Source organism: Anolis sagrei, chromosome 2 (assembly GCF_037176765.1).
Source record: "Anolis sagrei isolate rAnoSag1 chromosome 2, rAnoSag1.mat, whole genome shotgun sequence".
Taxonomy (NCBI): domain Eukaryota; kingdom Metazoa; phylum Chordata; class Lepidosauria; order Squamata; family Dactyloidae; genus Anolis; species Anolis sagrei.
The window spans coordinates 273,779,769-273,923,947 of NC_090022.1; the positions used below are offsets into that span (position 1 = coordinate 273,779,769).

General features: G+C 39.3%; 2 protein-coding genes across 2 annotated transcripts; both read right to left on the reverse strand.

The window, feature by feature from the left end:
- Positions 1 to 14,820: 14,820 nt before the first annotated feature.
- ITGA1 (integrin subunit alpha 1) lies at positions 14,821 to 99,750 on the reverse strand. Its single transcript, XM_060761474.2, has 30 exons — positions 99,202 to 99,750; positions 72,559 to 72,679; positions 72,224 to 72,336; positions 70,810 to 70,898; positions 69,236 to 69,350; positions 64,972 to 65,099; positions 62,253 to 62,401; positions 60,900 to 61,050; positions 59,420 to 59,585; positions 52,831 to 52,904; positions 51,851 to 51,995; positions 49,955 to 50,097; positions 49,139 to 49,282; positions 44,833 to 45,090; positions 44,115 to 44,245; positions 40,733 to 40,896; positions 40,435 to 40,571; positions 38,630 to 38,740; positions 36,050 to 36,135; positions 34,904 to 35,039; positions 33,760 to 33,840; positions 29,602 to 29,678; positions 28,077 to 28,166; positions 26,910 to 27,012; positions 25,806 to 25,928; positions 23,916 to 24,023; positions 22,107 to 22,211; positions 19,821 to 19,913; positions 16,506 to 16,622; positions 14,821 to 14,983 (listed from the first exon to the last, which is right to left on the reverse strand). The coding sequence occupies exons 1-30, from the start codon at positions 99,236 to 99,238 to the stop codon at positions 14,939 to 14,941; spliced, it is 3,540 nt and encodes a 1,179-aa protein (XP_060617457.2). The 5' UTR covers positions 99,239 to 99,750; the 3' UTR covers positions 14,821 to 14,938.
- Positions 78,742 to 84,901, reverse strand: PELO (pelota mRNA surveillance and ribosome rescue factor). The gene is made up of 2 exons (XM_060761473.2): positions 83,818 to 84,901; positions 78,742 to 79,479 (listed from the first exon to the last, which is right to left on the reverse strand). Exons 1-2 carry the CDS (start codon positions 84,541 to 84,543, stop codon positions 79,048 to 79,050), a joined length of 1,158 nt encoding a protein of 385 aa, XP_060617456.2. The 5' UTR covers positions 84,544 to 84,901; the 3' UTR covers positions 78,742 to 79,047.
- Positions 99,751 to 144,179: the final 44,429 nt, after the last annotated feature.

Here is a 144,179-nt window from a genome sequence, read left to right on the forward strand (position 1 = left end):
TTTTTTTGTTTCCTGCCATCATCCGCAGTCATGTCTATGTTGACACTGGCACTCCCAGGTATTTGTGAATATTTGTTAGGACATGGTGAGTCAAGTAGATCTTTAGGAATATAAACCAAGATCGGTGAATAATCACTTTCCGGCTGACAGGATATGTCTGATGCCCTTACTTCATACTTCCAAGTTAGACTTTTACCATGGATCCAAAGGGATCTTTATCTGAGGTATTACTAGTTGTATTTGCACATTGATCAAGTCTAACACAAATATGTCTTTACATTTTATCTCTGCCAGACATAGCCCCACTTCTTTTACTAGACAGTCCCCCAGATAAATTTGGCCCCAGCCATGACCCAAAATCTAGTTCCTTGCACTTTACTAAGAAACACTGTTCCCTAAGCGGAGGTATAGTGCTCTACTTCATATTGCGCTCCTTTTCTAATTGTGTCATTTGGCTCTGCACTTTACCCATCAACCCTGCCCTTGCAAATGATTTGCACCAACCAGCCCACCCGAGCACCCCAAATAACCAAACCGAATCTAAAGTTGACCAAAAACTGATTTATAACCCTTTTGGTACTAATGTTGGAGAGTGGTCCCTGGTCGAAATGGTTCCTGATCAAAAAAGATTGGGAACCACTGATTTAAAGTTTTTGTTGTTGTTATTGTTGTGTGCCATCAAGCCACTTCTGATTAATAGTGACAGCCCTATGAAGATCATACTGGTGGGGTTTTTTTTTTGGGGGGGGGGGTCTTCCGACATTGCTTTCCTCTTAATCTTAAAAGGTCACCTGGGGGTTTTCGTGTCTGAACAAGAATTTGCATCCTCACTTCCTGGAGACTTAGTACAACACTCAAATCAGTAGCAGGGCATATATTTACTAAACTGAATGAAGTAGGAGTTGTGATATTTAGTGTGTTTTTAAAACCACAAATATGGAAGAATGGGGTCAAATAATTAACTTATTCCTCTTATCTAGGCTGCAGGTTATAAAACCAACACAGCCTGCCTATTCTCTAGAATATAAAAGAACAAAACTTCCCCAGTGCAAAAAACCAAGAATGCACATTTCATCACAGTTTCCTCCCTTGTGAGGAGAATCAGTGACTTCATTCTGAATATAAAAGTAGCCCTAGGATATGAAATAACCTGTTGCTTACATTGTTTTCTTTCCGTGGAATCATCCACACCCTGCTGCTTAGGGAGAGACACTGAGCACGGCTTTTCTGGGAAACTATGGTGAGTCTCAGAGTTATATATATGTGTGTGAGTGTGTGTGCGCGCGCGTGTGTATGTATGTGTGTGTGTGTGTGTGTGTGTGTGTGTGTGTGTATATATATATATATATATATATATATAGATTATATATATATATATACATACATATACACACACACACACACACACACACACACACACACATATATATATATATATATATATTGATTCTCCAGCAAAGGATCGCCACCTTGTCGGGGCGCTGGAGCTTGAGCACCTCAATGATGTCATGAGCGAAACCGTGAAGGGACACCCAAGACGGGACGGTTGTGGCAGAGAGGTCAGACCAAGCGTGAGCCCTGGGGAAGGCAATGGCAAACCACTCCAGTATCCTTGCCAAGAAAACTAAATGGACCAGTACAACCAGAGATATGTCGGTATGCCATTGGAAGATGGGACTCCCAGGTCGGAAGATGGCCAAAATGCTACTGGGGAGGAGCAGAGGATAAGTTCAACTAGCCCCAGATGTGATGACGCAGCTAGCTCAAAGCCGAAAGGAAGGCTAGCGGCCGACGGTACTGGAGGCGAACGACGAATCTGATGCTCTAAAGATCAACACACCATAGGAACCTGGAATGTAAGAACTATGAGCCAGGGCAAATTGGATGTTGTTATTGGTGAGATGTCAAGACTAAAGATAGACATTCTGGGGGTCAGCGAACTGAAATGGACTGGAATGGGCCACTTCACATCAGATGACCACCAGATCTACTACTGCGGACAAGAGGAACATCGAAGAAATGGAGTAGCCTTCATAATTAATAAGAAATTCTCTAAAGCGGTGCTTGGATACAACCCAAAAAATGACAGAATGATCTCAATTCGAGTGCAAGGAAAGCCTTTCAACATCACAGTGATCCAAATATATGCCCCAACCACAGCTGCTGAAGAAGCAGAAGTAGATCAGTTCTATGAGGATCTGCAGGACCTACTGGATAATACACCAAAAAGAGACATTATTTTCATTACAGGAGACTGGAATGCCAAGGTGGGAAATCAAATGACAACTGGGATCACAGGCAAGCATGGTCTGGGAGAACAAAATGAAGCGGGACGCAGGCTGGTAGAATTCTGCCAGGAAAACTCGCTGTGTATAACGAATACTCTCTTCCAACAACCTAAAAGACGGCTTTATACATGGACCTCACCAGATGGTCAACACCGAAATCAGATTGACTACATCCTTTGCAGCCAAAGGTGGCGGACATCCATCCAGTCGGTGAAAACAAGACCTGGGGCTGACTGTAGCTCAGATCACGAACTTCTTATTGCCCAATTTAGAATAAAACTAAAGAGATCAGGGAAAATACACAGACCAGTTAGATATGATCTCACTAACATTCCTAGCGAATATACAGTGGAAGTGAAGAACAGATTTGAAGGACTAGATTTAGTAAACAGAGTCCCAGAAGAACTATGGACAGAAGTCCGAGACATTGTTCAGGAGGCGGCAACAAAGTACGTTCCAAAGAAAAAGAAAACCAAGAAGGCAAAATGGTTGTCTGCTGAGACACTGGAAGTAGCCCAAGAAAGGAGGAAAGCAAAAGGAAACAGTGATAAGGGGAGATATGCCCAGTTAAATGCGCAATTCCAGAGGTTAGCCAGAAGAGATAAGGAACTATTTTTAAATAAGCAATGCATGGAAGTGGAAGAAGACAACAGAATAGGAAGGACAAGAGACCTCTTCCATAAAATTAGAAACATTGGAGGTAAATTTCAGGCAAAAATTGGTATGATAAGAAACAAAGATGGCAGGGACCTAACAGAAGCTGAAGAGATCAAGAGAAGGTGGCGAGACTATACAGAAGATCTGTATAGGAAGGATAACAATATCGAGGATAGCTTTGACGGTGTGGTGAATGAATTAGAACCAGACATCCTGAGGAGTGAGGTTGAATGGGCCTTAAGAAGCATTGCTAACAACAAGGCAGCAGGAGATGATGGGATCCCAGCTGAACTGTTTAAAATCTTAAAAGATGATGCTGTCAAGGTGATGCATGCCATTTGCCAGCAAATATGGAAAACACAAGAATGGCCATCAGACTGGAAAAAATCAACTTATATCCCCATACCAAAAAAGGGAAATGCGAAAGACTGCTCCAACTTCCGTACAGTGGCCCTTATTTCTCATGCCAGTAAGGTAATGCTCAAGATCCTGCAAGGAAGACTCCAGCAATACATGGAGCGAGAGTTGCCAGATGTTCAAGCTGGGTTTAGAAAAGGCAGAGGAACGAGAGACCAGATTGCCAATATCCGCTGGATAATGGAGAAAGGCAGGGAGTTTCAGAAAAACATCTACTTCTGCTTCATTGACTATTCTAAAGCCTTTGACTGTGTGGATCATAATAAATTGTGGCAAGTTCTTGGTGGGATGGGCATCCCAAGCCACCTTGTCTCTCTCCTGAGGAATCTGTACAAGGACCAAGTAGCAACAGTCAGAACTGACCACGGAACAACAGACTGGTTCAAGATTGGGAAAGGCGTACGGCAAGGCTGCATCCTCTCACCCAACCTTTTTAACTTGTATGCAGAACACATCATGCGATGTGCGGGGCTTGAGGAATGCAAAGCTGGGGTGAAAATTGCTGGAAGAAACATTAACAACCTCAGATATGCAGATGACACCACTCTGATGGCCGAAAGCGAGGAGGAGCTGAGGAGCCTTCTAATCAAGGTGAAAGAAGAAAGCGCAAAAGCCGGGTTGCAGCTAAACATAAAAAAAACCCAAGATTATGGCAACAAGAATGATTGACAACTGGAAAATAGAGGGAGAAACCGTGGAGGCCGTGACAGACTTTGTATTTCTAGGTGCAAAGATTACTGCAGATGCAGACTGTAGCCAGGAAATCAGAAGACGCTTACTTCTTGGGAGGAGAGCAATGTCCAGTCTCGATAAAATAGTGAAGAGTAGAGACATCAGACTGGCAACAAAGATCCGCCTAGTCAAAGCCATGGTATTCCCTGTAGTCACCTACGGATGTGAGAGCTGGACCTTAGGGAAGGCTGAGCGAAGGAAGATCGATGCTTTTGAGCTGTGGTGTTGGAGGAAAGTGCTGAGAGTGCCTTGGACTGCGAGAAGATCCAACCAGTCCATCCTCCAGGAAATAAAGCCCGACTGCTCACTGGAGGGAAAGATACTAGAGACAAAGTTGAAGTACTTTGGCCACATCATGAGGAGACAGGAAAGCCTAGAGAAGACAATTATGCTGGGGAAAGTGGAAGGCAAAAGGAAGAGGGGCCGACCAAGGGCAAGATGGATGGATGGCATCCTTGAAGCGACAGGACTGACCTTGAGGGAGCTGGGGGTGGTAACGGCCGACAGGGAGCTCTGGCGTAGGCTGGTCCATGAGGTCACGAAGAGTCGGAGACGACTGAACGAATGAACAACATATATTGATTGTATGAGTTAAATATACTCAAAACGTGGCATTGGCAAGTGCTTTCTCACTTATGTTGCTTTGTTTATTAAAGTCATTTCTGGCATACAGTGACCCTAAAGTGAACCCATCACAGGGTTTTTTCTTAGTAAGATTTTTTTTCCAGATAAGATTGCCATTGTTTTCCTCTGAGGCTGAAAGAGTGTGATTTCCTCACGGTTTCCAATAACAGGGGAATCAAATGCTAGTTTCTAAACTGAAACTCTAATATTCAAACTGCTACACCACAATGGCTCTCTCTCACTTGTCTATAGTGTTCTTTGGTATCCCTTTCCTTTCAATTGGGTGCAAAATTCAAAAACAGACAAATGATTTTGCTGCCTAGTAAATGGTTGAGTCTCTCTTATTTTAAATGCTTGAGACCAGAGGTTTTTCAGATTTCAGATTTTTATTTTTGGATTATCTGTATTTGCATATACATAGTGAGTGGATGAAAGATGGGGGAAAGGAAGCTAGTGACAAATCTACTCTCTGCAGAATTGTTCTAAAGAAGCAGTCACTTTAGCACTGCTAGGAATTTGATGGAGGAAAGGGAACAGGTTGGGGGAAGGACTCTATTGCTTGATTTACACAAACCCTTGGTAAAAACAGATGTCAGGCTTGGAGTATTTTGGAAAGTTTCACCTGCCCAGGCAATCCATATTGTGCTTGCCCTTCATGCCCATTTCCATGGCACCCAACCTGCTACACACTGCCACTGGCCAAACAAAAGAGGAGCTAGGAGAGGCTGAACCTGCTAAAAAGGACAGGATCTCCCCATTCTTTCAACTACTTTCACACTTTTTTACTTAGTTTGCAGTAATTGAATAAACAGATGACAAAGGAGGCAAGAGGAACTGGGCCATTTTAAATGCAGCTGAAAAAGTGTGACAAGAAGGGATTAATTGGAACTGCTTCTTCCAAATCAGGTCAACTGGAGGGTATATACTTGCCTTCAAAAGCCATTGACTTCCTATTAAAATCATGATATAACCCCAAATAAAAAAAACAGACAGCCCCCCCCCCCCCCAAATCAAATTGTTTTGTTTGCATGCCAAAAATCAGTTGAATAGATGGAAGACAGGATGAAAAAGTTTCATTTTGCAAATAGAGTCTAACTCATACAACAGTGGATGGAGCTTCCGTGTATAATAATATTATCCATGCAACGTCATATTTTGGGACAAGATGGTGTTACCAATATATTTATTTTCAAAAAGTAAAGTAAGCCCAAGTAGATAGCAAATGTACTTAGAATAACAAATAACACATTACTTTGAAAAAAGTTACTATTAAATGGATAACATTACAAACTCTACTCTAAATTCCGCTGAGTGTTGTTACATTGCATTGGAAGACAAGCCTTGAAAACAATATATTTGTCTTCCTAGCTAGGTTGGAGACCTTCGGCAAAATGGTTAGCCTTGGTAAAATCTCTGAATATTTAATATTTACATAAAGATGCATCCAATATCAAATGGTGTCAGAGTTGTCTGTCTTATCTATCCTCCTTGTTTGCAGGTTTTGGCCTGGGAAAGAATTTCTGTTCACAATTCACACAGATTATTTTAATGGCCCAAGCCATAATAATCCACGGCATATGTATAAACAAAAATCAAAGTGGTGATTAATATTTTTGGGGAAAAGCAGTACCAACAACTGCAAAACAACTGTGGAAACAAAATGTGATCACATAACAAGATTGCTCACTTTTCCAATTTCATTACACACAAATAAGCATTCTTACATTCTTATTTCAATGCATTTTTCCAAGCTAGGAGTAAATTGTTTCCAGGCAGGTGTTCTTTTAATTATTTATATTTATTATTTGTGTCTTCTAATGATGACAGTGATGAAACTTATGCCATGAATAAGCAGGATGTTTCAGGTATGAAAATGATTCAAAAAGGTCTCCCATCTGATAAAACCACCTCAGTTTGTGGGTTGGATTGTTCATCCCACTGTAATACAAAATGTTGCAATTTCTGCTTCCCAGGAAATACCCGTAATAGTGTGGGAGAGGCCAGTGAGTCATCCAAAGAGTTGCAGTAGACAAAGCAGAAAGGCAAGGAAGAAGAAGGGAGGGAACAAACAAAGAGTTCAACCTGCTTGTCTTAAGATCTAACCCAAAGTAGGCACTACATACATATGAAAGGCACTCTATATCAACAGACCTTGGAGAATTTCATAAGAAGTGGCCAGTCATAATTATTCATGAACCTTAAAGTTGTGGGCCTGTTGATAAAGTTGTGGGTCTAAGATATATTATTAAAGAAAGGAGCTTGTTCATTGTTCCAGACAAGGTTGTGTCATAGACAAAAATTACTTTTCCATTCATGCTCTCCCACAAACAGTATTATAAAAATAAATATTCATGAAGAAATCTATGTGGGTTTTTTTCCCCCAGCCATATGAATCTTTCTGGCTTATCCATGCTGTAAAACAATGATGGGCAATTTTTGTACCCCAAGATATTGTTGTACTGCAACTTCTGTGATCCCTCTCCATTGGTTATATTGACTAGGGCTGATTTGTAGTCCAAAAGCATCTGGAGAGCAAACAGTTATGCACATCTGTTGTAAAATTTGGCTAATAATTTATTCATTTTGATATATTTATTTAAAGTAAAGAATGTCTCTCTATTTTTGTGTATACTAAAATATATTTGAGCCTAAAAATAATACCAAATGATGGCTTCTTCATTGCACCTATGGAAAGAAATATTAAATAATATATTAAATATATTAAATAAATATACCATCATTTAGTATTATTTATTTTAAATAAATATATCAAAATGTCTTAGATCTTAGATCAAAATGTCTTAGATCTTAAGACAAGCAGGTTACATAAAGTCTTTATCATGAAAAGAAGTGACAAGTGGAGTGCCGCAGGGTTCCGTCCTGGGCCTGGTCCTGTTCAACATCTTTATTAATGACTTAAATGACGAGTTAGAAGGCATGATCATCAAGTTTGCAGACGACACCAAATTGGGAGGGATAGCTAATACCCCAGAAGATAGGAGCAGAATTCAAAACGATCTTAACAGATTAGAGAGATGGGCCAAAACTAATGAAGTTCAACAGGGACAAATGCAAGATACTCCATTTAGGCAGAAAAAATGAAATGCAAAGATATAGAATGGGGGACGATGCCTGGCTTGATAGTAGTATGCGTGAAAAAGATCTTGGAGTCCTCATGGACAACAAGTTAAATATGAGCCAACAATGTGATGCAGCAGCTAAAATAGCTAATGGGATTTTGGCCTGCATAAATGTATTTATTTATTTATTATTCAAACTTATATGCCACCACTCCCCTGGGGCTTAGAGCGGCTAAATAGGAGTGTAGTGTCTAGATCCAGGTCTGCCTTGGTCAGACTACACTTGGAATACTGTGCCCAATTCTGAACATCACAATTGAAGGGAGATGTTGACAAGCTGGAATGTGTCCAGAGGAGAGAAACTAAAATGATCGGGGGTCTGAAGAAAAGGCCCTATGAGGTGTGACTTAAAGAGCTGGGCATGTTTAGACTGCAGAATTGAAGTTGCCCTGGTTACTAGCATGCAGAACAATGGCTTCGAACTACAGGAAAGGAGACTCCACCAGAACATTAGGAAGAACTTACTAACTGTGAGAGCTGTTCAGCAGTGGAACTCTCTGCCCCAGAGTATGATAGAGGCTCCTTCTTTGGAGGCTTTTAAACAGGCTGAATGGGCATCTTCCAGGGGTGCTTTGAATGTGATTTTCCTGCTTCTTAGCAGGGAGTTGAACTGTATGGCCCACGAGGTCTCTTTGAAAATTATGATTGTTGTCTCTTTGTGCTTTTAATTTCAACCAGTCGCTACTATAATAGTTCACCATAACCTGCCATCACACCAACCTTAGAAAGCTGTGGCTTGTATTTTCCATCTGAACCAGGACTGCAAGCTATAATTTCAAGAAGGCTTCACAATTCTTTGTTGAAGGGAAGTGTAAGTGTTTAAATATGGTTGCAGTAAAGTTACAAAAGATAAAGCAATTCAGTGGAAGTAAGAAAGGGAAATGGAATGAGAGGTGGGTGTGGTTTGCTATTGATGTATAAATAAACCTTAATAGACCAGAAAACATAGAGAAAAAGAAAGAACAATGCTCCTGGGAAAACTTAGCATATTAACTAAAAAATAAATTAAATATCAAAATTAAATAATATCCATATCAAACTTGTGTTGGTCAGCATTTATTAATAAGAAAGGCTACCCCCAAAAAATAAATGCGTAGCAAAACATTTTCATTTTGTGAAGGAAAAATTATTTATGCAAAACAATAACAATTTGTAGTTATAACAAACTCCAATATGCAAACTAAATTCTCCAGAGCAGTACAATTACAATTAGCTAAAGACCTCTGTAGTAGACCGATCACTGAGTGCAATTTTCATACAATTATCCAAATCACATTCATTTGAAAGTGAGTGCTGCAATTATCAATTCCAATGCAACTAAAGTCAGTTGTAACTATGGCCGCATCTACACAGGTTATTCTATTGTACCAGAATTTCTGACCAAGAACAACTTCAGATCCGGCATATACCTGCTGAGTCCAGGGCCACTGTCCAGATATTTCAGCCCATCCCCATGCTAGAGCAGTCCTTGTCCATGTACTGACAGTGCTGCTCAGGCATGTAGCCGGGGGGGGGGGGGGGCTTGAGGGGCTTCAGCCCCCCCCTCCCGAAATTCTCATGGTGGTTCACGAAAAGGCCTTACCAGTGCATTATTTAAACTGTTATGTTTATTCATATCATGATCTGATCGCCATACTCAATATATCCCATATGCATGGGGGTATTGGGGTAATGATACAAAAGGTTTGCTAGGGTAGACCCTCTTTCACTCAGACTCAGCCCCCCCTCCGAAACCCCCCCTGAAAAAAACCCACCCCCCCCCCCCAATCGAAATCCTGGCTATGGGCCTGGTGCTGCTCCATGCTATGAACCCAGCCATAGCCTGTCAAGTCTACTGATGTCAGAACTGGGCACCCGGATGACCAGCAACAATAGCTTAGATTGACCCCATTCTTCTTGCTGGTTGTGAAGATGTCCCATTCTGACAATAATTGACATGAGTTTGATGGTCAAGTGCTCAGTGAGCTCCGTGGATTACAAGGAGCAATAGTGACATGGGGACAAGCCATCTCTTCCCCCTGCACTGATCATTGCAGGGAAAGTACGATAGTAAAACTCTTTGTCTGAACAGTAGATCGGGAAGTAATGTACTTGATCAAGCTTTCTAGTCTGCCACTAAGCCTTTGGATATTCAAGAGTTTCCTTTACACTCTGGTGTACCCCTCATCCTTGTTTAAAGTGTGTAAAATCAGGTTAAGGTCAGAACACCTAGGATACTTTGCTGTGCATTGTAGAGACAATCAGCCATGGATTAGAGGTATGGGCTTTTTCTTGTCTATGTAAACAGGCCCTACCCTATGTTCATAGGAGTAGTGAATACCTGTATTATCTTCTAGCGCTTTCAGTGGGGTTTTGTCACAGAGCACTACATTAAACTGCATTTGGATCAGTATGTTTAGGATCCGGTCATCAGCGTTCTATAATGATTTAAATGTTCCATCTGTTTCAGTATATTCTTATATACAGTGTCCACAGTAGTATTTGAGGCATTTACCATCGCTACTTCAATAAATGTTTAAATAATTCTTCATCTGATAAGAAGCATTTTTTTTAACAAATTAAGTCTATTCTACATGCTACTTTATTTTTTTATTATAATCCTGTTTTTGTTCATATTACTTGTGATGCACTCTTGTACATTTCACCAAATCTGGCCCAATTCATTTTTTTACATACATTTCTGAGTTTTTTTGTTCTTGTTTGTTCATTCAGTTGCTTTCAATTCTTTGTGAACTCAAGGACCAGCCCACGACAGAGCACCCTGTCAGCCGTTGCCACCCTCAGCTCCTTCAAGATCAAGCCAGTCACTTCAAGGATACCATCCATCCATCTTGCCCTTGGTTGGCCCCTCTTCCTTTCTCCTTCCATTTTCCCCAGCATCATTATCTTCTCCAAGTTTTCCTGTCTTCTCATTATGTGGCCAAAGTACTTCATCTTTGCCTCCAATATCCTTCCCTCCAGTGGGCAGCCAGGCATTACTTCCTTGAATATGGACTGGCTGGATTTTCTTGTGGTCCAAGGCACTCTCAGAATTTTCCTCCAACACCACACTTCAAAAGCATCGATCTTCCTTTGCTCAGCCTTCCTTATGGTCCAGCTCTCACATCCGTAAGTTATTACAGGGAATACCATTGCTTTAACTATGCCAACTTTCGTTGCCAGTATGATGTCTCTGCTCTTAACTATTTTATCGAGATTAGTCTCCTCCCTGAGTTAGCTCTACCATTATTCAGAGAAAGGTGTCCTCCTTAGAGTTTTTGGTTTTCATGAAATGATAGTGAACAATAACAACAAATTAAATAACTATTTTATACTAAAACAAAATAAAATAATCCCTTGTAATATCTTTGAAATTAACTATGGAATTGGAAATGTCATAAGCTTTCATGGAGTTTAGTTCATGTTTTGATATAACTATTTATGTGTCAAATGCAAAAGACTACTTCCTATTCTCATTTAGGGCTCATCCACAGACACCACTGTTCCTGGAAGTAGCCATATATTCCATATCTGTCCCACAGTAATAGTGGGCCAAAGGCCAGTTGGTCTTGCCAGACTGAAACCAGTCTGGTCCTGCAGGACAGTCACCATTGCTGGATGGTCACATAGCTCTCAGAGAGCTCCTTACTATTGCTGGGAACCTTGGATTTTGTTTGATTTTCTGCTTCAAGTACCAAAATAACTTGATTATGGATACTTAATATGCCTTGAACTGGGTGTGTATGAGAGATATAAGCAAATATGTGTGCCATTTGCTGTTCTGGCTAATTCAAGTAAAATACTTTGAGCCAGCCCTGACAGTTTCCTTTCCTTTCAGGTTTTCTTAGATAACTGGACTTGTGAAAGCAGTTTAGATATTCCTGTTGATTCAAGCATTAAAAACATCATTACCAGAAAAAAATACAGTTTATTCAAATGCAATTGTGTCTCTGGGATAAATTCATGGTATAAATTCCTATCTTGGGCACAACTACAGAAATTGTTAACTTCATAATCTGAAAATTCTTTAAAATCTGCCATGTGTTCATAATATGGTATATCAGGAAACAAACACAAAACCTCCTGCTTTGTGGTGTTCTACCAACACAGCCACAGACAATTGGAGTGGAATTAATGTGATTTATCAAATGCTGTTGGACTATGGCTCCCAGCAGTCCCCATGAATACAGCTAATAAAATGAAATGGAATTCAGAAGGGCCACATTGCTCTCTTCCCATTTTCTGTACTAAGGATGACCTTTTTATGCATCTCGCCCACCAAATGTTTCTTTTAAATTAACAAAAATATAAGGAACTAATTCATTCAAGCCACAAGTACAGAAAGGAACTTGTTTAATGGTTGGTGCTATTTTAAACGAACAGAAAACCTCAGTGCAAATAAACTGATAGATTAATGCAGGAATATTTTACAGTCAGTCTTATTATGCACACCAGCACCAGAGAGTTCATAAGCACCAATATTTCCTTTACACATTTGGAATTTTTGTAAAGGTGAATGCAAGTCTGATTACCCACTAAAATCTTCTACAGTGAAACCACAGAAATGCTATCTCTGTGCACATACATGACCTCAGCGGATGGGAAAAGGAAAAAAAAAGTGCCAGAAATGCACACTTGACATCTACGTTGGCCATGTAAATAATCATATGCTGGATTTTGTCAAAACAACAACATTTGAATGCATAATTTTAAACTATAAAAGAGGCTTCTTTTTTCAGAATTGTGCCTATTACATTTATCCTGATTCCTAACATGAAAGTGAAAATCCTCAAATAAAAACATGCTGGGTATTTTTACCTGAGAGAACATCTCTCTTGGAATTTCTAGGTCTAGGCCTTCCACAGGAAATTGACTACAGAATAATATTGGAGAACCTAGACATTCCTGGATGCATTCCCTCTAGAAATCTCTAAGGCCCTTTCTACACTGCCATATAATCCAGATTATCAAAGCAGATAATCCGCATTATCTGAATTGGATTATCTGAGTCTACATTACCATATTTATTTATTTGTTTATTAATTTACAGTATTTATATTCCGCCCTTCTCACCCCGCAGGGGACTCAGGGCGGATTACAATGTACACATATATGGCAAACATTCAATGCCAAGATGCACAACATAGACAAGACAGTCAGAGGCTATTAACTTTTTCTGGCCACCAAGGGAGCTGTCGCTTTCATCGTCCATCTGCGACACTGATGAAGTACTTCCACATTCCCCACATGCTTTTTGCTAGAGTGCATTGCTGGAGTCTTTTTATGCCCTTGTAAATTTTGTTAAATTCGCCTCCCCACACATAGGTGGTACCTAAATTTCCTACTTGACAGATGCAACTGTCTTTCGGGTTGCAAAGGTCGACAACAAGCTACACAATTGGTCAGATGCTCACTCCGACCCGGGCTGGCTTTGAACTCATGACCTTTTGGTCAGAAGTGATCTTAATGCAGCTGACACTCAGCCAGCTGCTCCACAATCCCGGTTCAAAGCAGATAATCTGCATTTTATATTGCAGTGTAAAAAGGTAAAGATAAATGTATTCCCTTTGACATTAAGTCTAATCATGCCTGACTCTGGGAGGTGGTGCTCATCTCCATTTCTAAGACAAAAAGCCGGTGTTGTCTATAGACACATCCAAGGTCATGTGGCCAGCATGACTGTATGGAGCATTGTTACCTTTCCGCTGAAGCGGTGGTACTTATCTACTCACATTTGCATGTTTTTGAACTGCTAAGTTGGTAGAAGCTGGGCCTAACAGCAGGAGCTCTCCCCACCCCCCGGATTTGAACTGCCAACCTTTCAGTCAGCAAGTTCAGCAGCTCAGCAGTTTAACCTGCTGTGCCACCAGGGGGGCCTTATATGGCAGTGTAGAAGGGGCTTAAGTTCTCCTAAATGACTGGAGGAAGTTGACCATGGGGTCACAGTGGAGGATCTAGAGATTCCTTGAGATAGTATTTCGTAAATGTGGAGGGACAACTGTATTTTAAAAAGTATCTCCCCCTGTTTCTGAACCAGACCTATGAATTCTGTTTTATGACATAATCTTCTAATGCACACTTTACTTTAATAGGGACACTGGCGACAATTGTAAAGTGAGTTGTGTCTTTATTCCACCTAGTTCAGCATTTTCTACACTGCAGAGATTCTGAATTGGAAGTTTCCCAGTCATTTCTTGAGATAACAGGGACTGAACCTGGAATCTTCTGCACACAAATATGTGCTCTGCTGCTGAACTATAGGCCTTCCCCTTCCTTGGAATTGTTTTCAATGCCAAGCTTAACATGTATTTAATCATGTATTTGATAACACTCAGAGGTTTTATTTTCCAGGTAAACATTCTTATTGCTCAAACTAATAGCTTATCCAAGAGGTGGAATACAAGATTAGTCATGTACCAAGCTTTGAATGTTTACTTATTAAAAATAAGAAGGAAACTGAGAGATTTCACACCCTGCAGCTCCATCTCGAAACAGTGAAAGGACACCTTTATAAAGACAGGTTTACCATGCACATTACAAGCTGACAGCCAAATCTCTTATTTCGAGATACAGTTCACCGGAATTCAGTAGAACTTATTTATATGAAAATGCACTGGTGATGGCAGCATTCAAGTAGTGCTTTAAAAGCAATCATAAATGTGCTAAGACTGCAGCCAAATAGTGTGATTTTTAAAAACATTTCTTTAATTAGTACCCCAACCCCTACCCCACATTCCTATCCTGGCATTATCGCAAACTGTTTTTAAAATGCTCCCAATTTTAAAAGCAGTTTGTATTTCCATTTCAAAATGAAGTCCCCCCCCCCCCCCCACACACACACTGTCACATGGGACAATATGCACTGATCTTTCATTTCTTCCCATGTCAGAAGAATAGAAAAAATGTGTCCTCCCTGTACCACCGATGCTTTCCCTTTGATTTGTCAGTTTTCTTTTCTTTACAGGTTAAGTATTCTCTGTGGATGTGGAGGAAAAAATGTGATGACCACAAAACACAGTTGTTTACAGTCTCATCTCTGAGGAAGACCTGAGGACTGATCATTGTAGAATTGCTACAGTTTTCCTTTGAGGACTTTTCTTCTCATTTCTCCATTTTCTTTCTTAATGGTCTGTTGAAAAATCCAGCCTGCAAAAAGAATGAGGAGGAAATCAGTTCAGCTTCTAAAGTGTATAGGAACAAAGAGAATATGTGTCATTACATTAAGCATGAATCTCTTTAGGCTGCCACCAGCCATGCTATATCTCCAAATCCTCAATTCCATTTAATCTTCGATCCATTTTTTAATTTGTTCTCTCAATGATCTGCAAAGGTTTGGGGGTTGGTGAACATGCCTAGTCCTCAGATGGACTACTTCAGAGAACTTTTAAGTGATTATATTTTGTAAAGGTAAAGGTTTCCCCTTGACAGTAAGTCCAGTTGTGTCCGACTCTGGGGGGTGGTGATCTTCTCCATTTCTAAGCAAAAGATCCAGTGTTGTCCATAGACACCTCCAAGGTCATGTGGCCAGCATGACTGCATGGAGTGCTATTACCTTCCCGCAGAAGCGGTACCTATTGATCTACTCACATTTGCATGTTTTTGAACTGCTAGGTTGGCAGGAGCTGGGCCTAACAGTGAGAGCTCACCCAGCTCCTTAGATTTGCACTGCCAACCTTTCAATCAACAAGTTGAGCAGTTCAGCGGTTTAACTCACTGTGCCACCAGGAGGCTCATATGATATACATATGTATATGCAAATTTTTGACACACTCATATTTCCCCTTGGCTATTTAAATACGAACATTTGTAAAATGAGCTACTTAATATTACTGTAGGATTTGTTAAGGATAGCTGGGATACTGGAATGACCACTACTGCCTTCTAACACATTGATAGTAGATTCACATTATGCATACGCTGTGTTTCTAGTGAGTTAGTGATTTTCTTATTTTACCTTTTACAGGTCTGCCCACTCATGGTGAAGCATTTAATAGCACCCAGATGCTAACTACAATGAATGTACCGTCAACATGCTATTATTATGCGCTCTGGGCTCCTCCAGACTGATTAAAATGTCCCAGATTTATTTTATCATCCTGGGGATGATAAAATTATTCAACATCCTCGGGAATTGATTCTGGGAGCTGTTAGAAAATAATCTGGTGTAAACAATAGGTATATAGATTTCCATATTAAAATTGGGAAGAAGAGGAATAACATTTGGGACTTTCTGTTTGGTTTACTCAGTCTGAATGCACAGCTGAGAAAAGGAGTAATGGTTAGCCCATGTAGGTCTGGCTACATTTCTCTGATGAGCATGACTTGTAGTGTTAACTGTAATTTCCAAGAGAACAAGTAATTTTTTGTTGTTGTTTGCTATGTTATATTGGCTTCAACATGACAACCTTTTAAGGAGAGAGCTCTACAAGAGGCTAAAATTAACAGCTTGGTAGAGCAAAATTTGAAGACCAGAGGAAGTTCGTCTACAAAAAGTAAAAGAAAAAACTCTTGAACACTATCAAATCTTATAAATCATATAACCTAGTGTTTCGTAGCATACATAATATGCTACATAGGTCAGAAAAGGACAAAAGACTTGAACAGGACAAAAAAAATCAGAAATAGAGTGCAAAATTCAAATGCAGTACAAGCGATACAAACACTGTACCTTCCACAATGCAAATATAAGTAGTGTAAGAATCAGAAGTCCAGCGAATATACTCAGCAGAATAACCCATAAGGGCACGTGGCCAGGAGGAAGCTCTCTTGAAATTTTAATACTTGTCTGAAAATTTTTAAAGCAAAAGAAACATTTAAAATAGGGAAATGTCATATAATTCAGTCTGCAGTTACTGTTATTTATGTTTTAGAAGAAATTAGATCTAGGTGTTATCAGACTACTGAAATAAATGTGACTTAATAATGACTAATTTAAAAACATTGATTTTAATAGATCTCATAGAATCATAGAATTTTATGAGAGCTAATAAAATCAGTGTGTTTTAAATCAATGTGTTAAAATCAATCTGTTTTAAATCTCCTGTGTTGTAATTATATATCTTCAAGATGCCTCTGACTTATAGCTGGACTTTCTTGCCAAGACTTACTCAGAAGATATTAACACTTTCTGTGGATTTGAGCCCTGGTCTACTACAAAACAGACACCACTAAATCATGCTGGCTCTTTCAAACTATAGGATCTTCTATAAGCATTATGACATCTGAATCCAGCCCAGTAAATGAGCTAGGTAGATATAAGCGCTTTAAAAAATTAAAATCATACTAAAGATGGAGTGATACATTTCTTAAATGTTCTTCAGGCCTGCATAAGGCAGAACAGATTCATCAATGACTACTTGTTTCAGTGCCAAAATACTACCTTCTCTAACATAAGCTTAATGCATTCTTCATATGCAACAGATCAAAGAGTCATTTATGCATTTGCAAGAGTATGCACTGTAGTTGCATAGCATATACCTCCCTGTGGTAATTGTAACACATAATGCTGCAGAACTGTCCTGGGACACCAAGTTCATAGCCACAGGCATTGTGCAATGCACACTTATGCATTTTGTGCATCCTTGGGCAAGGTATATGAACCCACAATGGTGCCATAATTAACTTCATACAAAGCTCCATCTATGTAAGTTTTAACAGAATATGTATATTCTACATCTGACAAAAACGCCTAGCTGTTTATTAATAAAATATGAAGAAAATGGCACTAGTTCAAAACTCTCTAAAAATCATCTACAGGGATCTTTACTATTGGTTTAGCATTCACAGTTATAACCTACCTAAAACAAATACACTAAATCCAACTATATACTGTGGTTAGAACTGGATTTAGGCCCTAATCTCCCCAAAGCAGTGCATCCGATTTAGATACAGGTTGAGTCTCCCTTATCTAGAATCCAAAATATTCCAGAACCAATAACCTTTTGCTGCCAGCTGCTCATATCCTTCTTTGGGGAAAGGGGAGCTAGTCAAATGTCCAGGGCTAACTGGGGTTTTCTCAAGGAGCACTAATGAAGGGAAGAAAGCAGGGAGAAGGAGGTAAATTCTGCTTACATAAGCTCCTGCAAAAAGTAGGCATCCCAGATGCTTTTGTACTTGCCTTCTTCCTGGCCAATAGTGATGTGCAGCAGGGTGGGAGCTTGGGAAATGGACTGCAAGGGCAAGCATGGGGTGAGCAACCCTATTGTCCATTGCTTTTATCCAACCCAGAAAAAATGAAAAAGACTCACTGGGGACAGGGGAAGGCTTTCCCTTTCCTTACCAGCTACTTTGCTAAGAAACTTTACCGAGCCTGCAAAGCTGGCGAGGGAGAGGAGTTTGCCTCCACTCACGAAAAGAGAAAACATAGTTCCAGTTGGAACTACTTTAAAGGGGGCAGAGCCAGGCTCTTCGTGCTAGCCTGCCCCCTTCCTCAGTCTGGTTCTAAACATCGACCCACCACTCCCACCCTCTAAACAGTATATTAAGGTTGCCATTAGGAGGCTGGGTAGGAATTTTTTCCCTCTTATGTTCTAGGAGGGGTTTTTGCCTACTCTATACTGTTACAAGGCAAATTGGGATGGTGTGCCATTAAATAGGTGGTCACGGTAAACAGTTAGGAAAGGATAAAATTTGGTGTACGCCCAAGGCACCCCCTTCAGGGGTGAAGGCCATTAACTAAAACACTCACCTAAGGTTCAATTTGAGGAGGTGAGGGGAATCATAATGGCCTAGGAATAGGGAGAGTATGGTCTCAGATACACTGAGAGAGACTTCTCCGACACATTTCCTTCAGAGGTTTCCCGGGTTGGGTGTCCAGGGGACCCGGGGTTTCGCCCTAACTAGCCGAGGGGTAGGCTGGACAGGGACGCTACCTCTGCTTTGCCACCAAGTTCAAGATTCATAGATCTAGATCCAGCCAAAATTAAACAGGTAACAAATAATAAAAGTTGCCCATATTTTAAACCCAAATATCTGTGTGTGGTCTTGTTATTTCAGGGGTTGGCAGGCAAATTGTCTTGACCGCTAGGGGAAAACTGCCCTTGAAACAAAACTCAGCAGGTGCCAGATGTATGCCTGGCCCCATTTCCCTTCATTCTTCATTCACTATGTATATACAAATCCAGGTACAGGCAGTCCCCAAGTTACAAACAAGTTAGGTTCTGTAGGTTTGTTCTTAAGCTGAATTGGTTTTTAAGTCAGAACAGGTACTTTTTAAAAATGTAACTCCAGCCACACACACACACAAACATACACACATGTGCTCTCGAAAGCATAGGGAAGAGTCAACACCCCTGTGATGTTTGTTTTGCTATCTGTCCCCTTGTTCAGAAGATTTCACGTCACTTTCTGTCCCTGTGCTAATTCAATTTTGAAAAATTTGACTTGTTGTGGAAACAAGGATTGATGATAAAACTTCAGTGGAGACACCTTTTCCCCAAGATAACTCTTTTAGGAGTAGATTTTCCTTCCAAGGGATAGATTTTTCTCACATCCTGTTGTCTCATCCTAGTTCTAACTTGTAAATAATTTGTAAATTGGATGTTTGTAACTAGAGGACTGCCTGCATTCCAAAATCCATCCCCTCCCACAATATGAAAAACCTCTGGCCCAAGTATTTCACATACGGGAAACTCAGTCTCAACTAGTGATGTCCACATGACCTCAGCAGCGACTATAACCATAATTGATTGGACTATGTATATCCAAATACAGGTATTTTATAATCTGAAAAGAAATCAAAATCCAAATAAATTCTGGGTCCAAAATTCTACTATACTACTGATGTCTGTAAGACCTCAGCTCAACTGTAACCACAATTGATTGGACATGGATGTATATTCAGAACTCAGAAATAAGATCCCCTACTTTTAATGGGACATACTACCTAGTAAGTTTGCAGCCTTAGACCAGTTTCTTTTTCATTTCCCTAAATTAGTTTATAGATTCAGCTTTCAGTCTGTAAAAAGATTTTAGTGGAGCTCACCTCTATTTTTTCATTTTCTTTTTTCAAAATCAGTAATGAATTTTCACTTCGAAGTAACGCTCTTGCTGTGATCTCTGAACTGTGAATGCTTGCCTAGAATAAAATAAGTGCAAGTGACCAGCGCTCATTTTGGTGATATTTCAAATTTCAAACATAGATAAGAAAAGAGTCATTTTGCTTACAAGAGGCAATATCAGTGGTATATGTACATGGTGGTATAAAAATAAGTCTATTGTTGATTGTTTCTTCTACACATTTGTTAATCTTAATGGAGACAGTAAACAGAATTTTGACAATTTGAGACCAGGACTCTGGCTTGATTTAGAAAGGATGAAGAAAATATGCAGCCTTTTTATATGTGTCACCAGGATTCTTGCATCCAGTATAGAGACTAAAACTTCCTTTCACTATGCAGTTATAGCACCGTAACTGTCGTACATGTTACAAAGCCTTGGGACTTATAGTTTAGTGAGATACTTAGAAACTTCTGCTAGAGATCTCCAGTTTGGATTAGAATTCTCTAGCAGACAATTTAACCACAAATCACAGCATTCTAAAAGATATAACCAACATAGTGGAATCAGTCTTCTCTGTGTAATGTAGTTATACTTAATGCCTCAAGGTAACATTCTGTTCAGAAGAATGTGATAAGTTTGAAAACAATGTGTTAAAAGTAACTGTTATTCCAATTAGTTACTTTTGGGAGTAACGAGGCTGGACATTTCAAAACATCTTTAACAAGAAAGAATGAAATGATTTTATATGTACAATGAATAAAAAAACACATTCTGGTTACTTTGTTATTAGAAAGTTACTTTTAAAGGTTCTGTTACAGGCAATTTGAGAGAACCTTTTAAAGTTTCATGACTGTTAAGATTTTTTTATCTTCTCTAAAAAGTAAAATAAGATAATGGAAGTGGAATATGTGGCAAAATAAGCAATTAAATATGTTGATTTTCCCAACACTATATTGATCGCTTACATGAATCCTATTACCTGAATGGAATCCTATTAACTGAATAGATTTTGCAATATTACAGCCTAAAGTTTATTAGATTTGATTAGATCTGAATAAAATGGATGTAAAACGAAACAGTAAAAATATTTTTTTTACTGATGTGAAATAGAGGAAAAATATAGACCTCCTTTATACAGAGGCTGGATGGCCATCTGTCGGGGATGCTTTGAATGTGATTTTCACAGTCTGATCTGGCCACGGTGGTCCACGCTCTTGTCACATCCCGGTTGGATTACTGCAACGCACTCTACGTGGGGTTGCCTTTGAAGACTGCTCGGAAACTTCAACTAGTCCAGCGAGAAGCAGCCAGGTTGCTCACCGGAGCGGCGTACAGGGAGCATACCACCCCCCTGTTGCGTCAGCTCCACTGGCTGCAGATCCAATTCTGAGCACAATTCAAAGTGCTGGTTTTGACCTATAAAACCCTATACGGTTCCGGCCCAGTGTATTTGTCCGAACGGATCTCCCTCTACATCCCACCTCGAAGTTTAAGATCTTCTGGGGAGGCCCTGCTCTCGACCCCGCCACTCTCACAAGTGAGGTTGGCGGGGACGAGGAGCAGGGCCTTCTCGGTGGTGGCCCCCCACCTGTGGAACTCACTCCCAGGGGAGATTAGATCGGCGACTTCCCTTCTGGCATTCAGGAAAAAACTGAAGACCTGGGTTTGGGACCAAGCCTTTGGACACACTGGCAACTAAATTAAGGATCTGACGATAGACAAGGACAAATGGAATGAAATGGATATATGGACTCTGAAACTGAGCATGAGACTGTTTTAAATTTATTATGTATTGATGTTTTAATTTTAACTGCTGAATTGCTTTTTTGTACTTTGTATTGCTGTCAATTGATTTAGGCATCTAATTGTGCCTCCTCTGTAAGCCGCCCTGAGTCCCCCCTGGGGTGAGAAGGGCGGGGTATAAGTAGATGAAATAAAAATAATATTTTTTTTCCCTGCTTCTTGGCAGGGGGTTGGCCTGGATGGCTCTCAGGTTCTCTTCCAACTCAATGGTTCTATGATTCTATGTATACACCATTATTAATGAGAATGCTTGCTTTGACATAGCTCAAAGGGAAAGGAGGAAAGGAGAAATGTAAAATTAACATCCTCCTTCATCCCCATCCAGATAAAATTATATCTTAATGAAGAATGCAATTTAGTTGGCTATTATAGGGAAACGATCAATTTACTTCTGACACAATAAATAAATAAATAAATAAATAAATGGCATAAGTGTGTGTGGAAGAAGGTGGTAAATTGTACTTACCTTTATGAAGGTACGTTTCCAGAGTCGGAGTGAAATATTCACCTGAGTTACATCATATGGAGCCACAGTACAGTTAATAGATATGCAATCATACGAATCACAGTCCTGTTTGAAGGATCAAGGACATTCATTAGAAAAGAACCGACTGTAAAACTTGCCTGTCTGGAGTACAATGCTTCCCACTATTCTAACAACCACCATCCATGACACTAAGATGTATTTCCAGATTTCTTGGTAGCAATAATGGTGATAGCAAATTCTCCCTTTCATCACATCTTATTACATATACATTATAGTAAAATGTATAGATACCTTTCCCCTTCTAAGGGCCTCAAAGAAGCATTTGAGAAAAAAAGTTGTTGAATGCCTACATCTAGATCCAAGCATGTTTCTCCAGCAAAAGTAAAGAGATGAGTCATAGTCACAGAAGAAAAGGGCTTTCTAGTCAGAAAGGAGCTTGGAAGGCCTGATGTTTTTGTTGTTGTGGGCATACAAGTTACTATTGCAACCCTAAGGTGAACATATCAACGGGTTTTCTGGGGCTGACCGTGTGTTTTTCCCCAGAGGTTTTCCTGAGCCAAGTGGAGAATTGGACTCTGGTCTCCAGAGTTGTTGTCCAATACTCAAACCACTACACCACACTAGCTCTCACCTGACATTGACTAATATTATTATAGGAATCTAATCCCACCTACATTGCAATGTTATAACATATGTATTCTTGAATGTTGTACTCCTTTGTGGATCTGAAGTGGAGGATTACAATTCATGAAACCTCATGACCAATTTGGCCTGTTAATCTTAATGGGTTTTGGCTTTCCTTTGCTTATATAACAATAGTTCAATTATTTCTTGAAAAGAAAGCTTTGAGTTGACTGCCATCTAGTGACAGTGCCTAAAAAAGCTAGGAGATTAATATTTATATTTATAAAGAACACATTTCCTTCCTTCCTTCCTTCCTTCCTTCCTTCCTTCCTTCCTTCCTTCCCCCCTCATTTGACTTTTTCAGCCTTTTTCAAAATAAAGCTGAAATGAAATGATTTTGTTTCTTCTCTCCATGACGTGCCATCTCATGTGGCTCCACATGAGCTTCACATGACAAATAGCGGCAATGTTGGGCTTCTTTCCATTAGTGGAAAAGAAACCAACATTGCATTTTACACAAGTAGGGGTTCTATTGATTGCAACTGAATGAGAAACCCATTTTTTCCTAATTAGAACTATCATAATTGCATCTGTTTTTTCAGTAATTTTTTGTGTCAGGAGCAACTTGAGAAACTCTTAAAGCAAAGTTTTTGGAAGTAATGAGAACTTCAAAAAACTATGCTTTAAGGTGTCAGTCTCCAGAATACTTAATCCAGCAAATTTTCTGAGCTCTATGATTTTCAGCTAGTTATATAGGAGCTCCTGGTGGTGCAGTGGGTTAAACCCTTGTGCCAGCAGAACTGTAGACAGACAGGTCGGAGGTTCAAATCTGGAGAGAGTGCAGATGGGCTCCCTCTGTCAGCTCCAGCTCCCCATGTGGAGAAGCCTCTCACAAGGATGATAAAATATCAAAAAACATCCAGGCATTTCCTGGGCAACGTCCTTGCAGATAGCCAATCTTCTCACATCAGAAGTGACTTGCAGTTTCTCAAGTCGCTCCTGACACACACACACAAAAAGCTACTTATATAAGAATATGAATATAAGTAAAAATCACAGTGAAATGTCCAAGAGTTACTAAAATGATCCAAACCCAAACTTAATTGTAATGGGTTTCCAGCTGGAATACTTAGCTTAACCTTACAAAAGATCAGCTAGACATACTATTTGCGCATCCTTTAGAGGCTTTTGTATTCTTGGCACCACAAATGGACTGTCAGCAGCATCAATCTTTAATGGGTCAGTGGGATGGCTACTTTGGCACCGCACATTCTGTTACAGGGAAAATAATGAGAAATCTCATTAATGGAGATTAAAATTCAGTGGCAACTATGATTACTTGTATTGTTTTGAAACAAAAAGAAATAAATCATAGTTTTGTTAATCAATCAAACAAACAAACAAACAAACCATGAAATAACCTTTCAAATCAATATAAATTCTGACTAAATTATGAGGGACTAGCCCCAATCCCTTGACTGGATATTTATTTATTTATTGACTATATTTATATCCTGCCTTTCTCGACCCCGAGGGGGACACAAGGCAGCTTACAGCATAGGCAATAATTCAATGTCTTTAAAACAATATACATCCAATATACAATTAAATAAACATTTCAATTAAAAATTTAAATGAGATTAAGAGCATTAAAACATATAAAACATTGGAAATACAACTATCACCACATTATCCACAATCATAGTCAGGCCATTCCAGTAATCACTACACATAAATTCATTTCTTTTTAAAAATACGGATTGCTTTTATATGCACTTTTAACCAGTGCTATACATTTTTTTTTGACTGAGGTTATGTGTTACGTTTTAATTTCTAATTGTTCCTTGCCTTGATCCATAGGGACAAGAAGGTAAGAAGGTCAGAAGAAATTGATATTATCATCATAATCATCACCACCACCATCAATTCCCAACTAGAGCAGACCCATTTAATGAAATATTCAATGGTAGATTTATATATATATATATATATATATATATATATATATATATATATATGTGTGTGTGTGTGTGTGTGTGTGTGTGTGTGTGTGTGTGTGTGTGTGTAAAGTGCATTGTCCCAATGCTTCTAATTTTGTCAGGACTGACAAAAACATTTAAGCAATGCTATTTGTCTCAGTCCGGGAAAAAACAAAGCTACAAATGATTTGTTCCAGAAGTTTTATTTGCTGGAATTACAAAACAATTCCTCAACTGAAGACCCACTTATTATACCTTTGCAGATGAAAAGGAAGCATGGAAGAACATTTTCAATGTCTTCTTCCTTCTGCTGTAGCCTCCAGATCCCACACCATTACAGTATAAGACCCTTGTATCTATTATGTACTTGGCCAGACTAGAGTTACACAGAACTGCAGATATAACTGCATACCATTAAATTACTTCACATGTGGTCGGAGCATATAATAAAGTGGCATTGGAGGATCTAGAAATTCCTGAATTATCCTTTCTAAGAATTTGCTAGGTCCTCCAATGCAACTCTATGATAACTCCTGTGGGAAGAATACCATAGAATGACTTGTAGGACCTAGCAAATGCCTAGTGATACCTTTGTATGCCCAGGAGTAAATAAGTGAAACTGCAGAGATGGGTTCCATGGTTTCTGGAGGAAATTTTCAGTATTTGTAAGCAGCTACAGAAAAAGGGAGAGGTTTCTAAAAATATCACGCTTGCCACTGGGATATCTCCATGAATGCTACTTTTGGTGAAAGAAGATTAGAAATTATTGAAGTGAATAAACAATCTTCTGCTAGATAAAAAGCCTTCTGGAGACAGAAGACCCTTTTTCCCATGGAAAACAAATTCTGGATCCAATCTGTAGCAAAGTTAAATTGGCTAATAATGATCTTTTTTTAAAACTGGGGATGGTGTGCTTACATTAGAAAAGATCAGAAAACATTAATTGAAAAGGCAAAATAACGTGAATGGCATCAGAATGGCTAGGGATCTTGACATTATCATCCACAGAATAATAGTGAAAGCTTATTTCAAGTACTAGAATACATATATATTCAAAAAGAGAAAACTAACTTACCTCTGAGTATGATATCCTGGTTAGGTAAAGGATAGGGTTTTTTGCTGAATCCATGTGGGGGAATGAGATTTGCAGTGTAAGTTCTGGCATTGGCAAATATTCAATTTTTTCAATTCTTTCAATCTAAAGACAAGAATAAAAAAGCATATTTCTTGGTAAGTAGTGTTCCCTAGCTCCTTTTTCATATAAAAATATTATTTAATAGCAAATGTCACAGTGCTTGTATTAGGGTATACATCTCTGCTTCTCTCCTTTTGTATAAGAATGATATTTTTTTTCTGTCATTACTTGTGAGAAACATCCTGATGGTTGAAGAAAATTTCTGCATTTGCTAGAATTAATTTTGTAGAAAATAAACAAACTATTATGGCTACTATCTTGTTTAATAGACTTTTCAAAATGAGTAGCAGCAGATGGTTATTCTTATCTTTTTGATCAACTAGCCAGGCATTCTGTGCTTTTTTGTGATGTTTCATAAAGGAAAAAGACACTAATTTTGCACAAATCTTCACACATACACACACAAACAAACACATACACACACCCTGGTCCTGTTCTAATGCTGTACATGGGGAATATTCTGAAGGGTCAACAAATTTTTAACAAGTTGTCCTGAAATTTTGAGACAAACAAATCCCACCAAGCATGATAATACAGTGAGGGTTCTTCCTAGCCATGCTCCATGAGAGCCATTTCTGTGGAAGATCTCTGATGAGCCATGAGTTTATGAACTTCAAATCCAATTCCAAGACAGCCTGCTTTGGGAAAATGTCTTCATTACCAAAAGATTTTATAAGACGAAAATGTGAGACTGAGTGAAATAGACTTGGGTGTGTCTATTGATGGATTTGTTTTCACTAGAACAATTGTTCTGCTTCTCCTCTGAAGATATGGGTGTGTAAGGCCTTACACAAGGGAAAACACAAAAAGGTCAATTCATTCATTCATTCATTCATTCATTCATTCATTCATTCATTCATGTAATGTTAGATGTAGAGCAGTGGCATGGTAACAGAATTCAAAATGACACTGTTACAATTTCAAGTATTGAATTACATTATATCAAAAGACAGCAACCAGACAAGACTGCATGCTTTCCCTTACCATATAGTTTAAGTTAATTTCATCTCCAATGCTTTCTGTAGAATTAAACACTTCTGGAGTGTGTTCATTGGCAGCAATGATGATGTGATATGAATTTGGATCCCTTAAAACAAAACAATAATGACTTATTTGGCTATTGAGTGCTTATGAAATATTCAATAATCCTAATAAATGTTTAAGATTTACACCCATATTGTAGACTGTGGATGGGATATGATGTTAAGAAACCTTATGCAACAGTGAAACAAGTAAAAATGAAATATGTGTTCTATCTGAGTTTTAATCACTCAACTAATATATCTAGGTTGGCATTCTGATGGCTAGTCCCAACTATAGTAGACTTATACAATATGTTACTGAATGATACTGATTGAATGAATACTTTTGGTAGGATTACGAACAGAATTTAGTAGGATTTTTGTCTGGGTAGATCTGTAGAAAATAGTCTAAAGACCTAGAGGTATCTGCATGGAGCCTCCTTTCTCATAAGTGTGCAGACTGATCTTGTAGTAATACACTACAAGAGTAAAAGAAATCCCTGGAAATACACATTGCGTATGGGTAGATCCATACTGAGCATGTAGGTTTTGTTCTGCATCTATCAGTAGTATTGTATAGCATCATAGTTTCTATAGGTTTAAGAAAAGAGAAACACTGTATTGCCAGTAGGCATAAGTATTTGATCAGGTTTGCTCTGCTCTGTTCTTTATTTGGATTAAGTTATAGGCTTGTCATACAAATAATATATAGTGGAAACACAGCAAGAATGTAGACATATAAAACGGAAAATTTGGGGTCTATTCCAAGTTTATAGTCCTAGAACATGTAACAAAATAGTTAAGCTAATATTTGGAGACACAGTAGTCCTAAAATATATTCGCAGTACTAAGAATATTTGATTTGATTTTAGAGCAGCCCCTATAAACTAGTTTTGCCTATAAACTTGTATTTAAAAAGTGGCTTAATCTATAGGCATCCTAAAACAAGTCACTTAGATTAAAATTGACATATTATATTATATTACAGTGCATAAAACTGGTGAAAATGCTTCTGTCCCATTAAATAAAACATTCTTTAATATGTGTTGGTTTTTACTTTAAATACAGCATATGATTCCTTTCTACTAATTCAGAAAACGTGAATGAAGAAAGACAGACATATAGATACCTTTTGAATATTAATCCACTTTCATATTTTATGGGTATTACAATACTTCCTCTGTTGTCTTCCAGGGTCTCATCATGTTCATCACTGTCACTAATAAGAAAGGGGAGACAGTTCAGTCACAGAGTTCATCTACAGATTACTTGTGTTATAAAGAATTGCCTGCTGGTGTAAGTTCAAAGCCCCACATTCACATTTCCATTTTTTTTAAAGGAATTAACATTTTCAATTTTAAAATGTGACATTTGTGTCTCTCAAATAAGGGTATAGCAATCATGAGACCAAACAGTGAGCCTTGATTTATAAAACAACAGCAACAGCAACAACAGCAACAACAGCAACAACAACAACAACAACAACAACAACAACAACAAACAGTCTTCTGAGTAGAGGTTGAACCTGGAATCTACATTTGCCCCATGAGTCTGTTAGTCCACCATATCTTTAAGGATATGCCTAAACTAAACGGATCAGAATACAACTACTGATAGGGGGAATTCTTGCTCAGAGGCCCCTCACCACCTGCTGCAACATAAACATGTCCAGGAAGTTGGAGGCAAGAGATAGGTAAGTCAAGGGAGACTTTTCCACTCTTATGGAAAGTTTTTTGAAAACTAGACCATTTTTGAAGATGTTCCTTCTCCAAGGGAGGAAAGTACATGCAGTCCCAGAGTTACAAACAACTGACTTACAAAAAACTCATAGCTGAGAAAAGGGTAAGACAACAGAAAGTGAGAGAAATCTACACCTTGAAAAGAAATTTACTCCTGGAAAAGTTATTATGGAGAATAAGATATCTCCACTGAAGCTTTCTCATCAATCCTTGTTTACACAACAAGCCAAATTTTTCAAAATCCAATTCTTGCAGGAACAGAAAGTGAGGTGAAGTCTTCTGAACAGGGGACCAGACATCAAAACAAACACCACGAAGGTGTTATCCAAAGCATGCATGTGTGTGTGTGTATTCAGCTGGAGTTACACTTAAAAATGTAAATGCACAACCAAGTGCTATTAAATCACCACTCTTGTGGTCCCAGCGTACAAGTTTTGTTGGAGGATGTAGCAATTTTAAGAGAGAGATCTTTTCTAGGAATTTGCTGGAGCCTCCAACATAATTCTAAAGTACTTTCCAGGAGGGATATCCATAGAATTGCCTGGTGGACCTAGCAATTTCCTAGAGAGACCCCCCCCCCCCAGGTCCGGGGAAGTGAAACTGTGGATATGGGCTTCGCGCTTACAGGAGTATTAAGTATTCATTCCCCTTTGGGAGAGAACACCCCTGATGTGATTATCTTACTTGTGAATCCTCTTTAAGAGGCGGGCATGGAACCAAGTTCACTTATTTCCAAAGACCTTCAGCACAAATAGCTAGTGCTTTCACCCCCAACCAGCATAAATATACAGACTTTACTTTATTCTGAGACACATAAAAATAATGTTCAATAAGACTGGAAGCAAAACTGTGTGGTGATTTTTTTTTTAAAAAAGGAAAGATAGGTATTAGGTATATACATATAATGGAACAAACCTTGTTACAGAAAACTGAATGGTAGTATTTTCCAGAAGATAAGACACATTGAACTGGAATGCTATTTCAAAGTAAATCTAAATGAAGAAATTTTAAAACAGATCAAATTCACAATATTTAAGGAGAATCAGAAATAACATTGTCATATAAGAATAAGAATAAGAATAATCAAATTGTAGAGTGATTAATCCCACGGATTAGTCAGTGTTGTGTGCCTTCAAGTCAGTGCTGAGTGGTTGGCAACCCTATCATAAAGTTTGCTTTGACAAGGTGTTCGTATGTGTGTGTGTGTGTATTTTGCCATTTCCTTCCTCTTGGGCTGAGAGTTGTCTAAGGATACTTAATGGGTTTTAATGGTTGAGCAGGTATTCAAACCCTAATCTCTCAGTATCCTAGTTGAATATTCAAACCATAACAGGAGAGTCTACTCTAGTCAGGATTAAGAACAGAATTCATGCTGAAGTGTTGGGACTGCTCACACATCCATGGATAAGGCAGTGTGATTATTCAGCAAACCCCCTTTTTAAAAAGGGGAGGATTACCCTAGTGTAATGTTGTCAAATATTTTAGATCAGACACTCTGATATTCCAGACTGAAACATCTGTTGTAATTTATAAATACTCTCTCTCACTCCCATTTTTAAATTATTGAACGGAAAAGTTCAGGCTGATTCAGGAGCAGATAATCTGAGCCACTAAAATTGTATTTCATGAACAATGCTGAAAGAAGTCACAACTGCTGAAGTCTGATACTTCTGGAGGAGAAGCTGTGGGAAAGTTTGCTTTTAGCCAATTTGCTGTTGAGGGAACTGCACTGGGTCACAGAAAGAGGATCTGGGAATAAAGTGAAATTCCACATAAGTTATTTTCATATGTTTATGAAAAAGTCTCAGTCTGTGTGGAATTTCACTTGAGAAACATAGTAACGAGCATCATGGTTAATGCATTAACTGAGAACAAAGATTGAAATACATTGAGGTTACAAAAGCAAACACTGTCCATCTCTACATCCCATTCTTTTCAGGAAATTAGGGTGAAGAGAAGCATAGCCTTTTAACATAGTGGGCATCACACACACACACACACACACACACACACACACACACACACACATCGGGCTGATCCTGGCTCTCCATTGTCCCAAAAGAGTTATATCTACCCTTAGCCTTAGCAGCACAAGACATAGAACTCATTCCTTTTGTGGCATGTCTGTGGGATCGAGACATCACTCAGAGATGCATGTCTATTCCAAGGCATCAGAATTTCCCAGTGTTCAACTTCAAATTGCTGAGATTATGACTGAAATCCTAAGTAGACATGATGACATTAACTGTGTGAATGCTTTCAGAAACATCTAACTTACTAGGCTGCTTATAGAGTATATCAGCCCCAAGAGGAGTTGGGGCATGTAGTTGGCTGGGAATTGGACTTTGACTCTGGAGACCAGGATTTGATTCCCTGCTTGGACATGGAAACCTACTGGATGGACTGAGAGGAATGCAATGGCAAACTCCTTCTGAACAAATTTTATGCTGGTCCTTAGGATCAACATAAGTCAGAAACAATAATATTAATCTTCTCCACTCGCAAAGCACACCCAAATAGTGTCATGACAGAGGCAGGCCTTTTAGCCCCATGTAGAGTTCGTAAAAGATTCTATTTTGGATAAAAACTCCCCAAATCCTATGCTCTCCCACATTTTACAGATTAAAAGAAGACAACTGTGATCAAACAACACCTTGCAGGTATTACGAGGAAAAACATACAAGCTAAGAGAGGCTGCAGCAGTTTGCTTTTTCTTGAGTCTGCTGGGATGGATATGGGTCCCCTCCATCTACTAAAAGGAGGCCAAAGGAGAGAAACAGAAGGAGAAGAGAGTGCAAATGGGACATTTTAAAAGCTACTAAAAAGTATGATGACTGACTGTGGGGCGTAACATTGCACATAATTGAATACGTAATGCCACACCACATATGTAGTTTCTGTCGCCACTTTAATACCTGGGACGTACTCTGTTTCTGTCCTTTTACAGGTGCCTTTCTTCTTGACTCAGTGAGGGGAAAAAGAATGTCCTTCCTAAATCCCTTTACTGCCTTGTACTGCTGCAGTTTCCCTTTTAAATTGGCTGGGGCTTTTTTGTGAGCTGTTAAACCTTTGTGCTTTATATCACATGCTTGAGACACTCCGGTAAGCAACGAAGTAACAAAGTTTATTTATAACTTCTGATTCCAATGCTTTATGGTTACATTTGTGTTTTGTTACAGTCTCGGGTCTTACATTCAGTATCATTCACTCAGTTAACTTTTCTTATGAAACCCTCACTTTCTCACATCAACAAATATGTTACTTTCTTCATATTCCCTTGGCTGAACTATATTCTGACTTAGGCCACACTGACGCCTTCTTATTTTTCCTTAAACCTTGAGCTCTATTTTCCTGACTGTTTCTCTCTAACCGAAGTTTCTAACTTTTCCCCACTTTTTTTTAACTGACAAACTCTAACTGCTTCTTTCAAACTTGACTCCGCCCCTTTAGAATGTTCAGTTCTGTAACTGCCATTCTGGCTCAGCGGCCTTTTCAAATCCTGTCATACTCTCATCTGCATACGACCAATCGGCTTCACATATGCAAATTAATCCTGCCTTCACTGTTGCTACCCTATTTAAGCCAATTCTTCCCTATCAGCCATATTGTAACCTAGTGCTACACACCAAAAATACAACATAGATCATAAAATTCACTACACCGACCAATAATAAGAACTGTCTGTACAAAATCAAGTCAGTTAGAGTCTATGGAATCCATCAGCATAATTCAAAAAAGTATTTTTTTCCCAATTGGTGGCTTAGAGTTATGCTTACAGAAGGTCCCATATTGAATCTTGGCATCTCCAATTAAAAAGCAACATCTAAGGTTGCCAAGTCAGTATTATGCCACATCAGTGTTATGAAGATTATCTTAAAATTATGGTTTTAAAAGTATTTTATTGCTGAATTTTAATATGTATTCATTTATATGTTATTCTAACTTATCTGATGTGATGCATTATTTGTTGTTGTTTCCTATCTGAATCCCTAGGGACAGGCAGGTAAGAAACAACAACACAACAACACAAAAACAAATAATGAGTAGCAACATACTATTGTAATCAGTAGTAGCAATCAAGTAGTGTCTCAGCTTCGTAACTTGCAATTGCAATAATAAGAGATACTTTAAAAAAGATAAATAACTATCCAAGCCATGCTCCTACGTGCAAAGACCATTCTTTTCAGACAATTTTCCTTTTACTGCAGAAAAAGCATGAGAGTCTGCTACTGCTGGTATTACCCCAAGGCAGATAATATGTAAAGTCCTTTGACTTCTGTAACTGGACCTCTGCTTAAACTTTAGGATTAACAATAAATAAATACTCAATCTAGAAGATGGGGTTTGCAGGTACTTTGACCACACTGGAAATGGCTGTTTATATTCCCATGCACTTCATCATGCTGCTGTGATCCATAGGATTCCAATTTTGGCACAGTTAGACTTTCTAAAGAATGTCCAAAGCAAACATCATGCAATCTTTGTTCACTGCTATTGCAAAGAGACTTCCTGTTATCCAAGCATATGTTCCAAATTAATGGATGACTTTCAAGCCAAATAGGAGAGAGCCGTTTTGAGGATCAGCAAACAGCGACACTGAACAAGTTGATTTTAAGGGTTCACATATGCAAGCAGAGAGGGAAAAAAATCTTTCCTTCTTGTCCTTACAGTTTATGAGATGAAGAAGCAGCTAAAATCCCTTTGATGATTACAGGAAAATAGGGGTGATTGTTCTTCTTAATTGCTTTGCTACATTGCTGGCATGTGATCTTATACATTTGGTCTAAGATCATGATAAGTCTCAGAACTAGACCTTGAATTAGATACTTCCAAGAAACCTGATTATAAACAGCCTTACTCAGGTCTTACAAACCCTTACTTGGTTGAATCAATTCACTTGTAGTGCCATCTCCCTCTTTTTCTACTGCCTTCTATTTTACCAACTATTATTTTCTTTTCTAGTGAGTCATGTTATATCGTGACACATCCAAAGTATAACAGTCTCATTTGTTATCCTGGTTCCCATCAATAGAAAAATAGAAAAATTAACCCATTTCAGTCACAACAACTTACCTCCTCTCCAGTTGATAGGAATGGGTAACCTATTTTACAAGTGATGTTATGCCCAGATTCACAACTATCTTTGGGTATTTTCTGGATATAAATGAAAAAAAAAGTAAAATTTTCAAAATTAAAAATAAAGCAACAATAACAGAAAATATGAGTTCTACAACATGTTCCTAAGAAAGATATTGGGGCTAAAAAAAATAGTAGCAGTAGTAGCAAAATAGTTTCTCCCACCAAAAATTATTTCCTCATAAAGTATCTTATACAAAAAGCTTAAGTTGAGGGCATAAGCTCAAAGTACAAAAACCATGCTCTGCATACAAAACATACAAGTTTTTTCATGTATAAAAACCTTAATGAAATAACAGCTACCAAAGTCCATGCTCTGATTGTAGGGGGAGAGTTGCCTACTACCTTAGAGCAGGGATGGACAACTGTATGGGACCAGGGGCGAATTTCTCCCCAGATCCTTCCTGTGGACCACATTTCCTTCCGTACCATGACCAAATACCTCTGTTTTCTTCTGCGGTGCCCCTCAAAATGGCATTAAGAAGTGGCATGACATTGCTTCCTGTCCCCATTTTGAGAGAAAAAGCAGAAATATTTGGGGGCAATATGAAGTTCTGGGGGCTTCTGTGCATATTTTCAAGACTTGGGGGCTATCATCATGACCCAATGATCCAATGGGTTAAACCCTTGTACCAGCAGGACTGCTAACCAATAGGTTAGCGGTTCAAATCCAGGGAGAGTGGTTTGAGCTCCCTCTATCAGCTCTCCATGTGGGGACAAGAGAGAAGCCTCCAACAAGTATGGTAAAACATCCAGGCATCCCCTGGGTAATGTCCTTGCAGACGGCCAATTCTCTCACACCAGAAGCCACTTGCAGTTTCTCAAGTCACTCCTGACATGGAAAAAATCATGCTTTATGGGCAAAGATTGCCTCCAAACCATGCTGACTACAGAATGAAATGCCAACACCCAATAAGGATGGATGAAAATCAATTCTATGGTAATTCCAGGTTTTAAAACAATGATTACAGAGCACAGGTTATAGATTAGGCTATGTTTAGGTGCTTAAATTACATCTATGGAAATGGTCCCATAATGTTACATCCCCATCCCAAAATGGTAATAGTGAAAGAAGACATACCTCAATCCCAACAAAAATAATATTGGGAGAATACTGAACAATGACTCTTGTATTATAAGCACTGTCTTTTTTGTTCCTAACAAGCATTTGTACCCAGAACTTGAGGTTGTTCAACTTGACAATGAATGGAGAAAAACTGAAAAATATAAACAACAAATTTTAAAATTAATTAATATGCTATAGCTTATTTTCTCTTTAAGTATACCTTCCACAATTAAGTATAAGAAGGTATACTAGAAATAAATAGAGAAGACTTGTGAGGAAATAATTCCCAGAATGATCAGGAGAAAATGGTAAAAACACAGGTGGATGAAGGATGTAGAAAGAACATAAACATGTAGAAACTGAAACATGTAAATAAAAATATATGGGTACCTCCTGAGACATTGTTAGAAATATGGCAAGTGTTTATTAGTGAATATTCAAGGTTGAGAACAAGGAAAAATATGATAATTATTACTTTAGATGTTATAACATAGAGCAGGATATTAAAGTTCTTGGTCATTGTGGGAAACCAATTCTGACATCCACAGAGGTGCTTATATGACCAGCAAGAAGATGGGGACATTGCCATTTCCTTTTTGCTGATTGTGTGGGTTCCTCTGCTGATGTAACAGGGCGCCCACAATGGCTAGGAGTGATGGTAGTGACAAGAGAGGGAAGTGATGATCCAGCAAGGCTGATGCACTCTTGGTCTGGCTGAATCTCATGGACATCAACTCAGTGCTGCAGAGGATTTGATTGGGTGCATCTGGTGACCTCTAGGACCAAGAAATTACTATACAATGCAGTGAGAGGACTCAGTATCCAATATTTTGTTTTATGGGTGTCTTATCCACTAGAAGAGATCATTTCAGTGGGAAACTTAACTAAAATTCCTTTCCAACCCTACTGAAGAGCGCGTGTGCCCTAAGCATTAGAGGGAGCCAACCTAGTTCTACTTTGTAAAAGGGAAAAAGACATTTTTTATAGCAACTGTACATCTTGTCTGATTTATGTAGGGAACAACAATTGTTAAGTTCTTTGTACATTTGTATATTTATTGTGAGAATATAAATATAATTGACTACATTTGCATTATATTGAATTTCTTTAAATGTATTTAAAATACATGGACAAATAAAAAAGCAGTTTCAATTATGCTACCTGTTTCCTCCTATGGTTGCATTGGCAGTCAACTGTAGATCAGTAATACATTTCTTCTTGCTTCCACAATCTTTTGTGAAAGGGATCTGCAAAGCATTAGTAGTAGTCATCAAGAGAAGGGCTTAGCATAGTACAATCCTATAACTCTCATCCCTCACCTTTTTGTACCTCCTTTTGCAAAGAGTAATTTACTGACTGATTCTTTGACTGTAAAGTTAACATATTTTTACAGTATGGCTTCATAACCTTTGTTTTATTTATTTGTTTGTTTTGCATATTTGTATCCCATCCTTCTCATCCCTGGAGGGGGACTTAAGGCAGCTTCACAACAAGCATTCATTCAATGCCAACAACAGTAATAAATGACAAAAGCAATTAAAACAATTCATTAATGCTTTAAAATTACTAAAACATTGTTTAAATCATGCAAGTTTGAAATCATAGTCCAGGTCAGTCCATTGTCATTCATACATATTGGGTCGTATTCTAAATTGCTGCCTCAACTGTTTGAATGCTTGGTCCCATAGCCAAGTGTTGAGTTTTATTCTAAAGGGTAAGAGGGAGGGGGGCCAATCTAATGTCACTTGGTAGAGACTTCCACAAGTGAGGGGCCACCACTGAGAAGGCCCTGTCTCTCATCTCCACCAGTCGTGTTTGCAAAGATGGTGGGATCAAGAGCAGGGCCTCTCCCATCGATCTTAGACTTTACTAGGGAAGAAAACTTTTGTAGAATAATTTATGGACTACATAATTTAAATTTTGAAATTGAGAAAGTATACGAAATAATAATAACACTAGAAATTTGATGTTGTGTTACTTATCTAATGCTACGGAATATTCACTGTGCTTGATCTCATTTGTAGTGTCATCTTACACAAGAGGTAGGCAAAGTGAGGGCCATACAAGGTTTTTATATTGTTATTGTTGTTTATTTATACTTTACTTTTTCTCTCCGCAAGGAGACTGAAAGCAGAAACTTCCATGCCCCCACTCCCAGCACAAGTTTTTTTTGGCCAAGAAATTGATTAGTCCACACTCTCAAAAGCATCTACAAAATAAGCCTGGCCATTTGAGCCATTCACACCGCTCAGGTCTCTTTTAAACCAGAAATCACTGGCAGTTTTTAGGGAAATTATTTCCTGAGATAAAAACGGGCTCTGGAGGAGTGGGGAATGTCCACTACAGACACATGCACTCATTAGAAACATTTTGAGTACAAGTGGATAATTTTGGGGGGCAATCTCTTGATCCCCAGAAGTTATCCAGACCTATCTTCTACTGTAACGCACCTTGAGAGGCGAGTAAGAAATTATTATTATTATCGTCATTATCTTAATATCTTTCAGTAGTCAATTTTATCAACCTTGTGGTATACAAAGCAAGACAGAACCTGGTGAGTGAACACTGGGTCATTAGTGAATGCTGGCTTTTGCAGCAGTTTTATGATCATTTTATCTTTCTCCACTTTGATGCAAAATGGAAGGTAATCTGTATTGTCGAGGGCTTTCATGGCCGGGATCACTGGGTTGTTGTAGGTTTTTCCGGGCTGTATGGCCATGTTCTGGAGGCAATTTTTCTCCTGACGTTCTCCTGGATACAGCATATTATTTGAGAACACAGAAGTGCTGGACCACTCTCACAACCACCATGTCAGACTACACAGAGAAGCCATTGAAATCATAGAATCATAGAATCAAAGAGTTGAAAGAGACCTCATGGGCCATCCAGTCCAACCCCCTGCCAAGAAGCAGGAATATTGCATTCAAATCACCCCTGACAAATGGCCATCCAGCCTTTTGTCAGGGGTGATTTGAATGCAATATTCCTGCTTCTTGGCAGGGGGTTGGACTGGATGGCCCATGAGGTCTCTTTCAACTCTTTGATTCTATGATTCTATGATTCTAGCATGTGGACAATTTCAACAGAAAGGAGGAAACCATGAAGATGAACAAAATCTGGCTACCAGTATTAAAAAAACTCAAAAATTACAACAGCAAAACAACAGAGGGGAAACAAACAGGCACATAAAATCACTCTCAACGAGAGATTCCCCCCAGGCGCTTCCAGGCCATTGAATGCAAATCAAGGTGATCAGCTGAAAAATTACCCTGGTAATTCCACAGATATATAAACCCATTTTTCCTACTTCCAACAGACCTCACTACCTCTGAGGATGCTTGCCATAGATGCAGGTGAAACGTCAGGAGAAAAATTGCCTCCAGAACATGGCCATATAGCCCGGAAAAACGTACAACAACCCAGTGGAAGGTAATCATTTGCATGTAGAACTGCCTAGCTTTTCATACACACAGCTGAATGTCTTGAGAACTGTTATTAGTCAGTTCAGACTAGGATGGGGAACCTTTGTCCTTCAGACTGTATGCTTCCCTTTAAAGCCCTTTTTATAGTGCCCCTGCCCACCCCAACATATTTCTTAAAATGCCCCTAAGCGCTCCCATTTCTTACCAGTTATGTTATTTGTGGGATATGAATTAAACACTTAGGGAGAGAAGGTTTTGAATTAAATTCGATCCCAAGTATAAACATGTTTAACACACTTTCCATATTGTTATGACTTACATATTCATATATTGAGTTGGGCAATGTGTTGTCAAGAATGGGTCCACTCTCTGGATCAGAAAAATTGAACTCCAGCAAAACCTTGATAGAATCACGGAAGTCAGGCTTGTCCTAGAAACAAACAAAACCATAGCAATCATTGCAAACTTTTCCTTTCTTTTCTTGGCCGAAATGCTTCTTTAAAATACATGTTTTTGAAATAATGGTTTGCTAGTGGCCTTTATTCCACATTATTCTTATAAAAGGAAATATACTAAACAGGACACTGAAGATGACATCCTTTCCTAGGCTAAAGTTAAAGGCCAAGCAGATTACATTCTCAACGTACATCTGATCCTTTTGTATATTCCAGCAGTGGGAGCCTTTGGACCTCCAGATGTTTTGGATTATAAATCTCACAATATTTAGCATTTGCTATGATGAGTTGCCCCAATGGGAGCTGTAGACCAAAACATCTGCCTTGCCCTGAACTAAGGGCATATTGTATCAGTCACGATTCCAGCTAACTATATTCTTCACTAGTTCACAGTCTATTCTGACTCCCAAAAGACATTGCTCAGTCATAGCAACAGAATATCAGGACTGTAAGGCTAAGGACCAAAAAGATTTGAATATACAAACAATCTATTAAGTTGAGTTAACTTGTCTTTTTCAACAGCCCTTGATGTTCAGGGATATAGTAGTCTGCAGAATCCTCTCTGTTTTTAGATGCATTGTCTGGGAGGGGGCAAGATGTGGTAGAAAAAAATGTGTGAAAAATTGGGATATAATTTGTTTATATCAGTATGCGGCCCATATTATTTTAGGACTGGGTGCATACTGTATTGAGATGGGGTACATACTCCCCTCATCACACCTAATTATTATGATTACTATGATTTGAAAATACTGTGCTTTGACTCGTCACACCACAGAAGGCTGGCTCCTCCCATTCCGTTCAAAACACCCCTTACATCACTCTATGACCTTTTAAAAATATTGTTGCTGATGGAATGCATACATATTTTCCTTTCACACACAAGAAACAGTGCTACAGCAATGGAAGAATCCATAGGATTTCAAAAAACACTATTAGAATTCCATCTGCAAATAATCCGTTTCTGTGACACTTTGCAGACAGATTCTGATGGAGTACTGACGGGATGGGGAAAACATTATGTGATGGGACTCATTTGAAATCATTTTTAAATAGTACAACATTTGATAAGGTCCATCAACATATCTTGACAGATGGTTAGAAATAAATGAAGCCTCATACTCAAAGGAAAAACGGTGTGTATTTTGTCATGCCTCCTGAACAAACGCATGCTCCAAGGAGACATGAGAACATAACTTAATAAACTCCAATACAGAAATGAACAAATGGCAATTTTGCCGTGCTATTTTCAATTGGAAAATTAACAGCAAAATTAGAACATAATGAGCAAAGGGGATAGTCTACATATGCCTCTAGAACATGGCCATATAGCCCGAAAAAACCCACAAGAACTCAACGTAAATTATTTGCAGTGACTTGGTTTTACCTATAATAATGGTTTAGACTTTTTTATTTGCTGATTTATATCATGCTTTTCTCACAAAATAGGACCAAAGACAGCTCCCATCACAAATAGAAAAAAAAAGTTATGAAAAAGAAATTATGAAGTTTAAATACTAGTAATATCCCACCAAAAATACTAATTTAAAACATTTTGAAAACATTCAAAATAAACCATGAATTATATGGAATGTTTACACTAAGTTTTAAAAACAGTTAATAATAACAAGAATTGAAAGTGAATAGCCACTTTATATGATTTACTTGCCAACATGTAGAAGTTGTGCTTTACACAGTTTGAACCCTTGACTGTGATATTTTTTTGCATCTTCCTTTCAGATGTTTCTGTGAAAAGGCTTCGAGACAACTTTCTTTGTGCATCAAGTGTAATCCAATACTGGATGTCTAAAAAGAAAGCTAGAATGATTGCTTGCTTTGGGAAAACTTTATAAGTGGTCACTCAGTGGTTAGGGAAGAGAATTAGCCTAGGATCCCAAAATCCCTTTCCCGATCAGTGGGGGCATCACCCAAAGGAATATTTAATAATCTGCATGCAGTCTACTTACTTGTTTCATTTACTATAACTTCCTTTGATTTTAATCGAACTTCAAAACAAATTGTGGCATTGATCAATACTCTTTGCTTTTGCATGTCACTGTTTATTTTCTGGATATTAATTTTGTTGGGCATGAATTTCATGGTCGCATTCACTTCTGCAACATCTCGAGACCTGAAAGACATCATTTATAAAAACACTTTATTTTGTGACACTAGGTGGCAGAAAAGAAACGAGCAAGTACTAATGTTGAAATACTGTAAGAATGCAAAACTTTGTTCATTACAGATTGCAAACCTTTTAAAAAAATAAAGATATCATACTGAGCATTAAAAGTGGTCAATCAAAGCCAATGAGCTCTTTGGACCAATTATAGCAGACCAAATTAATCAGTAGATATATGCTGAAACTGAATGTTGTTGAATACTTGGAGAGAACCATTCATAAACTCCCTTCCAACTTGCACTGTGCAAACAATTTAAAAATCAGTTTTAAATTCACAAACTGATATTAAATCTTCCTATTCTGGGCATCCCTTATCTGGGCTGATGACTGAGAGTGCAACTGCTTTCAGGCAGTATTGGATGGTGCATATTTTCTAGATCTTTTTCAAACTATTTGCAGACCACTATGGTCACCTCAGTGGAAGAGCATTGCTTAAGCATTGATGGGGGAGTGAATCTTCACTTGGACCTCTTGGAGGTTTCATACCATTTATCATGGTATCTCTACCACTGGAAAGCCTGAAGGGTTTGGAAATTGAGGGCACCTTGCTTCAGTGGTTCTGATCCTGCCTCCTGGGTGATGCTTTGGGATAGCTGCTACACACAGCTGTTATGTGGCATATCCAAAGGTGTCATTCTACTTCCAGAGTTGTTCAACATACACATGAAACTGCTGGGAGACTTCTTTCAGAGGTGGGGTTGTTATCAACATGCCAATGAAACCCAAATATATTTTCCATGTCTTCCCAAATAGCAACCTGGGATTGTTTCTGGATCTGACACTCCATTTCTCAGCTCAGAAAGATGTAATTGCCAAGAGTGCATATTAACAATATCGGCCTTTAGCTCAGCTGCAGCCCTTTCTAGAATTGAAGGTGTCTAAATATAACAGTGGACATGCTGGTAATTTCAGTCTTGGACTTCCACAGTGAATTGTACCAAGTTCATATACTTTATTTAGGGCACATTTACACTATATAATTATTGAAGTTTGACACGATTTTCACTGTTATCACTCTATTCTATGGAATCATGAGAGTTACAGTTCAGTTAGGCACTGGCACTCTTTACCAGAGAAGGTTTGCAAAACCACAGCTTCTAGGATTCCATAGTCTTGAGCCATGGCAGTTAAAATGGAGTCAAAATGCATTAATTTTACAGTGTAGATGCACAATGAGTTCATAATTTAGCAGCTATGTTCGTTAGTGGTACATTTTGAAATGATTGTATAGTAGCAATATTAAAATCTTTCCAATGGCCGGGAATTAGGTTCTGAACAAGGTACAAAGGGATATTTATTACCTTTAAAGATTATATGACTTCAAATCTTCTATGGGATCACCTCCTCCTATATAATCTACCTGTACATTCACATCTTCTGGGTGCCATTGCATTCAGTCAGCTGAAACTAGACTGTCTATTATTCAGATAACATTTTATTCAGCTGCCCCCAGAATGCAGAATGGCTTGCCAAAAGAGATTGGTCAGCTGGAGACACTGTCTGCATTTTAAACAGTACGAAGTACTAATTTCTTCCAGCAAGCATATCCAGGTTATTTTTATTTCAGAATTGTTATTGTATTTTAATAAAACAAAGGCTACAGTAATATGAAAAAGAAAAGAAAAGGAGAAAATACTAAAGAACAACTAATACCAAAAGAAGGTAATCACTATCTCCCCAATCCCAGCTCCATACCTAAAAAAGCTAAAAACTGACTCCCCACCCCACTAGCAAAAGACATCTATATAAAACTGCAGTAAATTCATTTCTACTTGATTTCAATTTTTGCTTTTTTTTAAAAAAAAAAGCAATAAAACTAAAGTTTTCAAATCTCATCAGTGTTGTTATTTTTTCTTTCATCTTAATATTGGATAAAAATTATTTCCAATCTTTTTTTAAAAAACTGCCCAAAATTCGATTAAAGTAGACAATTTGTCCATTTCTACTATATCATAAGTCTTAGAAATCCTTTTGTTGGGAGATCAGCATTCTTCCATTTTTGAGCAAACAACAATCTTGCTTTTAAAGTCATGTAGTGCTGCTAAAGTCATGTAGTCCAATTCACCTCTTCAGTTTCCTCATTTGGAGGTCCCAATAAAATTCATCTGGTTTCAGGTGAATTCTAATTTTAAAATTATTTTGCATTGATGTTTGTATCAGTTTCTGATATTTATTAGCTTTTTTCAGAAGTCCACAATATGTAATTAAAAAGAACCTTCTTGTATGTCACACCTGCAACACGTTACTGCTTCCCTTATACATCCTTTGTAACCCTATTGGGATTAAATATCATCTATATATTATTTTATTACAAATTATTTTAAGTCAAAAGATAATATATCTTTGAGCTCATTAGTCCACATTCTACTCCAGTGCTTCAACTCGATATTATAACCCAGGTTCTGGGCCAATATTCAACTTGTTTTTCTTACAGCTCCATTTTAAGCAACACGTATTTGTCATTTGGACACAATTTAATCTCAAATTCAGGGTTTCCCCCCCTTTTTCAAAGCCAAAGTTATTTTTTATCTAGCTCAAATCTTTCCAACACCTGTTTATATTGAAACCAAAGAGGGTCACAATCCTTTTTTATTAGTTCATCTTGTGTTTTAAGTACACATTGGCCATTCTCCCAAAATAATAAATCTTCATATGTCTTTGTATAACTCTTTCTGCCAACTCTATAAAATGCTTCTTCCAATGAAATACCCATAGGTATTTGGAGGCATAACCTGGGTTTGCATCCCGTCCAAACTGCCAAATTGGCACTAAGCAAATGATTATGAAAATCCGTATTTAGTTTTAATTAATCATACCATATGTAGGCATGCCATCCAAAATAATTCATATTATTTCTGAAATTATGAACTTTAAAATATTTATTGATTGCTTTTAATATTTATTGATTTCATGTATTCCTTTTAATGATTAATGAATACTCTTGATCCTTAGAGATAAATGGGAAACAAACAAACAAAAATTAAATATAAACAACAACTACTACTATCAGACAGAATTCTGCAATATATAAAAACATTGAACATCTTGGAACTTGAAGCATGCCTCTTGTTTCTTCAGTATCCTTGAACAATCACACTTTGATCATGACTGCTGTAGAAAACTGCTATTGATAATTTACCTTTTAATTGAAAGTTTGATATACATACCAGAAGAGGGCTGCCCCACCAAGTCCTCCAATGGTTACATCTGTCAATCCGTCTCCATTTAAATCCATTTCACCATGTATAGATTGTCCAAAAAATTTCATCTTTTCCCCATCTCCACCTGATGCAATGCGCTGTGAAAAACATAATGATCTTTATTATAGACAGCATATATAAGAATATTAGTTTTTCATGATGCACCTATATTTCTTAGTGGGACTTATATCTGTATGGATATTGATAGGGTTGCACTGTTAGTCTTGGATTTGCTGGTGATTGCTCTTTTTAAAACAAACAAACAAAAAAAAACCTTGCTCCAAAATCCTCTGTAGCCCTCAAGTTCAATTCTATGGTATGCTTCCAACCAAATTACAGTCAAAATATAGGATTCACTATTATCCATAGTTGCAGGTGAAGACACTGAGATTTTACAAGTGTGAATTTTATAAGGAGAAATGGTTGAGAACGGGTTAAAGAGAGAAGAGGAGGGAGTAAAAAGAAGTGAAGGAATTGGGAAGAGATGGCTTTGCTAGGCACGGAGGAAAAGATGTATGCGGAAGGTGAAAAAGATCCGAATGACCTGGAAAAGATGGAAGGGGGAAGTGCAGAAGAATTGTTTGGAATGACTTTACATCTAATTCTATGGATTCCTAAGAATGCCACAACCCCAGTATGACCAAGAAATCCAGTTTGGAGATTTGGATTTAATTTTGTTCCAAACCTGAGCGTATTCTTTTCTTATGGTGTTTCCATTGCCATGGTAAATATACACTGCTCCACGGTGATCATCTTCTAAAGGAGCCCCTATAACGATGTCATTAAATCCATCAAGGTTCAGATCCTTTACAGCAGCAATGGAGGTTCCAAAGCGTGCCCCACAAGGTTCATTCTTGTTGTGATTTGTGCAGTCACTGTGTTTCAATTGCGAACAGCATGTTTGCTTTATAGGCTCAAGTGTCATCTGATATTCAAATGTTTTCTGTAAAACAGGAAACACCAAAATAGATTTTTGTGAGTTTTATTATAGAAGTTATCTCAATCAGAGCTTGGCAATCCTAAGGCTGGGTCTACACTGCCTGATATTTCAGGAACCGATCCCAGATTATATTCTTTGAACTGGATTATATCAGTCTACACTGCTAAATAATCTGGGATAAGCAGATAATCTGAGATGAGATCTTGAGATATAGGGCAGCATAGATCCAGCCTAACTTTGTTTAGATTACGAAACTAATCACATTGAGGTCCTGAAGCTGGGGAACAGCGAGGGTATTTGTTGGGCAGCAGGGCAAAGCTGGTGAGCAGCGAGGGAATTCACTGCCCTGTGCCACACGTTGCTTGCATCATCCTCTTCCCCATCACACAGGGAAAACGTTGCTGCCTGGCTTCTCCCCAAGCTTTGCCCATTATACCACATGAGAACATGGGAAGCCTCCCATGTTGTCAGGGCTCCATCATAGGATGCTTTCAACACAGAGACAGAACAGAGCCCTACTGGAAGTAGCCCTGCAGCAAGTAGCCCTCTGTCCTGGCTCAATGTTTAAAGCATCATACGACAGAGCTCAGACCTTGAGTGATGAGGTGACATAGCCCCTAGAATCTCTTAGTCAGTGTGGCCACTGGCTATAGTCCAGCTCCTGTAATCAATCAATCAATCAATCAATAAAATAAAACTTTATTTATATACCGCCCTATCTCCTCTAGGGGACTTAGGGCGGTTTCTATATATGCAAAGACATAAAAGAATATACAGACTATTGAAACAAAGAACAAAATTATGAACACAAAACAAATACAGGACAAAACCAGGTTCAAGCAGTATTCCATAATCTGGAATGAATTATAACTTATGTTTTTGGTAAACTCACAAAGAGATATCCAAAACAAGCAATAGTTCTTTGGTAGCTTCTCCTACCAAATGGACCAGTACAACCAGAGATATGTCGGTATGCCATTGGAAGATGGGACTCCCAGGTCGGAAGATGGCCAAATTGCTACTGGGGAGGAGCAGAGGATAAGTTCAACTAGCCCCAGATGTGATGACGCAGCTAGCTCAAAGCCGAAAGGAAGGCTAGCGGCCGACGGTACTGGAGGCGAACGACGAATCCGATGCTCTAAAGATCAACACACCATAGGAACCTGGAATGTAAGATCTATGAGCCAGGGCAAATTGGATGTTGTTATTGGTGAGATGTCAAGACTAAAGATAGACATTCTGGGGGTCAGCGAACTGAAATGGACTGGAATGGGCCACTTCACATCAGATGACCACCAGATCTACTACTGTGGACAAGAGGAACATCGAAGAAATGGAGTAGCCTTCATAATTAATAAGAAATTCGCTAAAGCGGTGCTTGGATACAACCCAAAAAATGACAGAATGATCTCAATTCGAGTGCAAGGAAAGCCTTTCAACATCACAGTGATCCAAATATACGCCCCAACCACAGCTGCTGAAGAAGCAGAAGTAGATCAGTTCTATGAGGATCTGCAGGACCTACTGGATAATACACCAAAAAGAGACATTATTTTCATTACAGGAGACTGGAATGCCAAGGTGGGAAGTCAAATGACAACTGGGATCACAGGCAAGCATGGTCTGGGAGAACAAAATGAAGCGGGACGCAGGCTGATAGAATTCTGCCAGGAAAACTCGCTGTGTATAACGAATACTCTCTTCCAACAACCTAAAAGACGGCTTTACACATGGACCTCACCAGACGGTCAACACCGAAATCAGATTGACTACATCCTTTGCAGCCAAAGGTGGCGGACATCCATCCAGTCGGTGAAAACAAGACCTGGGGCTGACTGTAGCTCAGATCACAAACTTCTTATTGCCCAATTTAGAATAAAACTAAAGAGATCAGGGAAAATACACAGACCAGTTAGATATGATCTCACTAACATTCCTAGCGAATATACAGTGGAAGTGAAGAACAGATTTGAAGGACTAGATTTAGTAAACAGAGTCCCAGAAGAACTATGGACAGAAGTCCGTGACATTGTTCAGGAGGTGGCAACAAAGTACGTTCCAAAGAAAAAGAAAACCAAGAAGGCAAAATGGTTGTCTGCTGAGACACTGGAAGTAGCCCAAGAAAGGAGGAAAGCAAAAGGAAACAGTGAAAAGGGGAGATATGGCCAGTTAAATGCGCAATTCCAGAGGTTAGCCAGAAGAGATAAGGAACTATTTTTAAATAAGCAATGCATGGAAGTAGAAGAAGACAACAGAATAGGAAGGACAAGAGACCTCTTCCAGAAAATTAGAAACATTGGAGGTAAATTTCAGGCAAAAATTGGTATGATAAGAAACAAAGATGGCAGGGACCTAACAGAAGCTGAAGAGATCAAGAGAAGGTGGCGAGACTATACAGAAGATCTGTATAGGAAGGATAACAATATCGAGGATAGCTTTGACGGTGTGGTGAATGAATTAGAACCAGACATCCTGAGGAGTGAGGTTGAATGGGCCTTAAGAAGCATTGCTAACAACAAGGCAGCAGGAGATGATGGGATCCCAGCTGAACTGTTTAAAATCTTAAAAGATGATGCTGTCAAGGTGATGCATGCCATATGCCAGCAAATATGGAAAACACAAGAATGGCCATCAGACTGGAAAAAATCAACTTATATCCCCATACCAAAAAAGGGAAATGCGAAAGACTGCTCAAACTTCCGTACAGTGGCCCTTATTTCTCATGCCAGTAAGGTAATGCTCAAGATCCTGCAAGGAAGACTCCAGCAATACATGGAGCGAGAGTTGCCAGATGTTCAAGCTGGGTTTAGAAAAGGCAGAGGAACCAGAGACCAGATTGCCAATATCCGCTGGATAATGGAGAAAGGCAGGGAGTTTCAGAAAAACATCTACTTCTGCTTCATTGACTATCCTAAAGCCTTTGACTGTGTGGATCATAATAAATTGTGGCAAGTTCTTGGTGGGATGGGCATCCCAAGCCACCTTGTCTCTCTCCTGAGGAATCTGTACAAGGACCAAGTAGCAACAGTCAGAACTGACCACGGAACAACAGACTGGTTCAAGATTGGGAAAGGCGTACGGCAAGGCTGCATCCTCTCACCCAACCTTTTTAACTTGTATGCAGAACACATCATGCGATGTGCGGGGCTGGATGAATGCAAAGCTGGGGTGAAAATTGCTGGAAGAAACATTAACAACCTCAGATATGCAGATGACACCACTCTGATGGCCGAAAGCGAGGAGGAGCTGAGGAGCCTTCTAATCAAGGTGAAAGAAGAAAGCGCAAAAGCCGGGTTGCAGCTAAACGTCAAAAAAACCAAGATTATGGCAACAAGAATGATTGACAACTGGAAAATAGAGGGAGAAACCGTGGAGGCCGTGACAGACTTTGTATTTCTAGGTGCAAAGATTACTGCAGATGCAGACTGTGGCCAGGAAATCAGAAGACGCTTACTTCTTGGGAGGAGAGCAATGTCCAGTCTCGATAAAATAGTGAAGAGTAGAGACATCAGACTGGCAACAAAGATCCGCCTAGTCAAAGCCATGGTATTCCCTGTAGTAACCTACGGATGTGAGAGCTGGACCTTAGGGAAGGCTGAGCGAAGGAAGATCGATGCTTTTGAACTGTGGTGCTGGAGGAAAGTGCTGAGAGTGCCTTGGACTGCGAGAAGATCCAACCAGTCCATCCTCCAGGAAATAAAGCCCGGCTGCTCACTGGAGGGAAAGATACTAGAGACAAAGTTGAAGTACTTTGGCCACATCATGAGGAGACAGGAAAGCCTAGAGAAGACAATTATGCTGGGGAAAGTGGAAGGCAAAAGGAAGAGGGGCCGACCAAGGGCAAGATGGATGGATGGCATCCTTGAAGTGACTGGACTGACCTTGAGGGAGCTGGGGGTGGTAACGGCCGACAGGGAGCTCTGGCGTAGGCTGGTCCATGAGGTCACGAAGAGTCGGAGACGACTGAACGAATGAACAACAAAGCTTCTCCTATATGCTGAAAAGTAGTCTAAATCCCAAATTCCATACCAACTGTTTTTTTCATCATTACCTTGTTCAAAGCATAAACATAGACCTTGCCTTGTTCTTCTTTCTCAGTCCCCATGTACATAGGTGCTCCCACCAGAAGAATATCAGTAAATGTATCTTTGTTAACATCAATGGTTGTAATAACACTCCCAAAATAAGATCCAATCTGTAATTAAGAAAAATAATATTACATAATATATTTGTGATCATTATGGAGTTTAAAATTATGTTAATGTGAGTTATAAGTTGAGGCTTTGTGCTTAAGTCATGCATCCTAATTGTCTCTTTCTTCCAGGCAGGTAAGTTTGGGTAGAAGGGCTTTCAAGATAGACTAGAGCAGGGGTCAGGAACCTTCGGCTCTCCAGGTGTGGTGGACTTCAACTCCCACAATTCCTTGAGGCTCAGCATTCACCCCAAAGGCTTACCTTGGCCTCAAGGAATTGTGGGAGTTGAAGTCCACCACACCTGGAGAGCCGAAGGTTCCCCATGCCTGGACTAGAGTCTTCCATGAAATTTTATTTTTCTTTTCTTTTTCTTATACAACTATCAGAAAAGGAAGTCTCCAGGTTGTCATGGATATATATTATGCCATTAAGTTTCAGGGTTTTTTTTTCCACTACTGGATAAGTCTGCATCTGGTGCTACCTAACATGGGCATTATACAGTCACACAATAAGCTACACCAAGTTTAAGTGGCTTTAATCATAAGCTAATCTAGACACAGCAATGACTCTTGGAGACTGGTTTTTCTGCATTGTCATTTTTTCTTAGTGTGCACTATATCACAAATACATGGATGCCATCCCAGCAGTATGTTCATGCTAATATCCAAACTCACTTGTTCTCCACTTAACCGCTGCAGTATTTCTATATCTCCCCCTCTCATTCTATATATGATGACTTGACCAGTGTGATTATATCGAGGTTGGCCAGCAATGTACAGCACATCTCCAGGTACAGAGGCTGAATTTACTGTATAACCTAAAAGAAAACAGAGATACATCAGTCATTCTCTCAATAGTTTGATAATAACTACATCTTATTTGAAAGACTAAAATGAGTACATAACTGTTGGGTAATTCCAATATGATTAGGGTATTGGTTTGGGACTTGAGAGATCGACACCAAATCCATACCAGGTCATGGAATTCACTGGGTGATTGTAGTCCATTCACTAATGCTCTATCGTTCATATCAGAGTTTTTCAGTATGCCATTTCTTAAGTAACAATAAGAAAGTGTAAGTAAGTGTAAGGATCAAGCCCAACCATACTGTAAGCATTAAGAATCAAGCCACCTGGTTAGGCTTGTGTAATTTACAGCCAGGGTGGAGCAGTTGTAAAGGTACTAAAGTAGCACAAAACTTCTCTATTGTGGAGGGTTGGTGTTGATGAAGAGTTGTTGTTGGAGAGAAAGCTACAAAAATACAGAAGAATTGGAGAATAAGACCAGTGAGAGCCTTTTGCTAGTAAGAAGGTTTCAACTACCTGGGAGTGTCTTCTGCTATATTGTAAAAATTCATTGTATAAAGTTTTATGTACTACAAACACAAGTTGTGTATGTCAGCTCCTTAAGTGGAGGGAGAGTGTGTCTGCTGTAAAAGGGGATTGTATCTGTTGCTCCATAGAGAATCCCATTAATTTCTCCACAACAGTCCACAAAATCCTTTGAACAATCCTGTGAGGTTAAGAGGGTCATTTTCTATCTGTTGTGCTTTTAGATGAACCAGCAGAAGCCCTAGTGTTATTTAAGAGGTGAGAACTAGACCTGGAATGAATATACTACACACCACATATTGAACATGAAGTAAACTTGTTTGATCATCTTAAGCCCCTTCTACACTGTCCTATATACCAGGATCTGATCCCAGAATATCTGCTTTAAACAGGATTGTATGAGTCTCCCCTGCCAGATAATCTGGGCTAAGCAAATGATCTGGGATCAGATCTTGGAATAAAGGGCAGTATAAAGGGGCCTTAGAAAGGTCAATTGAAAACATTTACTTGCAAAACAAGTAACTATGAACCAAAGCAACAAGAACAATGGAAGGATTCAGTTCCACAATTAGAACATTTGTTCCAATATGTTTTCCAGTGTAGGTCATATTGAAAATATTGTAACAGGACAAAAATCTGTATGACTTAAGTTGAAATTTATTTGTTTTAATGTCAGTCAACTTTTTGTAATAATAATAATAATAATAATAATAATAATAATAATAATAATAATTTATACCCCACCACTATGTCCCCAAGGGGACTCAGGGCAGCTAACATGAGGCCAAGCCCAACAATCCCAACAAAGCAAAAAGAATACAAACATACAATAATACATCAAATAAAATATAATAAAATATAACAGAAGAAAAATAATACAAGATAAGCACAGGCTTTAATATAAAATAGCAAGAAATTGAACAGAGTGGGCAGGTTGTTGTAAAACCAGGTTGTCGTCGTCGTTGTATACCTTTCTGACACATAGTGACCATAAGCTGACCCTATTGTGGGGTTTTTCTTGACAATACTTATACAGAAGGCATTTGCCATTGGTGTGATTTGTGGAGGGTGTGATTTGTGGAGACTGTGTTTTCAAAACTGGCCAGAAACCCAATGGGTTTCTATTGATTCAAACCCTGATCTCCTTAGATGTTGTCCCTCACTGAAATTATTACACTGTAATGGTTCTTGGTCTAAAAGTTAGCTGAGAAATTTTTTTTAAAAAGATATTTAACTCACCTAAGTAAGCTGCAAGAGGCTCATTTCTTTCTGAAGAAGCATCATAAAACGTGTAATTTCTTGGAATTAGAGCAGCACTGTCCTTTAACATGACAACAGTTCCATTCCAGTCATAGGCTCCAACTGCTCCAAGCATGATCCAGTCCTTACAAAGAAGAAGAAATAATTTCTTTAGATAAATCATACGATGTTCTTAGTGAAGCCCCAAAATGGAACTGCCCCAGGAAAATTGAAAGAATGGAAGATCTTAAAGGTCAGTATTGTATCAGATATAAAACTGCCACTGTTTGGTGATTCAATAAGTTCGTATTTTTCTACTAGAAAACCAGTTCTCTCTTCTCCCACATGCCACACATTTTATTTGTAAATATGTGCAATTCTAACTAAGGGATTCTGGGAATTTCAGCTCCAAAAATAAACTAATGATGATGATACTTTCAATATATATTATTCACTGAAGGAGTTTTTACATATAAGTGTGTGAAAACAACTATGAGATCTCTTCACTTGTACATGCAAAAGTTGTCTGACAAAGAGTGGTACACATCAATGAGTCCCACCCCATGCATCATTGCAAATGGTAAATAAGAGTCATATTACTGGATGTGTTTGTTAACAATTGACTAGAAATAGCAATTAGCATCTCCAAAAATATCTTGAAGTACTACTGGCATTTTCCATGGATTCAGGTAGATTCATATACACATTGACCTGAAAGTAAGTCTTACTGAACATGAGGATTCTTATCTATGAGTAAATGTGTACAGGATAACACTGAATTTTTTAAAAATGATGCAGCTTGTTTCTAAAGCATGTTAACCTTTCTTTCTAGGAATGTTCAAAATATTATTATTGTCATTGTCATTGTCATTATTATTATTATTATTATTATTATTGTTTGCTTATCCCCCATGAGGATAGCATACACAATAGCTTCCTTAAAAACAACGATCATTTCTACCTCAATCTTGTTAGTTTACCTGAGAATAATGGGCACTGAACCCAGCTTGAGACATTTCCATTTCAAAAGAGGATGCCAGTTGGTCTTTTGTAGCTGTAAAACAGTGAATGCATTATACTTTAACACAGAGAGATGAAGTTGCCAATATTAAATTTATTTAGCTATTTTGATTTAGATATTGATTTTCTATAAAAACAAACAAAATGGAGTAAAACAGTAAATTTATTTTTACTTCCCACAAAAATAATCCAAAACTTATTGGCACTGGCATGTAGAATATCACAGAACATTATCACTTCCCTATCACAGGTCTTAGATGGTACGACTCACAGAAATCCTTTCTACCTTAAATTATTCACTATCAATAATAGAGTGCTTAGCAAATTGTAGAAACAGGAACTAGAACCTGCAATAAGTCCAGACCTCATTGACTGTTGTTCTTGTTATTTATTTATTTTTATCCCACCTTTCTCCCTATAGGACCTCAAAGCAGCTAACAATTACATGACACAATACAATAGAATTTTAAAACAAATACAAATACATACGGTTATATTTTTTAAAAAATGATTAAATATTTGTGCCTTGAGTATAACTGTTAAAATGCAATTAAAATTACATTTTAAAAATACAGTCCTCCAAAATTCCACTCACAGCATACCAAGCAGCCTGCCCCTCATCATTCATTAAAAGCCTGATGGCAGAGAAATGTCTTCACCTGTTTGTGAAAGGCAAGCAGGGATGGGTCATCCTAGTCTTTCTAGGGAGGGAGTTCCAGAGCCTGGGAGCAGCCACTGAAATAACCTTTCCTTGAGAGGGCAATTGGCTACAAGGTTAGCCAACATACGACTTATGACCCTTTGTCATATCTGTAGTCCTCAGAACCTTCTCTATAATCATTTTTTTTTTTTGCAGAAAACCCAAGCAATTTTCTTTTAAAACAAAATGAAGACCTTCCACACCTTGTTTTGATTCTCATTTAGGTTTCTCCAGTTTTGTACTAGGTTTAAATTTTGTGGAATTTGGCTAATGGCAGATCCCAGGAGGGGAAACTTACTTCTGGAACTCCAATGTATTTTTGGCAACACCATTAGAGAACCTAATAATGGCATCTACAATGTTGGAGGTATGTTTGCTGGCACAACACCCAATATGAAGCATAGCTCCCTATGAATCCTCCTAGGGGTGAAAAAAGTGGTATATAAATACTGTAAATAAATAGCCATATGCTATAGGGCAGCATGGCTATGCAGAAAAGTAAATGGACTCAGATCTTGTCGGAAGTGGTAAAACCAGAGAACCCTTCAGTTTTTCAGAACATTTTCCAAGTTGTTAAAGCAGTCATTGTGGGGCCGAAAATTCAGTGGGAGATTGGAGAATGAAGACGGCTAAGAAACTGTTCCTTAGGAAATGTCAATCTATCACCAGAGGTTTACATAGAATTATAATTTCTTATCACAACTGATGGCTAAGATGGTTGTGGGGCTCAAATGTTCATAATGTATTTTCTGCATTCAATTCTCTTTTACCTTACTCTTTACTATCATACCACCTCATAATCTGCTACCTCATTTGTGTGTTGCAAATATACTAAACATCCTGCTCATGAACCTGACAAAGTGAATGGTGGTCAATAAATTTTTTTGATGTGATAAATTGGCTTGTGGGACTTTTTGTTGTTTTAATCTGATCATGTGATTACATTCCAGTTGAGAAACAGCAAGAACAACTCGGAACACATCATACTTTCTTTTTGTTGAAAAAACTTCAAAGCAAAAGACAGCTACTTAATTATCAAACGAACAAAAATATTTTCAAAGTATCCATGCACGGCTATTTATTATCTTCAGAATTATTTTTATTAGGTTATTAAAGAAGATTAACCTCTCAGAGTGCACACAGCCACAGAGACAAGAAGCACAATGCAGTTGGATTTGAGAAGGAAGGGATTATTTACTGCAAGTTATAAACACAATCAGTGAACACTCTGGGTATTTTTCAACAGATTTTATTATTTACATATTGCACTGGAATGCAACCCACAAGTTATTGGGACTTTAGTGAGCCAGAAATGCTAAGGCACAAAGTGTACACAATTAAACAAGTGGTAACTGAAGCACATCATTAAAGGATGTGCATTGTATGCAAAAGATAACAAGTTCAGTTACCAGCTTCACTGGAGCTCAGATTGGAGAAACCCCTAGCATTATTACCATGCTTTGCCCTCCCAAAACAATTTAGGTCAAGGAATTGTAATTTTTAAAACTAAAAGTCACTGAAAGCTTTGAAAAAACTGTGCCTATACTGGGCCAGGGGAAATGAAAAACATGACCAGAAACAAAACACCATCCACATCACCCAGAAGGCTTTGTGGGGATAGGTTTTTAGCAGTGCCATCTAGAAGGTTTTGCAGACACCTAGACTCCTATAATTGCCTATCCTTGGGTCATTCAAATAATAGTCTGATTTTGTACGAGGAGACTTCCTTTGTTCCTAATTCTAGGGATGATCAGTACAATATTAAAATTAGTAGCTAGAGAAGATCCAATCAAAGGTTTTTATGAAAATGATTTCAGGGACCAGTTATGTTTTGCACAGATGAAGCTCAAGGGTGAAAACTAAATGTGACATTAAATGCACCAGATGGCTATTTAATACAAAGATCTGAAAAATGGAAATACAGCATCTCTTATCCAAATTTCTAAATCTGAAATACTTCAAAATCTGAAATTGATTGTGTGGGTGTTTGAGATAATGACACCTTTGCTTTCAAATGGTTCAGTGTACATAGACTTTGTTTCATGGACAGTTACTTAAAATATCCCATAAAATTACAGTCAGACTTTGCATATAAAATGTATAAGAAACACTAATAAATTTCATGTTTAGATCTGTATTTCCAATCTGTACATAAATGCAAATAAAGGTATTCCAAAATCAAAACAAAAACTTGAAATTCAAAACACTTTTGGTATCCAGCATTTTCAATAAGGGATACTCAACTTTTAGTAGTTTCTGGTCTCTCTAGTCCCATCTACACTGACAACTTAGGTTGGTGTAGAGACAGATCCATCCTGTGGTGACCAAATGCTTCATGGAGCTGATCTGAGATTATTCCTTAATGTGGTCTTGACCCACATAACTCAAAGTCAGGGGAAAGTTGGGCTGGTTCCAAAATATTCCTATGTATCCCAGACAGCCCAGGGAAATACGATGTCACCCCCCCCCCCTTTCCAACCTCTGTGTCATAGCAGTATCCAGTTGCAACTTGTCTGCTGTCACATGCATTGATGTCGGCCACTGGGAAGGGGAAGAGGAGATCTCCTCCTCTCACTCTCCCTTTCCTCCCCAGTTACCCTTTCGCTCCAGCTTATATTATTGCAGGTTACAGCAGATAGGTAGGGTCAATACTGCAGCTGGAGATCACCATAACACTGAGAGCAGAAGGTGGGACAGTTAGGGAGGATGCTGATAGAAAAGAAATTTATATATATTTCAATTCCAGGTTAAAAAAAAAAGATTTCCCAGGTATTGGAAATGCATGATGAGAAGAATCCTGAATGGATGAGATTTTTCACATTGCAGAATTTATTTATTTATTGTTTGCATAGAAAACAGCAAAAGCTGGCATTCTGTCAAGCAGTTATGAATGCACAAGCTAGATTTCATAACTGGGTGGTATTGTGACTCTAACCCACTGCAGTACTGTGTGATGGAGGCTGCTTTTGCTTGTGATGTAGGATATTACCAGCCCTCTTTTTCCAGCAAGCTACAATGGAGCAATCAGAAGCAGGACACCACTGTCACACTGCTCGTACTGCAACTCTCTCACAGGGGAAGGTTGGAAATGTCATCCTAGAATATTTCAGTTGTCAGAACAGACCTCTATTACTGGATGTGGCTGAAAGTGGTTAAGATAGGTTTGAGAAGTTGGAGTGGGAAACAATGCATAATTACACAATAGTAATCATGATGTAAGATCTCAGTCATGTTCTGTACAAAAATATTTTCTGTACAGTTTTCCACACAGAGAAGATGGTTTCCTGTGCAAAGCCTAATATTTGCAAACAGAAAGTGCTGTTTTCTGCACAAAGTTACATTTCTTGAGGTAGTCTGCATAGTTTGGGGAAACTGATTAATGTAGAAGAGAGAGAAAAAGTTACAATGTTTTATCTTGCCCACTGGTATGAGATTATGAAATGTGTATTGCTAAATTAAAATCCCCCCCCCCCCAAATAAATTCCATGCCTATCACCCTCACATCAAAAGAAATTAGGAATGTCACCGATAGAAATGAAAGTTTCCTCTTCAGTAGTGTGAAGGGCTTGCATGAAACTGACAGAGGAATATCCTGTTGATTGTGCAGTATTCCCTTTTACACACATACAGCTTTGCTGGAATGAAGCCAGCATTTATACATGAGGAAATGAATAGTGTTCACAAGCCAAGTAGAAAATCATATAACTCTTAAACGAAACAAGCTGCAGTGCTGAGATCTTGATTCGTCCTACCATTGTTTCTATACAAATTCAATTATTCCAATGAATTTCCAAATCATTTATTAGCAATAAAATGCTAATGCATACAGTTTCATCAGTGAATTCCTCTCTCTCTATATGGTCCCTGTTGACACTTATGCAACAAGATCAGTGGGATTATTTAGGAAAGACTGAGATATTAAAATATGAAGTATATACAGATGTTTCCCCTATTAAGTCTTATAATCACTTGCAAATTACTTGTGTTTCTGCCTAAAATTTTAACCACTATTAATGCCTTAAGCACTGAAGAAAATGCAAAGTGATCTCTGCTAATATAGCCTATAACATGAGATTGCAAGGAGGTTTAAATGTGAAGGTCATTGTGTGGCTCACAAACTTCTGCATGGCACAACCTCCAAATTTGGGAAATTGGTCATATTTACAAAGAAAGCCCATCTGGACATGGAAAAGATGATCAAAGGTGAGGAACAACTCTAAAATGCAGTCCAATATTCAGTAACACATCCTAAATCTTTGAGAATAGAATACTAATTTAATTTTTGAGAAACACTAACATCCATTTTTTCCTATGGTGATTTGGTATGGAGATGAAGCTTGCCAGGATCCCAGATGAGGGTGATGTTACCCCAAATTGCTGACAGTTAGCCATCCTTGCAATTTGATAGGAACAGGGGTTACAAAGAAGTAACTAGAACACAATATGAGAAACCTGACTAACCTTGAAATGGCAAGTTTATGTCACAGAAGTCCCAAATCTGGAATCCAAAGGATGCCAGTCAAAATTCAGTCAAGACACAACCAATATATACAGTCCAACATTTCACCATTAGGGGAACCCTCTGTATGAACTGATGGCTCTTAGGAAGAATCTAGCAGTTCTGGTCATCAGGGGGGGGGGGGGGGGTTGGTATTATAGGGCATATGACCCAGACTCTAGAATCAGTAATTTGCAAGCAGATGGCAAACTAGAAACACTGCTTGCAGTAGATCTAAGGTTACCAAGCATTTTGCAGATAAATTAGCACCTCTTTGGCTAAGGTACATATCTTTGACCATTACAATTTAACCAGGAACGGGATACTTTTGGGACAAGGAGATTATTATAATTTTAAAATAGAATGTCTCAAAGCTCTGCCCATAATACTAGTGTTTTCAGTGAAAAAAGTTTCATGCCCAGAGTTCAAAACATGAAGGGTCCATACAAACTGGGTTTTAAAAGTCTGGACATGCTGGACCCCAGATTGCATGGATCCTTCCTCCTAGGCATACTTCACTTACTGAAGACTGAATTCAAAGTACAAGAGGATTTTAATCCTGCTGTGGGAAGAGCAGAACCTTCCCCTTCTTAGTAGATTCGGGCAGAAACAAACAGCTACAGCTTCTTGTAGTCCCTTCTCATCAATTACTTTTGCCACACTGACCACCTCTAATGCTGCTTGGTGACACCCTGGTATTGTTGGAAGGTAGCCTAAGATTCTACCAGGCCAAGCATAATATTTGTTATTTGTAAAATGTTGTAGAGTATGATGTTATCAGCAAGTAGCCATATTTGTCGTGGTATTGAGAGCAATAATAATAACAACAACAACAACAACAACAATTTCAAGCTCTGTGTATATTGGCTGCTCCAACAGAAACAATACATTAAATAATACATATAAGTGGGAAAATATATTGCCGTTTGTCAGATTTTGGCTTTCCATGCACTGGGCTTTGGAGGCAATTGGTAGGGATTGAACAGAAGGTGTTTCCCGTTTTTAACACAGTTCCATCATCAAGGGAATAAAGATTCAAAATGTGCTAGAGAATTTCTTGATTTCTGGTCCAAAAAAATATATTCCCAAGGTGTGGTAGTCTTGCTTTGTTCTTATTTGACTCTTTCCCCTGGTCTTTAATAAAGTGGTTATTATTATATTCATATACTCTTTGAGAACTGAAAAATATATCATTATTATTGACTCTAGAAAAACTGTTAGATTCTACAATTGTCATATCTTAATTAACTTACAAAATGGGAAAATATGGCAGTTTGATTATTTTTATATACCTCAAAGTCATTACTAAAACATACTGGAAGAAAAAACAAAAGACAAAAAGAAAGCATACCTTCCAGGGCAAATATCCTCTCTCCAAGAGCTTCAACAATAGTAAGCAGGGCTAATTCATCTGAGACATTAAAAAAATGCTTCTCAGTTGGCTCGCTTGCAATAGATTTGATTTCTTCAACTAATTTATCAGTGCTGAGGTTCCCTCGATTATAATGACCAAGGATCTGCAATGTTGGGGAAAAAAAACACATATGCACCCATCAAGAAGATGTATAAGCTGCAATTTCAAAAAGGAGTCTATCATTCACAACTTGAGGAAAATCTGGGAAATTAAAGAAGTATTAAACTATTTGTTAGTTCATGATATTATTTTGTTGCTTGATGCAAATCTTTCCACATTTCACACTGAGAAGCTGAGTGACCTACTAGTACAATCTACCTCAAAATTGTTGGTGGCCTAGTACTTCTCACCAACCTGAGAAAATCTGGAGTGTTTAGGGATCAGGACAAGCCACATGATACATACTACTTTGACTTCAAACAGAGAAATGGTCAGGATGCCGAAGTGGAAAAGCCAAGAGGTTGTTTCTGCTGCCCCAACATTTGATACCTGAGGCAGCTGCTTCGCTCTGCCTAGCACCGCCCTGGCAATGATCAACTGTGGTCAAACCCAACTGAACATCCTTCAGCTCTGTATACAAACTTTAAAAAGCAGGAAGTTTTAAATCAATATCTTAGTTGCTATTTTTACAGCAATCCAAAAGCATATTTACAAGGAATAGAATTATAAATTCATTTGGACAAAGAAGAGAATACTCTGTCTTGTTCTGAACAGTACATAAGGTTGCAAGTTACCAATAGTTTGTCCTTATTGGTCTACTGGTAGTTTCAACTGTGGGAAACAGTATACCACATGAAAGGAGAGTTTGGTTTTCTTCCAAAGTCGCAATCACACTAGGGACAGCTGACCATGGAAATTGTCCATAAAATCCATATTATGAAAACGTGCTTTATAGATTCATTCTTGTGTGTGTTAAGACTGGGAGAAGCCTGAGGCTAAGCATATCATTTTTCTCAGGCTTTATTTTCTCTAGAGGGAGTTTTCCCTGACCAGAGGTTCCACAAGTGTTACTGTCTGGCAGTGCACCATAATCTTGGAATTCAGTTGTTGTTGAAACCTTCTGAGTCCATGCCAAGTGGTCAGTGACAGCTGGTGTCTTCTATGTCGATGGGGCAGGGAATGCTCTCCAGGTTTTGTGCAGTGACAAAGATTGTGAGTTAAGCTTGGGCAAGGGCAAATCTTGCTTTAGCTAAAAATAGTTTAGATAGTTGCTCAGCCATAGCCTTTCTTCTACCAATATAATTACAGTGGCACACTTTGCAGGTCTCTTCTACAGACAGCAAATACAGTATAAATACTAAATATTACTACTGTGAATGACTGTTATTTAGTAGATGCATTGTGTTTCTAGACAAACAAGAAAAGATAGGGCAAGCCTTCTATAGATTTTTAACTTTTCCATCAATATTTCACTTACTGCAATAGAGAATCTTTGAATGTTTTCATCTTCACAATCCTGAATCACTTTTCCCAAGAGGTGGCTGTCATGAGATTCTCCATCGGTCACAACTACCATTACTTTTTGCACTCCTCGGCGTGCACCCCGAGCTTCTGTAAAAGCTTCTTTTCTGAGCAGGTATAGAAATAGAAATAAGGAGAATTAGAGATCTGGAAACACTCTATGAACTAAGGCTTACAATTAATTTTAACTGTTTTAGTTGTTGCATTTGTATCCACTCTTTACTCTGGTGATATAATGGGTGCATATACGGTTCCGCTCTTTCCCACTTTATCTTTACAACAAACCTGTGGTATAGGTTGGACTTGAGATGAATGATTGGTCCATGGCCACACAGCATGCTTCATGGTTGAGTGAGAAGTACAGCCTGGAAATCCAAATCCCATAATCTAATAACATCACAGAATTACAGTACCTTTATTCCACTTTAGCTGTCATGGTCACATTCTATGGAATCCTGGCTTTCGGTAGATGAGGCACTAGACCTTTCTGGCTGAGAATTCTAAATGCTCTTCTCTACACTGCATATCCCAGGATTTGATAGGATGCAGCCATGGCAGTTGAAGTGGAATAATAGTACTATAATTCTGAAGTGTGAACTGGCCTCCAGTCCAAAACTAACCACTATGCAATGTTGGCTGTCTAATATAATAAACAGTGCTCAACGTGTATTTATGGAAGTAACAACAAACTGATAGGAAATTAATAAGACTGGCACTGCACATACTTCCCAGAAATTTGAATGTTATTTTTGGACTCTAATCCACCATCCATTCATGGTCTTAAAATCTAACATTCATCGTTGTGCCACAATATAACATGGCCAGTGTCCATGTCGATTCTGGAATTCAGAGAATTATTCTTCAGAAAAGGTAACATTTAGGATCACTACCAATTCCAGATTGGTGACACCTAATAACCGCAGTCAAGAGGCATTGTACAGCTATTCTGTTTTTCCCTCCAATATGGATTTTTTTCACAAGTGGGGTAATGATGTGTTAGAAAAGTACCGTAATTCAAAAAGTAATGGCTTAGCTTTGGATCAACTGGATCAAGTGATTCTTTTGTATCCATTACACAATCTCTTCCCATATATTATCATTTGGTGTGATAACAGGGCACTATTCTAAAAATGTACAGAAATCCCACTAAACTGGAAATATTGAGAATGGTTGGAGGATCCAAACAATCTCAATACAATGTAGCAGAACTCATCATAGGTTAGTCTATAAAGTGGTTAATTGGGATGTGTGCAAAAAAACAAGACAGCTCATAAGGCTGGTACCTTTTCACAACATGGTATGTGCCTACCTTGCTGTGTCGATTCCAAGAGCTGTCATAGTCTGGCGTCCACCTCTCTGACCAATCTTCTTTGCTGCAACCAGTACTTCTTCCACAGTCGTGTATGTGTTAAGGTTAAACTCATGGGTTACATTTTCTCCATATTGAACAATTCCAACCTGCATAAATGATTTCCAGATTAAATCAGTTTCACCACAATGATGTTTTAGGCCCCATCTCCCCTGCCAGATAAGATTCAGATTATCTGCCTTGAACTGTATTGTATGGCAGTGTAGATTAATATAATCCAGTTCAAAGCAGATAATCTGGATTTTATCTGGCTGTGTCGATGGGCCTTAGAAGTCATTAATCTTCTAGTTGAGTCAAACTAGAAGATTAAGTCCACTCAACATCTATTACCCACACTGAAAAGATATAGTAGGAAAAGATTTATAAATGGAATACCTTCAAAGAACAAAAATAATATGAAAGCTGGTAATTCCACAGATATATAAACCTAATTTTCCTAGTTCCAACAGACCTCTGAGGATGCTTGCCATACATGCAGGCAAAACGTCAGGAGAGAATGCCTCTAGAACAGGGGTCCTCAAACTAAAGCCCGGGGGCAGAATACGGCCCTCCAAGGTAATTTATCCGGCCCTCACTCAGGGTCAACCTAAGTCTGAAATGACTTGAAAGCACACAACAACAACAACAACAACAACAACAACAACAGCAACCCTATATCATCAGCCAAAAGCAGACCCACAGTTTCCATTGAAATATTAATACGTTTATATTTGTTAAAATTGTTCTGCATTTTAATTATTGTATTGTTTTTAAGTGTTTTTTGTTCTACAAATAAGATATATACAGCATGCATAGGAATTCATTCATGTTTTTTTTTCCAAATTATAATCCGGCCCTCCAACAGTTTGAGGGACTGTGACCTGGCCCTCTGTTTAAAACGTTTGAGGACCCCTGCTCTAGAACATGGCCATATAGCACGAAAAAAACTACAACCCAATATGGAAGCTGCTTATTATTTGAATTATTTGCTAATTATTTGAATTGTTTAATTCCATTTAGTAATGTAAAATAGATGCATCATTGTTATTAGATGCTTTCAAGTCAACTCTGAGTTACAGTGATAATCTGATAGCGTTTTCTTGGCAAGATTTAGTAAAAGAAAGGGTAACATTGCCTGCTTCTTTGGTGGAGAACTGACTTTCCCAATATCATCCAATGATCTCCATGTCAGAGCTAAACTCATTCCTTGATCTTCTAGTCCAATACTCAAGCCACTATACCACACTAACGTCTCATAGTGGTCTTAAATTATGCTAAATTGACTACATCTTTCCCATATTGTTTATTAAAGATATTTTATTGATTATATCCTGTACTATGACCCACTAAAACATGGTGGATTAGAAATATTTTAATAATCCCTTTAAAAAGCAATCAGTTAGATTCTTTAATTTATAAGAATTATAAATTTGGAGCATATGTACAAAATACATAACACATGGGATTAACAGCTCAACAAAATCACTTTTAGAGTTGTGTAAAAAAATAAGAAAGAAGATATGCAATTTTACCAAACTACCCGCATCTCCATTTGCTTTAATGTTACTAGGAGGTTAGTCAGACACCTGACTACCTGTGATCTACATGATGTTCCATTAGCATATTTCAAGTTGATGTTTGGCTTTGATATTTTGAGTGTGCTGCTGCTCTGCCCTGCTGTAGGGAGATAATGCACCTTGATTTGGCATATTTATCTATGACTCATCTATTATTAAAGCCCCTATAAGGTTGAGATGTTGAAGATCAATAAGGCCTCTACGGTTTTTTTATAGCCATATTCTTTTTATGGCTGGACCATTTTGCATTTTAGGTTTTGAAGATATGCTTTTTTATCAGTTTTATGGTCAGCACTTTCACTATGAATGTCTTTGTTTATTACCATTCACTATGTCACATGAACTGAGGAGGAGTGGAGTGGCATAGATGTTTTACTGTTACGAACATTAAAAAACAATGATATTGCTATTACTATGATTATCCAGTTTCACCTGAAATAATTGAAGTTATGAAACAAAAATTGGAAGGTAACCCAAGATCCATGCAGGGGTCCACTGTTAAAGTATTCTTGAGAAGTGGCCATGCAGCATCTATTTAGAGATGTTCAAAGAAGGAGGGTCTAGCACCATATCAGACAATCTGTTCATTTTCAAACACCTTTCACCATTAGGAAGCTCGTCCTAATGTTTAAGCTTTCTCTTAATTTCCTCCACAGGAAACCATGCTTCCTTTTGGAGAAATGCAGGGGAATGCATATTCCCCACAACTTACTCATTTTCCTTTCCACAATAGCATGTCTTCAAGGATACGTTCCTTGACAATCATATATGCAAATTAACTGTGTGTATCTTTCAATGGTCATGCAGAGACAAAATGTACAGAATGTAATGTATGTAGATGAGGAATATCACATATTATCAACACGTCTGGGTTCAGAACTTTCAAAACTATGATAAATGTTTTGTTTTGTTTTGTTTCTCATGTCCACTTGAGTTGCACTTGATATCTAAGCATCATCCATCATCTCTAGCATTTGTTTCACCACATTACAGTCAATCACCAGAATCAAAAAACGTACGAACGTCAGAATAAGAATATATACATTTAGACATTAAGAAACAATGTCTAAAGCAAAGTTAAAACCAAGGATTGAATATGATACCTGTGTCTGTTGGGGACCTATGTTCATATTTTTCAGCAAACTGTTCAAAAACTCAGTTACGCTCTCCCATGGATAAATACTATTGGAGCCATCAAGAACTATGACAATGTCCAATTCGGTATTGCATTCTGTAAAATGAATGATAGATAAACATCTGTTCAATAGCTATTAATAATGCCATGGCTTTTCAACTGAAAGCAAGCTAATACTATTCTACTCATAACAGAGATGATTAGCCAAAGAGTTCAGAAAAAAAGTCAAATACTTCTGTTGATTCTGCACAGTAAGGGTGGATATGGGACATTTGTGACTCCTTATCCAATATTTGCAGTGCCAGAAGTTCTTCCACCAATCTCTCAAAGACCCTGACTTGCCCAGATTTAGATTTTTTTTCAGTGAAAAAAGATGTCCACTCATCCCCCAATCATCAACAAATGCTTCACTTTTCATCCCAGTTGCTCTCAAAATGGTAGTCCAAATTCACTTTGAACTGTTATGAACATGTAATACCATAGATACATACGTGTGACTCTTTGTCATATCTCTTCATTCTTTGATTACCAAGCAGTGGCCACTACAATTAACAGGGGTCTGTTCTCCTCTGAGTTGGGAAGCAATTGCCTGATGGCCCCACACCCTTCCATGAGTGATCTCTGATGTGACAGAAGCAGAGTCCTTATCACAATCTACCCTTGCACTAGAGATTACTTGGATAAGGAAGGTGGGACTATCAGTCATCTGCTTCCCAATCAACAAGGCAACAGACTCTCGTCAAATGTTGCAGTAGCTGCCCAGTAAATCCAAATTAGAGGACTTTCATGGACCCTATGTATCCATATTCATGTTGAGGTCATGAATATGAACCAATCACAAATGTGTAACATTTGTATCTAAGGACTTCAACAGATGGAGCTGGGGAAAATGGGGGAAATTGTCTTCTTTGTATGTAGAATTATCTTCTTTGCATGGGATCCCATCTTTAAAGGAGAATTTGTTTACCTCTATCACACAGGATTACTTCCTCCTACCTTTTGCTCAAACATTCATAGAGGAGATGTAAAGCATTATTCTTAAGACAAACACTATTTTTATGAGCTCTTTTACTTTCCTCCTCAAGTCCTTTACAATAATTTAAAAAAATACTGCTCCAGGCTAATGCAGAAGGATTTTGTAAAAAAAAAAAAAAAAAAAAAGAGAGAGAGAGAGAGAGAGAGAGAGAGAGAGAGAGAGAGAGAGAGAGTAAAGCATAGGAGATCATCCATAGGGACACCCATTCCTCTATGTCACTGAAACAAATCAAATGGGTGAATCCGACAGATACGTGTTTTTAAGCACTTTCTTCCATTTCCACTTGCATCAGGAATTCAGAAGGTAATTTCTCCCCGGCTTGATCCCTCCAATTTCTCTACACTTCTGACACACTTCACTGATGAAACACCACAGAGTACTACAAAGCCCATCATATAACACGGACAGACTTCCAGCTGTCATATGAAGAGCTCTGTGACACTTTGTCTATGAACTGTTTTAAAACAGGGAGGGGAGGGATAGGGGACAGTCACTTGTGCATGATAAAGTTCTTAGTGGATTCTGGCTAATTCTTGTTTTACAACCTTTTCTGGCTCAGTTCATAAGGGAGACTAGCAAAAGGAATGCTCATCTTCCCTTCACCACTGCCAACATTCAAATAACCCCCACATTTTCCTTTACTGCAGGGCTGGAGAACCTGTGGTTCTCCAATAGTTGATGAACTCAAAATCTCTTCAACTTTAGCAGACCTTGCTAGTGGTGAGGCATGATGGAGAGTATTAAATCAGCAGATTCTGAGGAGCAACACCCCTTTCCACTTTAAAAGACTGAATAATATTGTAAGTTGTCTTTCTTAGTGCATGAGAAAGAAAAAAGGTATATATTTTCTAATAATGTCTATACTGACATTTTGTATTTGCCTATGATCTTTATTAAGGGTTGTTTGTTGTTTTGTACTGATTGTGACTCCTTCTAGCCAACACATGACTATGCATGTGGCTCACAACATCATAACAAGAAATGCCTGCCGTTTTTTAATGGGGTGCTTTAAAGTTTAAAGGAATTATTGAAATAAATACCGTGTATGGCTTCCTGACTCTCATGTTACATTGCCTTGAGTGGAACGGCTGTGATGGCTCACATGTGGAAATAACAAAAAATATATAAAGTTTGAAATGGGCCACAATCAAGAAAATAATGGTTCCAGCCTCTTTGAGTATGACTCAGACAAACTGAAAAAACATGGTTACGAGCCTGGTATTACTTAAAATTGTCCTCAGCCAGGAGCAAGGAAAAGAGAGGAAGAAGGGATACCATATCCACCCACAGCATACTGTACTGTAAAGAACCAAATCAACCTTATGGCTCATTGTCAGCACTGACCGATCCTACAGACTGAGTTTGCTTCAGTTCTTTTTTCCCAACTTCAGTTAGTACATTTTGAGGGGGAAAGGAAAAGGCAGTCATCTCCCGTCTTTCAATCTCATACTCGGTGGCATGTGGCAATTCAGCCATAGTTTACCTATAAAGCCCACTGACTCCCATCCCACATCACAGAGGAACTTCTGGCAGGGCTCCATGCATAAACTATAGCAGAACTGGTATATGCCACTGCCACAACAAGCTTCCCGTGTTGCACCAGAAGCTGCACAGTTGACGCTCCCTCCCGTGGGATTGTTATGCTGGTAAGCTGGGTGATGCAGGGCGCTGGATGAGTTTCCCATGCTCCCCGATGGGCTCTATTGGATTTACAATGATCTGGGGTGATTCCAGCAGCCTTAATCCAGGCCCTTAATCTATGGCAGCCTTTGTGGTTCACGCTAGCTTCCAAAAAAACATAAAATATATACTCTCTCTTAGACCACTAAGATCCAGAGGTGAAGCACAACAGACCAATATATTTTGGATTTTGGAGTATTTTGGGCTTTGGAATTTTGAAAAAATTATATTCAACCTGCACTAGCTTTTGAAGCCATTAACTTGTTTTTCAGACAAAGCCAATAAAAAACCCACAGAGTTACCCAGGGGAAGGGAAATGACAATGTTAGAATCACAGGTCTGAATCTTGCTTGTGGTATTTATAGAAGGAAATCTTCTACAGACAGAAAGCTTTGTCCAGATCTATGGTTTTAAGAAGACTAGGAAGAAAAGCAGTAAAAGACCTCTTTATTGAAACACTTCTTCAACTTCTAACTGGATTGGACAGTAGAAAGCCAATGTGCTGGTTTTTCATACATAATAGGGTATGGGTTTGCAGTTTCTTACTATTCTAAATAATGGTTTTAAGTGAATTGTTATTTAATAGTTTTTACATTTTATATTCAGATTGGTTTGATTTAATGTACAGTTCGATTCCTGTATAGACAGGCCAGTATCAACAACTTCATTTATCTATGTCCAACAAAGTATATCTTCTCTGGCCATTTTCTAAGTCTTCTAGTTTCACTTTTTAGTATTATTGAGCCAGAAGTTTTAATTTTGTTAATATCCGTGCTTTCACATATTCACACGAAATCCATGAACGTATCCTAATGGATAAAGAGGTTTTTCTGTACAATGTTAGCCACTTTGGGTTTCATATAGAAGGAAGGAAGGAAGGAAGGAAGGAAGGAAGGAAGGAAGGAAGGAAGGAAGGAAGGAAGGAAGGAAGGAAGGAAGGAAAGCAATGAAATGTTTCTTCTGCATTTGCAGCCACAAAATTCTTTCCTCTGAGATCTGGATCTTTTTCTATTTAAATATCAAGAGGCATCTAGAAATGACATTGGGATCCCTGTGCCTGGGAAGCCAGACTCCAGCCAGTCTCTTAATTACACAGAGCAGAGCCCGATCTTAGCTAAATGTTGTTTTTTTGTAATCAAAACTTGAGCAGAACTTTACTGTGGCAGCTTTTATACTTCTGTTATACAAGATGTAAAAAAGCAAGTTTATGAGGGTGCCTTGAGTCATTTGTCTTCTCGATCTAAAGAGTACTTAGGTCACCATGACTTTCGGAAGATTATTTTTAGCCAGAACTTTGCTCATGACATAGCATCCAGAATTCTGTTTATGCAAAAATGGATTCCAGAGGCAGCAAGCAGTTAGGTAATATACAGACAATGATAACATTTACTTAACTTGGTAATGCTGGTAGCCTTGACAGATGGACTGGGCTTTTGGCACATCCTTTGTATACATTAGTCTCCCCCGATGCTTAACAATTCCAACACATACAAGAGAAGATTTCTTATACACATACCTTGTACAGATGGGGCAATGGAGTTGACAACCTCAAAACTGGAGCTGACATTGGAACAGATGCCAGTTGTGTAATGCAGGCGTCCACACTTATAAGCATAAAGAGGCCCACATGCCTTTTGTAAGGAAGAAAAAGGTCATGATTTAAACAGCCCAGATTATTTTATAATGATCTTCAAGCCCTGCAGGATCAAAATGGCTGAAAATACGATTCTTGAAATTCATAATAGTAGTAAAAGTATGACAAAAGACACAGTTAGGAACCTCTTTTAAGATGCAGCAGAACGGGCCAATGAATGAACTACCAACTGGATCTGGTCTAGGTTATTCTAAAATCTGGTCAGTTTTATCAAATTAAATAAAAAATAAAAATGCAGGTAAAATGTTTGCCCTCAAAAGGGACAAAACATTTTCCTATGTAAAAAAAAGAAAGAAAGAAAGAAAGAAAGATAAAGAAAAGAAAAAATGAAAAAGAAGAAAAAAGAATGCTACGCCATTTCATATTAAATGCAGTACTGTACATAACTGTCTTTGTGAATTAGGCATGACAGCCACATACAAGTACATATACACCATATTTATATATAATACTGTGGCTAAGAAAATGTGGTCCAAACTGGGAAGTAACACCAACTTCAGTCAGGGTCTCACATGGCAATGGAATTAGAAGACAAATTTGGGAAAAGATCCTGGACTGATATGTGAAGCAAAATTGCATGTATATGTATCAAAAAGAGTACCTCCCACATTGTTTCTTAAATCTAAATATTAGATGAGTCTAGAATTCCAATAGCACAGTATAAGCAGAGTATCTCATTTTTTTTCCTTCTTTGTGCCCATTGAAAATCAGCTCTTTTTCCTGTTTTGCACCCTTCCTTGTACCTTGAAAATCTGTAGGCACCTCTCAATTTAGTAGGGAAAATAGTTGAGGGAGCTCCCTGGAGGAAGCATATATAGATGAACCTTGGCTAAACTCTTCAACAAACAGAAGATTTTTCTGAAAACAAGGGATGAAGGACCTATGGCTCTTTGTATTCTTTATCACAATCAACATGACGTGTATTCATTTCAAGATGTCAAGAAGTCCAGAGAATCTCCTCCCTTGCCATAAGTGCTTTCATTCCACAAAATATTGTTGAAATCCAAGGCATTCTAAATATAAACTTAATTTGCACAACAGTCAGACAAATAGGCCCATTTCACAGGCCATTGTTTTTCCTTCCAATACTAAATGGTGAAAACAAAGCATGGGGTTTTGCTCTGTACTTTGTATAGTATGTGACCATCTGGAAGTTTCCTCTTTCTGCTTTCCTCCCTTCCAACAAACCAGAAAAATAAGTTAAGAACAAACCAAGGATTTTTTATGCATTTTCTTGGGAAGGAACAAATCAGAGAGAGAATGCTGTTGGCTGCCAGATGATACAACAGAATATCTTTTGCTGAGTAACTGAGTGGTATGCAACCACATATACCTCTTGGATATTCAGTCACAACCAGTCCAGGTCCCTGGTTCCTTGTCTGGAGCAGATTTACTTGCACACCACCTATATTTGTGTAAAATACTTATACACTCACCAAAAAACCTCCTTTGGGATTGGTCACTAAAGTGGATCCAAGGGTCATGTTCTCCTTTACTTCTGTTACTTGGGGAATGGATGTGTTCACTATAAATAGATAAAAAATGTTAAGTATGTGTCTGTGTAAAAACAAGATGTTAAATCATGCAGTCATTTATTTAAACTGAAAATCCAACCTTTTATACATAAAAAACAAGTTCTTTTTTGTTTCCCTGCCTCCTCCCTGTTCCTTCTTGATTAGAATTCTGCTCCACAAGTCAAAGGTCTGGCTCTCATCCCAGAACCCTGTCTGGGACACAGCTTCACATAGTTTTCTTGAACCTCAAAGAGAATGTCAGACCAGCAATGTAGTGACAACAGAAGACAACCATGCACATAAATGTGCTTCTTAGAACAAATAAACTTTCCAATCTGTATATGATGCTGCTATCAGAATGATAGATTGTTTGATATAAACAGATTGACAGCATATTTAGCATTATAGAAAAGGATCATTTCCTCTAATTGCAAAGTGACTGATGCAAAATCATGTTGGCTATTTAAATTTACTTGCTTGTAAAAACAAGGCCTTATCTGTCATCGAAATTGAGGTCTGATGGTGGAGATATGAGGAAAAAGTTGGGTTCTCCTTCTCCAGTCCAAAACTTCACATTGACAAGAAAAGCAAGAAAAAGAGAAGGGGGGAATTGTTTGTTGAGAAACTGGTTCTTCAGAAGAGGCAATGTGGACCTTAATTGATCCAGTTTCTTCTTCCTAAACTGAAAGTATTTGTTTTAAGAGCTGAAATCTGGCATGGTTGGCTGGTTCCAAGGGCTTCACAGATTGTCTCCTAAAGAGGAATTATCACAAACACAAATGTTGCCTCTGTCTTTGCTGCGTTGAATAGAAGAAGTCTCAGGAGATATTGCACTTATCCTTGCTTGGATATTAGCTGAATACTCTTGATTCCTAGCGTTCTGGTAGCTCAATATGACAAGGCTGAGGACTCAAATGAAGTGATACATATATGGATAAATAGTAAGCAAGGATAGTATGTGTGAATTAACCAATTACTCTTACACCTTGAAGCCTTATGCACTATCGTGAATGCCTCAACAGGACTAGCATTTCTGGGAAGTGTCCATCCAAACTTTCAAAGTAGGGAGAGTCCTTTACATTCTGTGGATATTTGCCCCACTGGTAAAACAGCTCATGTCATCTGGACATTCTTCCGGTGATTTTGTTGACATTTCTGTTATGACTTGACTTTGCTAGTTTGGAGCGACAGAGAACAAGTGTGTACTCCCTTGTTTTTCAGGATTTGATCCTAAGATGACAACATAAAATCATAGAAAGGAAAAATGCAAACAAGGCCTTCACTATTTCTGTGCGGGGCCTCTTCTCAATTTCTGACAGGCCTTTTATTCTCTTACCTGGCAAGTTTAATTTTACACATGGCAAACCATTGTCCCTGCCAACAGGACATTTATAGACATCACCCGTTTTCTTCTGGGGTTGACCAGCCAAGGGAGACCCTATTAGCACCCTGAAAAAGGAATGAAATCACAGTTACCATCTTGGTTGTTTTAATCCTAGGATTCTTACAATTAAAGGCTTGTTTCTTTCATTAAAACAAATCAACATGGCAGGAGATACAAAGGGAAAACGGGCATAATACGATATCCAATGGCTCTAGCTGCTTATAGTCTTGGTGAGGGCTGGGGAGGAGTGAGTATATGCACCGAATGATGTCCAAAAAAGATCTCACCATTTTCCTTCTTCATTTTCAAATTGCTGAACAGTGTATCCAAACATATCTTCCACTGGACCGCTAAAGGTCATTGTATCTTTCACGTCAACGTTGAAAGACACAGCGAGATGCAGCACAGCTGTGAAAGAAGAAAAAATAATATGGAAGAATGTGCATAGCTTCTCAGGGATTGGTCGTGGATGAGGCTTAACTATGGTGAGTGGGTTCTTTCTGGGAGATGTGATGAATTTCTACACATTAAATTTGCTATCACATCGCTATTAGTATTTAGGTCATGGCTGAAAAGTAGAGACTTTTCAAGACTTATTTGATATGCATATGGAATTTATGAAGCAAAACTTCATTCTTTCTCTGATTGTGCCTTAACTTTATTTAGCAGTTCAACTAGTCTAGCATGTTGACCTCTCTGGATCCAATCTTGCACCTAGCCAGGTACTGACTCTATAGATCATACCTATGCTCATACTTTAGCCTCACTTGGGAATTCTCCCATATGTCATATTCTTTCACTAAGATAACATCATCCTTCTTTTCCCAGTTCAATGTTCCTGATAATACTAAGCTAACATTCTTTAATTTCCTGGATCCTGGCACCCACACTCACCTCCTCCTGCTTATGCCATAGCCTACAGTCCAACTTTTCCTTATATCATCACTCTTCCTCTTTGCCAATCCCCCTCGTGTTTATGATGGAACTTCTTTGACTCTGATGGCATACTTCATTCAAAATATCTATTTCTTGGTCATATTGAGATTGCAAAGTAGATTTAAATGTGTACGAATTTATCTTCACAATGCTCTTAGCCAAAGTTGAATGCTGTCAAGTCAACTTTGACATATGGTGACCCTATGTAGGAAAGGCCTCCAAGTCATCCTATCATCAACAGTCTTGTTCATGTCTTGCAGAATCACGGATATAGTTTCATAGATTGACTCTATCCTTCCATCTGTCAGCTCCTGCTTCCCATGCAGGAACATGAGAGAAACCTCCCACAGGATGGTAAAACATCTGGGTGTCCTTGCAGAATCCAAGTCAGAATGGATCTGAGCAACTTTATCTGCAAAGTGTCATGCAAATTATTCACAGGTGTAACTATAGTGTGGGCAAATTAGGGCTTTGCCTCCACTAATAATTTTGTCTTCTAATGAAACTTCCACCAGTCCCCACATTTCTAGCCTTGCGTTGGCTTAAACTTTCAGTCAAGCATTTGGATATATGTTTAAGTTTCCATAGAAAAAAGGAATGCAAATACAGAAAATTAAAGTGTTTTAGGTAGGAATGCTTTTCAAGGTTTCTCTCTCTGAAATTTGGGGAATGAAAGCAAATTCCATGATACATAGAAAAGAATTAGTATCAGGAGAGGCAATGCCTTAATTGTCTCCCAATCCTATAGCTATTCCCTGTTGCACATTTCCAGCAGTTTTTGAAAACCAGAATTGAGCTTTGGCCACTTGTCTTTCACTTTTGAAAGCACTCCTGGCAGTTTGTGTAGCCCCCATGAAGGCCCGGGGGCACAGAAGTAGCCCTAGCCAAACCCAGTGCCCCATTCCTGTTGTAAGCTCTTGACTATTCCTACAACAAATGATCACAGAGAAATTACTGCCAGCTGAACATTGGTGTCTGAAGATCTTGCTGTCCTTTAAACAGAGTTAGGCCTGAAGTATTTTTTGAAAAGCCACAACTGAAACTCATATGGCTATTAATTCCATACTTGGCTAAAAACCAATATTTCCAATAAAACCATGTACAAAGCTTTCTATTTTTCCAGTGAAGGGCTCAAATGTGCCTATTTATTCCTATAAGCCATGAAAGAACTTTTGTTTAAATGTTCTTCTAGCATCTCTCCCTTAATCTTTACCCTTTGCTGAAGAGGAAGCTGACATCCTGGACAAGTGCCAATAAACAATAAAAGCTAGAATTCTCTTTATTAGAAAAGAGACAACTGTCCACCAGAGCAAATCAGAACTATGGATCTTGCAAAAAGCTCAAATTCCATAATTAAGACATGTTGGATTTAGTATTAGACTTTGATCAAATCCAGTGAATAAAGGCTTTGTTCACTGCCATATAAAAAGCTACGAATTTTCCTTGTTCATAGATTTACAGGAACTGACAAATATGCTAAGCATGGCCTTGACATGTTTTTGTAAACATGTAAAACTGATTTGGCAGAAATCTGTGTAGGACATAGCTCAGGAAAATTTAACTTGTTCAATGGAGTAACTAGAGCTAGTGTGGTATAGTAGTGAATAAGAATTAAAGAGCTGTGGGAATGCATTAGGAATGGAAAAGAAAATTAACTGTTGTGTTTTAAATTAATGTACTATTTATTAATATCCTTTTGTTTTCCATAATTGGAACAAAATCGGAAGTGACTTATTCACAAATAATCATGTACAGCTTCAGGAAAAAAATGTGCATAACTATATGTTAATCAATGGTAAAATGCCTGCATTAATAAAATGTTTTTAAGAAAACTACAAAAAAAGTTTATTCTTTAGAGAAGGGGTTGTCAAATGTTTTCAGCTGCTGGGCCCTTTTTGAAGCATTTTTTTTTCTTGTGGAGCCCCCAAAAATGTGAATGTGTGCATATATCTATATCTATATATGTAATCTATCTATCTATCTCAGGCATGGGCAAGCCTTTTCATGCATTGTGTTTTAAAATGGGACAGATGGGTTGGGCCAATGGCAGATGGATGGAGAGTGTATGCGTGAACGAATTAAAAAAAAATGAACAAATTCCTATGCAAACTGCCCATAGCTCATTTGTAGTGCAAAAAAGGGACAATACACTATTTAAATGAAGAACCACATAAATTTAACAGTATTTCAGTGGAAGACCAGTCCAGCCCCCTTCTTCCATGCACGAAAAGCACAATCAAAGCACTCCCTGAGAAGTGGGAGGGAAATTGGGTTTTGGAAGCAAGGAAGGTGAAGGGAAAGGATCTGGGTGGCAAAAGAGATGAAGAGAAAGGTTTTTTGGCAGCGAGACGGAGGAGAAGGGAACCAAAGAGCCCTTCAGTATGCTTTGCGGTGCCCCAAGGACTCCATGGAGCAATTTTAAAATCGCTGCTTTAGGGAAAATGCATATCAAAATACACAAAAATACCTTTACAAAACCAGATATGAACCAAGAACAGAAAGAATATACAGATGGAAGAAAAGTGAAAATGAGACAGAGGTATTTTCAGATCTTCAATTAAAATTCTACTCTGTAGCAAAAGTCCATTGGGAATCGCCACTGTGTCTATCGCAAGGAATTATTGCAAATGTATAATGATGGAGAAAAGATACTAATATTGTTAACATTGCCTTTAGCTCTTCAAAAGACTGGATTCATAGTGCTATAATTATGAAACGTGAAAGAGGCTCACAAAAGTGGGTGGTTTTTTTTTAGGGTTGAAGGCAAAGCTAAATAATAGTTATTAGATTAAAAAGGGCTCCAATTGGCAAATTATCACAAATAATTTAAAATCATACAATGGACTTCAAGATCGGGTGCCAGATAGTTTGGATTTCAACTCTCCAAAGCCAAAATGCTCAGTGGCAAGGAATTATGGATAATTCAATGCTTCTGATGAGTCAAATATTCTCCATCTCTATTCTCCACTATATGTGATTTTTTTTCATTCATTGAGCAGTCAATGTTGGATTCAACCATGCCCAATCTGTGTACATCTAGTTTGAAAGCTTTCGAAGATTCAACATTTTTCGAAGATTCAACATTTTTCAACATTGTAACTCCAATTTTACAACCACTAAGGAATTGTTAATGTTGTAACCTGCACGTATTTTGGCATTAAATGTGATAAAGACAGTATGCTTTAAATAAAATACCATTATCCTGTATAGGAAAAGCACTGAGAAGAACTGGAGGTAGAAAGAAACGTCCCCGATAAATGTAATCTATCTCTGCAAATATTAGCAGTGCAATCCTATATATGCCACTCAGAAGAGATTTGCATTGAGCTCAGTTGAACTTAGCCCTAACTAAGTATAGGAATTTAGGTCAAAATAACTATAGGACTTTGAAACTAATCTGTTCCTTCAAAATATGCAGTACTTCAAATAAAAGTCATTATACTTCAATGTAAATTCAGTCATTAACATTATATTCATCCTTGATGAAGGATGCAAGAGCTATGAAATAATAAAAAAAAAACAACCAGAAAGTACCTTTGGAAATTAGCCTGCTGGCAATTAGTTTGCTAACTGCTGTGCTTCCTTGAAGACTGAAAATCAATGCAAAATATATTCAATGACTCAAAACTTGAAGTTTTGGTTATACTAAAAAAACAGCCATTGTGACAGAGGTGCTCACTGGGAGTTAGATATGGAAAAGGGCCAGCAACCACAACATGTCTTAAGCCAAATGTTTAATGGCGACACCTTATGTGCCTCTTTCCCCAATACTTATTTTAACCATCATTTTCAGCTATGCTTTTGAGTGGGATATGCTCTCAGAGTCAGAATAAACTATTGGGTAAGTCCTTAGCATAGAGGCACGGTCTAACAAACCCTTTTTCTTTTTTGACCACTATATTGAGGAAGTTACTTGTGCAGCAAGAGAACTTGCAAAGTTCATGTTACAGGAACTGCACACTGAAAAACAGGGCTAGGCAACTTTTGCCCTTTTAGGGATCCCAATGTATCATTTTAGCTTCTATGGGTGCTTCTATAGAAGCTAAAATAGCCATAGCCCTTCTATAGTGGTTTCCCACTTTTGTGTATTTTTCCTCCTTCTGGAAGTTTGAAATGCCTCTACCAATGCTTAGAAATTGGCCTGGTTACACACTTGTTCCATCAGTTCCACCCATCACAAGAATAGGGCCTTGGAAAAATCTTATAGAATCAAATTCTGCTCTGGATGTTGAAAAATTCCTTCCCAAGAGTGAGCAACCATACTCTTCTGGATACTTTTGGGTAACAACTCCCATCAGCTAATGATGAGGCATTATGAGAGCTGCAGTCCAGAAACACATGGAATGTGAGTTCCCATCCCTGAACATAGATCAGGGATGGACAAAGTGTGCTCCTCCAGATATTGTGAGGCTGCAACTCACATTTCTCACTACTGATGATACTGGATAAGGATGGGGACTGCATCTGGAATGCCTTACTTTACTTATCTAATATAAACAAAGATACAACAGCTTGAGGTAACTGAGGTAGTATGCCTTTCAGAATGACACAGATGAATAGTTGCTTGCATTCCTCTGCTGGCCCCATGCCTAGAAGCAGAACTCTAAATGAGAGATCACACATCCATCTTCGGCCATGTACAAACTAGCCCAAGAAAGAAGGAAATAATTCCTAACATCCCAGGCTTTTACATCTACCTGAAAGTAAAAACATCCAGTTTAATGGAACTTATTTTCTGAAAAATGAACATAGAATTGAAACCTGAGATTACTGGTATGTTGACCACCCACTACCAAAAAACAAGCAAAAAGCCCTTGCACTTTTCCAAACTTATTCCTTCATATATTTAATTCTGTCGTCCAGTTACTCCATCTGTTACTTCCTAATAAAATAATTTCTCCACATAAGCAAGCTTAGCATAATTACCACAGAAATATTATTGTTGCCAAAATTTCATTAAAACGTTTTTTTTTAACTTTTTATTATGTAAGTCTCTTAGAATGATTTTTATTAACCAGCCAGTATAGCACAGTAGCTTGAAAGTTGGACTATGACTAGAGAAAGGGCTTGGTTATGAAAACCCATAGATGACCTTAGGCAACTCACACGCTCAGCCTCAGAAAATCCTGATATGATCATCCTAAGTAAGAAATAACTTGAAAGTCCACATCAACAAAAACTAGCATGTTATGCCCATGCAGAATTTGTTACGGAAACTTTATTGGTCTGAACTAGAACCCTTTTAGTTGCAGCTCATTACGCCTGATATGGATGTATTTAATAGAAATGAACAGTTCGAAGACTTGCCCATTTACCATGCATTAAACATTTTAAACTATCAAATGTTGTGTTTAAAAGTCTTAAAATGGCAATAACTATAGTGCAAATTAAGGTTCAAACAGAAGACTTGTCACACTATTGCATATATTCCCCCAACATATGAAATACACTTAGCTGTGAGTCAGGATTTCCAAGAGGGTGAACATGGACCGCTTTTTTCATAAATACAGAAAATAATTAAGCAAGACAGTATCTTCTTTCTTGGTGCCACTTTATTGTTTTTGTACATGTTTCACAGATATGGAAAGTGTTATTCAATCAGTTATTCCAGTTCGTTTTTGCTAGAACAATCATTACCCCCAAGAACAACAGAAAGAAAACTGCATTTAAATAAACAGGAAGCTAGATGCTCACCTCAGCAGTCATTTTTAAAAAAGCACTTTCAAGTTCATTTCAGTAAGGCATAATACTGAAGTGTACAATAACTGGGAGTAACAGCCTCTCCTTTTCGCCACTGCAGTAGTTTCATTCTGTGATATGATACAAAGAAATCACCATCATCAATCTTCATCAGAACTAGATTCCTCCTCTTGATCAGAAAGCTCTGCAACAGGAAAACGTAGAATAGCAGCCACACCTGTCAACTGTCCAAGCTGTTCTCCAGACACGTGAAGACTAGAAAAAATGCGAACAGTGCCCATGTTGTCCCGCACACTATCTACTAGTCGAACATACCGACCCCGAGTTGCCACATCTTGATGCCTAAAAAGTTCATCACTGATCAACAATGTATCAATAGCCATGGCTTCATTGGCCGCCTCCACATGCTTAAGACCATAAAACGCTCGGTCTGGCTCATGTTGTAACATCTTGTAGAAATCATCTAAGGCCTTCACTTCACCAGCTGCTTTAGTATCAGCAAGTCTACTTGTCACAGCAGGGTCACACAGAGCTTCTTTCAATGCATATTTATGTCCAGAGGAAGAGTGTACCTAAATAAATAAAAAGGGGGGAGAGGCAGTAAGCATATAGCATTTACAGTGACAATAAGTTATTTATTTCTCTCTCTCTCTCTTTTTTTTTACTGATCTTTGATATTATTACAGATTTCAAGTAATTCTGAATGCTGCTACAGATAAATGGAACTGCATCTGGATTCAACTGTGTCATAGTTGTTTTTCCTACATTAATTTGTAAATCAGTGTCCCAAATAACTTAAGTTGTTTATTACTTGTTTAAACAATGTTCTATTGATGCTCATACTATGTAGACAGGAAGTTTTTAAGAAAGATCTGGATTTTACATGTTAAGCAAGCTTACAAGGAAATGTTTCATTAAATATAACTTTATGGAAATGTTCAGGTTTCATATAATTTATTTTGAAACATTGAGACTAAGTGCAGCTCTAAATCAAGTTTTCTATTTTACAGAGATGGGAATCTCCTTCCACAGTTCCAAAGACTTCCTTAGTCTTAAGGGCTTAAATATCCAGGCATGCCCTAAATTTAATTAAGTGTATGTACTCGCTTCAAAGAGATGTCTTCTAAAATGCAACACTATCTTAGTTTAGATTAATTGGCATATACTGTCATTAATCTGGTTTAATGATCTGAAATTCTGGGACTACACTGGAGTAGGAAGCCTGGTTGTTGTTTTCTTTCTAAGTTGTGCAAGAAGTTGAAAGCAAAATAAAATAAATTCATCCAGTTTTCAATGAGCAACATTTTACTCAGCTCCATTTTATAACTAGTAAAGGTAAAGGTTTACCCCTGACATTAAGTCCAGTCATTTCCGACTCTGGGGGTTGGTGCTAATCTCCATTTCTAAGCCAAAGAGCTGGTGTTGTTCATAGACACGTCCAAGGTCAGGTGGCCAGCATGACTGCATGGAATGCCATTCCCGCCGGAGCGGTACCTATTAATCTACTCACATTTGCATGCTTTTGAACTGCTAGGTTGGCAGAAGCTGGGGCTAACAGCAGGAGCTCATGCCGCTCCCTTGAATTGAACCTGCAACCTTTCAGCCCGCGAGTTCAGCAGCTCAGAGCTATAACTCACACCACTGGGGGCTCCATACTTTATAATTATGTTTACATTAATCAACTTTTCATTAGTATGAATAAGCTCTGCACAGTAAGTAAATAAATACATATCAAGGAATAATACTTCTTATATTGTTATAAGTCATTAACAAGGCTTTAAAAATACTCAGATTGCCAACCAGGATAGAGACTAGTTAAATTCTTGTAAAATTCAGTGGGTCTCATTCCCTGGTAAGCTGTGGGGAGAAACTCTCTTACAACATTCATCTGTTAATTTGCCCTGCTTTTAATTAACATAAAATGTCTTGAACCTCACTTTTGGGAAAAGGTAGAATGCCAATGAATGAATGAATGAATCAAATAAATGAATAATCTATTTTCTTTTATTTTCAGTTCTATTTTACCTACCATGTAAATATTAATAAATATTGATGCAGAAGTAAGTTCCACAGAAGTCACTCCAAAACAGCAAAAGGGTCTCTGTCACTGGACTGTAAAACCCATCACAAGCATTGTTTAAGATAATGGTAATTGCAGTCTAGCATATGAGAACCGTAAGTCAGATATGCTGTTTTAAAGCTATGCATGCTTAAGACTAAAGCCTTTAGAGACAAATACCAGACATTTGTTCTTGTAAATTTATATTTATAACAAGGATGAGACTCATGCTGGTGTTCAGATGTTCAGCTGCAATTTCTCGTTGTTTTAGTCAATGCTGGCAATAGCTGTTAACAGCATATGAAGACCCATATATGATTCCTATTGCTGACTGATTAGCTAGTCCAGTGACTCTCAAAGTGACTCTCTAGGTGTTAAGATTTCAACTTGGGAAAACCCTAGCTACTTTGACAAGTCAAGAATTTTAGGAGCTGAAGTACAAAATCTCTGCAGGACCAAAGTTTGGGAACCACTGGAATAAAACAACCATGCTTTCAATAACGTGCTTTTGTATCTTTTCTAACACTTTAATAAGCAGGCATTTATACAAACAGCACAACCACACTATGTCATCAGTGCAGTGCTATGACAGGTATCTGCACTACAACTTCAGGATCCAACATGTCAGGGACAATACTGGCTTGATTGGTAGGTTCATAAGCAAAATTCTCATCCCTATCCTTCAAACTATGGACTAGAGACAAAAAGCTCATCTTGGCATTTTATGGGCACTTACCTTTCTGTTTAACGCAGGCATGGGCAAACTTGGGGCCTCCCGGTGTTTGGACTTCAATTTCCACCATTCCTACTGGCTATTAGGAATGGTGGAAATTGAAGGGCAGAAGTTTGCTCATGCCTGGTATATAAAGTATCCATAAATTCAGAAACTTTAATTTTCCAGAATGCTGGAAGTTACAAATGCCTAAGGAGCAGTTACAAACACTGGAAGAGCCCAAGTTTGCCCAGGACTGGTGTAGAAGATGTAGCCTTTGAGCTTGAGATGACTTGATGCAGTAGACTGGCATCAGCTACTAATTTCCTCAGCCTCAAGGGTTACCGTAGTTATACTCAACTTGCCTGCTGTTATTCATTTTTTTTGTAATTGTTGTGCTTTTACTATGGCCTGGATTGTAATGTGTTTCTGTGCTTTATATGGGTTTTTGTTGCAAGCCGCTCCAAGTCCCTTTGGGACAAATGCAAGATACTCCACTTAGGTAGGAAAAAATGAAATGCAAAGATACAGAATGGGGGATACTTGGCTTGACTGCAGTATGTGTGAAAAAGATCTTGGCAGCCATCGTGGACAAGTTAAACATGAACCAGGAATGTCATGTGGCAGCTAAAAAAGCCAATGAGATTTTGGCCTGCATAAATAGGAACAAAGTGTCTAGATCCAGGGGAGTCACGCTACCCCTCTATTCTGCCTTGGTCAGACCACACCTGGAATCACACTGTGTCTAATTCTGGGCACCGTAATTGAAGGGAGATCTCAACAAGCTGGAATGTGGCCAGAGGAGGGCAACTAAAATGATCAAGGGTCTGGACAACAAGCCCTATGAGGAGCGGCTTAAAGAGTTGGGCATGTTTAGCCTGCAGAAGAGAAGGCTGAGAGAAGACATGTATAAACGTGTGAGGGGAGAAAGCTTGTTCCCTCCTCTTGGTCCCACCCCAGTCTCAAGGGAACGAGAGAGGGGACCTTCTACATGATCACTCCCAGTCTCTAGAACTCCCTTCCTAAAGAAGTAAAAACAGCCACCACCCTCCTCTCTTTTAAGAAACTTATAAAAATGCACCTTTGCACTTTAGTGTATAGAGAGGAGGATGACACTTTATTGGATCATTTTATTTTTCAACACAATACTTAATTCTTTGTTGTAAGCTTACTGTTATACCTGTTGTTTTACTGTGTATTATTTGTTACGTTTGCACTCACCTAGAGGCATTGAATGCTTTTTATATGTGTAAACAGGCCTGCATCCCTCTTGGGAGAGAGGGTGATATAGAAATAAAGTATTATTATTGTTGTTGTTGTTTTCTGCTGCCCTGGAGACTAGGATGCGGACCAATGGCTTCCAACTACAATACAGGAGATTCCACCTGAATATTAGGAAGAACGTCCTGACTGTGAAAGCTGTTCAGCAGTGGAACTCTCTGCCTCAGAGTGTGGTGGAGGCTCCTTCTTTGGAGACTTTTAAACAGAGGCTGGACGGCCATCTGTTGGGGGGTGCTTTGAAAGTGAAAGGGGTGCTTTGAAAGTATTATTATTATTGCTGCCCCTGGTGTTGCCTTACCTGTCAGAGCTGTTCAGCAGTGGAACTCTCTGCCCCAGAGTGTGGTGGAGGCTCCTTCTTTGGAGACTTTTAAACAGAGGCTGGACGGCCATCTGTTGAGGGTGCTTTGAAAGCGATTTTCCTGTTTTTTTTGGCAGGGGGATGGACTGGATGGCCCACCATACTATGATATAAATAACACTTATTACTATTATTATTATTATTATTGCTGCCCCAGGCGTTGCCTTTGATATTATTATTATTATTATTGTTATTATTATTATTATTGTTATTGCTGCCCCAGGCGTTGCCTTACCTGTCAGAGATGTTCAGGAGCGAAACTCTCTGCCCCAGAGTGTGACTGTCAGAACTGTTCAGCAGTGGAACTCTCTGCCCCAGAGTGTGGTGGAAGCTCCTTCTTTGGAGACTTTTAAACAGAGGCCGGATGGCCATCTGTTGGGGGTGCTTTGAAACGATTTTCCTGCTTTTTGGCAGGGGGTTGGACTGGATGACCCACGATACTATGATATAAATAACGTTTATTATGATTATTATGCTTGCTGCCCGAGGAGTGGCCTTACCTGCAGGAACTTGGAGCGGTTCTCGAGGAGGAGCTTGTTGTCGGTCTTGACGGCCTGCTGGAACATGTAGTCGCAGAACTGCTCTCGGACGAAGCCCGGGCTGGCGACGAGGACGCACTTGACCACGTCGAAGTTGACGTGGCGCTGGATGGCCTGGGCCACCTGCTCGTAGAAGCGCTCGAGGGCGCGGTCGTGCTGGGCGCAGCTGCCCCTCCGCTTCCGCGGGATGCTGACCTCCACCTTGGCGCGGGGGAGCGTCATGCTGGGCGTGACGAGGCAGACGTGGGCCAGGCCCTCCTGCATGACCACGGCGGCCAGGTCGGCGCCCCAGGCCGGGTCGCAGGCCTGCTCCACGCGCTCCAGCGCCACCGAGTCCCACTGCTTCTTGGCCAGCGTGAACTGGCGGTTGGGCTCCAGCTCGATGGTGTGGTAGGCGCCCATCTTGACGAACTCGTTCTCCTGGATGTTGGTGCCCTTGACGCGCAGCTGGCAGGCCTGCGAGTCGAAGTCGGTGGTCTCCACGCAGAGGGTGAGCGTGGTGCGGACGCGGCTGCTGCCCACGCTGCCCGTCGACGTCTCCGTCTGCACCTTCCGGATGGTGGCCGCCCGGAGGCTGTCGCCCGCCTGGATCAGGTTGTAGGCGTGCCACATGTCCTCGGCCTCCTCCGGCACCAGCGTCACCTGCCCCGCGTTGTCCTTTTCCATGTCCTTCCGCAACAGCTTCATCCTGCAGGCCTCTCTCTCTCTCTGCGGCCTACTCCGGAAAAAGCCGCCCGGCCTCGATTTACAAGTTCCCTTGCTAAGCGGCCTACTCCGGGAAAAGCCGCCTGGCCTCGATTTCCTAGTTGTCACACACTCTCTTTGCTAAGCAGCCATTGCGGCCTAGCACACTCCACGCCGCCTGAGCCAAATTTTCGATAAGGTGTCTTTGCCCGAGTTTGCTTCCTCTTCACCATCTCGGCATATTGCTCGTCTGAGAAGAGGAGAAAAGAGGGAGGAGCTTCCCCTAAGCCACGCCCCCTCGTCAAAGCGTCACAGGCAACCCAGCGCTGAATTTGTCCTCAGCTGGCTCAAATGCCCGGCTGGGGAAAAGGGGGCGGGGCTTGTCATCGGCCACGCCTCCTCAAAAAAAAACCGCGTCAAGGAGAAATCTAGGCAAATACGAGTAGCGTCCGCAACAGCGCATGCGCAATAAGGGGGCCAACCATAAAGAGAGACAGCGAGGCGTGACCGAGACGCCGAACGCAAAGCTGATTGGTTGAGTCGTTGCTGAGTCGGAGCCCCCGGTGGCGCAGTGGGTTAAGCCCTGTGCCGGCAGGACTGAAGACCGACGGGTCGCAGATTCGAATCCGGGGAGAGGCGGATGAGCTCCCTCTATCAGCTCCAGCTCCTCATGCGGGGGCATGAGAGAAGCCTCCCACAAGGATGATTAAAAACATCAATCATCCGGGTGTGGGGCAACGTCCTTGCAGGCGGCCAATTCTCTCACACCAGAAGCGACTTGCAGGTTCTCAAGTCGCTCCTGACAGACAAATAATAATAGCCAGTTGTTGGAGAGGAGGAGGAGGAGAAGGAAAGCGGGAGTTAGAAGTGCTTTCATTTAGTTTTGAGTGACTTTACGTTAATTTGGGTTAGGTTGCTGTGAGTTTTCTGGGCTGTCTGGCCATGTTCCAGAAGCATTCTCTCCTGACGTTTCACCCACATCTATGGCAGGCATCCTCAGGTTTGCATGCTGGTCGCTTCTGTGGCGAGAGAATCAGCCGTCTATGAAGACATTGCCCAGGGGACGCCCGGATGTCTTGCAATCCTGTGAGGAGGCTTCTCTCATGTCCCTCTGTACATCTTAGTTTTCTAAGATCTACAGAGACACTCGCTGGAACACCTCAGCAAACGAGAGTCCAAAAGTGGCAGGCTCAAACCCAGAACCTCAATCAATGGCTGATACCAAATGAGAGACTCCCCCCTGGGCACACAGAGGACTGGGCGACTTGGAAAGCGCTGAACAGACTGCGCTCTGGCACCACGAGATGCAGAGCCAACCTTCAGAAATGGGGCTACAAAGTGGAATCCTCGACATGCGAATGTGGAGAGGAGCAAACCACTGACCACCTGCTGCAATGCAACCTGAGCCCTGCCACTTGCACAATGGAGGACCTTCTTGCAGCAACACCAGAAGCACTCCAAGTGGCCAGCTACTGGTCAAAGGACATTTAATCAACTACCAAACTCAAAAATTTTGTATTTTGTCTGTTTGTTTGCTTTGTTCTGTTAGAAATGTAATATAATTGACTAGGTGGTGATGACTCGATAAATAAAAAAATAAAATCCTCATGTTATGAGGACTGTTGGAAACCTGAGTTATCAGTTTACCCCCCTCGCAAAACACGCATACCCTCTTTCATACTAAAAATAGCTGCCGTGATTATTTGGAAGTTTATTATTGTTGGGTTGTTGTAGGTTTTTTCAGACTATATGGCCATGGTCTAGAGGCATTCTCTCCTGACGTTTCGCCTGCATCTATGGCAAGCATCCTCAAGAGGTAGTGAGGTCTGTTGGAACTATGAAAAAGGGTTTATATATCTGTGGAAAGACCAGGGTGGGACAAAGGACTCTTGTCTGCTGGAGCTGCTATTGTATTATTATTTATTATTGTTGTTGATATTCTGTGTTCTCTCTCATAGATTCGTTTAATTTATAGGAATTCATTTACACCTCAAGTATCTTCCTCCACTTATTTATTTATTTATTTACAACATTTATATGCCACCCTTCTCACCCCGAAGGGGACTCAGAGCGGCTTACAATATATATATATATATATATATATATATATATATATATATACACACACACATACATACACACACACACACACATATACAATATATTATATTATTAGCATAATAATATCAATATCAGTATTATATATTACTATATTGTACTACACCATTATATTGTAATATTATTACTAATATTAAATGTAATATAAATATATATAATTATAATATTGTATTGTTATTATTGTAGTACATTATAATTTTTTCTTGTCGTGTCAGGAGTGACTCCTTGTGTGAGAGAATTGGCCTTCTGCAAGGACGTTGCCCAGGGGACGCCTGGATGATTTGATGTTTTTGTCATCCTTGTGGGAGGCTTCTCTCATTCCCGCATGAGGAGCTGGAGCTGAGAGAGGGAGCTCATCTGCCTCTCCCCGGATTTGAACCTGCGACCTGTTGATCTTCAGTCCTGCCAGCACAAGGGTTTAACCCACTGCACCACCGGAGGCTCCATTATAATATTATAAATATATGTATACACAATATATTATATTATTAGGAAACCACAGGAGACAAGATAGCCCCCTCTCTCTTCACTCTGGCCAGAGCAGCCGTTGGTGGGGGGGGGGGGGGGGGGAGAAGCCTCCCAACTGACAATGTAGGCAGGAGACAATTATCAGGCTTGTTTTTCAGCTCAGATGTTTGGAGACTTAACAGTCAAGAGGCTGTGGAAGGATGCTGGTAGGCCTCTGATGCATGGACATGGTACCACAGTCATCCTACAATATCTAGATATTCATGTTACTGCCTGATAGCTGCCTTAGATTTGGGTTGTTGTAGGTTTTTTTGGGCTATATGGGCATGTTCTAAGGCATTCTCTCCTGACATTTCACCTGCATCTATGGGAAGCATCCTCAGAGGTAGTGAGGTCTGTTGGAACTAGGAAAAAGGGTTTATATATCCGTGGAATGACCAGGGTGGGACAAAGGACTCTTGTCTGCTGGAGCTAGGTGTGAATGTTTCAACTGACCACCTTTATTTATTTATATTTCAAACTTATATGCCGCCACTCCCCTAGGGCTTGGAGCTACTTACAAGAACAAACTAAGATCTAACACAAATTAAATGCTAACCTTGACAAGCATTTGATGGCCTGGTGTGGCTTGTTAGTGCCTGGGGCAATCTATTGTTGAGAGGTGATTAGATGTCCCTGATTGTTTCCTCTCTATTGTTTTGCTGTTGTAATTTTAGAGTTTTTTAATGGTAGCCAGATTTTTTTCATTTTCATGGTTTCCTCCTTTCTGTTGAAATTGTCCACATGCTTGTGAATTTCAATGGCTTCTCTGTGTAGTCTGACATGGTGGTTGTTAGAGTGGTCCAGCATTTCTGTGTTCTCAAATAATATGCTGTGTCCTGGTTGGGTCATCAGGTGCTCTGCTATGGCTGACTTCTCTGGTTGAAGTAGTCTGTACTCCCTTTCATGTTCCTTGATTCATATTTAGGCGCTGCGTTTAGTGGTCCCTATGTAGACTTGTCCACAGCTGCATGGTATAAGGTAGTCTACTGTATACCATGCAGCTGTGGATAAGTCTATAGGGACCACCAAACGCAGCGCCCAAACACGAATCAAGGAACACGAAAGGCACTGCAGACTACTTCAACCAGAGAAGTCAGCCATAGCAGAGCACCTGATGACCCAACCAGGACACAGCATATTATTTGAGAACACAGAAATGCTGGACCACTCTCACAACCACCATATCAGACTACACAGAGAAGCCATTGAAATTCACAAAAAAACCTATAACAACCCAGTGATTCCGGCCATGAAAGCCTTCAACAATACATTGCCTTAGATATTTTTTAATGCAGGCCTGGACAAACTTGGACCACCCAGGTGTTTTGGTCTTCAGCTCCCACAATTCCTAACAGCCCCAGGCCCTTTCCTTTCCCCCCTCAGCCGCTTAAGCCTGAGGCTGTTAAGAATTGCGGGAGTTGAAGTCCAAAACACCTGGGCGGCCCAACTTTGCCCAAGGGATAACTGACAAATGATTCCAGTAGCAGAAAGGGGTTTTTTTTTCCTTCTTCTTGTGGCCAGTGGGGTCTGACTTTGTAGGATAGGTAGAAAAGGCAAAGATTAATCTATGTCTTTTAACTGATTTTATTTTTTTTAACCAAAAGGCTGTTCGAGTGGTTTATGCACAGTCATCTTAATAATTGGAATATGGGCCTAATCCAGGCTTTGAGTTATTTATGATGGTATGTTCCTAGGAAAAGCAGAACTCAGCAGTGGGGAAGAAATCCACTTTTTAAAAGTTTCCAAGCAGGTTCAGAAGTGGGCAGTACACCACCCAAATAGTGGAAAATAGTGGAACATGCAAATGTCCTAGTTAAACATAAACTCCCTTTATGTGGTTGTGCTGGGCATGGCTTTCTGACTCAGCTGGCAAAAGCTGGTGGTGATTCATTGCCCTTTCCCATTGAACAGTTGAGCAATAGTCAGACTTAAATGTTGAATTTGAAGTATACTGAGCCAGAAGGGTGGAGTGGATTAGGCCTTGGACCATGACTTTGGAAACCAAGGCTTGGACTCCTTCTTAGCTGTGGAAATCCGGTGGGTGATACTGGACAAGTCCCACTCTCTCAACCACAAGGACAAGCAAAAACAAACCTATTCTGGTCATATTTTTACCAAGAAAACACCATGCTAGGTTTTTAAAAGATTATCATAAGTTTGAAATTACCTGAAGGTACACAACAACAGCAACAGGTTGAAGTACCTGTCGTGGCCAATGCGATGTATGCTTCCACAATGTCAAAAAAATAGCTAATCTTTATCATGGGACTCATGTTCCAGAGTGTAAGAAAACACATTCATTGTACAGAAACAATATGGAAATACCTAGAAAGAAATTTGTTCACTATGTAATACTGATTTATCTGAATGCAGATGAAGGTAGTCACACAAATGAGTTGTACTCAATTTAGTCTAAGACGTTAAACCTGTTGAACAGTGAACAGATTTAGCAGGTTTAATGCTGATTCATCAAGTGGTGCTTTATCTCAGGTTTGTACTTTTCAAATCATTGGGAAGTGATGTGATGATACCAGAAATAGCTGGTGCAGCAAAAGATGCATGTCGTATTATTTTTCTACATTCACCATTTCAGCAGTCAGTGGTACCTTGTCTCAACACTGCGAGTGCAGCATTTTTACAAAAGAAGCAGAGAGTGTTTGAGACATCCGTAGGAAGACCAAGGTGCTTATTTATAAAGCTATTGTCTTCCCAACCCTGTTATCCACCTGCGAAATGTGGACTGTCTACAGACATCACATGCAACTCCTAGAAAGATTCCATCAGCATTGCCTCCGAAAAATACTGCAAATCTCTTGGGAAGACAGGCGGACAAATGTCAGCATGTTGGAAGAAGCAAAGACCACCAGGATTGGAGCAATGTTCCCACACCATCCACTCTGGTGGACTGAATGCCATATTGTCTGAATGTTCAATCACCGTATCACAAAACAGTTACTATACTACAAACTCAAGAATGGAAAACAAAATGTTGATGGACAGGAAAAGAGATTTAAAGATGGGCTTAAAGCTAACCTTAAAAACTGGCATAGACACCTGGAACTGGGAAGCCTTGCTCTTGTGCACTCTAGCTGGAGGTCAGCTGTGACCAGCAGTGCTGTGGAATTTGAAGCAGCACAAATAGAAGGCGAAAGGAGGAAACATGCCAAGATAAAAGTATGTCAAGCCAACCCTGACCGGGGCTGCCTTCCACCTGGAAATCGATGTCCTCACTGTGGAAGAACATGTGGGTCAAGAATAGGGCTCTACAGTCACCTATGTATCAACTGCCAGGACACTCCACTTGGAAGGCCATCATACTCAGACAACAACATATCACCTAAGTAAAATACCTTGTCTCAACACATAATAATAATAATAATAATAATAATAATAATAATAATAATATGTTGAGGTCATCTTTCTGGTGTGAAGTTGCTTTTATGATTTCACTAGGAATAATTTATTCATGCAACCACATAAAATGTCTTTTGGGATAAAGGTGGGCCAACTGCTTGTACTGGTTTCCATACAGCAAAAGCTTCATTTGCTGTGTAATGCCTCAACTGTTAAAGGCATTTTTGTCCAAGGGAAATGTACTAGGCATGGTTTCTGTAAGTTAATAAGTAAGCTACTGACTTTCATTATCAGCATTGTTGTGAAAGGACATTTAATGGAAAATTTGATAAGTTCTGTGTAGGAAATGTATGTAAGTTTCTTGAGATGCTCCTGTCATCTCAGCACATTATGCATAACTTTCTGAGAGAAAGAACTATTGGGCAGTAGAATAGAGTATCCTGAAAGAAAGTAGATTAGTTTTCACTGGGCATTTTTTAAACAGTGGCTTTAGAGGCGTATTTCTGCTCTGGCAGGCAGCAGACTAAGTTTGCTCTTTAGGCCTTTCCAATTCTCAGGTTATGATTCATTCAACCAAGAGGGAAAAGCATTTCAATAGGAATCTAGAAGCAGGAGACAAGCAATCTCCTCCCTAAATGCTGCAGCGGAAAGCACACACACTCTTATAGAAACCAACAGATCTTTTGAGTCATCTTAGGATATGGTGAAAAGGGGCTCAGTTACTCATGGTGACTTGGACGTGGGGAGAGGGAAGGATGGAATATTTTTTTTCTTTAAGCAAATTAATGTGAAAGTGGGATCAATTTATTACCAGGCTGGCTTTCCAAGTCAGAAGATGTTTGGAGACTTAACAGTCAAGATGTCCAGAATGTACTCATTCAATGTGCAGGGATGCTGGTAGGCCTTGAATACATGGATATGGTGACATAGTCATCCTACAATATTCAGATATTCATGTTGCTATCTGCTAGGTACGTTAGAGCACGGGCATATACTTCTGACAGGCCATCAGAAATGTGAGCATCTTTTAATCTAGATGCTGTGTAGAAGATAGGTGAAGTGCATTAATTTAGAATGCAACAAGGTCTATACAGATCTCTTAGCCACAACTGGAAAGAGTCCCCTGTTTATAATGCTAGCATATCTTTGTCCTCGAGCTTGCACATTTTAGGCGATTCCTTTCAGTCTCCTTTTGTGTAGAGAGATCTTCCTGTGACAATGTAACAATTTACATGGAGTTTATTAAAACCCTTGGCAGCAGTCCAATATCCATTGACTTAGTGGGTGAAACTCACTTACAATGTATCTCTATACTTCAGAATTAATGCACTTTTACAGTTAAAAACAATAGGAATTTTTATATTCACAGTAGTTCACTTTTGCAGAGATCCTGTGCCCCTAACCCCAGAAGCTGTGGAGCATTAGCTGTAAATATGATTAAAATAAATGTTATGCTGTGGCTGCACAGTTATCACTGTGGCATAGTTGAGTGCTCTGTACTATTTGAATTCTTGGGATGAATGTAGAAATATCAGGCTTTGTTGAAGAGCACAGAAATTAATTCTTTTTTTAATAGTTCATGGGGAGCAAGTTCTGTGTTTTGTGTCTAGGATCATATCCTGTTTTGGGTAAAACTCCTTTCCTCGCTGTGGCAGGGAGAGGAGTGGAAGACAATAAGAACTTGCAGCCTTAAGTGGATCAACCATGGAGGTCAGTGAGGCCTGCTGAAGTACATCAATTGGCAAGGAGGTAAAGAGTAATTCTGAAGGCTTCATCTCAGTGACCTCTGGAGATCTCAGTTCTGCAAGGCAGCTGCTCTTATTTTGTAAAAGGACCTGCATGACCTCCACAAGGCTGTAGCAGCACTTCTTCAGAAATCATGTCACAGACAAAACTTGGTGTGCCTTTATAATACTGCTGTCATGGGCTGCGGTGCAGTAACCATACCAAAACATTTGGTTACCTAAGTAACAAATCATGCCCACCCAGTTGGTGATATATACGTCACTGGTGCAGGGAATCTCCTACAGCTTTTGGTCTGGACCATAAAAAGGGGAGAATTCTTCAGGGAGAATTCTTTTAAAGTTCAGACTAAAGCCCAAAGAGAAATCACTGGCCTACTGTGGGGATCCAAAATGTTATTTTCAGCTCTGTTAATAAGGTTGTTTTGTGTGTGTGTGTGTGTGTGTGTGTGTGTGTGAGGAGTGAGTTGAGAAACTGAAGTCGTTTCCAGTGTGAGAGAATTGGCCGTCTGCAAGGACGTTGCCCAGGGGACGCTTGGATGCTATGATGTTTGACCATCCTTGTGGGAGGCTTCTCTCATGTCCCCACATGGAGAGCTGGAGCTGACAGAGGGAGCCCATTCGCACTCTCCTCAGATCCGAACCTCTGACCTGTCGGTCTTCAGGCCTGCCAGCACAAGGGTTTAACCCATTGCACCACCGGGGGCCCCTCCAGCTTTCCATGCGGGGACATGAGAGAAGCCTCCCACAGGATGGTAAAGCATCTGGGTGTCCCCTGGGCAACGTCCTTGCAGACAACCAATTCTCTCACACCAGAAGCAATTTGCAGTTTCTTAAGTCACTCCTGACACAAACACACACACACACACACAAGGTCAATGCTATGGCATTCTGGAGTTTGCATTTGAACCTCCGACCTGTTGGTCTTCAGTCCTGCTGGCACAAGGGTTTAACCCACTGTGCCACCAGGGGCTCCTAATAAAAAGGTGACAATAATAAATACATTTACAGTTGGCCCTCCATATTTGTAGATTTGACTTTTATGGATTTCATTTAAATAGATTATCTCCAGGAATCTAGCTGCTCAGTTGTGACTCTGTGGAACACCTCTCTAGTAAGTCTTCCAGCGTAAGTCTGTGTGAGCCTGTGGTCAAACTTCCTGTAGAGGTTGATCATGGAGTCATGCTAGAGGACCTAGAAATTCCTAGGTTTTAAAAAATGGGTGTTTCTTTTATTTTTTCCCCATTTTTGTGGGGTTCCTATGCCCCTAAACTCAGCAAATGTGGAGGACTGCCCTTTTTTGACATTAGTACTCATCCATCAGAAGCAGTTGTCTTACTTTGTTCTAATGGCAGGGATGGTTCTTTCTTAAAGTCTTAAGTTAAAGTGAAATCAATGCAACTCACTGACTTCTATGTGTGCAGATTTACAACTATGTGTTGACCTCTCTTTTTAAATGCATTTCATTGAAAGGAAGAATTGTTGATGTATAGAGATCTCCTTCTGATTCTCAGGATTGTAATCTAAACCATCTGTTATTAATGTTGGAAAAGAAACAAAGTTTTTCAGGAACGGCCTAATAGTTAATTATTTGGCTTTAAGCATGTGACTAAGATATTTGTAGAATGAGAAAAAATGCTTTTAACAATGATAAGTATATATTAGTTTTCAACCTGGCACCTTCAGTTGATTCTTATGCAATGTTCAGAAATGAATTAGGAAACAATTCAATATATGAACAGGCTCATTTTTCAGGCAAAAGTGTTATACAAAAGGGAAATCAATGGAAAACTATTATATAAAACTATTGGTAAATGCTTTGTAGCACAGCTCCTTTCAGTCAGAAGAATGTTTAACCACAAGCCACCGTAGTGTGCTCAAGATGTGTACTTTTCTTTTAAAGGCTGGCAATAAAAAGTTATTGTGTCTTCAGAGAATACAGGAGTTTTTGTAATCAGATTTATTACTTCGTATGAAAAATGCCTTGACTGCCAAATGCCCAAGTATGGAATCTTTTACAAACCAATCCATAGATGGTATCTACACTTATAATCTTCATTTAACACAATAAAAAGAACTAATCAAGGCTGTTGGGGGACTGGCCTTCATGAAATTACACAAAAATGATTGAATATTAATATCTAATACAATTTGCATATCATGCTGGTTTCACAACAGTCCATGTGAAAAATATCTTGGAGTCAGACATGTAGCCGGGGGGGGGGGGGGGGGTTGAGGGGCTTCAGCCCCCCCCCCCTAAATTATCATGGTGGTTCGCGAAAAGACCTTACTGGTGCATTATTTAAACTGTTATGTTTATTCTGATCACCATACTCAATATATTCCATATGCATGGGGGTATTGGGGTAATGATACAAAAGGTTTGCTAGGGTAGACCCTCTTTCACTCAGACTCAGCCCCCCCCCCCGAAACAAACTCAGCCCCCCCCCCCCCCGAATCGAAATCCTGGCTACGGGCCTGCTTGGAGTCATACTGGATAACCTGTTAAAGATGAGTAGACATTATGATGCAGCAGCTAAAAAGCCAATGGGATTTGGGGCTGAATCAAAAGGAGTATAGTGTTTAGATCAAGGGAAATAATGGGGCCCCTCTATCATGCTTTGGTTAGACCTCACCTGGAATACTGTGTCCAATTCTGGGCATCACAATTCAAGAGGGATATTGACAAGCTGGAAGGTGTCCAGAGGAGGGCAACTAAAATGATCAAATGTCTAGACACCATGCTCTATGAGAAGCAGGTTAAGGAGCTGGGTATGTTTAGCCTGCAGAAGAGAAAGTTGAGAGGAGACATGATATCCATATATTAATATGTGAAAGAATGTCTTGAGGAGGAGGGAGCGGGTTTGTTTTCTGCTGCCCTGGAAACTAGGACTCAGAGCAATGGGTTCAATTACAGGAAATGAGATTCCACTTGACATTAGGAGGAACTTCCCAACTGTAAGAGCTGTTCAACAGTGGAACTCTCTGTCTTGGAGTGTGATGGAAGCTCCTTCCTTCGAGGCTTTTAAACAGAGGCTGGGTGACCATCTATCAGGAGTATTTTGTGCTTTTCCTGCATGGCAGGGGGCTAGACTAGATGGCCCGTGTGGCCACTTCCAACTCTATTATTCTATGATTCTATGGAAATTCCAGGAAATTCCAGGTTTGTGAAGCACTTGGTTAAAAAACTTATGAGAACTGTTATCCTGCCAAAACAATTTTCTGCATGATTATTCTGTCATATCAGGTGATAAAAGTCCTTGAAAAAGAGCAAAAAGAAAACAAAGAGAAACACTACAGCACCAAGTAGCTGTTTTACACTGACTTATGATTTTGACCTCCAGCAAAGGATCACCGCCTTATTTCTCATGCCAGTAAGGTAATGCTCAAGATCCTGCAAGGAAGACTCCAGCAATACATGGAGCGAGAGTTGCCAGATGTTCAGGCTGGGTTTAGAAAAGGTAGAGGAACGAGAGACCAAATTGCCAATATCCGCTGGATAATGGAGAAAAGCAGGGAGTTTCAGAAAAACATCTACTTCTGCTTCATTGACTATTCTAAAGCCTTTGACTGTGTGGATCATAATAAATTGTGGCAAGTTCTTAGTGGGATGGGCATCCCAAGCCACCTTGTCTCTCTCCTGAGGAATCTGTACAAGGACCAAGTAGCAACAGTCAGAACTGACCACGGAACAACAGACTGGTTCAAGATTGGGAAAGGCGTACGGCAAGGCTGCATCCTCTCACCCAACCTTTTTAACTTGTATGCAGAACACATCATGCGATGTGCGGGGCTGGATGAATGCAAAGCTGGGGTGAAAATTGCTGGAAGAAACATTAACAACCTCAGATATGCAGATGACACCACTCTGATGGCCGAAAGTGAGGAGGAGCTGAGGAACCTTCTAATCAAGGTGAAAGAAGAAAGCGCAAAAGCCGGGTTGCAGCTAAACGTCAAAAAAACCAAGATTATGGCAACAAGAATGATTGACAACTGGGAAATAGAGGGAGAAACCGTGGAGGCCGTGACAGACTTTGTATTTCTAGGTGCAAAGATTACTGCAGATGCAGACTGTGGCCAGGAAATCAGAAGACGCTTACTTCTTGGGAGGAGAGCAATGTCCAATCTCGATAAAATAGTAAAGAGTAGAGACATCAGATTGGCAACAAAGATCCGCCTAGTCAAAGCCATGGTATTCCCTGTAGTCACCTACGGATGTGAGAGCTGGACCTTAGGGAAGGCTGAGCGAAGGAAGATCGATGCTTTTGAACTGTGGTGCTGGAGGAAAGTTCTGAGAGTGCCTTGGACTGCGAGAAGATCCAACCAGTCCATCCTCCAGGAAATAAAGCCCGACTGCTCACTGGAGGGAAAGATACTAGAGACAAAGTTGAAGTACTTTGGCCACATCATGAGGAGACAGGAAAGCCTAGAGAAGACAATTATGCTGGGGAAAGTGGAAGGCAAAAGGAAGAGGGGCCGACCAAGGGCAAGATGGATGGATGGCATCCTTGAAGTGACTGGACTGACCTTGAGAGAGCTGAGGGTGGTAACGGCCGACAGGGAGCTCTGGCGTGGGCTGGTCCATGAGGTCACGAAGAGTCGGAGACGACTGAACGAATGAACAACAACATGATTTTGACCATAGAAGGGAGACAACAAAACTTCTGTGTTGGGAAGAAGAACTTGGCCTTATGTGCTAAACATTACATGCAGATTTTATGACAGCTATGTAGCCTTTCTTGTACGATCACAATTGAAAAATGTACTTTCTGCACCAGTTTAGAAGCTGCAGCAGAAAGCATACAACATTATACTTTATCCTATAAAGCCACACATTATTTACATTTTTGGTTGATTTTCAAAAGAAAGAACTGCAAGATGGTTGATCTGTCAAGCCAGGAAACCCTGTATCAACTTCTTACAATGTATGCTTGGGATTTCAATCTTACTTTGAGGTTATGCCTGAAGGAATCTTATTGCACCTTTGAGACTAATTGGGACAAAGAAATTTGTAGCCAGGTATCTCTAGTTAGATACATGACACTGATTGCCATTTTTGAAAGATGGTTTTCAGAAAGAGATAGTTGTTCTGAGCTGATTTTATCTCATTTCCTCTTTTTGTATGATCAACATGGGAGCCCGAGAAAGCAACACTTGCCTCCCCAGTACTTTCCCTTTACTTCAGACTGAAATAAAAATGTCACCTGTTATTCATGACTCCCAAGCTGCATCAGTGTGTACATACAAGGAAGGTTAAGGGTGGAATCTAGACAAAAGAGCAATCATGCGGAAGGGTGAGAAAACCTCAAACATTCTTTTAATCATGTGATGTCTACAGAATCCAACAGTACTTGCATGTCTGAAAGATACATTACAGACCAAATAGCAGTCAGAACTTCGGTATTACTTAATGTCTCAAATGCAATCCCTATTGAAAGAATCAGTTTAGATATGCGGCTGCCAATCATCAAATGTTGCGTAATCAATTGATGCGAAACCCAATTAAAGGCTGGCATATATACCACCCTCGTTCAATTGTAAAAGTGACTATTCCAACCTCCATCATCTCTTGGTGATCTAAGTGAGTATCACACAAGAGAGTCCTATCACATAGCACAACAGGGAATTCAGGTATTCTGTCATCTTTCAAGAACTTGGAGGGTACATGATGATCAGCTATATGATCATTTTGAAGATCCAAGATTGCTTTCAACTGGGCTGCCATTGAATTGTAAAAGCCTGCAAGTTTAAGAGGGATTTGTTCAACTGCTTAATTGTGGATTCAAATTTTGTATTAACGGTTGCAATTGTAAAAGAGTTCCAGATTTTTTCTAAAAAGTTCTCTAGCTGCATAAAAGCCACCCTCGCTGCCACCACCACTGTACAGATGGCAGAGTAGAAAGAAAATTAATGCTATACTATAATTTGGGAAGGTATAATAACATGGTACATGCTTGCCGAGTGCTATCATTGCCTGCAAACTTGGATTATTATAATCAGACATTAATGCAATGATGGTTTGCACATTTCCAAAGAATGACCCTCCCCCCTCAGGAAGACAGAAATTTTAACTTTGAATTATTTGCTCCATAGTTCTCTTACTGAACTCAGTAAAACTAGTTGTCAAAAGTGAGTTATGAACTACAGCCCAAAATTACAAAAGACATGAGCAACAGTGTCTTTCTCCTTTGGGTGAGTTTGACAATATTTCTTGATTACTCAGCCCCTTTTAGCTCGACGCCCCCCTTCTTTTTTAGTGCTTTGACCACATATTTCAGCTAAACTGTCCCACAGAGACCCATAAAGCATTGAGCAATTATTATTGTTTTCATTTCCTTTCTCCCACCCCCAACTTCCATTTCCATTTCCTTGAATTCCACCAACCCATGGAGCAATGGTTTATGTCAGAAAAAACAGAACTTGTCAGAATCAAGTTTGCTTTAAGAAATCTTCAGGAACATGAATTTAAGCTGTCTTTAATCTCTTTTCTGCTGTGTACTTTACAAAGCATAGTCTGCCATAACCCAAAACTTCACTATCCAAAGTCATTTGCAACATTTAAAACCAACAAGCTTTACAAGAAGTCCATAAAAGCCCGCTGTTCCGTGTCCTTCCTTATACATTGGCTCATGCTATGATTTCTCAGTCCTGCTCTCCTTACTTCTTTCTTGGTCTCTCTTGGATTAATATCACATTTCCTGTCAAGGAAACCCCACTGGCTGTAAAGTTGGCTTAAAGCTTTCCAGGATTGGCTCAAAAGGAGCCAGACTGCAAGAAGTGGGATCAATGAACTGCTCACATCTGTTCACAGCTGAGATCCAAAAAGAGAGAGAGCGAGAACATGAGTGTGATTGTGAGTTTATGACTCTCCCTGTTCTCACAGTTTGGGAGGTGGGGAAGTTTCCAAAATAAGAGGGGGAGAGAGCGATGTTCTTACCTGTGATGGCCAAGCATGGGACAGTGACACCTGGCATGCTGCTGAGGAGGAGAGAGGAGAAGACCCTTGTTGCAGAACAAAAGGAGCCCAGCCAGGACGGATATCCAGGAGAGCAGCAAGGGGACCTCTGCTGTTCACAGAACGTCTGCTAAGTCCAGAATGCTGTTCCTCTGGCTGCTTCTGGTCCCCTTCTGCATTTGCAGCAGCAATCGCAGTCCAGTGAGGCATTTCCTGTTTGTTGTTCAAGCCCTTTAACTTTTCCTCCCCCTACACATCAAGATGAATTATCCCCCTCCTTTATTAGCCCTCACTCCCCATCCTCTCTGAAGAAGTGGGCTGTCAGCCTTTGAAACCCCCACGTGGCAGGATCCAAGAGCCCAGAGACATGTACAAATAAAGTCAGATCTTTAACAGCTAGTGCTTAGGCTAAAGTCTGCAGGCAGCAGAGCAAACCTTAAAGGGACATCTGCAGCTGATAATTAATGGGTGTCTCTCCAGCTACCAGGCAACTTGTACCAAATACTCAGAGTGAGAAGGCAAAGGGTTTTTTTTGGGACCCACCCCTTGATCATGTCTCTTTTTCCATTCCCGCCCTTTCTTTTTAAACTGTGTTTTTAACTGCTCTCTCCTCTGCAAGAAACAAATCATAGCTGTGTTACAAGAAGTGTGTGTGAAATTCGCATTTCAACAGCCTTGCAAACTGAAGCTGCTCTTTGTTGGTCTAATTTTATTCCACTTACATCACTCTTTAAAAATGTGTCTGATCTATACTGTGGCATATTACCCTAAAGGAAATCTCTGTAGAAGGTTGGTATTATATGCCCTAACACAAGACTTTGTGGAACACTCCAAACAAATTAGAGCTTGGAAAAATTTACCGTTACTGTGATTTAGACTACCACTCCCACAGTCCTGCAGACACCACATCCAATGGCTATGGAACAAGGTTTGGGAATCCATTGTTTGCAGGCCAAAACTGCAAATTGTGCCTTGACCTTGTGTTTAAGTTTCATATTCACAGTTGTTTTTAAAATCATTTTAAAGTTATCATACCTTGTTTTAAAGGAGTCCTCATCTCATTCAATCTTCAATCAGTCCATGAGGCATTGTCCTTCAGCCTCAATTACCTATTTGCCAGGAAAATGGTGACATTTCTTAGACTGTTACTTAAATAACTCTAAATTCTCCTGTGTTTGAAAGATGGCCCATGTTCTGAAACAGAACAATATTGAATTAATTTGTATGCCTGCTGAGAATTCAGTGAACATTCCCACTTCTTAACAGTTTCTTCATGTCTGTTACCTTTTGCATTGCTACTCTTTTGTGCTTTCCAGTCATTTCTCTCTTATGGTGATCCAAAGCCTTAACCTATCATGGAGTTTTATGGAATTTGAGAGCATATCACTTGTCCAGGTCATCCAGTGGTTTTTCATGGCTGAATGGGGAATAAACCCTGGTCTCCAGAGCCATAACCCATTACTCAAACCACTATGCCAAATATGGTGAACCACCATGTCATAAAATGAATGTGCTAGGAGGAGCTGTAGCAGTTTGCTTTGCCTGATTGTTTTGGGAAGGGCAAGGTTGAATCTACTTTTCTTCCTTACTGCTGAGTTAACTGAATCCATTTCCAGCTCCATGTATAACAACTGAGATAAGGTGAGGAAAAAAGGAGAAAACGAAGGAGAGAAAAGTAGGACATTTTAAAAGAAGCTGAAAAAATGGGACAGGCAGAGTTTTTCTTCTAGGAGATGCACACCTAAAAAACTGAGATTCCTAAGGTGAAAATATATATTGAATGTGTACTACTGTTCACACAGATATATGGATTTCTAGGACCCTTAAGCTCGGGAAGAAAGCAGGGCTACATTTTGATGCAAATATATTTGTGGAACTAACAGATGAATGATGAACTATTTTAAGGTTCATGAACTTCCAACACTGGCAAACATTATGGGAGTGACATGTTAACCAAGCCAGGTGGTTAAAGCTTGCCTTTTTCTGGTAATGGTGATTGCTGTCTTTATACACATGAATACTTCTATGGGTTCCACTATTTTGATTACTGCCATTATAGTTTTGCCTACAGTGCTGCCTGATGGTAACCAGGGATTTAATGAGAGAACCTGGATGTCTTCTTTGTGAGCAAATAATTCATCTAACTAGTCAAACTAGAACTCCCTTGATTCCATAGAACTCACATGTCAATTAATGTGGTGTCAAACTGCATAAATTGTAGATGCACCAAGATTATTTAACAGTTGAACTTCAGGTGAGATTTTGTGTGTGTGTGTGTGTGTGTCATGCAAGATGGGAAAATTAAGAGCACTCATAACAAAAACCTCAATTCAACCAGGAGCTGCAGAAAACACACTATGATTATGATTATGGAGGAAGTGAATGCATCTTTGACAGATGTTATCTGTGCATGAGGTGGTTTACATCTCTGTTTGATCAGCCGCAGTAAATGATAAAACATGAGCCAATAGCACAGCTAGAGAGACCCCAGTTGTGCCTGATGGGGACTTCCATGATGAAGATGAGTAACTGAGCTTGTTATTGTCAGTAACTAAACATCAGGAATTTGCTACCAGCAACTTTAAAGGTGTAAAACTGGTAAATAAGCCCCAGAAATGAGAAACCAGTAAACAGAATGATAGGCCTTTCCCTCCAAGGCAGCTCACATTATCAGGTAAAAATACAGCGAAAACAATAGATAATACAGAAGTATACAAACTAGGGGCATGCACGACTAAAAAAAAACCTGCTTTGTTTGTCTTTACAAAATTTGTGTGCGCCTAGTTTTGATTCTAAAGTGTTTTGAACAATTTCTAAGGAGTCCAGGTTGTACCTAATTAGTTATTTTTTTCCCTTTCTTTATTTAAAAACCTACAACAGCTAAGCTATACCTAGTGGAGGAGGAGGCCTCATAGGAATTGGGGTGGCTTTTCTCCATCCACTTCCTGGCCTTATGAAAGCAGGCCCTGCTCTACAGTGGGCCTGGGAAGAGCCACAGTCCTGACCGGGGGGGGGGGGGGACGGGACGGGAAGGGACGGGGAGGAGTCCTCTGGTGTGAGAGTTTCAGGTCCTGTGCCTGGTGGAAGAGGAGCCCCCCTCCCACGCTCAATTGGCCTTTCCCTTGTGGTGAGCTGTGTGCCTGAGAGTCCCTGCTCAAGACTGCAGGCCCTTCCCCATCAGGGAGTGAGGGGCTCTTCTTCACCTAGGTGAGTGGCTCACCACAAGGGGGAAGCCAACAGAGAGTGGGGGAGAGAGAGGGAGGGGTAGCAGTCCTGCTGCTGCCACGAGGGCACAAGGTGTGAGAGGGAGGCAGAGAGTGGGAGGAAGGGAGGGAGAACATATGAAAAAGAACAAACTTCTTTACGAAAATTCAGAAGTGAGTGTTTTGATTCATTTGTGTTTGAAAGGGGGGTGGCTATGGGAGGTCGTAAATCGGGTTGTATGTACAGATTTAACGAAATACTTTCAATTTACGACCCTCTTATTATTTTTTGCCCAGCCCTAATAAAAACTATTAAATAATCATATTTGAAACATCAATGTAGAATTGTTAAAACTAGTTATAATAATGATGATGAAAATGTATTGCACCCTAATTAGAAGAATTTCTGCATCGGCCAGGTAACAGTCAAAGGTCTTTGCCTGCTGGTAAAAGGAGACGGAAGGTGGCAAGGGCACCTTCCTTCTGGAGCAGCCACTGAGAAGGTCTTCTCTTTGGTCCTCACCAAACCTGTGATGGTGGTGGGACCAGGAAACAGTCCTTTCTGAAAGAGTTTTTAAAAAATTGACAAATTAATATGAAGAAAGGCAATCTTTCAATAATCTAAACCTATGGTATTTTGGAGATGAAAGACTAGCAGGCTGTCTTGGAAGTGAGAGGCTTGCCAGATGTCAATGACAGCCATAGATTAATAAAAATGATGCTCCTGTAAACTTTGTAAAAATAAATCTTCAGTTATATTCTATGAAAACTTTAGCATGATGTGGGAAGGAATGACAATGCCCTTACTGCTAGCACATACAGTGGGCCCTTGGTATTCACTGGAATTTGGTTCCAGGATCTCCCATTGATCTCCAAGTCATATGATATGCAATGGTGTAGTAATGCTGATACAAAATGACAAAACTGAGGTTTGCATTCTGGAATTTTAAAAACATATTTTCAAGCCATGGATGGTTGACTCTGTGGATGCAGTATCTGAGGAGACAGAGGGCTGATGTATTCTGAAGACAGGGTTGTGTAGTATGAGGAATTGGGAACTCTAAGGAAACCCAGCGAGACTGGTGGCTTTCTGACCCATTTGAGATTCTCGCCTTTATAGTAAACAGGAAAACGGAGAGAAAGGGAACTGATCGGCAGATAAATTAAATTGGATTCAAGCAGCCATAGCTTACTCAGTCCAGGGCCTCAGAGGATGGGATGATGTCACAAAAGAGATTAGCCTGGGAAACATTTCAAGAATAGCAAAAATGATGATGGTGTTTCCAGAATCTAAGGTTTTGGAGGTCTCCACAGTAGGGAATTAAAATGCATAAGGTCTTACTGCAGTTGTTAGTCTCAACTGGAGGAGACATTAAGTGCCAATTTACTATTCAATTACTGAATTGCAAATGCCATTTGTTGAATGGATCTGTTATAGCTAGAACTAGTGGATGGGCTTAACTCATAGAGAACTGTGTTATACAGTGGTCAATCTAACTCTGTACTGTATGCTTTAAATGGTAGTTACTCTCGCCAGTGTTAAAGTATCAAACTAGAAAAAACAATTAAAACCCAGTTTCTGCCTTATGCAGATTTCTGGAGTTTGTAGTTTAAGAAAGAGCCTTTAACAGCCTCACTAAACTACAAACCCCAGAATTCTGCAGGAGGCAGAAACCAGATTTTAAGTGGATTTTTTCTCTAGTGTGATGTATAGATGTTGGGGAGTGGAGCAATGATCTTTTGTAGGTAGATCCTGTGGCAATCATATGCCCATTCATGCATAGAAATAAATATTTTGCAAACAGCACATTGGCTGAAGTAGTTAGAATTACAAGTCAGCTTCTGCTTTGTTTGCTATATGGCATTCTTGAACCCTGATGATGATTATGATGATTTGTGCCTTCAAGAAATTACTAACTCAGGAAGATCTCAAGGTGTGAGATTTTTCTTGGTTGTTGCTCCCCTGGTAAATCGTTACTTTCAAAACAGTAGCCATGAATGCAAGTAACTACCTTATACTAGTAGCCAATTACTATAGCAAGAAATCTGGAACTCTATTCTGGAAAATGTAAAGAAAACTGAAACAAAGTGTTTATATTCCTTTTCAAAGCTCTTTTGTTATTTTTTTTCTCTTGGGAATTTTCTAGATAATCTGATAAACAAAACTTAAAATGTAACGTAGACATATAGATTTGGGGTGCTTTGTCCGCTGTATTCAAAATCTACGTTCCCTGGCTTGTAATTTTCCTGCCTCTCCTATGAACTTTTCTCTAAATAGCCCCTTTTCCTAATCAGTTTCCTTCCAAAGTACTGTTTCTACAGGTCTTTGATCTCACTGCTATGTCATTGTGTTATTGTTTGAAAACAGTGGGAGCAAAGATGATGTCTTCTTGCACTGCTGTGAAAGAATACAAGCTCAAATTGTATGAAACTCAAGTATCTGGAGATACTGAACTTGTTAATGACTGTTCATCCACACCCTTCTAAGACAGAGCCAGGATTTTGGCGAGTAATCGGAAGTTCATGGAATTTTCCTATGGTCCTTTTGAACATAATAAAATACGGCTGCTGGTGACTACAAATTTTAGTTAAAATGTGGTTTCTATTTTTGTCTTTAATTTTTACGAAAACTTGATGAACTGACTTGCTGCATGCCAGTCCTCTAGAAGCAATAATTTTCCAGAAACCTCAGTCAGACAGTGCTGTGATTTTAAACTTTGGATAATGTAGTTTAACTGTGATTTTAAATCCTGTTTATATTTAATTCTGTTTTAATGTTTGCATATTTGTATATTTGTATATTTTAAATTGTATGCTAATGCTTTTTTGTTAAGCTGCATTGAGTCTGCTTTGGGAGAAAAAAAGCAAAGTATAAATATAAAAACAATAACAGCAGCATCAGCAGTAGCAGCAATAATAAAACTAGATTGCAACACCAAGTTTGATCAGAAACATTATCATGCACTCTCTTCACACATGACCACACACTCCCTTTATACATCTATGTGGCTGACAGATTAGATAAAGCAGCCAAAAAATGGCTAGCTTTTGGGCTACACTACATTGGCCAGAAAACCAGGAGTCGCTGTTAATTCACTGCTATCTGTGTTCAGAATGCTCAGCGACTTCTGGTGAGTATACCAGATTTTCTTGCCTCACTTTAGATAAAGTTGGGAATACTCAATGTTTAATGGAAACTCTGGAGTATCCAAGTTTTGCAGAAGTCTGGACTGATGGACCAAGGCAATTTCTGGTTAATTTCCTATCGAGACAGACAATACCTCCATTAGTCTTTCTCTGCATTAATCAGCACAGGGAAAGGGAATGACTTGTCCCTGTGTAAGTGGCAATGAACACCAGCTGCAGAGCTCCATGCAAGTGCATGATCTCAGTGATAATGTCTACTGATGTCAGAGTTAGGCACCCTTAAGACTAATAAGAAGGAAGAGGTTGATCTCTCCTCCTTCCTGATCACATGACATCAGCAGATATACTAGGCAGTCGCAGGAATTTGCACATAACTTCGTGGTCCATATGGAGGATATGGTGACAGCCAAGTGATGTAGACACTGGCCATGGATTCAATGCATACATACTGGATTTTCTCCAGGGCAGATTTACACAGGAGTAACCTCAGAGTTGACTGTTCTTTTTTAAAAATGATTTTTCCCATAAACAATGATGTCACCATATGATACAGGAAGAAGTAAAGGGCAGGGTTAGGTTGTGTGAGATGACACAATCCTTGCTCTGCCACTAATGCAAAAATATACTGTTTTCACTTATTTCACTCTTGCACATAAGAATGAAGACTTAAACGTTTATCCTTGTTGAGTGAGTTGAGAACTGGCACTTGAATGATGGAGATATTCATCATAAGGCCACTCTCTCAATATCTTTTTTGCAGTTCAAGTGTTAACACAGTATGAGCTCTGTATCTGTGGGGGATATGATCCACAATTTCATGTAGAAACATGAAATTTTTGTAGCTTAGCAAGCATCCTGACTAAAGCACTTGCTAGAGGCCAAAGATTTGGAAATGACTTTTTCTTCAGTTTCCTGGTCTCAGGGCACCCTGGAATGAAACAGTTGTTGTTGGGATTGTTGGGTTGGTCTTTGTGATCTCTTCCAACTCTATGATGCTTTGAATCATTGAATCATAGATCATAGACTCACAGAGTTGGAAGATACCTCACGGGCCATCCAGTCCAGCCCCGTGCTAAGAAGCAGGAATATCACAATTGAAGGATGCCAAGGTTCCTCTCTAGCTACCTATTAATGATCCAACCCATGAACAAAAGAAGAATCCAGCTAGTTCCCCAATCTGCAATGCCTCAGAAATGCTTTGGTTAGGGCCCTGACAAGCTGCAAACGTAGGATTTTGGAGGATGTTGTCATCAGATGTAAATATGAAGGTTGAGTTGAATCACTGTAATTATGTTGACAGTGCAGGATCTTGACCTATTTAGCTGTAGAGATATACCTCAGTTAACAAAACACATGTATTCCCAGGCATTGCTTCTTTAATAGAACATTTGAACCTAGAGGCAGAAATAAGATGAAAGGACATGAATAAGTTCGCAGACAATACAACAGATATTGTGTTGCAACTCCCAGCAACCCTTACCAGATTAGCAAATGATGGTGGATGCTGGGATTTGCAGTTTAGCTGTATCGAGAAGGCTACACAATTCCTGGTGTATTGAAAGGCTTGGCTGTGAATATGAATCCTGGAGGGATACATGCCAGCTGTAACTAAATAGCAACATATAGTAGTAAATGATATAATTATATGACTTTGATATAATATGTAAATTTTATTCCTGTTCACACAGTCATTGTATGGAAAATGGATATGTACTATGTCCCAGCATATACATGTTCATTTGAGTTATAAATGGTATATGAAGGCTGGATGGCCATCTATTTGGATGCTTTGTTTATGTATTTCTGCGTGGCAAAATAGGGCTGGACAGGATGGCCCTTATGGTCTATATTTCTGTCGGCTGGCAGATTGGTGAAAAGGCAAATGTATGAAGAATCCTGCAGCAATTTCCATATTTACTTTTCTAAAGCCAAAATGAATGTGGGATAAGGCATGAGCGCAGCCAAAGGAAGTGAGAGATTTGATAATAAACCAAGGCAAACATTGCCTGTATTTTGCCCAGAATAATCTGTTGAATCCTGGCATGGTGTAAAAGAACTGCAAGCTGCCTGATTGCTCCTGGTCACTGCTAGCCCAATTGCTCAACATAACAGAAAGCATTTATTTAGTATGTCATTCAAACTGGAGTCCTTGGATTGACAACACAGCAATTAGAAAAATTGATTGAGACAACCTGGTTTGTTTAGTTTTCATACTAGTGTGTGGAGCAACACAGAAACATAGAGGCTGGTGTATGGTCATGTAATTTATGGTTAAAGAAGGATTATCCAGAATCTTGGTGTATCATATTGTGTAAAATGCACATACACAAACATATAAACATTGTGCCTTTTGTTGGGAGGGGATTTGCTATATGTTGATATATCCTCAAGAACGGGGGGTGAGACTAGGATGCTACTGCACAATGCATGTAGCATGTGTTTGAAACTGCTTAACCACATTATCTTTTCCCAAAAGATATACAGAGGAACATAGGTGTCCCCCATGTGGGTGGGGTTTGAATACCTTCTGCCCTATGTACATTTTACTTTTATACCTCTCTGGTGGTTAACCTAAGGAAGGTTTTGCATGCCATGTTCTTGGGAGGTTTGAAAAATTCTCAACAAAAGAATTTCAGAGGATTTACCTTCACCTTTTCTCATTCTTTTTCTCTTTCTTGTTTTCCCTTAAATGGATTAGAGTCCCAGGTGGCTTTTTTCACGGTATAAATATTATTTTTATTTTTATTGTTATTCTTATTTTTCTCTTAACTTTTTATTAGCAAAGTACACATACTGCTTTGTTGTTGTAAGTTAAACCGCTGAGCTGCTAAACTTGCTGATTGAAAGGTCAGCAGTTCAAATCGAGGGAGCGGGGTGAGCTCCCGCTGTTAGCCTGAGCTTCTGCCAACCTAGCAGTTTGAAAACATGCAAACTTTAGTAGATCAATAGTTACTGCTTCTGCAAGAAGGTAACAGCACGCCATGCAGTCATGCTGGCCACATGACCTTGGAGGCGTCTACGAAGAACGCTGGCTCTTCAGCTTAGAAATGGACATGAGTACCACCTCCAGAGTCAGACACGATTAGATTACATATTAAGGGGAAACCTTTACCTTGACCTTTTACACAAACCTGAGGAATTGCCAGCCAAAAAATGTCCTTGGGCTATAAAGTTCTGAACCTTGGTCTTACTTGCCTGGAGTTTGGGGAGTTGAAAGCTGGCAAGTGAATCCATTCTGCACATATGTGCTCAGGGGAAATGCATCCTCTTTTTCCATCAGTTCAATCACTCCATAGAAACATATGCAGAACCTTGTTTAGTGTTTCAAATTGAAAATTTTCTCTTTCTGTAATACACATCAGTTGAGCCTTTGCCTTGAAAATTGTGTGAAGTGAGTGTTCCTAGAATGAGCAAAGTACCATCCATTGTACCCACACAAGATTTCTTTAATATATTATCTAAATTACAGAGAATGTCTTGACATCTGTTTGTTGATGTTCTTTATTGCACCCTTGCTGCATTTGCCCTTTAATGTTTGCATTAAGAATATTGTAACAAACTCCTGTGCCTTGCACCTTGCTTTATGAGAGGTTTATCTATATTTTTATATAGCTATAATAGCATTACAATATAGCACAAGGGCACGATGTTAGGACATGCCAGCACATTGTAATGATACATCAGCAATCGAATAAAATAAATCAGAAATAAGAATATGGGATTAAAAGGGGTTTAAATATATTAGAAAGGTCAACTTCCCAACCTGAGCACTAGAAGCTATCTAGGGATTCTCTGCCAGAGATGTTCTTGGAACTGAGAGGGATAACCTGGTCACACCCACTAACAGGAGAAAGCTCTATAACTGGTTACTGAATTATTGCTAGGAAAAAGGGTCATTAATGGATTACTTCTGACATGGAAAATGCATTCAATGATACCGAAAAGCACTGCCTGGAGAGCAACAATGTGTTTTTCAGGGTTTTTATGAGTGATGGTCACTTGTTGGCCTGTTAGGTGTATTGTGTCCAAATTTGGTGTCAATTGGTTTTTGAGTTATTTTAATCCCACAAACGAACATTACATTTTTATTTATATAAACTAGCCGTCCCCTGTCACGTGTTGCTGAGGCCCAGTCTGTATATATGTATTTCTCTTTGTGTGTATATGTGTTTATATGTGTGTGTATATTTGTGTATCTGTATATATGTGTGTTTGTGCATGTGTGTGCATATGTGTGTGTGTAGATGTGTATATATGTGTGTATATATTGGTGTGTTTATATGTGTATATGTATATTGTGTATATGTGTGTGCTTGTCTATATGCATATTTGTGTTTATATTTGTGTGTATGTATGTGTGTATGTATGTGTGCATGCGTATATTTGTATATATGTGTGTATATGAAGATGTATGTGTGTGTATATTTGTGTGTGCTTGGGTATATATATGCATATGTCTATATGCATATTTGTGTTTATATTTGTGTGTATGTATGTGTGTATGTATGTGTGCATGTGTATATATGTATATATATGTGTGTGCATACAGATGTATGTGTGTGTATAGTTGTGTGTGCTTGGGTATATATACGCGTATGTGTATGTATGTGTGCATGTGTTTATGTATAAGAGTGTGTCTGTGTATGATGGATTTTTGGGGTTTTAAGTCTGTTCTGCTGGGGGGGGGTGTTGTATTTTTAGGGGTGATGAACACTCATTGAACTGTTAGGTGTACTGTGTCAAAATTTCATGCCAATTCATCCAGTGGTTCCTGAGTTATGTTAATCCCACAAATGAACATTACAGTTTTATTTATATAGATGATTAGGTTCCATAATTTGTCTCTCATTGCAGACAAAAATGCACACTGTATTTTCCTTGTATTCACACATCCCAAGGTGTTCTGGGGAATTGTTCTGCACATGGTTATTCTATGCACAAAAAAGTGGGGGATGTGTGCAGAAGAAGTACACAAGTATTTGTGCACCAAATAATTGCTCAAATTTGTCCAGATGTGTGAATCCTAGGAGAAAACTATGCAGAAGTCTTGCTGCTGCATTGTTCTTACTGACAGATTTTCTTGAGTGTCAGGAAACTCCTTTATGATGAACAACAATATATATACTTTCCATTCCTAGACACCGGTCCTTGAAGTTACTATTCCTTTTCACGAATAGTAGGGACAGATACCATCCAGGTAAGGTGATGGCATCGTTTCTTCTAAAAACCAGCTGGAAAGAGCCATAAGGGATTGTTGCTTAATGCTCTCTCTGTTCTGAAGTATGAAGGAATTGCTGCTGGCAGAGCTGGGGAGAGCCAAAGCCAGTTTATCTAACTTCTTATTGCATACTAGCCATTCCCTTTGACCACAAAGGGAAAATGTGCCCTAAATCCAGTTTTGGAATTCCTGCAACAAATATAAGTGAAGAGGCTATCTGAGGGAAAGAATGTCAATTTTCTAGAATCTGCTTAATTTGTGACAGTTGCTGAAACCCAATCTTCTGGTTAAACATGTGGCAACAATATCCTCCTGAGTGCAGGCATAATCTTACCTCCCACCCCCCTCCCAAAATAAAAATAAAAATCAGGCGTAGTCCACATCATTCTGATTCAGAAAGCAGCTTGGTTTAGCAGACCGAGGACTACAGTTTTCATTTTAATATGTGCCTTGGTTTTGCATTTATCACAGGATTCTTCTAATAATCATCCCCATGCAGAGATATCTTTCAAGGAAATCCATGTTTTTGGCAACAGGAAAAGTCAGATGTGCTGATAGTATTCATGCAGCAGAATTGTGGAGGAAGTCAAAATCTATCCCTAAAACCTTGAATAAAAAACAAGTCCTAGGAAACAGCAGTTTGGGGGAAGTTTAGCATTGAGAGCCATCCACTCCCTTTTCCTGAAATGCAGGATGCAGTCCTTGTTTTGTTGAAATAGAGACTGCTGCATTTTTGAGAATCCATTCATTGTCTTGGAGTAAATGCAGGAAGCTTTGCTTTCACTTTGAATTTGCTTTATGATGATGCCATGCTATTGCATGTTGTCCGTATGACACAGGCCCGTAGCCAGGATTTCGATGGGGGGGGGGGGGGGGCTGAGTTTTTTTCAGGGGGAGTTTCGGGGGGGGGGGGGCTGAGTCTGAGTGAAAGAGGGTCTATCCTAGTAAACCTTTTGTATTGTTACCCCAATACCCCCATGCAAATGGGATATATTGAGTATGGTGATCAGATCATGATATGAATAAACATAACAGTTTAAATAATGCACCAGTAAGGCCTTTTTGCGAACCACCATGAGAATTTGGGGGGGGGGGGGGGCTGAAGCCCCTCAAGCCCCCCCCCCCCCCCCGGCTACATGCCTGGTATGACATAATCAGAGAAAGTTTGGGACTTCCTACTCCCTGCAAAGCCTTGTGTATGCAGGCAGTAGGAAGCCCCAAACTTTCTCCTACATACTGCATATTGATTACCAAAAGTCAAGCCATGCTTTATAGAGAATTACTACAAGCAGCCCCTGAGTTACAAACATCCAACTTATTAATGACTCATAGTTAAGAACGGGTCTGAAACAACAGAAAGTGAGAAAAATCTACTCCTTGGAACGGAAATTAACTCCTGAAAAGGTTATCATGGGGGAAAGGTATCTCAACTGAAGTTTTATCACCAATCAATGTGAAACCCCTACTGGCACAATGGGTTAAACCCTTGTGCTGGCAGGACTGCTGATTGAGAGGTCAGCAGTTTGAATCCAGGAGAGAGGATTGAGCTCCCTCTGTCAGCTCCAGCTCCCCATGCGGGGACATGAGAGAAGCTTCCCACAAGGATGATAAAACATCAAACATCCGGGCGTCCCCTGGGCAACATCCTTGCAGACGGCTAATTCTCTCACATCAGAAGTGTCTTGCAGTTTCTCAAGTCGCTCCTGACACACACACAAACAGGAAAAAACCCCAAAAACAAGCATTGCTTCCACAATAAACCAAATTTTTCAAAGTCCAATTATCAAGGGACAGACAGTGAGTCAAAATTTTCTGAACAGGGGCACAGACAGCAAAAGAAACACCACAGGGGTCTTAATCCACACACACACACACACACACACACAAAGACATATATATACACACACACACTTTGGACGTACACTTAAAAAAGTACCAGTCCTGATTTACAAACAAATTCAACATAAGAACAAATCTATCTTGTTCGTAACTTGGGGACTGCCTGTATTTTCTGTGATTAACCTGTTTCCTTTCCTGCAGTGGGATTTCCTCGCAGATACCCCCTTAGCAAATATTGCTCAATGCAAGAGGCATACTGTAAAGAAGTATTAATGCCACCGAAATGAGACCACCAAAAACTGTAAGGAACCTCCGACAATGCTAATTAAACTGCCACCATAATGTATAGAGACGCTGGTATTAAAGTCTCTGTTAGTCTCTGTTTGCGTTGTGAGGTAATTTTGGTAGAGTGGAATGCACCGAACGTAAAATCAATGGAGATGAGGCAGTTTTTAAAATAACAAAGAAAACAAGTTTATTGTTGAACAAAGCTTGTGGTTGCAATATAAAGATGTTCAGCTTGGCATATACTTGATGGTTACAATATGGAGAGGTTATGCTTGGCATATACTTGATGGTTACAATATGACTTGGTAGAGTTACAATTCAGGCTATTGATGTTACAACTTTTAAACTCTTGCTCTGGTGAAGGTGTCTATTATTCAGTGTTCCCTGCTGTGAATATTCTCACTGTTTGATCTATACTGGATCAAATAATAGAACTCCAGTCTTCCACCGACTGGCAATCGTACAAAGCCTCTATTAGTTCTTTTTAACTAAAGAAATCTAACAAAGTTTTACCCTTCAGCTCCCTAGCTGAAGAAATATTCACGAACACTAACTAACTCTACACTTCTTCACTCCTCAGAGTCTCTTCCCTGACTCTGCTACTCTCTCAGAGTCCTTATCTGATTCTGCTACTTTCTCTCAGGGTCTCTTCCTCCTGACTGAGTTACTCTCCCAGAGTCCCTATTTGACTCTGCTACTCTCTCAGGGTCTCTTCCTCCTGACTGAAACTTAACTGTCACTTTCAAACCTTTTTCTCTCTAAGCTCCTCCCACCTCCTCTTCTGCCTTGTTTCCATGGCAACATATCTCTCACAGCTGGGCCGCTCCAGCCATAGGCAACCAATGTAAAACACAAATACAGTTTTAAACACATTATAATAAACACTTCTGTACACATACTATAATACACCATTTTCACCACTTGGAAGAGTACCTCTTCTTAAAATATACCTGCCATTTCAACATGTAACAGTGATAAAGACTGAGATTAAACACAATAGGTTTAATATATCTTGTTTCACTTCTTCTCTAACATCACTTACTGTAATGCCAAGGTTAAGTCACACTTCCCATATCCACACAATTCAAGGGCTTCTTTCACGTGGGTTTCCAAGAATAACTATTCACCAACCCTTTAAGTTACCCATAATTTGAATGGCCTTGCCTGTCGCCATCTGTATTTTCAGTTTCATCTGCCAAAAATCTGAGACAAAAAGCAGACATGCAGCCAAGGCACATGGAATTTAGTAGCTGGGTAAAATTCTATTCCTCCCAGAATAAGCTAGCAAGCATACTAAAATAATCAGGTATTGGAAATGATGTAGTAGAAGAAGGATAGAGCAGTGGGGATTTGAGCACCAAGCCCATGTTTTGCCCCAGACCTAAACAGCATGAGAAGAAAACACATTTCTCAACCAAACAGTGGAAAGGAGAGAAAATGAAAACAACCTACTAGGAATATACCAATCAATCTCGATTCATAATCCAAATTCTGAAATTTTGTTATTGTTTTGGTAAGATTTGTACCATTAGCAGCAATGGGAAACACTTCAAGGCTTGTTTCTCTGTCATTTTAAGGCTATCAGGATGAAACTTACCAGACTTGTAGGCCACATTTATAACTGTAAGTCTGCCAAATTTCAGAATATTTTGGTCATCCACTGTTTCTTTTAGGAAAATTGGAATGCTTTTACAAATCATTTTAAAAAATAAAATCCAAAAGAGGCATGTCCTTTCTACATGATGAGACAACACAAGTAGGGCATCATTCCTTCAAAGTTTCAGAAAGATATGGATCCACTGATATTTAGGATCCCCCCCCCCCAATTTAAACACCTTGGGCAAGTCACATTCTCTCAGCCTCAGAGGCTTAAAAACAAACTATTTTTATGGTTATCAGGATGAAACTTGTCACAGTTGTAGGTAATATTTATAAAGCATTGTGCTCCTGATGTCTCACATATCTATTGATTTCTGAAATACCGTACAGAGTATTTTTCAGAATTTATGAACAAGTTTTGATCTTTTTAGTTAGAACACATCTTTTCTCAAGATTATTCAGGGATGAAAAAAACTGTGTAGTACAAAAATGCGCATTTTTGCCATGACCTCTTTGGCTGATGGAACCAGCTGGAATTTAGGACATAAAATGTGACAGCAAACTTAATCACTGTGAGCTTGAAGGCATGAAGGCATTCTGTGTTTCCTCAAAATATTTTTAGAGTAACTGAATTTCATTCAGCAAACATATGGAAAGAGTTTGCAGAATTTTCAACTTGCAAGCTTTCAAAGTTAAAACTCTAATACTGTTTAGGACTCATATCTGCAATTTATATTTGTTGTAATAACCAGAGAATGAAAGGTTTTCATATCAAACTTTGGTCTTTCATGCCAAAGTATCCTCTTAGAAGATAAAACAGAGAAAATGTTTCACTGATGCTATTGCCTAGCTAGGCATTTGAAATTTATTTTATTTTGTATCAAAAGCACTGCATAAATTAGTATAAAACTGATAAAAATAGGAGTGCAGGCGCCTAATATCTTTTGACCAAAAACGGGTAATAGCAACAGCATTTGAAATCAACAGAATAGATAAAGTGTTAAAGATTTTGGATGAATAGTGACTTGTCAGCACATCTGAACTGTTTCACATAATTTAGTGTGATTACTGGATTAAATCACTTAATCAGGGATTATTTAGGGTGCATTTACACTATAAAGTTAAATGAGTTTGATACCACTTTTACTATCATGGTTCAGTTCTATGCAATCAGGGAGTTGGAGTTTTATAAGATATTTAGTCTTTTCTGCCAAAGAGTGCTAGTACCTCACCACCTTTTTTTAATATGAAAGGAAGGGATAAATGAAAAAAAAATGTGGTTTTCAACTTAATTGGCAGTGTGGTTTGTGGACATTCGATACTGTTTTGATCATTAAATGTATTCTTTATTTTATTAAATTCAGGAAATTCCAGACATTTTGTTTCTCACTTCTGTAACGGTTAGATCAATGGGTCCATTTGCCTTGCTTATTTGAGGCTACTTATTTAGGGCAACAAATAATCTAATGTCCCTTTTATTATTGCTTTAGGCAAACCAGCATGGTGCCATGTACATTTCGCTGCCGGTTTGGCTTGTCCCTGTGATAAGGACTTTATCTAAATTGACTGGCAAACCCCATCTTATTTACTTTACTTACTTACTTTGGCGATCCCTCATTGTTTGAATATGATGGCCTTCCAAATTCTTGGAAGACACCTGTGTGAGATTTTTTTAAATGTGTGGAGGTCAGTGCACAGCCAATCAACACAAAGTCTTCAAAGAGTGAGGGTTAACACGACGATAGTGGCTTCTCAATCTGTTGCAGACTTCTTCTGCCTTAACAAGCCATTGTAACATGTACCATGTTATCTTCTGCCTGATCCACTGTTGAGGTCTTCAGATAGTGCTCATTCTGGAACCTCCCCATCAATAGTTGCCTGTCCTGCAACATTCCTGTCACTATCCTGGTGTGATGGGGGCATTCTATTTATGTGGGTATGTAGCCACCATTACTGATTTATGACTGCCGTGGAATAGCAGCTTTGTGTGATAAAGTACTTCACCATCATGGTTCTCCTGTCCATTTGCTGACTTCTGGGAGTAGTTGATGGTGGACAGTAAGCTAGTGAAGGATTTTGACAAAATATTGTGGCTAATGTATAATTACTCATCTTTTTAAAGTACTGTATGAACAGTAGCTCTTCTTAACTGCACTCTTTTTCAGAATTGCGATGCCATGAATACAACTAATGACAAACTGGGCACTGCTTTTAAGGAAGTCAGTGAATGCTACCTGTTAGAGCTATGGTTTAAATGCTATTTGGCAACTGATTAAGCCAAGCTGATACTAAATGGTTATGTTTTCAGTGAGGTCTTCAAATAGTTGCTGTGTGCACCCTTCTGTAATACATACCAGGAAATTAGATCCCCCACCATTCTCCAAATGTTTGTTTCCATTTTTATCTGATGATCTGGCTTAATATTTATGCTTTCTCTTGGGAAAGAAGGGAAACACTAGTCTCCAGATTTCCCACTCTTTGAAGGACCCCCAAATTTTATATGATCCAGCTCTTATTGGCTGACATTGAATTCTTAGGACTACTTTCTAAGAAGTTCAGATTTCTGTTTCACACACATTATATAGAATCATAGAATGACATTTACATTGTGTTCTACATCGTATTGTGAATAGATTCTGGGTACATTGCTTTATAATGTGCCTAAGTGATAGAATAAACAGCACTGGACAAATTCTTCCTGGAAAAAAAAATACAGTACATATTTTTCGAGCTGTACAACATTCCTGATGGCCTGACATGCTGCCTAAATTTCCCCAATGCTTTTAGTTCATAGAAACGAAATGCTGGTTTTATGGCAGCAGTGCATCAACCAGAAGGGATTCCCCATGATAGTTATCCGGACAGTCATTGCCAGTCCAATAAAATGATTACAGCAAAGCACCAAAGTGCATTTCAACCTGCTTTTTAAGGCTGCTGTTGTGCCTTTAATGACTGTGATGATAGCTATGTGAAGGATTACTTATGGAGGATAGGTGCTCAGGCTCCATTGTGATGAATGTGTTTTCAAAACAGAAGGAGAGGAAAGATTCTCTTTCGATATTGGAACAGATAGGCCACCATAGAACACATCTTCTCTTGGTAATAAAATGAGGATTTAGTTGAAGGAGAAACTGTCAAGAAAAAGGAAAATAAAAACAGAATAATAAAAATGAAATTCATTTGGAAGGTGGTGGTGGGCGAAGAACTCTCAGCTTCAGCCATAAATCCCATGTTGTTTGGGTATGAATAAAGACTGTTGAGAGGTGGCAGAAACAATGAAGAAGGAGGGGGAACAAGCAGTTTTATTTCCTTATTTATTTTTGCCTGGACTGAAAGGTTTTGTTTTGTTTAGCAATTTAAAGAGAGACCATTTTAAGGAGCCAGGGGAAAACTTGGAGTGGTTATTGATGGGTTGTGCAATGCCAAGCAAACTCTTATTTTGTACTCCCCAAATGTAAATCCTCCAAACAAACAAAAATGTAGTGCCTATACATTCTTGCCATAATCAGTTAAACCTTCCTCAGTGTATGCTGGCTTCAAAAAGGAATTCAGACCACAAAAGCTCCCAATTGCCTTATCTCAGGATGAGCTGGTTATGCACATGCATCTAATACAGAATGAACTGGGTCTGGATTGGCTTTTGGTGACCAACTGCAATTTGATTTTTGAATACTGAGACTTGTTTGTCAATAGTTATTCTGGACTCAGGTTACCAGGTGTCAGGACACCAGTGGAAAGCTCATGGAACTGCTTAGCTTATCTGGGAGGCCCTATATCCCAGGATCTGATCCTAGGTTTTCTGTTTATCCCAGATTATCTGGCAGTGCAGGCTCGTATAATCCAGTTTAAAGCAGAAAATCTGTGATCAGATCCTGGGATATAGGGCATGTCTGGAAGTGCCCTGGGTGTTGAGGTAAAATGACAAAATTCAGGATGAGAAACAATGGAGGGATAAGAATTTTAGTTTTTTTTGTGTCAGGTGGCTTTAATGTCTGGCCACCTATATTCATCCTATATCAACTGGTGCTAGTTCTCTATGGTCAAACATATAGGTGATCTTGGGCATGTTAGAAACAAGAGGATGTGATGGAGGACAGAGAGGATATATGGGTATACTTTGAACCATTGTACAAGGAGTTGGAGTGCCAGGGGTAGACATTAAATAGGAGCCTTGCATGGCTTGGGGAAAAAGAAAGCATGGCAAGACTCGATGGCTTTCTGGCTCAGTGGAAAGGTGCTTATATGCCTATTGAACTTGTGCATGATGGTATACTGACAAACCAAGAGATACAGATACACGCAAACCCACTGGAGCAAGACAGAAAGTGAAATGCCAGTGTCATGAGTCACGAGCTGCTTATTATACAAGCCATGGCACCATTTCCATCTGCATTCAGTGAGTTCTATGTTCTATGGGTCTATGTTGCTGCCTATTTAGCAAAAAAGAGGGAAAATGAAGAAGGAACCAGCTTGTTTTCTACTTCCAAAAGATGAGGGCATTGAGCAAAGGGCTCCAACACCAGCAAAACAGATTCCATTTAAAAAATAAAAGAATTTCCTGATATTAAAAGTGGTTAGCCTTGAAGTGTGCTGGGGTCTCTTTCTTTGAAGGTTTTTCAACATAGTCTGAAAAACCTTTAAAAAACATCTGTTGGGAGTGTTTTGGTTCCTGCATTGTAGAGTATTGGATTGGATTACTCCAACTCTATGTCGCTATGATTCTGCCCCCATTTTCCCCCGTGGTTCCAGTTTGCCATATGACCCAGATCTTAGGTTTTACCCATATTCTGGACCTATTTACTCACTTTGCCCTCCTGCCCTTTTCCAGAATCAGCTGACCAAAAAACAATTTTGTACTAGTTGCATTTTTTTTACTCTTTATTATTGCATCTGTGGTCAACACTTTGAGCAGCTGATGGAGTGTTCCAGATAGTAATGCCTCTACAGTAGCAAAAGTATTCCCAGAGGTATACATCTTTGGTTCACTACAGCCTAACTGAGAAATGTAGTTACTACAGGTAGACCAAATTCATCCCATATTATGAATGCTTTTAAGTGGAGGAAATGTGTCACACAGGAAATGCTTCCAAGCAGCCCAGCTCCAGAGTCCTTTTATGAACTTTCTCCTGTTTTTACAGATGGTTTAATAACACAAACAAGTGAGAAACATGTATGTGACCAGCCCCTGACAGAGAAGCTCATGTGGAGGGTCAAGAAAATCTTTTTCACAGAGGAATTGTTTGCTCTTGGGTAGTTTGGTTGTTCAGCTGAACCCAAGTATCAAGGCAGGAGCTGTGGTTTTTCATTTGTACTGTTGTTGTCATGCTTTTGGAAAAATTGAGCCTCCCATTTAAATAGGAAAGTGAAGTTACTTCCCATCAGGGATGGCTCTAATATCTGCAGATTAAGTTAGTTGACTCAGATTAAGTTAGTAGCATGTCATAATTCCATTTTTATGTTAGTTGACACACTTACACAACAACAAAAAAGGGACAGGCTGATCACTCACAGCAGGCCCGTAGCCAGGATTTTGTTTAGGGGGGGGAGGGGAGGGAGTTTGGTTCAGGGGTGGGGGGCTGAGTCTGAGTGAAAGAGGGTCTGCCCTAGCAAATCTTTTGTATTGTTACCCCAATACCCCCATGCATATGGGATATATTGAGCATGGTGATCAGATCATGATATGAATAAACATAACAGTTTAAATAATGTACCAGTAAGGCCTTCTCGCGGATCACCATGAGAATTTCGGGGGAAGGGGGGCTGAAGCCCCCCGAGCCCCCCCCCCCCCCCCCCCGGCTACATGCCTGACTCACAGAGATACAGCAAAGTCTTCAATGGTTGTGCTTTGTAACAGTGCATGCAGTTATGCGGAACCATAGTTCTGAATTCTGTGTCTTGACAGAAATGTGTGTATATCAGGTTTGCACTCATGCACATTTTCCTCAAGAAGAACAACAAATTTCACTATCTTGTGTTTAGCCTGTAAATGGTCACAATTTACAACCCTATTTCTAATGTCAACAGAGGGGCTGCTGGACCTCAAACTCAAACTCCAGAACTCCATAACCAACTGCATTGCAAATGCTTATCCAGGGAGCAGTAGAGGATGTAGCCAATTGCAAAGATGCTCAGTGATAGCACTTTTTGCTAAATTATTTAGTAACTGGGATATAGTTTTTAAAAATCTGTGATTTTTTTAAAAAAAACTTTAAATACTATACTGCTTTTATTTGTTTACTTTCAAAATTGTTATTATTTCCAAGTCAATGCCTTTCCTGTAGTTATTATAGGACTAAGATCAAAATGAGTTTAAATGACATGGCATGGCTTCAGAACATTCCTTGGTGTTCTTGCTTTTGTTTTAAGGTATCGGGAGCATAGAAGCAGTTGTAAAGTTTGTAGATGGGAGGAGAAAGAGAAGAGAAATGTTAGCTATGTGCTTTCAAGTGAAGTAATACACATGGCCCTTTAAACAGGAGCCCGGAAGACCACAAGTTCAGAGCCTGTAGTTGCTTAACCACACCACTGAAACTTGGACCCATCATCATGTCCTTACAATTTACTTTTACACTGTGCAGATACTGCTTTTCTATTGCTTGCATATTTACTGCATCTATAACTAATAGTAGGTCAGGACTAGCCAGAGATGATTTGCTGGCTCAACGCAAAACAAGTTGAATTGTGGCACATAAAACAGAGTCAAAAGTGACAAATCTCATAATTTGAGAAAGCATGAATTTTAGTTTTCTTTTCATTCACAGATTAATTTTTTTTATTCAAATAGGCCTGTAAAACAAAAAGTTTTAAAAGAACAGGCGAGGGGGTTTATAAGAGCTTTTTAACTTTTTCATTTGAATTTATTCTTTTAACTTGAGACTTGAATTGTTTTAATACTATAAATAATTTAATTGTATTTTAATGTTTGTTTTTGTATATTTTTAATTGTATTGATTCAAATTGTGAACCACTTTGAGTCCCGATTTTAGGGGGAAAATGATGAAGATGATGATCATGACAGAAATGGAAACTGTACTCCAGCAAAAATGGAAGGCATCCAATTGAAGAAGCTGTTCTAATGACAACCATACCACTCCTGACATGCTGAGAAACATGTAGATTTTAAAGCAGCTACAAAAGATGCAAATAAAAAGCAGCTGCTTGCATTTATAAGTCTGCCTGATCTGCTCAAGTCACAGAGCTTATTCCCTTGAGTTCTTTTCTTTTTCTTTCTCATTGGCATGATAGTCAGCACAAAGCTCTCTGAACTGCCCCCAGCTTCTTAAGCATAGATAGTTATTGTCCAGTATCAATGGGCCCAGTGAAGCAAGTAATGCAGAATCATAAGGTCCTCCAACTCCTCCCTTTGAAACTCAGCCAGTTCTGGTTTTTGAAGGAGATAGCAAAGCTGTTGTGCATTTTATCAGCTTCCTCTGGTTCATTTTCTTTGGGATCTTGGATATCTGAAAAAGTTTTATCGTTCCATAAATCAGCTTTCAAAGCATCTATGGTGACATATTTGCCCTTATCCAATGTTCTTTCCAGGCCATGAACATAAAAGTAGTTCAAATGGGTGAAAAGATATGGTGAAGGACAGAGCACCATGCCTATGAGAGGCTCCGTGAAAGCACAGCTTAGTGGAATTCCTTTTTTTGGGACTTCTAGAATCCCACGGGGCCTCCAGCCATGCTATCAAAGAGATTCTTTGTCATAGGCCCAAACAGTAGCTTTTAAAAGTTCTGCTTGGAGCACGACTCACCGATTTAAGTGTATATTGCTATATGTACAAAAGATCTGGAGTTCAGATATTACTTTGGATCACTTTTGAGGCATCACATGCTCATCATCTTTAGCTATGCCTCTTCCTACTGCTTGACACTCCCTTCTTTGGGCCATCTTCTAGACAGCAGCACTGGGGAAACTTTGCGCCTTTAGACACTTTGGATATCAGGAGCCTGAGACTGCTGGTCATGTGGTTTAAGACATAAGGCAGTTGAAGTCCAAACTATTTAGAGGGCTAACATTTCTCCACCCCACTATACAGTTTTGCTCTTCTGTTATCAGCATTCCTGTTTCTAAACCTCTGAGCAGGGAGGATTTCACTGTGAAATGTGGCTCATTTGATGGTGCCCTGTTGATTTGTTGACTGTTATTTTGAATTCAGATTTTGTTTGTTGGTTTGAGTGTAGATATTTAAATACATTGGGAATGTTAAACTAAATAAAAACCAAATAAAACTAAACAAAACCATTATATCCCACACATCAAAGAATTATGTTGCACTTTGAAGCTTATGGTTGCTGTGAATTCATGTGCTTGGTTTAACATGTAGCCTCTTGGATATTCCAGTTACTTAATGCTGAATTTCCCATTATCGTGATCTACTAAGGGGTATTAGTATATGATAGAAGAAGGAGCATCCAGTGATGACCGGTGGTTCCCATGCCAGTGGGGTGAGTTTTGTATGTGTGGTTTCAAATGTTGGGCTGCAACTTCAGCATTCTTCACCATTGGTAGTGCTGGCTAGGACCACTTGTAGTCCAACAGCATCCGGAGGACTGCATGAATCCCTCTTCCAATATACATGGGAAATACATTTATAGGTATAGGTTCCTAGACCTTCAGAGCTGAAAGGTGCTGATGGAGTCAGTAGTCTGTGTTGCTGCGGAATGCATGATCTACAAAGCAGGATACAGCAACCACCATCCAGCTCCTGATGAAATTGTTCTAGTAAAAAAGACTACCTTCTTATAAGGAAGCTTGTCCCATTGTTGAATAGCTATTATTATTAAGATGTTCTTTCTAACGTTTAATCAAAATGTTTTTGCCCAACTTTTTTTTTAGTCCTGGCTTGTTGAGTGACAGAGAACAATTCTACTACTGCTTGTGGGCATGCAATCCTGTTTCTTCCAGCCAACTCTGCTACCATATTTTTTTTCACTTCACTTGAAAATTAAACCCCTTTATGTCAAACTGGAAATGCTCACTGTAAGGATTTGCAGGGATTAAATGAGCATTTCCTGCTCAATTTAAATGAGAGCTCCTGGTTTGCTGCCAAACACAATTAGCCCAGTTTTCTGTTGAATTTCAGCATCAGACCTATGTGTGTTTTTGGCAGGAGATAGCCTCTCTTAGATTTCTGTGTGAGAGACTCACCAGAACTTCTCAGATCTGACCTACTGTGGGACAACTTGTGCTTATTTTTATCTCAAGATCAAGACCCAAACATTAGATATTAAATATTGGCATGGTTTATGAAACAAAGATTAACCTGGAATTTTCTGTATTTGTAGGAGTTTAGACTGGGTGACCTTTGGGATACACTCCAAAAATACACTCCAAAACCCACAAACAAAAGTGGAAGCAACCTGGAGATAATCCACTTCCCAGTTTGACAAATAGATTAAATCTTACATGTATTTTAAGGGCAATTTACCCGTTCTGAGGTCTTCGGGAACTCTTGAATGCCACTTTTGTGACCCCTAAAACTCCTGTGGGAGCAATACAATGCCCATTCTGGAAAGGCAATAGTCTGTCTTGACTACAGGGGTGACTGTTGCCTGACTCTTTTTTGGCTGGTGGGATGGAGTTCAGACCTTCTAGGAGGGCCGACCCTGGTTCATCCCTGCTGGATATCCACCCTTACCTGAACTGAGTTGTTGCCATGGTGGCTATGGAGGTCCCGGACACCTTTGCTAATGTAGGAAAGGAGAAGGGTGATACCCCACCACTCTCACAGGTTCCTTTACCCTAACCCTAACCCTTTGCTTATATTGGCAAGTGTACCCGGAGTTGGCCAGAAGTTCTTTTGAGCTCTGTGGCTGCTTCTGTGAGGATGACATTGGATTTTCTTTGTGGTGCAGAGCACAGGGAAAGCTGGAAGGCAACATGAGTCCATGTGAACAGCGGGACTGGTGCCAACAAATCAGAAGTGTCCCAGCTTTTCACACTACCCTGAAATGCACAGCTGCTCTGTAACTTTGGGTAAGCTACAAAGTGTTTCCTGACTTTCTCTAACATGGGGCACATGGGAGCAAGGTGGCTCTATGGGCCATGTAAACACCACCAAATCAATTTTCACCCATTTTGGGTATAGGTTTGCCCACAGTCCTCTTTAGTTTACAAGGGTCAGGGGAATTGTACAAAGCTGAATTGTGCATTGTTTGTACACAGAGGAGCATAGAACTGCAAGGTAATGGTATTTTTAAACCCTCAAAATCAGATAGTTAAAACAAAACATGGTGTGACATAGAAACACTGGTTGATCAAAGAATGAAGATTCCACTGGAAAGAGCTAATGGTGCAGCACCCTTATGCACAACCCCATATGTACTTGACACAGGAGTAATTTCCATTGGATGAGTGCATTTACTAAGCATATGTGTCGATTAAAAATGTTTCAAAAGTCATGACTATTGGACAAAAATGATGTATCAATCGTACATGACACCAAAGAAGATTGCCAATTTTACCAAAGATACAAATTACAAATGTTGGAAGTGTGGGAAATGTGAGGGATCTTTTATACACATGTGGTGGACTTGTGAAGCAGCAAAACACTTCTGGGAAGAGATCCATGACAACTGCCAATTTTTTTTTAAAAAAACTTTCATTTCAACCAGAATTTATTTATTTATTTATTTATTTATTTATTTATTTATTTACAGTATTTATATACTGCTTTTCTCACCCCAAGGGGGACTCAAAGCAGTCTAACCATAGATAATGGCAAAATTCAATGCCTTACAACTACAATAGTAAAACCACATTAGACATAAATCATATTGAAAACAGTACATCAGAACTCTTTCTTTTAGGAATAACCAAAACAGAATGGAACACCAATGAAGACAAACTATTTACATATATTACAGCTGCTGCAAGGATTGTGTATGCGAGAAAATGGAGCGAAGATCTGAGACCACAAAAAGAAGAATGGATAGAATTTTTTTTGACATCATGAATATGGACAAATTGACATATTTAATTATGAAGGTGCAGAACAAACTCATGAAGATGACGGATTGGTCCCCACTGATAGCCTGTTTAAAAGAAAACAAGGTAAAACGACAAATTTAACAAATTCATCTCAAAAAATAGAAGGAGAAATAACCCGCCGTTGAAAAGAAGACAAAGAGGGATGGGAGAATAAAGACAATAAGATAAAACTAAACCCCTTGTAGAGAAGAATGGAAGAAGACACTACACCCCCCCCCCCCCATTTTTTTCTTCCTGGATTTTACTTGCCTTTTCTTTTCCTCCCTCTTTTTACCCTAGCCCTATTCCCATCCCCCTTCACCCTACCCACTTCCCTTTTTCTTCCTCTCCTACCTATTTTTTTTAAAAAAATATCAAAAAATTCTTAATAAAAACTTTTTTTAAAAGTCACGAAAAAATTAGGGGGCAATTTGTTTTTAAAGTGTGTCTAAAGTATATGTAGTAAGTGAAAATTTTGTTACTATAATGAGAGTAACCAAATTTCATTAGTTTTTCGTTATAGTAACTGCACATGATTACTATAATTGGGGAAACTTCAGGGCCTCCTTTCTCCCTCATTTTTACAGCTATTGGGGAAAAACTTGCTACAGTGATAGAACACTCTACCACTGTTAGCCCATCAAGTTTCACAACATTTCACTTATCTATGGATTTTTGGGGAATTGAAATGTTTTTAAAAACATTTTTTTAAAAAAAATTAAAGCTATCTCTTTTGAATTTTCTATACAATGTCACAAGATAATAGGGGATCATTCTCCCCAACTTTCAGGAATATTCATACATCTACTGATTTTAGGGAGTTTTTCAAAGTTTTGGCAAAAAAAAAAATTTTTTTTTAAAAAAGCCACAGCTATCTGATTGATTATATTAATCCACAGAAACCAATATTTAAAAATTCTACATTTTCTTAGAATTCTAGCATTGGGAGAGGACTCCCAAGGGCCATCTAGGCCAACTCCCTTCTTTCAGGCAGAAGGGCACCATCAAAACTCTCCTGAGAGATGGCCATCCAGCCTCTCTAAATTAATTAATATACTTCCCCTATTGAGTTGGAAGGGACCCCCAAGGGCCTTCTATTTAAGGAATTCTTCCCAGCATAGCACTGATTTAAATACTAATACTAATAATAATTACTTACTTACTTACTTACTTACTTACTTACTAGAAGTCTCAGTCAGTCCTCCTCTTTGCTGATTCAACCATTCATTGGAACTCTGGCTGACTGCTGCTATGGAGGGACAAATCTCTACCTTCTTCTGCTTGGAGCTTTCTGATGTGAGCAGAATTCTGGACAATGTAGTTTAGGTCAGAACCTTTTGCATTTTCTGCCATAGGGTTCCTTGCCTTCCCAAACTGCATTTCCCGGAGTTCTTTACTTTCTTTCCCAGCACACTTTGCCTTCTTCTGCTTTTCCTCTTCTCATGGTAAGAGGTCATTAATTTAAAATGAGGAAAGACAGCCCTTTTGGCTTTGCTTTGCTTCCTTGAGCTGAAAATAAAACTGACTTTGGGAGGTGTCTGAGATTTACAAAATGCAAATGAAAAGTACTGGGTAAGTTTTGATTCTTAAGTTTTTGGTGTGGGCTATGCCCATGTGTTGGATATTGCATCATAAGTAAGGATTTAACAAATTTGATACAACTTACGAGGACTAATGAGAAAAATGCACACTTCTGGTATTTAAACTGTAGAATTAATGTACTTTGACACCACTTTGAGTCATTGTAGTTAAAGTTGTGTCAAACTGCATTGAGTCTTTTCCACTAGATGTATACATGCTGAAGCTAACTGGGGTTTACATATGGGTAGATATGCCATGGCTTGCATTGTGTATTGTACAACTATTCTATAATGACTCAAAGACATCCAGTGGGATTTCTGAAACACACTTTGAACAACAGGAAACTATGCCATATCATAAACATGTGGCTGGGGGATTTTTTTTTCTTCCAGCGACCTCCAAAGCCACTGGATGAGATTAGCTGCACAGCTCTTTGGGTCTGGGTTTCCACACATCATATTTAGCAATCTAGGGAGTAAATTCCCCATTCCTTTGTTGAGCTACAATTCCTTGTAAATAGTGGGTTATTTTATGCACTTTCATTTTTCCTTCCCATCTCTGGTATTTCTGTATGTGAGAAAGTATGCTGCTCCAACTAGTATGCTACATCTAGTGGAAAAGAGAGGCAAATGGTACTCGATTTGGGAACTGTGCATTTCCTTGGCATCTGCATTTCATTACTCACTATTTCCTCCTCTTTGGAACTGGAAAGTGTAACTGTTCAGTTCTGGCTGCTGTAATCTCCCGCCCACACTATCAGAAGGCTTTAAAGTTTAATAATTTTTCATGTCACACTGCACTTTGGTAACTCTTAGAGGTGTTCATTTGTCTCCAATGTTATGATTTACAGACTAACTGGAGGGGGCGTAATATAACAAATGAGAACCCAAGTGTTATGTAGCTGCTAGAGTGCAAACATCAGCATCAGACAGCAATGTAAAGCCACAGAGACAATCCCAGCATAATGTGTGGTATGTCGGTTGCAATTTCGTTCCCACATTGCACTACCAAACATTAAGCTGATGTAGAACAATTCACACGTAGCTGAGGTGTGATTGAGAGAGAGAGAGAAAACTCTGATGTGCTTCTAGAATACTTGATTCTGTTTGACATATGCATCCAATTTTCTTATCCAAATAACTTCGCCTCTGCTTCTGAAACCATCACATTGTGATTATGTTCTGCTGCTATTTTGATTCTCCCTTCTATTTTTCTGATCTTGTTTCATTCTGGTACCATTCATTTTATGAAGCTATAGAAAAAAAATCGTAGGACCTCATTCTATGAGGGGAGGGAAAGTGAGGGAAAGCTGAGGAAACCATCTTGTTTCATTCCATACCGTTGAAGTCCCACACTTTATGTATTTTAGGGATGGCTACCTCAGATGAGAATGTCAGACACATGAGTAGCATGTACATTTCTTCCTACTGCTATTCCCTCAGGCCAAAAATGCAAAGTTGTTCTAAAGCCTCCTAGAACTCCCATTTTCAGGCCTGCCATTCTTTTGAAAAAACAAACAAAACAGGCTCATGCTTCCTGAATGTTTTGTTTCAAAGAGAAACTGCAGTTTGTTTGTCTTTGCTACACTCAGATTTGACAGATAGAAGATGCTGGTCTTGTGGATTTGGGAGGTAGGGGAATCAACATTTTGTCTTGTCTTGTTGGGAAGCTGCTTATGTTAACCACATAATAATTGTCGGTCTTTAAATCTGGAAGTGGGAGATCTATTTCTGCAAATCATAATTTGATATAATACTTATTTGGACAGCCGTGGTCAGAGCTGTCCAGAAAATTCTGGAAATGCCATATTTCAGCCAGCTGCCTCCCAGATTTCTTTGATTCTTTTATCTACTGTTTCTTTTTTTTGACCTGGGAAAATTCAAACATAGAGAATGCAGATCTTTGTGATCTCAGTCTAGAACAAAGTATAGCTGGAAGCTGTCTCTTTGAAGTGATTGATTTTGTCTCTTGTTTCTCAAGCCCCCATATGGATATGAAATAATCATAGAATTGTAGAGTTTAGTGATTCCTTAAGAGTTGTATAGACCATCACCTTCAGTGCAGAAATCCACAGATGAAGCATATTGAATATTCTGTTATGCTTTAGTCAGATCTCCCCAGGAATACTGTATCCAGCTTTGGGAACCACATTTCAAGAAGAAAATTAACAACCTGGAACCTGTCCAGAGAAGGGCAACCAAAATGGTGAAAAGTCTGGAAACCATGCTTTGTAAGGAACATCTTAAGGAGTTGGGTGTGTTTAGCCTGGAGAAGAGAAGTTTGAAATGTGACATGACAGCAAATTTAAATATTTGAAAATAGATGAAGAAAGCTTGCTTTCTGTTGGTCCAGAGCCTAATACATGTGGATTCAAGCTACATGAAAAGAGATTTCACCCAAACTTCTTGATGGTTATAACTTTTTGACAGTGGGATATGCTGCCTTAGAATATCTTGGAATTTACTTTTGTAGAACAGAAGTTGGATACCAGGATGCTTAGATTGTGTTTTCTTACATGGCAGGGTTGAACTGGATGATCATTGTAATCTCTTCCAAATCTGTGTTTCTATCATGCTGTGAACAGACTATCTAATCTCTGTTTCTAAGCCTCTGAAGAAGGAAAGTCCACCACTTTCCAGGATAACATTAATTGCAATGTGAGGATTCTGATGTGGCTCATCTACTTGTTTCTATTAGTCATGGTTACTGTTACTGTTTCAGCCATTTATTTTGTGTTTTTGTTTTTGTTTGTTTCATTTGGATGGCTTGAAATGGTTCAACCCCAACCCTCCCTCCCCAGTACGAAAATAATAGTGAAACGAAAAGGAAAGTCACAATGGTAACCATTGTGGACCACGTGGTGTGGCCCAGGCAGTATTTCTGTATTCCTTTACCTCTGAACCCATTTGGATCAGAGGAGAAAAATGTAGTGATGTGGGCATGCATTTCTCAGAGTATTATTGGGGCAACCACCCCCAAAACACTCATTGTCTGGCATACATCTGTCAGTACTGGAGCTCACTCCTGTGCCTGTTTGCCTTGCTCCCAGCCAGCCATTGATTTTTGCCATAGCTAAGCTGCTTGTGTTTGGCTGGTGACATCTTTTTTATTTCTTTGTTTTTATTTCATTCCTTTTATTTTTATTTAAAGGGACTGAGAGTTTTGAACTGGTGGGGGTGGATTGCGCTGGTGTCGCTGCTCAACAATGGCGTGCAAGCGTGGGGCTTTGGGGAGAAGATATCTCTTTGCTCCCTGCTCAGATTCTTTCTTTTCTTCTCTTTCCTTTCCTTTTAAAATATTTTAAAATCTTTGCATGGCTCACAGAGCCTTAGTCAGAGTCACCCCAATTTTGTTTTCTCCTTCCTTCCTTTTTCTATTTCTAAAAAGCCCTGTGGAAGATATTAATTATAATTATACCCTCCAAAAACTTCTCTCTCTTCCTCCCTCTAGCCTTAAAACTGAGGGGAAGGGGAACCTGGGATTTTTTTTTCTTTTGGATGTGGAACAAAAACACCTATTCGGAAAGGTGCCCATTTTCAGCAGTGACACTTGAAAACGGGGCCATGTGAATGAAACAAACAAAAATGGATAGTGATTCTATACAAATGCACAAGACCAATTTGTATTATTGAGATTATAACATAGATCCTATCCCATGTTCCCACCACTGCTTCCAAGCACAGTTAAAAGTTGGCATGTATATCACTAAAAGAATGTCTGGATTTGTTTAGTTTCATTCTTACTTAGATTCAAAACTTTTCATACAGTGTTCAGAATTAAAGTTCTTCTGCTATCTGGTGGCTAGAATGAGAAGTGTGAAATTGCAGGGCTATTGGTGACACTTTTTACTATGTCTGTATCTATATAGGATTTGCTCCATCCCACCCCTTAAATTATTCAAATCAGATAATATCCAAAAAATTCATCTTATATACTACTCTCTTTGGAAGGCTTGTGCTGGTACTATTACATTATAAAATACAACACCAACAAACAAGTGCCAGAGTGAACCTGATCATCTGTAAAATGGCAGGAGACTACAGAACAACCTGTATACACATCAACGTACTTCTGAGCACACAGAAAAATCAAGGATTGCTTTTTGGACCACCGCCTTTTCATGAATGTGGAACTGATGGATATGGAAGGCTGTCTATACAGTTTACCTTAGACTGTTAAGATTGTATCTCATGGAAAGACTGTGCTTGGTAGAATTACAGCAGTCAAAGGATGCCTACGTTGGATCCCCAATATGAAGGGAGCAAAAGCAAATGCCACACATGCTTCTGACTTTGTTGCATGTGCAGAGAACTCCCTTTATTTTGTACTTTTGAAATTAGAATGTGGAAGTGACTAATTGCATTTGAAACAACTCTGTAGAAGTCAGCATTCTCATACTTAACAGCCTTCATCATGTTTCAATACAGACCTTTCATCTTTAAAAAAGATTGTATCTCATTATGTAGAAACCATATTTCCCTGTGTGAATCTGCTCAGGTTTTAATATCCTATTTGTATCCAAGGTATCATTGGGTTCTTCTACACAAACACATAATGCCACAAGGAACTGCCATTCTCTTACATCATTGTATATAATAGGACTTGAGCATCCATGGATATGGTTATCCAGGGGAGTCCTGGAACCAAATTCCAGAAGATACCAAAGGATGGCTGTACTGTAGTTTATTGGTCACAAATAGGGGTATTTCAATTGTCTGAGTTGCCTGGCAACATCTGGCAGATGAGTTTAATCACTGGCAGAAATCACAGTAGTATGAGTTTTCTCCCTGCCCGCAGAGGTTGATTTTCATTTTCTAGCCTTTAGCCAGGGTGGTTTCAGTACTGTAATATGACCCTGGGAGACCATGATACAAGTCCCTGCTTAGCCAAAGAAAACTATTAGGTGACTCTGGGCAAGTATCACTCTCTCGGCTCCAAAGGGAGGCAAGCACAAATCCCCTCTGAACAAATTCGGCCAAGACAACTCCATGAAAGGTTTATCTTGTGGTAGTGACAAGTCAGAAATTACTTGAACAATAATGACAAGAGAAAGTGGGAACATGAAGATAAGCTCAGAAAAGCTTCACTGTTATTTGTATCATTGAAACCTATATATTCTGCCCATAGCACTTAGATTTATGATCCTGAGCTCATCCTAGCTCCGAACACAATGGTGGTGCTTCAAAGAAAGCTTCCAGGGTGTGACTCTAGGAGGTCACAGCAATTCAGTGAACAGTGCTTCCATTTCTTTTTGTGCTTTATGCTGATGGCATCTTCCAGTGCAACCACAAGAAAGGAGCACATCTGTTCTCCTGCCCTGACGTGTTTTATCTCCAAGCATCTTAAAAGCTTTCACTTCCTCTGGCAGATTCCCGAGGATCAGCTGCACCTGAAACTTATTAAGAGGACAGTCACTGAAGCTCTTGTTTAAAGGAGGCTGAGGAAATCCTCATTATTTATCACTTCCTCCTCCCGGATATTACTACTGTTTTGAAGAACGACTTTTATACATTTTTGAAAAAAAACTGCACAGCATGTCAATAGGTTTGTGTCTTAAGTAGGAGACAAGTGGTTGTTTACAAATCAAAATTTGTTCTTCAAAGAAGTGGATCTCAATAGAATGAAAAGAAGATCCAGCTGTAGAAATTAAGTCCCACCTTCTGAGCTCCAGGTTATTGGAGGACAGCAGCCACTTGACTCGGAAACCATGGCAGTTGAGATCTAAGAACCTGAGTTGGAAATGATGGCATTTTGCTCCCCAGGCAGAAGAGTTTATAAATGGCAGGACACCTGTGGTCCATATGTCAGCCTAACCAGATTTTAAGGACACAAAAAAATCATAGTCTTTATTGTTCTAAAATGAACCAGGTTGATTTTCTCTTCCTCTGTAAAGGACCCACACCACAGCAATTGCACAAAGCCTGCAATCTGGGCTAACTTTATCTTTCTCAGCTTCTACTTCTGTTTTCACTAGATGGTGTGTTCCATGCAGGCTATTCTTAGCCAGCAGGTGGTGCAAGATAGAGATGAAGATGGGAGTTGTAATGCAACGCATTTGGAGTATGACAAAATTCTATAAATCTCCCACTCCACTACTCCAATCTGTTTTAGTATTTAAGAATTATCTATTTATTTTAACTGCATAGTATTATAATCACATTGTATTTACCCAGAACAACTCATCCATCCTGGTCCCTGGCCTTTCTGAATGAAAGCTGCTATGGAGAGAGACCTTTGGAATGTTCCTTTGTTTTAGAATTTAGCTCGGTATTCAAAGTAGCATTAAAAAAAGAGTCATCAAGGCTACTAGGTAAGCCGGGTTAGTATTAAACTTCAGTGAACTGGTAGATTGATGAGAGTTCTTCAAGCTAGATTATTTTTTCTGCCGGAGCTTTTGACTAACTATTTCAACTGTAGTTTCTGAAGTTAATTGGCTGACAGTTGATGACAATTAGATAGGCATTTCCATTGTCCCTTTCAGTTCTTGAGCAATGCTCTCGTTAATTTAATAAGGAATGAAATGCATACATTATACGGTGTGATATATTCTATGACTCTTGCAGAGCCTTAGCAATGTTCTTAGTAGTATATCAAGCAATATCTCTCTGGACAAATATGGATATTTAAGCCACTGTATTTGGGTAATGTCATTAGACCAGGACTTTAAGTTCATCTGCGGAAGCCCTGCTCTCGATCCCACCATTGTCACAAGTACGTCTGTCAGAGATGAGAGACAGGGCCTTCTCAGTGGTGGCCCCTCAGCTATGGAACGCCCTCCCGAAGGATATCAGATTGGCCCCTTCCCTTTTAACATTCCAAAAAAAGTAAATACTTGGCTTTTTGAGCAAGCGTTTGCAGATAAAGTGTAACAGACATAGGAAAATGGAATGACTGGACAATGTGACTGGACAATGTTTTTAACAAGGAGACTCTGGTGATATATGTTTTTATTGATATTGATTGTTTTTTCTTGGTTTTATATTTATATTCATGTTTTGATTGTATTTTATGGTTTTGGTGCTGACTGTAAACCACCCTGAGTCACCTGCAGACTGAGAGGGGCAGTATATAAATATAGTAAATAAATAATAAATACAGATAAATAAAATAGCTGAACTTCCTCTGAAATGCTGAGGCATCTAACACTATGTCTAGGTGACTTGTGTTGCTACTTCTGCATCTACTATCCATGTATGAAATGTCATTAGGCAAGTTTGAGACCCATGTTCTACTCTGTCTTGGTTTTCTTACCAAAGTTAGACTGGATACCACTTTGAATAGATGACAACCTCAAAATGGTAACTGTTCTTTGGCAATTCTTCAAGCAGGTCTGTCATTTGTAAAATGACAGGACACAAAAAGATCACTTTGTGCCCTATCAGATTCTTCTATTTGAAGCAACAATATAACAGCAGTTATCTGTCAAAATAAGATATAGTAGAGGATTATCTGCCATGTTTGAGAGGCTCCTGGGTCAATTTCCAAGTAGAATCTCAGTCACATCCTTTTCTGGAAATCAATGTGGCTAGAAGTTGTGATCCAGTTTTTCCATGGTGCTCCCAAGCAGTTAGTATAGTGTTACTCATCTGTGGTTTGAGGGCTTTCATGTCAATGTGGCCATAGACCAGCACTTAGTTTTAATCTGAACCCTAAAATCCTTTTTTAAAGGCTCTAACATTTATGTCCCAAATATGCAAGTACATTGGACAGCTCCCTTAAAGTCAGAACTAAATTTTAGAGCAGTTTCGCTGCCTCCTCTCTTTCACTAGAGCCACAACACAACACTCCAGAGCATCAGCAAAATTGAAATGGAAGTCCAGAGATCTAGTTGATTGATGCTGAGTACCCGAAGAAGGTGGATAAATCAATTGGGCCTTGATAGCTGGCATGAGGTGCCATGCCTCAGTTCCAGACCTGCATATACATATGGATTCTTGCTAAGTGGAAAGGATATTGGGTTTCTGAATGGAACATTGTGTGGCCCTGCAGTGAAAAACAAAGATATTTATCTTGCCAAATCAAAAGCTTGGCCCTGAAATCAAAAGTGTGGGATTGAATAACTGAAATGTCTGATTGGTATCTTCATTCTTTATTGCTCAGACAACAGAGAAATAAACATATATTTGTATGCATTCAACTGTTTGTTTTCATTATCTTTTTTATAAAAAAATAAAAATTGCATTTTTAATGTTTCATAGTTATACATCACAAAAGGAGGCAGCAGCAAAAAAGAAAATAGAAGATAAAAAAGACCTCAAAGGACTAGTCTGAACAAAGACAAAACTGGATTACACTCATCTATGCTATTCAGTTTAAAAGGGGATATGTCAAGCAAATTACAACATTTAATCTGTTTGCTTTTGGATGCTTTTATTGGAGGTATTTTAAATAAGAATCACTGTTCAGAATATAAAATGTTACTGTTGGTGTTGCTATAATGGTTGTTTGTTTGTATTGCTTTTAGTGGACTAAATCCAATTTTTACTCCCAATTAGAGTAGCCCCACTGAATTACTAGGAACATGGCAAGAAACATAGAATTAAACCTAATTGAGTTCCAGTTAGGACTAAAATTTGATTTACCCCTAGTTTTTAGCAGGCATTTGTAATTTATTGTTTTAGATATTTGCTAGGCCTGTTTGATCAAGAAAAAATTTGTTTCTAAAATCGATTCGTAATTGGGGTGTTTTTTTGTTTCGATATTTAAAATATTTACAAAACTTTCCAAAAAAATGTTTTGTTATTTACGAAATTTCGTAAATATTTACAAAACATTTTTTAAACTCCATTTGCCTAGTATTTTAAATATTGAAATTTTTTCTTGATCAAACAGGCCTACCAACAGACCTCTGAGGATGCCTGCCATAGATGTGGGCAAAATGTCAGGAGAGAATGCTTCTGGATTGGTCATACATACAGCCCTGAAAAGTAAACTCACACAACCGGCCTCCCGCGCCATCCAATCGGCTCTGCCGGCTCCTGCGCCCTCCTCCTCCTCCTCCTCGGGTGAGCGCGCGCGCGCCATCCAATCGGCTCCGGCTTCTGCGCCCTCCTCCTCCTCCCAGCTGTGTTGCAGGAAGTGCTAGGAGGAGGAGGAGGAGGGCGCAGGAGCCCGAGCCGATTGGATGGCGCGCGCGCGCTCCGCTCACCTTTACAACCGGCCTCCGCTCCTGCTGTTAGCCCCGCGCGCCATCCGGCTCGGGCTCCTGCGCCCTCCTCCTCCTCCTCCTCCTCCTCCTAGCACTTCCTGCAACACAGCTGGTAGGAGGAGGAGGAGGAGGAGGGGGCGCAGGAGCCCGAGCCGATTGGATGGCGCGCGCGCGCGCTCCGCTCACCTTTACAACCGGCCTCCGCTCCTGCTGTTAGCCCCGCGCGCCATCCGGCTCGGGCTCCTGCGCCCTCCTCCTCCTCCTCCTCCTAGCACTTCCTGCAACACAGCTGGTAGGAGGAGGAGGAGGAGGAGGGGGGCGCAGGAGCCCGAGCCGATTGGATGGCGCGCGGGTGAGCGCGCGCGCGCCATCCAATCGGCTCCTGCCACGGTGCACTCACTGCTGGGGTGCTTGGGAGCGCCGGATTGGCTCCCAGGCACCAGCACATGACCACAGCACTGAAGTCAGCACAGCAGCCGCCATTCCATTTACGAGACGAGCTGAAGCTCGTAAAAAAAATGGGGCTGCTGTTTTGATATTTTCAAACCCTTCCGGGTTTGAAAATATGTTTTGATATCGCGTCGGATATGCAAAAAAACCCGATTTAAATACGAAATAACGAATTAACGAAACAAAACCGACAGGCCTAATATTTGCAATTTGAATTTAACAATATTTTTTCTGCAGATTGATAGCCATCCTGAGTTTTTATAGTTTTCCTGCAAAGCTTATACAAGCAAAGGTTGGACATTAATCAAATAATCAGTCATCATAATAATCAAAATTATACGTGGCTTGTCGACTTATGGCAACCCTATGGGTTTTTTAAGTTAATGAATACTCAGACATTGTTTTGTCAGTTTCTTTCTCCAAATATAGCCTACAGCACTTGGGATTCATTGGCAGCCTCCCATATTAGCCTCCAAGAAAAGATAGGACTTAGTGACTTCAGGATATTTAGGCCCAACATATATGTACCCATAGCCAGATATGCCCTACTTTTTCATATAGATTTATGAGTGTGTGTTTGCATATAGAAGTGTGTTTGAAAGCTCACCTATATTGCCTTTTAATGAGAGATTGCCTGGTTATGCATTTTCTGATCCAACATGTGAACCAATGCGGTATTCCATCTAATTTCAGTGAAACGGGAATTCAAAATGCAAATATAAATGGAAATAATATTACATGGCTTTATTTCTGCAATTTTCTTGCAAACATATAGATGTTAAACAAAAACACACAACCAGGTTACCTACAGGATTGCCTTCTTCCATATAATCCACCCCCAAAATTGAGGTCCTCTAGGGGTCACCTGCTCCCACCTGCCAGAACCTGATTGGTGTCCATCACCCAGAGGACCTTTTCATTGGCTGCCCAAGACTGTGGAATGACCTACCCATAGACCTCTGACAGTTAGAACTCCCTCCCCAGGGACATCAGGCAGGCCCCAACATTGGCAGTCTTTAGAAGGAGCTTGAAAACATGGATGTTCCAGTGTGCCTTCCCAGATGAAGGCATCCCAAGCAATTTGTCCCAAATGCACTTTACGAGAGAGTTAGAATTGTCTGCACACCCATTTATCCCTAAAATATCCATCCTATTTCACCTGGACATGCCCAGCATTTTTTAAAAAAATTATCCATTACATTTGGCCCTGCCACAGGTTTTTAAATGCGTTGTGATTTTTGTTATTGTTTTGCTTTGCTATGAGTTATTTATTGTTGTATTGTTGTGTTTTTTGTTTCTTATGTATTTGGGCTCTGCCTCTAGTAAGCCACACCGAGTCCTGCAGGAGATGGTAGCAGGGTATAAATAAAGGTTTATTATTATTATTATTATTATTATTAGATCAGCTGTCAGAATTTAAGACACAAGCAAAGACTTATCTCTTCCAGCAGATCTATCCAGACAGTTTTAATGACAAATTCTAAATTTTCACTTTATGTCTATTTTTTGGTTTATTTTAATGTGTATTTTGTGGAAATATGTTTTAATATGTGTATTCTGTGAAGTGTTTTTAAATGATTATGTGTTTTAGCAATGTTGTAACCCACCTCAAGCTGTCAGGAGAGGTGGGGAAGAAATAGCATTATTATAATTATTATTAACTCACAAAATTTTACATAGAAGTGAATACATGCACACTATCTCTCAAAGTTAGTGATAAATGTAATGTAAAACTGGAATAATTCAGATTGCATTGAAATTTAGGATGGGATTAAAACACGAGTGAGAAATCAAAAACTGGCAAATTCATTTATTAATACTGTCATTGTCAAATTATTATGTCGAACAAACATGCCTCAATACATGCACACATATGCCCACAATATAATCCAATAAACTTAGATTACTTTAGTTGTAACTGTTAATCAGTATAAGCTGTGACAAAAAATTAATAATGGGCATGCTTTGTACTTTTAAAATTTCAATCAGAATAAAGGATTTAGAAACATGGGGAATATGCAGAAAAAAAGTTGAACTATTGACACTAGGAAAGTCTGACATTAAACTACTAATTCTTATAAAAACAGTGTCAGTATATTAAGGAATTATGTGCTCAAATATAAATGTAGCATTACTTAAAGTTTAGACATGAGCCACTAGGTGGCACTTCACCTGAAAGGTTAAGCCAGAGAAAAACTATGAGAAATCTATTATGTTGCTTTCTTTGTTACATTACGGTCTTATAAAGTGTAATGGACTATAGGAAGGCAATGTCATGAATAATCCAGATGGTATAGATTCTTCTCTGTTCCCGTAATGTTATGTCTTTTTATTATTTCTCCCATTTCAACTTTGTTTCCCACAGAGAGAGACATTTCACAAGGACTAGATTTCTAAGGTTTGTTTATAAAAGCCTTTGTGTATGCATATTTAATTATATGCATATTTAGATGCATACTTCACCTGGATTGTATTTGATACTTCTGTGAACAGATATAAATGCAGAGTAGTGTGAATATATAAAGAATTTGTTGCTGTTGTTTTGATGTGGTGGCTTTAACCACACTCTGATCCATTGAATTAAGTGTGGTATTGAATTAAGTGTGGGGCATTGTGGAAAATGGGATATAATGGCACGAAATACCATCTTTTTGTATGTTATTTCTAACTTCTTTGTGTTGCTGTATGATTCAGCAATCTGTAACTACTAGCACCTAGAGTCTAAAATCTTTTTATTAACTTAATAAATGTCAGCACCTATATATTTTAGGTTTGTGAAAAAGCTAGTGGAGCAAGATCATATATGTTGCATGATGCCAATTCAGACTGAGGAGAGTATTCCTTTTGCTTTGCATAGCTGCTGTGGAGGCTTACAGAAAAAAGTTAATAATTCCAACCCTTCCACATTTCCCAAAGAGTCACTTTTTGCAATGGACGTTCCCCCTCTGAAGAAATCTCGCCAAGACAACCCTGTGACAGAATTCCTTTTAGGGTCTCCATAAGTCAGAAACAACTAAAAGGCAGACCCCAACAACAATAATGAAATTGTATTGAAAAACAAGCCAGTGGGTGGATAGACACATACCCTTCTCCTTGCATTTATTGAAAGGACATGCAGAATGGGTGTGGATACAAGGTGGCCAGCCTGTCCACTGTTAGAACCGCATGTTGCTTTTATATTATGAATGCCCAAGAAATGTTATTGATAGGGAATTCTTCAAATGTGCAGTTGTACATATGAAGAGTTCCTCTACTCAAAATGGTGTAAATGTCTAAGCATAGACAGATTTAGCATCGCTTAGCAAGAATTCTGAAATCCACAATCCTCCAAGATCCAAAGTAGTGCACATGGATGGCCTGGCTTTGCTCTGTTTTGCTAAGTCACACTCAAATGAGATGCATTGATTTTGTGTTGTCCTGTTATCAGAACTTGGAACATTACTTAAAAAAATAATGGATTCACTACTAACTGCAGTGTTTAAAAAGAAACCCATCGCTGTCACTCATTGTAATGATGAAAACTGTGCTTGTATTATTAATTGTTTTTCCTGTTACTTTCTTTTACCTTTTTGAATGGAAAAAAAGTCAAAACTCCTGTGAAATGCCTGTTGAAATGCCTTTTAAAAGTGCACTGTGCAAGTAATGAGAAGCTTCTGCTGACTGCACCACCAAATAATCTCATTTCCCAATGGTTCTTAACCTGTGGGCCACAGACCACCAGTGGGCAGCGAGAATAAAAATCTGGTCTGTGAGCCTCCTTCCTCTTTATTTTATTTTATTTTATTTTATTTCCACTCCTTTTGCGGCGCCTGCCATGCCTTCCCTGTTCCTGACCAGCCCTGCCTCCCTTGGCTGGACCACATCAGCTCTAGGTTATTAAATATGGTTTTCTATGGGTGAACAAACGGCGACTACTGGATGACATATGTTCTGCATCAGAAATTAGAACAGATGTGGTCTATCCAATACAATTTTCTGAACCAGCACCCCAAATAACCAAACCGAATTGAAAGTTGACCAAAAACTGATTTGTAACCCTTTTGGTACTAATGTTGGAGAGTGGTCCCTGGTCAAAGTAGTCCCTGGTAAAAAAAAAAAATAGCTTGGGAACCATTGCTTTACTTTATGATATATAACATTACTTGTGAAATGTAGTTTCATTACAGCATCCTTCTTCCTAAAAATAAATAACTCTTCTGTGACAAATCCACTCTTGAACAAATCTTGCTGAGAAAAGCCCCATGATATATTCATATTAGGTCACAATAGCTTGGAAATGATTTGAAAGCACACAACAGCCACAACAACCTGATTCACTATGTACATTCATACAACACCCTAAGATGATGATGATGATGATGATGATGATGATAATAATAGCAACAACAACAACAAGAAGAAGTTGCTTTCTGTGATCTTGTTGAATCACTCATTGCTTCATAACTTTTACTAGTATCTACATTTCTTGCATCAGCCACAAGGTGGGAGTGTTGACCTTTGATGCCTTTACCTTTCTGTCCCTACAGTTACTATGATTAGGATGATGAAGGAAGCTTGTAGAGGTTTTATGTTCTGATAATTTAGATGAAACAGTCCATATTCCCAAAGCCACTCTTTTAGGATGCATGCTATCCAATGTACACATTTGTATTGGACTGCATTTGTCCTAGGAAGCATGCAGTTTCCCACTGTTTGCACCATTGCTTATAGGACATTTTATATATAAGGCTTTATATTTCCTAAATACCAGTGATGAAAGTGAAAACAGAGCATTTAAAACTACCACTTGGTTTTTGATTAAACATAATCCATGAAGGAAAGAGATCTTACCTGGAGAATGCACAACTATATTACAAGATAATAAATCCCTTCCCTGCTTTGCTCACTGTTGTTGACTGGCATATTAGCCTTGAATGTGGATGTTTCATTTTGATTTGAAGGCTGAACATTTCTTAGTTTGGATCCCTAGAAATTCTTTTTGAAGAGGTTGGGCAGAATACGATCTCCCTCCCAAACCTGGCCAAAATGACTCGCCTGAGAACCTTTTTTTAATGCAACAAATTGTTGGCATGGCAAAGTGTTAACTCAAAAGGGAAACTGAAAAAGCTCTATTTTTGTACCTTTGAGAACAAGAGTCTGCGAGCTTGGGGTAGGGGTACAGAATTTATTTATTTATTTATTTACTATACTTGCATACTGCCCCTCTCAGCCCAGAGGCGACTCGAGGTGGTTTACATTTGGCAACCAATGCCCCACAAGATAAAATACCATCAAAAACAATTACATATAGTATAAACCGTATAAAAAATAATAATAAACAATTAAAATCATAAAATACAGAACTCATTTTTTCCACCACACCCCTTGGTTACCACAGGCTGTATCACTCCACAAAACTGAAATTCGAAGTGGGCAACGTCTTGTTTGTTTATTTTTGTTTACCTGAACTGACTGCAATATTATATCCTGTATATTTTGTTAATACGTTAGGTGCTTTGTTTAAGGTATAGTTATTAGCTAGTATGGGTCAGTGCAAAGGAATTCTTAATACCAGCGTCTTACCCCTGAGCTTGTCTCCTTCTCTCAGCTAAACTGACACAGAGTCTTACTAGTAACCAATCTTCAGTAGGTGGCAGCAGCTAAACTATATCTTCTATGCAGGTTGAACTGAATGGACAAAGCAAGCACATTTCAATGCCCATTGAAATTGGTTTTCCCTGGGCATTTGAGCCATGGGCAAGCCAAGATGCAGAGAAAGATAAGGAATGTGGGTTGCTGAGAGTTTTCTGGGCTGTATGGCCATGTTCCAGAAGCATTCTCTCCTGACATTTTACCTACATCTAAACTGGGCTGTACAGGCCAATGGATACTCTAGCACAAATATCAGAAGAGCTGCAAGACCAAGAACAAGTCACAAGAGTAAAGACAAAGATAAGGAAAAAGAAGGAAAGTGTTCTTACCATTCACCAAGGCAACCACTCACTGCATAGGGATGAAGAAACACAGCCTACAAACTATCTATACACCCACTAAGAAAATTCAACAAATGCTACGTTCAGCAAACAACAAGAGGGGTCCTCTCACCTCTTTTAGAGTCTACTGTATACCATGCAGCTGTGGACAAGTCTACATAGGGACCACCAAATGCAGCATTGCCCAAACAGAAATCAAGGAACATGAAAGGCACTGCAGACTTTTTTTTTTTTGTCGTGTCAGGAGCGTCCTGTTGTGAGAGAATTGGCCGTCTGCAAGGACGTTGTCCAGGGGATGCCTGGATGATTTTGATGTTTTATCATCCTTGTGGGAGGCTTCTCTCATGTCCCCGCATGAGGAGCTGGAGCTGATAGAGGGAGCTCATCTGCCTCTCCCCAGATTCGAACCTGCGACCTGTCGGTCTTCAGTCCTGCCGGCACAGGGCTTAAATCCACTGCGCCACCGGGGGCAGACTGATTCAACCAGAGAAGTCAGCCATAGCAGAGTATCTGATGAACCAACCTGGACAGAGCATATTATTTAAGAACACAGAAATGCTGGACCACTCTCACAACTACCATGTTAGACTACACAGAAAAGCCATTGAAATCCACAAGCATGTGGACAATGTCAACAGAAAGGAGAAAACCATGAAAATGAACAAAATCTGGCTACCAGTGTTAAAAAACTCTAAAAATCAGGACAGTAAATACAGAAGAACACTCAGAAAACATGGGAATTCCAGACAAGAATCAATCAGGGGTGGCTAACACCTCCCAACAAAGGATCCTCCAGGTAGCATCCAGTTAGGCTTTGAAGCTGCAAGGCCATTAAATGCTAATGGAAGTACCCAGTTGAAACATACACACTTGCCTCAAACAGACAAGAGTTCTTTCTCCCACCCTGGCCATTCCACAGATATATAAACCTCACTGGCCTAGTTTCCAACAGACCTCACAACTTCCGAGGATGCCTGCCATAGATGTGGGTGAAACGTCAGGAGAGAATGCTTCTGGAACATGGCCATACAGTCATACAGTCCAGAAAACTCATAGCAACCCAGTTATTTTGGCCAATGCAACACAAACATAAAGAAGCTATGTTACAATGATCACTTTTAGGCCTTCATATGAAGATTTAGTTCTAAAGCTAATTGCTACTTTCAATTAGCAAAAAAACAAAAAACAAAATCCATTCAATAAATTGCTGGATGGTAAGTGAACACTTATGAAAATCCCATTGATTCAATAGATCTACTCTTATTAGTAAAGTAGATTTAGGCCATGCTGTCCACATGGTTTCTCTGCCCCCCTCTTTTCCTGCTCCACCTCACTTTTGGTTCTCCAGGCATAAAAAATTTCCTTTACTCAGTTTCTTTTGTCTTTGTTTTTCTGACTTTGAAAAGCATAATTCTTTGCTTCCATTTATGTAACTCAGCTTCACTCCACCTTCTCTTCATCTCTTCTAACACTTGACTTATTGTGAAGCTCATTCAATGTCAACTTTTATGTTTTATTTCTTTACATGCAAGTTTACATTT

Bases quoted from the DNA above. Each gene is read 5' to 3' on its own strand.
- PELO (XM_060761473.2), bottom strand. From the start codon at position 84,543: ATGAAGCTGTTGCGGAAGGACATGGAAAAGGACAACGCGGGGCAGGTG. The intron at 79,480-83,817 runs GTAAGGCCACTC...TTATTTATTTAG, and splicing joins ACCGCTCCAAGTTCCTGCAG to GTACACTCTTCCTCTGGACA.
- ITGA1 (XM_060761474.2), bottom strand. From the start codon at position 99,238: ATGCCAGGTGTCACTGTCCCATGCTTGGCCATCACAG. The intron at 33,841-34,903 runs GTATGTCTTCTT...ATTTATATCCAG, and splicing joins TTATTTTTGTTGGGATTGAG to AAAATACCCAAAGATAGTTG. The intron at 14,984-16,505 runs GTACAGTGTTTG...TTCTTTTTGCAG, and splicing joins TTATATTTGCATTGTGGAAG to GCTGGATTTTTCAACAGACC.